Raw genomic sequence first — 144,179 nt, forward strand, 5'->3', positions numbered from 1 at the left:
GGTTGGATATTAGGAAAAGGTTTTTCACTAGGAGGGTGGTGAAGCACTGGAATGGGTTACTACCTAGGGAGGTGGTGGAATCTCCTTCTTTAGAGGTTTTTAAGCTGCAGCTTGACAAAGCCCTGGCTGGGATGGTTTAGCTGAGGTTAGTCCTGCTTTGAGCAGAGGGTTGGACTAGATGACCTCCTGAGGTCCCTTCCAATTCTATGATTCTGTGATTTTATGATTCTAACCCTGAGCAACAAGATGCAATTAAAGATTTGCTTGTATGGAATTGAAAAACAATGTAAGTAAGACACTTGAGCTCTTTTTTAATCCATACTGAACTGTCAGCAGAGCAAATTATAGAAGTCATATTTTCAGGGACAGCTTTAGTCCTTTTCCAGCAGCAGTCTGTCCACCATTGCCTTGGAAACTGAACTAGATGAAAAGAAAGGGATCAGGGTTGAAAATGACGGTGAGGAGTTTGGGGAAAAATCATTTGATTGCTTCCCCATCGGCTGAAATACTGAGGTTACGGCAATATTAAGTGAATAAGGACAGAGTTTATGAACAGCAAGTTACAAAACTTTGTTCAATGATTTAATGCATTTTCAAACTGTAATGAAGAAACACTGAACAGCTAAAAATAATCAGCAGAATACAAGTAAATAAAAACAAGTCGTTTCACATAACTTTTAAAAATTCAGGATTTCTTTTCCGCCCAAAAGAACTTGGTTTTCACAGACTTCGGCAACAAACAAGATGTTTCACACCAAACTATTTTGACTGCAAAGTATGTACAGAATTTGAGTCTGTGAAAACCAGTGTGCATTGCTTGAGGGGAAAAAACAGACACACAATCTTTGATTTTGTCCAGAGATGTGAAGTCAAGTGAAGTTCTGCATCAACACTGAAAATATGTAACAGTCTTTCCTCCATTTTATGAAATGCTGAACATAATTAGTTCAGCATCGATTAGTTCTCTTTAGAACACTTTCCTGATTCCATGCATGGCCAAAACAGAAATGCTTACACATGTTCAGCCAGTGTAACATTGTTCACCACCAATCTTTGACTTACAGGAAAGGGAAATTTATGGCCTCAATATTACAGCCAAGTAATATAATATATAAAATTAAGTTAAAATATGGTACAGTCATTCAACTAATTAAGTATTAGCCTACTCCTGAGACCCCGTCTCTAGCACCTTGGTTGGTTCCCTCCATTCTATCCCCCGAGAAAATGAGTTAGTGTATACTCATTTCTGATGTCAGAGGTTGATTCCCCTGGTGATATAAAAGTCAGCAGCCACTGGCAGTAATGACAACTAAACTGCATAGATACCAATGGTCCTGTGTTACATATGTATATATTAAATACAATTTAGGATAGTAGGATCAAAATATTAACCTTTCTTCCAACCTGTTTGCCAAGTCCATGCAAATTAAAAGATACTGCACATGGCCCAACCTGGAACTACTTTGATTATAACAGCAGGAGGTGCCCGTGGTAAAAATGTGATTTTTTTTTTTTTTTTTTAAAGATACTACATCTATGCTAGTATCTAGCTTTTCTTTTCTCTTCCTCTCTAACAAAAAGATCTTAGACTTGTTTTTTAAAAATTTGTCTGCAGCCTTAGACCTAACACAGTGTGTATGCCCCCCAGCATAAAAAAAAAATCTGATGAGAGTTTAAATTCAAGCTTCCAAATTGTTAGAAACAAAAAAAACTTGAAATTTACCGAAGACACTGTGACAGTGTCCTTTAAATAAAAATTTTCTGATCGCAGTTAAAGCCTATAGCTGATCACCTGAACCCTTCACTAGTAAATATGGGAGTGTGGCAACTCGAAAAGCCTACTGTGTCTCAGGAAAACAAACGTTTTGAAAAATCAAGCTACTGTAAGACATTCTGCTCCATTAAGTCACCACATACATTCTCTTATAGTCTTTCCATTAACTACCTCATCCCCTATCATCCTTTCATAGTTGTATGCTTCATCTTACTTGTAGGACCCAAATTTTTTCATAATTACTTAATGGTGCGCTTATCTTCCCCTCCCACTCCACATCCTTGCCTTTGTATACTAACGAATGAAAGATCCAGTTAACAAATCAGCTTCTCAATTTTAATCTAAACAGTGCTGTACAGGACTCAAACTTGGCTATTGCTTCATGGAACCATAAGAATGTGATTAAAAGATCATAATACTTAATATCATATGGCAATCCACTTTAAACTCATTCTGTTATATAATTATATATTACATAAGCGTTTGATTACTTTGACCTTTCATCCTATGTGTGATGTGTCAGACAGTTAAGGGCAGCTAAAAGATCCGTCTGAAGCAGCCTTCACTATAGCCTTCCTGTTCCTTCTGAAAATATCAGCTGCAACATGCATTTGCTTATTTGAGCAATAGCTAGCGATAACACAAGGCCAGTGCAACAAGGCTAAACAAAGTGAGGAGCAAGGCCAGTGTAACATCACTTGGGAACAATGAGGGAAAACCTACAGAATTATTCCCTCTGGAACAGAGAAGAGACTGCAGAAGCCCTAGTTGGAGCTGAAAGAACAAAGATTATATGTTTATCTGTGGTATTGCGCGATCAACCTTGTGTGTTAATTATCTTAAAATTCGTATGTGGTATGATTGTCTTTCCTTATCCTAAAGACAGTATTTCAGACACAGACCAAAGGCTTTTTCAAGGCTACGGAAACACAACCTATCCTGACCAAAATTCATTTTTGAGGTAGTACTCACTTACTTCATATTGCTGGCTCAAAACAAAACTAGGAAAATTAATCCATTTAAAAATATGTTCACGGAAGATGTTTAAAAAAAAATCCTTTCTGGGAAGGTCACCAAAAAGAGTAGCACATCCTTTCTACAGAGGTCAACTCACATTCAATGGAACATCTGAAACTTTCATAAGTGGTTTATAACAATAGCTATAAACTAAAGTGCTTTAAAATTTGTTTGAATATATTTCATAATATTAGAATAATAATATTCTGGATTTTTGTTAGTGCGAGATGTTATAAAATTGGAACGAGCTTTACGCATGAAGGGCAGAAAGAACATTTCCTTTTTCTTTTTCAAGAGAAACATACAAAAACATCCTGAATGTTTTAACTGAGCATTCTATGCACACTACAAAAGGTTGCTTGCTTTTTTCTCTCACATCCACGTTATTTCTCCAGTAACTACAATAAAATTGGAGTTGAAGTTACACTACACTGCAGCACTTAAAAACATATTTCAGACAGATGCAAACAAAATGTTTACCATGATGCTATTACTGAAATTCACACTTCTTGAAGTTTAGCCCTGCAAATTCCTTTTAACACAAGGCAGATATGTAAAATTATGGAAAATGCAATAGACTACTATATATTCTTCACAATAAGTATATAAATTTCACATTTAAGTCACAAATGTAATGCCCTACTGTTCATCTAGCAAATGCTGAATAACTTATGAACACTTATATGTTCTATTTAACAGTGAGTTCCTTTCTACTGACCAGTGGATGCTAAGATATAAAAATTCATACACAAGACAAACTAATTTTTAAAAAAGTCACATTTTCTGTACATTACATGCAAGTGGTGCACAATGTGGTAACAACAACATCTGCAAAGCACTCCTTTTAAGGGAGAACTTTTACAATGTAGGCAGACTAATATTCAAAAGAGTCTGCAACAACAAGTTTACAAGTCCATGGCAACAAAACCAAAAATTCTTCCAGCATCTCATTTTTCCTGTAACAATGCAGGGAGGTTGATGTTCCAACCAATAGCTTGACGATCAAAGCCACAAGTAAATAGGTTGCATATTGGATGGTCTTCACTCCAAGCTGAACAGCACACCATTCTTCTATGGCCCTATTACAATTTAAATAACTGAATTAGTATGACATTATACAAGAAAAGTGTTTTAAATTATCAACTTATTCACTATACTAATTCATGATAAACTGATGTAAGTAAGTATCTGTTTGCATTTACCAAATAAACCTGTTCAAATAGATTTTAAAATATCAAAAAAAAAAAAAAAAAAAAAATCACACCTGGATAAACCTTCCAGTATCTTGAGTTCCAGTGTTAAAAAGAACACAAAATGTTTTTAATTGTTATTAACAAGTCCCAGTTATTTTAAAAAAAAAAACCTCTTTATTGCCATATATACCTCTAGGAGAAAAAAATAGCTCTCAAATATAATGAAGTGCATTCGGCAAGTTTTAGAGCACAAAAACAATTTGTAAGTCAATGGTCCCTGTTCAAGAGCAAGTTAGTTTTGAAAATGAAAGTGTATATGCTATGAAGTCTGATGTGGACTAGAATCTCTTGGAATATCAGGAAAGAAAAAGTAACTTTGTTTAGAAAATCATGCATTGAGCATAACAAAACTTTCTACAGAAAGTTTCACAATCATTTTAGTATGACTGTACAGATGTGTTGCTGTTATTAAAGTACTACTAATTTAAAGGAGCATTTACAGTCTAGAAAAATCTACATCCTAAAAGGTAATAATTTCAGAGATTTGTAAATATGGTTTCTCTAGAAGAGCAAAACTTCTGAAGAACTTTGCTCCTTTTACTTATTCCGTGTACAAATTGATCTACAAGTCTATCATGCTCTTTGCTTTAACTATGAAAAACTTTCAATCCCCATCTATTACTATAATCTTAAATAGATTGATATATAAATAACTAAAATTGATAAAATAAATAAATTGATCTACAAAGTAGCATGAAAAGCACTCAATTTAAGTTATTACATCCTTTGTTGAACTGCTTTGCTGCAATCTGCCTGAATTGCTTTTCTGATACATTTTAGAATTAAAAAAACAGAATTAATGCCATATCACCAAAACAATGGGTAGTTTTTTAGTTATACCAAAATTAAAACAGAAATTGGCTAACGCCACTTACCTCACAAACACTGCCCCTAAGGGTGCGTCTACCCAACAAAAACAAAAAACCCTGTGGCAATGAGTCTTAGAACCCAGGTCAACTGCCTTAGGCTTGCTCTGCGGGGCTACAAATCGCAGTGGAGATGTGTGGGCTCAGGCTGGAGACCCTCCCCCTCTTACCGGGTATCGAAGCCTGCACTCCAGCCCAAGCCTGAATGCCTACACTGCTACATTTACTCCTGTAGCATGAGCCAAAGTCAGCTGACCCAGGCTGAGACAAAGTGCAATGGTTCTTTTCTTTTGCTGTGTGGATGTACCTTAATAGGGATCCTAAAGATCATTTGCTGGTCTCACTTGAAAGGTAACTTTTTCAGCAAGACAGCATCCCTTAAAACCACACTGGTAATACTGTCTCATACAAATGAGTATCACCAACTGAATCACCAACATCCTAGATTCTATCTAATTACTGATTTTGCCCAGCCCAAAAGTTTTAATCTATTTTGTATTTAAAAAAAAAAAAAAAAAAAAGGCATTAACAAAAAGTTACTTGCTATAAGAAAAATACAAATAGCCTATACAATTAGATTCAAATTGCTCTGCACTCACAAGAGATATGGCTTTGGTTTCTGATCATTCATTTTCTTAACCAAGAAGGGCTAATACTACTGTGGAGTCAGGACATTAGTCTCATTGTGGGAGAAAAGTAATGTCTCAACAGCTACCCTTCAAGTCAATTAACAAGCAGCCCTAAACGGAATACTGACCATCCCTCAAACCAGAAGGATCATCACTGCAAGCTGAAGCATCGAAAAAACAAACCAGACTCCCCCTCCTTGTTCTTTACTGTTAAGCTATCTTCAGAACCCTTCTTTCTAACTTGAGAGTAGCGCTGCTTTACAGTTGGTGCAGTCCAGCCTCAGAGTTGGCTGCATTTCAGTGGCAAGCAACGTGATTGCTATATATCCTTCATCTATCTTACAGGAATGTCGTGAGATGCAGAGTTAGTAACATGCTTTTGGGTCCTAGAGAATGCTTGAAAGATGCTACAGAATTGAAGTATTAAGTAAGTTTACTCTAATTTTAAGTGATAGTTATTTTTAGAACAAGTGACTATATAAAAGGGGCACCTTATTACTCAGATCGGTTTTGTGTCTATTCTGAGTCATACCTGCTAATTTTTCATGACCATTTTTACTACATTTCTCCAGTTAATACTACAGATCACATACAAAAGGGAAGAAAAAATGTTGTGTTTGTCTTTTGATTTACCAATCAGCTCTACTTCTAGGTCCCAGTTACAAAATGGATACTAGCACAAGCATGTAAAAAAAACATCACTATCAAAAGTTCAGTTTGCAGGATGGACAGCAACATTTTTTTACTTGTTAACTAAACAAATTTAGTATGCAATCATTGAGAGACATGGAACTACAAGATATTATTTAGTCAGTCACTTTTCAGAGCAGATCTACATGTTAAGGTATTATAAACACACACTATATTTAGACTTCATGGGTTTTTAAGCATTCTTCATCTCATTTATAAAAGCACTTTAGCACAGAGAATTCAAGGTAAAACCGGCTAAACTGAAGATGTACATCATACGTAGTTTATGCATTCAGTAAAAAAAATTAATCTTTTGTGTCTATTCCAAGGTCTGCATTGAGATTTATCCAAATCTAGAAAAATATGTTTGGAATTAAATACTAATTTTCAGTAACTGATAACATTTTCACTCCAGAAATTCAGTTACCTGTCTGTTACTGCGAGGGAGCCGTGCTAATCGCACTCCTTGCATGTCGAATAATCTAACCTGTCGGTTGTCATGTGGAAGGGCAATGATTCTTTGGCCAACACACACATTAATCCTGCATAGAAAAGATAAAAGTGGGTTATGCACAAAACTGAGCCTGACAAATAGGACTTAACAGTACAAGTCTGAGTTCATTGACAGTGACGTGGTTGAATATTTATTATTACGTTTAACAATATAATGAGTGTATTACAGTTAAGATTTTTTTTATTGGAATAAGCTTGATCATCTGTAGCATACACATGCACAATTTACACCAAAAATTACAGGAAAGCAAATTACATATTTTAAGGTTTGTGGTTCCTGCTTTTACAAATTCTAACACAAGCTTTATTTCCACTCTTGACTACTGAATTTTAGTTCATGTTCAATATATTTAACTGAATACTTTTAAGGCTAACAATTGATTATTTGTTTACCTGTTTACTGCAGAGTCTGTACGGATAGTAGCAATAGGAGATCTCATATTTTTCAAGTCCCAAACTTTTACTGTACGGTCATCACTACCAGAAACAACGTTGTCACCCACTGTGAAAACAGCTGATGTCACAGTGCTAAATAATTGGGAATAAAGAATAAAAAAAATAAGGCAGAGTTAAGGAACCTTGATTTCAAGTTCTTCTGTTAACTATTCTTATGTTCTCTTAAATGTGTAATTTGCAATAGATAATTTTAAACCAGAGTGACTAAAAATTAAGAATATCAAGTGAGAAATATCAGACTTTAATGGAAATGTTGGAAGCCATGTCATATGGGACAAAGGTAGATTGAACAATGCACTAAAAAAATAACCTCAACATACTGTAGAGGAAAATACTCCACTTTGCAGATAAACTAAAGAAACTAACTGGCCATAAGAACTACCATAACAGGGTCAGACCAAAGGTCCCATCTACTCCAGTAACCTGTGTCCGACAGTGGCCGGTACCAGAGCTTCAGGAGCAGCATACAGAACAGAGCAATTTTGGAGTGATCCATCCCAATCTCCCCTTCCAGTTTCTGGTAGTCAGAGGTTTGGGGTCACCCGAGCACAGGGTTGCATCTCTGACCCTCTTAGCCAGTAGCCATTGATGGACCTATCCTTCATCAACTAATCTAGTTCTTTTTTGAAGCCAGTTATGCTTTTGGCCACCACATCCCATGGCAATGCGTTCCACAGGTTAATTGTACATGTGTGAAAAAGTATTTCCTCTTGTTTGTATTAAACCTGCTGCCTAGTAGTTTCATCAGGTGCCCCTGGTTTTTGTATTGTGAGAAAGGGTAAACAACACTTGTCTATTCACTTTTTTGACACCATTCACAATTCTGTGGTCCTTTAACGTCTTTTCTTCTTCACCCTTAATTGTCTCTTTTCTAAACTGAACAGTCCTAATCCTTTTAGCCTCTCTCCTTGTACAGAAGTTGCTCCATACCCTTGAACATCTTTGTTGCCCTTCTTTGAACCTTTTCCAATTCCATTATATCCTCTGAGAAGGGATGACCAAAAGTAGACAATATTCAAGGATTTGGGAGCACCATAATTTATATATATTGACTGGTGCTGCACATGGAGCTGAAGTTTTCAGAGAATTGTCCACACTGATTTCAAGATCTATTTCTTCAGTGGTAAAAGCTAATTTAGAACCCATGTGAACATATCTGTAGCTGAGATTATTTTCTCCAATATGCATTACTTTGCTTTTAACAATGTTGAATTTCATCTGCCATTTTGTTGCCCAGTTACCCAGTTTTGTAAGATCCCCCTGTAATTCTTTGTAGTCAGCTTTGGACTTAACTATTTTGAATAATTTGTTATCATTTGCAAACTTTGCTACTGCACTGTTCACTTCCTTTTCCAGATAGATTATGAATACACTGAACAGCACATTTCCCAGTACAGAGGACCCCAACCCGTTTATCTCTTGAAAGCTACCCTTTGTTTCCTATCTTTTAACCAGTTCCTGATTTATAAGTGGATCATCACTGTTATTCCACTGCCCTGTTTCCTTGAGAGCCTTTGGTAGGGATCTTGTCAAAGGTTTGCTGAAAATCCAAGTACACTGTATCAACTGGATCACCCTTATTTCCATGCTTGTTGATAACTTCAAAAAATTCTAATAGACTGGTGAGGCATGATTTCCCCTTTACAAAAGCTATGTTAACTTTTCCCCAATAAATCATGTTTATCTATGTCTGACAATTCTGCTCTTTACTATAGTTTCTACCAACTTGCCCAGTCTTCCATCTCTAGTTTTAGTTATCAAATCATAACATCCACAAAGAAGTCCTCTTCATTCACTCTGGTCACCTTTGCAGAAGATAAAATACTAAACTATTAATCAAATGGAATGAATGCTACATTTAAAGGTAAATTCAGAAGATTTTAATCTCCCAAAACCCAAGTTCAAGCTTCTATATTTTTCCTGCCAAACTGCGTTTTTTGTACTGCTTTAGTCATTTATATTGTCCACAGCAGGAAGAGAATTAAGCTACTTTGTAGACTTTAATAGATGAAGTTAGAATATATTTCTAAATGTTTTGGTTTAAAATATTTTTAAATCTATTTTAATTCTATAAGAGTAATGGTATATCGATACAGTTATGGATGCATTTCAGATACTGCTAGAAGATTTGGCAACAGTCATCAGTTTTTTCCACTTGCTTTATAATCATATAGCAAGAGACATGGTAAGCGATCATGCTGGGCCAGATCATCTGCTGATACTTCGGATGCCTAAATCTGTAATATAGCAAGACCAAAAAAAAAATGTATCAGCACCCTGAAGGAAGGAAAATGTTTCTAAGAAAGGTAAATACGGAATGTCAAATATATTACTGAATTCTAATGAAGGATGGAAATGTTATGAAAATGACCATACAAGAATACCCATTTTGTTGTTAAATTTGAACTACATTTTAGAGGTTTTGGCCTATTTCTTAATTTTATTTCAATAAATAAATACACAAATTCTCAACTAAAAATTTGTTGGCTACTTTCCACCTATACAATGTGCTCAACGCATTTCCTTCCCTCTCCAGAATTATTAAAGTATGCTTCTCAGCTCAGTTTCTATGGATATGTGATTTAATGACCTATCCTGTAGCTGGGGTCATGCACATCAATTTCTTAGAATTTAGTAATTTTAATTTAAGATGTCAGTTGTTCCTGTCATTTCTGTTGTACTGTGAGAATTTGATTTCATGTCTATTCAGACTACTGATTGAGATTAGCACTATCCAGGTCACAACGGACCAGTTAACGTAAGCCCTCTTAATTTAAACTGACATCAAATTAAACTCTAATTAGGACTCAACTCCACTGTGTTAATGATACAAAGTTTCTATTAGAGTGCAACTAAAGTTATTCAGGGAAATTCACACAGTATGAATCAAAGGTGTTCACAACCCTATCTTCTGAGCTCCATGCTCCCGAGCACAAAAATAGTTGCATCTATGGACCTAAACAGTACTTTAGGGCCACAAATGCTGAAGGCACAATCTGGCTCCCACCGAGTTCAACAAGTGCAGGATGGAGCCCTTGAACAGCAAAATAATAGGTGCCATAGATGACTGGGATGAAAACCCTTTCAGAGTAAAGTTACTTCATTATTAGGCTGGAGAGTTTTATATGTTACATGTCTTTTCCATACCATGTAACAGAGTTAAACAAGTAGTAAATTTTTCCAAAATACAAGCTATAAATACATGGTTTCGGTATGATGCTACACTAGAGTTCTTTATGCAACCATGAGACTCCTCAGTAGTAAGTTTGTCATAGGGTTTCCACTTTTTGGACAAAGCAAATGTTAATAAAATCCAAGTTTAGGTAAATATCTTCTCAGCTGTGATTTTTACTACACGTGTGTGTGTAAGACGTATAGCTTTTCAAGCCTGCTTTCCAACATTTCCCTTTCTGGAAAATTTCACCTTTGGGATGAAATTCTTGTGCTTCTTTCCAGGCCAAAAAGAAATTATAAAAGTTTCATTCAATTCCACTTGAGTTTCAACAGCACAAGAAAAGACTGACACACATGGTTCTGATATTTTTGGTAACTGCATAACTAAAAAACTGCTTAATGCTTAATTTTAAAACTTCAGACTTTCACTGAACTAAACCCCAACGAACGAATGATTTTTCATGTTTGAAATAATGGTTTAGAATCAAGGTTGTAAGATTATAAAGCAGTGTAGCGTGAGCTGCATGCACGCTAACTTCCCTGTAATTTTTAAGTGTACAGAGTTCAAGAGTCTCAGAACACCACACACTGAAATATGAGGGTGAACATAGAGCATTTTAATATTCCACTACACAAACATCTGGAAACAGATGTGATTGCAATAATTTTATGGAGAGATCAGAATAAGTGGTAGTATTCTCAAACAATTGCTTAAAAACCGTTCGGAGTGTAAAATCTGCTCCTAACTCACTAACCTTCTGAAGCATCTTTGATCTGGTTCTTGTTTATTGCATCTCCATGTTCATCTTTTGACCACACATTTTTATTACTGTTAAGATATCTATATTTTAGACTAGAACACTTGAGCATTAACCCGCAACACAAACTGAGTGCTAATTTGAAGATAGCAGAATCGTGGATGAGGTGTAAAGTTATCAAATCTCAAGAGAAGACATCTTCTCCTTCCTATCCAATGTGCTCCTTTTTCCACTTTTTCACTTTAACTATTTAATAAAGTGCTGTTGGATACAGCGAGAGGTGATTTACAAAATGAAAATGCAGTGCATTGTTGCCCAGTTGTCAATGAGCAGTTGAAAGCAGTGGTCATGAATCAAAAGGAAGGCCACCAGGCCAATTTCAATGGTATCTTTAAAAAGATAAGAAGTTTAACAGTCCTCTAGCCTACCATTTCCAAGTTCAAATATCACATGCAGGCTGGGGGAAGTATGTTGCGGTGTGGGGGAGATAGCCAAAGGACATGAAATTTTATTTGTATATGCATGTCACTATAATAGCACCCCCCTTTTCAAAACAAGAATATAATCAAATACCGCAAAGGATGTATGCAACTGTAACGCTACGGATGAGAATCTGAAAGCACAAGAGCCAAGAACTTGAAAGTCTCAGTTTCATCAGCAATTAGTGCATTAATGTGCTGCTTAATGCATTTTAAAATGTTGTACTTTAAAAAGAAAGTTGTCTTACACTACTTGCGGGAACCATAAATGCACTTAACTCAATACTAAGGAGTGTGATCTTTTCTTCAGAGAATGAAGTAAGTCTGTAGAGGCCAAGAGCTATATTCTTTTTCACAGCCTTGTACAGTCTCTGGGGCAGGGTTTGGCACTTTTTTTAAAAAAGAAAAAAAGAATGTACTGCTTGCAGTTTATCAGTGCTTAAGCTACTGTTAGATAAACACGTTTATTAAGAACCATGTCTAAGTTTCTTTAAGGTGGAAAACATTCAGTGAACATTTAAATTGCATGTAAATTCAATTTAGAAATGTGTGTAAATACTACTATTGTCTTAAGAGTGTGGGCAGGAGCTGCACTGTTCTCATGCACTTCAAATCATAGATCACTTGAAACTCCCTGCTATTCCTGTTTAGAGCTTCTCTTGAGATGAGACTGGTAAATCACGTCAAACTGTAGGGTTCTTTTATTTAGACAAAATAGAAACAAGAACAAAAGCCAACATTTTTCAATTACAAACTAAAACAAAATTTGAATTCAAATGATAACTGATATGGAAAATGGGGCGTTGATGAAGCAGTCAGTTAATGTGTGAGCATCATACATTTGGAGACCTACACGTTAAACAATCAAGATTCGGCTGCACTGCATACAAAACATTAAAGAAAAAAGAAAGAAGAGATTAAGTAACTTCTGACTTTTTCTTTTGTTACTGTTCTTCCAGTGGTTCTAACCAAGTTAAAACTGTGGTTAACATCCCCTTGGCTAAATTAATAAAAAGCATCAACAAAAGATCATTAGACCCTGTGTTAATGGAATGCTAAAAGACATTAGGTTTTTAATAACTCAAAAGGATGACAGGCATTATAGGACAAAAAACTGGCAAAGAGGCAGTTGTCTTATGACACCTTAAACTGTGGGTCCCACAGGGAGTTTGGTGTGCTACTACTGTTCTTCATGAAAGCTTCAGACTCTGCCAAACACCAGCAAAACTCATTTATCTTGTCGTAGCGAGCAGCCGAGCATATACTTCCAGCTGACAGCGTGGCACTTTCTCACCACACACCACTGCCTGATCTGGAACATTCTGCTCCCTCCGTGGGTCTCAATCAATGGAAATACTGTAATGCTAGCACTCCTCATTAGGACTAACAGCTGTCTCCCCAGTCACACAGACACAAAACTGTTTTGCATAACAATCTGCTGAAATTTCACACACAGGGAAAAAAATGATGTTGAAAATGTTAGACCATGAAATGCTGATGCACTATGCTTTTTGGCACCATATCAAAAAAAATTAACACCACCGTTTCCTTTTTTATTTTCAGTACACACTATTTTAGAAAGTGTTACACCTGTAACAATACAGTGCTTTTTGTATCTAGGAAGATGCCTGTCTTGAATACTAAATGTTTTATAAGAAGTTATGACCAGATACTAGGATTTAGTTCAGGCCGGACAGTTGAGCTTCCTTCTGAAATTGGGCCTCCAAAGACAGAACTACCTGGTCCTTATGGCTAACTGATTTTTTGCTATTTAATAAATAACTACTGAGAGGTGTCATGTTTATATAAATGTAGTGCAGCTGTAGCTGCATTGGCCCCAGGATATTAGAGAAACAAGATGGGTGAGGTAATATCTTTTATTGGACCAATTTCTGATGGTGAGAGAGACAAGCTTCCAAACTTACACAGGACTCTTCTTCAGGTCTGATTACCTTTCCCAGACTTGAAGAAGGGCTCTGTGTAGCGTGAAAGCTTGTTTCTCATCAACAGAAGTTGGTCCAATAAAAGATATTACCATGTTTATATAAAGTACAAGTTATAAAATCAAGAAACATGACAGTTGAAAAAAACCCAAACTTATTTTCTCTTTAAATAAAAGGAAGTAGTATTTCCCATTGAACTTATTCTCCAGATAAATCTAGAACAGAACCTTCCTGGAATCTCTTGCTCATAACACAGGAGCTAAGAAGAACTAAGACCTTGCCCACACTTGAAAAGGTGCGACAGTGTAGCTATACCAGCAAACCTTACTAGTCATAGCTTACACTGCCAAGAGTAGTGTTTTAAACCAGTCCCCTAAACAGAGTAAACTACACTGGAAAAAGGACTTCGGGGCCAGTATAACTGTATCTGCTCTAGGGCTTTTCCTTGCAGGTCTATATTGGTCAGGGTGAGGGGGAAAAAACCAAAAGAGCCAAACACCCCTAACCAACCATAGCTATGCCAGCAAAATCTTTAAGTGTAGACCAACCCTAACAGTTTAATATGTTTAGGCAAAACAAATATAAATAGTGTCACCTACACTCAGACCATCAGTTCCTAACTGCAATTTCAAAAGTAAGCCAATTCCAGGCATTCTAAGTGTATAAGCCTATAACACTAATATAGAATAATTAAAGGCATACATTTTTATTTCTTACATATATCATCACTATTACCCTTCCCAAGCCTGGTTACCACGTTAGCCATTAAGATTTCAAAGGATAAGCTTCGGTCAACTATTGCACTAGTCGTATGACAAACCTGTTTTGTTACTATGTTTCTATTTTTTTTATAGCACTACATGAACAAATATTGTGTGTTTAAGTGGAGAGGAAATTCAAAATTGTAAATTTAAATAGGATTCTGTAAGTGTCTCAAATAGTGTTTCAATAGTTTGCAAACTCAGATGGAATCACCAGCATGACAGTGTTTGAATGGATGAATGATATCCTCATTCCACCTGACGTACACTATTTGAAATATGCAATCAGTATGACATATACTGAGGCTAACGTGAAAGTGAACAATTTCTACAGGGCTTAACCAATGCCCTTATATAGTCTAACTACCCCCAACAGAATATTAAATGGCCAAAAAATAAAAAACTAATTCCATTATTCATTTTAGCTAAGTTGGAATTAATTTTTACTCTAAGAATAGCTCAAGCACAGAACAAAAAACTACTTCAAAAGTAAAAAAGCTAGTGCAAATCTACCACTAATCATCATCCAAGCACTCTTCATGTGACCATCATAAATTAAATGGCTATATGACGACAGTTTGAATACAACCCAATATTTCTATCCCCAAAATATCTTAAACTTCTTCCTTTGTCACTTATTTCCCCTATATTTTGTCACCCCAGTAGTACATCCCCCGCTGTGTTACTGCCCCTTTACATGCCATATTGCTATATTGTAAGTTATTTAAGGCAGGGTATCCATCTCATTTTATTCCTGTCAAACATATTTTAAAGTAACCACACAATTGCCGGCCTTAGAATTTCTTGGCTCATTTTCTAGATTCACAAAAAGACTCACTTTCAGTGGTGTTTCTAGCACGGTTGATTCTTATCCTAATTCAGATAGCGTGTATTACTGGTCATTCCATAGTACAGCAATAAGATAAGGAATAGTTATTTAGAACATAAAGAAGATTTCCTGTAACTCCTCCATACACTTGCTACAACAAATGGCTTGGATCACCAGGCATTTGTTCGATATAGCCAGGGGTTCACTATAGCGAGGAGGGACAGAGAGCTCCTCCAGCCCCAGGGCCGTGACAGGAACTGACAGCACTCCTCCGGCCCCAGGGCTGCAACAGAAGCTGACAGCTTACTGTCTCCCCACCTGTGGCCCCAGGGCCAGAGGAGCTCTCTGCTTCCCCACCTGGGGCTAGAGGATCATTGTGCCCTGGCTACGGAGAAGACCTGTCGGCACCTACCACAGCCAGAGGCTGGAGGTCCTCTCTGTCCTCCACGACAGCACGTGGAGCAGGGCTGGAGGTGGGATCCAGGGGCCACATTTGCTATAGCCCAAGGCTTACTATTGGCAAAGGGTGTTATAGTGAGGGTCTATTGTATTAGAAATGCTGTACACCACTATTATAGGAAATGGCTAATAAAACACAGATTAATAATTTGATTATGCTCTCTAGACAGACATAACATGATGTAAGAAAACGTCCAGATAAAAATTCAATATAATGTGCCCAACAAAAATCATCATTACATATTTCATTATTTAAAAGTGGAGAAAATACCATTAGAAAAATTCAGATTCTAATTATAAATCTGTATTTCTCAAATTATACTAATTTACTAACTTTACATTTTAAAATTTTCTTCATTAGTTTGGTGACAATAGTAATTTCCCACTATAAGCATTAATTTCAAATTAGTTTGGTTTACAAATCAAAATTTGTTGCACTTTTATAACAAAAGTGATTTTTTTGTTTGTTTGTTTCCCTCACTGGAGTTATTTCAAACCAGTTAAAACGAAATAATAGAAATGTGTCCATTTATTGATGGGGGGAAAATGTATGGTCTTTTTCATTCATGTGTATCTCAGATATCCTAAATCAATTTAAAATCTTGTCAAATGCCAAAATGTTGGGTCCACTTATAAATATTGTCAAAACTGGTAGAGTCTTCAGCCCACCTGCTAGTGAAGCTTAACGGCCAGTAACTGCCTCAACTGTCACTTCCTTTTTATTGCAATTGCAATGAAAAACTAAAGAAACTGTGATACCCAACTCTACAGAGAAGGTGAGGAAGGCTGAGCCCATAGAGCAGGGGTGGCCAACCAGTCAGAGACAAAGAGCCCAAAAATAGCTATAGATACCACAAAGAGCCACATTTACCTTACTCTCCCCCGAAAATCGAGCGGATACGTCAATTTCGGCGGCAGCTTGTCAATTTCACATTTGAAAGTAAAAACTTTTTGGTGCCCCATACAATGCGCGGAGCCGCATTTGATAAAACACAGAGCCGCATGTGACTTGTGAGCCGCAGGTTGGCCACCCCTGCCATAGAGAATGTCAAATACTTGTAGTAATTCTTGTCAGAAAGCAGTAGGAAAATGCTATCCTAGAGCATACCTTGTATTAGATCCCCAATATAAAAGACTCAACATCTTCACAGAAAACATCTTCACAGAAAACCAACTAAGATATCACAACTCACAGCACTGCACGACAGACATCCAAGACACATTGGCCATACTATCCAGAAACATCAGGCACTTTTGGGGAGACACCCTAATTTTGGCAAGAGTCAAAACTATACTGCTTAAAATACAATTTGTAGACCACTTGATACAGCTATTTTGCATTTCTCATGGAACAGGTGTCTTAAGTTAACAATCATAATTGCACGCTGACCGTATGTACATGCTAATGTCTAATCTGTGACTGAACATCTAGTATTCAGATGCACAAGTTTAGGTCCCTGTGCGTGAATATATTGAAAAATCTGACTCTAGAAGATTCAAGAAACAGGGCTAAGAATTTATTTTCAGTGCTCAAAAGTGCACTAGGTGATTTACAGTACAGACAAATACATGGTCCCAGGGCAGAGCAGTTAACAATCCGTTTACAGATGTTTTGCAAAGGAGAGTAACAAAAATAAAGGAAATGAGGGAGGAAAGACAAAGGGTTACAATAATAGGATCGTGCAGTTATTCATTTAGAGTTTGGACATATCATGAAGCTAAACATTTTAAAGAAAAAAGTTACATATGGGCATACGACCAATTTCTTACGGCTGTTGCATTAGCAAAGACGGTCTTAATGAGGTCATATGAGCAAACAGTCTGGTAAACCAGTCCTAGAGGCCATTCCATGCACAGAGACAATAAGTAAATAGGCAGTCATATGTGAGAGAGAAATGGGGAAATTAGCCTCAATGTTAGGCATCACTAGCAGAGTGAAGGTGTGGGAATAATCTGGAGAAGACAGACCTTAACTGTTTGTATTGGTGTCAACTTAAATCTGACTTTGCAGTATTTTGTTTGTGCATAGGCCTTGCCCAGGTCCTCTGCCCAGGATGAACTTCATTCAAAAGCACATAACCAGCAGATGATTTCCAGAAAATTTCCAGATACATTCACTGGAAATTTTCATTGATCAAATACTGTGTCTATCCAGTATCCAGGGTGAGTGATATTGGACTTTTGGTATCAGAAAATACATTGCAGTACATGGAAAAAATACACACAACTTTCTAGGTAGCATGAATTAGACTTTTTTTTTTTTTTTTTTGCAAGGGAATGGATTTTTCCATCATTTGATATTCCAGATACAGTTGTATTCATATGAGCTTGGGGGGAGAAAATTGGTGGGCTTTCCTAGCTGCTAATTCAGTATCCCTCTCCAATATTGAGTATCCCAGAGGTCTCTAAAAATTAGGGACACTCGTGCTAGAAGGTTGCTTATTCTCCAGGTCACAAACTGAATGCGTACCTGTTCTATAGCCTTTCATAAACAAAGGTGGCGCTGCTCGGGAGGATGGGGCCTGGAACCAACGAAGGTTATTTGCAAGGTGTCTTGGGCACTCTGAATTCCTACTAGGCCCAATTTTAACTCTAACTACTGAAAAAAAGAAAAGGACTGGATGATTGCACCCAATTGACAAAAGGTGGCTGTATTAATGTGTTTCACTTTTTCAAACCCCAGAAGTGGGTACTCTACAAGAAAGAGGAAGTTCTCTAGTTTGTTGATATTTTTGCTACAGCCCCAAAACCTATAGCCAATGCATTCCTAAAAGCATAACTCCAAGACAACTACTCATTTTTGTAATACAAGCATCAGAAGTTTTCATCACTTGATATTTGTCTCCAGTTCCCTCATTAATAAGAGTTTTTAAAGCCCATTTCTCTTAAGCAAGTGAAATTCAAAGGCTCTCTTTCACAGAAATAGAGATTCCCAGTTTTTCACAAGTTCTCTTACCCACGAAGGCTTGGTATTTATTGGCTTTCACCAGCACAGAGAATTAGTATATTGTCAATCAGGAGAGGGGTCACAATTTTCTAACATTTCCAACTTTCACTATTCTCTTCCTCACCAATGTTCCTCAATTCCAGTATGATTTTTATTAGCCAATCATTACAGATCCCGTAGTGATACTTTGTCCTCAATTCCTATCTCCGACTCCCAGACAGCTACATAATACTGCTGCTGAAGTGTGAAAAAACAAACTGGTAATGGGAATTACATTATTTTAAAGGTCTGACCGTAAAATAACTGAAGAGGACAGACCACATTTGTCTGCATGCACTGTCTTTGAGGTAGCTATACTGAATGATGGAAGAATTGTTTGAAGCAGGTTGGAAGAACTCTCTCAGATATGAGGAGTTAACATGTACTTTGAGGGATCAAGTATGCTTCATTTCAGTGAGGAGTTCTGCATTTTGCATCAGCAGCTGCACACTGAGATAATCTTGTTATGGGGATTGTCAGCAGTCTGGTGGCATAGTTTGGTCTCTGGTACACAGTGAGACCAGTTTGGTCTCTGCTACACAGTGAAGGATAAGGGGAGTCAATATTTCTGAAGGAATCCTCAGGTCAAGGATAAAGGCACAGTTTGTGTGAAGTAGGTAGGCTCAATGAGAGTCTGGCAGCTCATGTTAACTATGCCCAACCTACACCCAGGTTTTGCCATAGAGCTAAGTTGTTAGACTTTGTCCAAGTGCTCATATTCTCCATTCCCAGTGTTCCATAGCATCTGTAAAGGTATGTGTGTTACTAGAATGTTGGAGCGCAAAGAGGGCAGACTAAGGTTGTGATGTAGAGACAGAATGTGCCTTAACTCTATTTCCTGGTTTTCAGAGGTGAGAGCATAACTGAATGAGACCCGTAGGGGCATTACACAACACTGAGCAACCATAACTCTGTGTTAAAGTTCTTTGGCATTTAATTACCTTTGTTCAAATAACAAATAACCCCACAGACTACAGTCCAGCTCTCTCTTCACAGCTTCTGGCTCCTTGGCAATGATTATCCAGGTAACAGAATGCCACTGACTATATATTATTACCTTCACTGTTCCTGCATTGTTTCCCATCTCTCCACTTGTCCCCAACAGTCTAGTTCTCCTTTCTCAACCCTTCTCCTCATGGAAAGACTGGTGCTGGCATGAAACTTGCAGGTTGAAGTACTAGAGTGAGGAGGCAGGTACAGGATAGGGACTAGCACGAAGTCAGTGAGGCCTTTTTGAAAGAGGATAAGGCCTTTGATTGCATGGGTGCAGTGGGAGGTTATAAAGGGTAATGGCTGAAGCTCCCAACATCTCCTACTGAACAGGCCCCTACTCCCTTGCTTGCACCCATTCTTCCCTGCACTGTTCCAACACCTCCCACAATCCCCCTTCCACATGCTCAGGCAGTGCTCCACTCCAATACTTCCTCCATTATACCGCCACAATTTGAGTCACCATATTGATTTCACATCACTCAGCAACTCTCATCCAAGACATCCGACTTGATATCCAACTGTATTTTAATTAAGAAACTAGAAAATACAAAATCAACCTGGCACACATTACATGGATTAAAAATTGGTTAACTACAAATAGGGAATCAAGTGGTTTGTCTCTAACAAGGTCCTCAAGGATTGGTTCTTGGCCCTATGCTATTTAATATTTTTATCAATGACTTGGAAGAAAACAAAATCACTAAAAAAGTACACAAATGATAAACACACTGGGGGTGTGGTAAGTAATGAAGAGGACAGGTCACTGATACCAAGCAATCTGGATCGTCTGGGGAGCTGGCTGCAAGTAAACTATGCATTTCAAAGCAGTCAAATGTAAAGCGTGTTGGCTGTACTTACAGGATGAAGACTCCCATCCTGGGAAGCAGGGACTTTGAAAAGGACTTGGAAGTGATGATGAATAATGAGCTGAACATGAGCTCCCAGTGTAGTGCTGTGGCCAAAAGGGCCAATATGATGCTTGGAGTATAAACGGAGGGAAGAAGAAGTATGAGTAAAGAGGTTATTTTACCTCTGTATTTGGCATGACTACTGTTGGAATATTGTGCCCAGTTCTGTTGTCCACAATTCAAGGAGGATATTGAAGAACTGGCAGAATGGATTCAGAGAACAGCCTAAGACTGATTTAAGGAATGGAAAAAATGCCTTACAGTGAAAGACTAAAGAAACTCAATCTGTTTAGTTTAATAATGACAGGGTTAAGAGATGACTTGATCAGTCTAACTACATAGTAAACAGAAATTTGATAGCAGAGGGCTATTTAATCAAGCAGACAAAGGTGTAACAAAACACAATGGCTGGAGCTTGAAGCTAGACAAATCCAGACCAGAAATAAGGCGCAAATGTTTAAACTATATAGGTAACTAACCATTAGAACAACTCACCAAGAGCTGTGGTGGATTCTCCATCACTGAACATATCTAAATCAAGATTGCATCATGATGTAGATCAAACAAATTAATTCAGGGAAGTCCTATGGTCTGTGTTATACAGGAGATCAAAACAGAGGATCATGATGGTCCCGTCTAACCTTTTAATCTATAAACTCCTTAAACACAGCAGAGCTGCCACTGCTCTATAATCTAAAAAAACCAGATACGTTCTTTGGAAGCAAGACTAGCATTTTATCATATGCCTAGTACATCAAGCAATATTATCTGGAGTCTGATTTAGTTACTTTTTATGAATTGCACTTACTGATTTTTCTTAATTACATCTGATATACATGGATCAAACCTAAATGTTCATTTTTCATTATGTTACCTTTTTAAGCCACAGAGCAAAAATTCAAAGAGCAAATTTAACGTATAGTGCTTTTATAAAAATTTAAGATATTCTGTTCTAGAATTAGCGTAGCACATATGCAGCATTATAATAATTCAATATTCAACTTGAAAGACTCAGAATAGCTCTCAGGAAACATGCTACCTGCAAGTTATGATTTTAAAGATACTCGAACAAAAATAATGTAAATTACACACTGAACACAAGTGATTTTAAAGATTGTTTTCCTTCATTGTGGACAGAGATAGTGTACTTTTAAGCCATGTTACATTTTAAGTTTTAATATCGTGCTGAAGAAAGACAATTTATGGTAAGATCTAGTTCAGGTTCCCTTCCTCATGCCTCTTTTACATTTTTTTAAACAAGCATCTGCACAATGCATAGTCCTATCTAAAACTGAGAAATTGTTATATCAGCCCTAAGCTGCTAAAGCAATGGATGTTTGAGGAGAACCTCATTCTGATTTGTTCTCTCATCCTAAATTTGGGACTCTTCTGGAGGCTGCATGCCCAGGTGTTGTCATGGAACATTTTCAGCATTTACTAAAGAGTTATAGTGCCATCTGCTGGAAGATAATCTGAAAGCAGTTTGCACAAAATATTGCAAATATTTAACTGTGATGAACACTCTATATGACACAGGCAAGAAGAGTATTTGGCATACATCTGATTTTAATCTTACCGAAATTCACATTTAGTCACAGATTACTTACTAGCTTCTGCTAATTAAGATGACCAACCAGATGCTAGGCCCCACTTGAACAAGAAGTACAAAGTTTTACATCCACTTTAGAGATCAAAGTGACTGAAAAACCATTTCTCATGATGTGGGAAGAAAATTTATTTCTGATCTATATACCAGGAGGGTCCAACAGTGGTTTTGAATCTCAACCAGAACAAGTAAGAGTAGCAATCTGTAACTTCAGAGGAAAACAGAAAAATGACAAGTTAAATCATTTACGTGACTACTATCTGCCCCTTACTATTTGGAGTAATTATACCATCCATGCTACTTTTATATAATTATACACATACAGAATCAATTTTTAAAGAATACTTGGATGTTCCCTGGGATCTTTTAGATAAAAAATAATTTGCATATTTCCAAGCTGATCAGCCTATAGATAGCATGACCGTTTTTGAAGATTATGTGTGAACTGTATCTGAGGAAAAAAAAATTATTGAAATATAGACAGGAAAAAGGAGATGGCTCCAGTCACCCACCCATCAACGGACACACAGAATTGTTACAGAACAATGCCAGAACTGTAAGATTTAATGATTCATCAGTCTTCAGCCAGTTTACAAAACTGGTTCTGACTAGAAATCACCAAGGACAGGTTGCAAAAAAAAAAAAAAAAAAAACCCAAAAAACTACCCACTCCCAGAATTTAAAGTGACACTCAAGAGCCTTTAGTTGTTTAGTGGAACCAAACAGACACCGGAAACTGTTGGGGATGAAAAAGAGGTTAGGCCTACCTACATTACTATCAAGGAATGCTCAGACTTTAGGCAAGATAGACATGCAAGTAGACTGTTTTAAAATCCTTTTTCTCTAAAAGATTTGTTCCTACTGCTAAAAAAACATTACTTTCATTGTAAGAAAGCTTATGGTCACTATATACCACTGGTCACAGACTCCCAAAGGAAAGAATCACAGATATCATCCAGAGGTCTGAGTTAGGTAACAGTGGATACACAAGTAACCTAAGCCATGGCTTGCTTCACAAGCAGGAGAATTGCAAAATTCCACCCAAGATAGGTAAAGACACAAGCGGCCCAACACCTGAGGGGCTGCATTCAGAGACCAGAAGGGGGACAGAGGTGCAGCTAGCCCTCTCACCATGACAAAGGCACTATTCCTTTTAATGTGTGAGCCTAAAACTTCTCAGTGCTACAATGGGGTTATTTACACTCCCCATTACTTCCTATTATACCTCTCCCAGTAGACAAAAGAGTTGCTCTCACACTACACAGTACTTGAGTATCGTGGGTCTTACTTGTAGCACATAAAAACAGACAAATGGCCCAGAAGTATGTCATCTATGAACTACAGAGCCTTCCTTTTACAAACAAGTTTAGGGTATCCCCAAGTTACAGGTATAATATTCTGCTTAGAGAAAAGCATCATGTCTTCTACAAAGTATTAATTGTAAGCACTAGTAACGTCTAAGGTTGTAAAAGCATTCTTCTGCCATAAAGGTGCCAAAAATAAAGCAGATAAAAATATAATTGATATACAATAAAGAAAGTTTTTTTTAAGTTAACAACTACTGGCAGGAGAGAAAGTGCTATATCAAATCAGTAAGATAGTACTGACCAAACTCTGGTGCAGAAGCCTAAACATGACAAACATGCAAAAGAATGACACACAAAAAAGAGGAGACAAATGGAGACAGAAAGAGTGGTTGAAAGTTGAAGGAAAAGTAACCAAAGAATGGTCAAAAAGTGTCTCTTTAGTGTTAAAAACATAGCCCACATCACTATCTGCAATAGTTCAGTTGGTAATTTTTCTTCTTTCAGTCCCCTATCCTTTTCTGCTTTTCCAGCCTCTCAAGATCCCCATTTAGTGTCAATGACCATATAGTGAGGGATCATGTATAGCAGTAAAGCAATAATTAACAAATCACATTTCTTCCCTCTGTGCTTTGTATGTATAACCTGTGGGTATTAAAGCACAGGCGGAAGGAGTGAGCAGCACAAAACCTAATCCCTCCTCTGAATAGGCCACAATTAACAAGGTCACAGACCAGTTCCAGCCCTCAGGCCATGGTTCAGTCTACTCTACTGTAAGGAAAAAACAAATTAGTAAATGGCTAATTGTGATATACTGGCACCCCATCAGTTTGGAAATCATACTCTTGAGATACAGTATCTGATGTGGGAAGAACAGGAAAGTGGATACTTACAAATTTTTATTAAGCTACATGGAAACATCTAATTGAGAATAAAAGAAACTCCTATTTAAGTCAGTGCTCACCTCCACTTTCATCTTTTGGGGAAAAAAACGTAACTCTTCTGATAGTCAAGCTTTGCTTTCAAACTTTCTAAGTAGGAAGGCCTTTTAAATCTACACCACTTTCTAATTTAGGTAAGGTAGTTCGAATGTTTGCCCCCTGCTTTCCTCACCGCCTTGATTTTTATTTTTTTTATTATATATATATATATATATATATATATATATATATATAAAAAGTAAAAAAGGGTAAGTCTTGGCACCATATTCAGAGACTCAAACAGCTACTTCCGCTTATCTTCAGTAGAAGCCAACAGATTGGCATCAAATCCCAAATCTTATCACAAAGATGTTAAACACATCAGTCATTTTTGATAGGTAAAAGTGTCTTAAATATTTGTGTGCTTCTAATTTGTAAGTAAAAATTGTGAAATTAAAATTAGTGCAAAACAAGAGTATAGAAAATTAAAATCTTGCCATTTTCTGATTCTACAAATCATCTTTATTTCACAATTAAGACTATGACAAATAGGAGAGGGGAAATTTTTTTAAATAAATATTTTACAGTGTTCCTAAACTAAACTACTGTATAGCTCTTGCTTAAACAAGAAGTTTCAACAAATATAAATGTAAAGAGTCTGGACTACTTATTGAAGACATCTAACTAAAAAAGACTTATTGTATGAGCAATACCACAGCAAGTGCAAGCAGTGCTTTTTTAGTATTTAAATGCCACAGTATTACATTTGTGAGAGGATAGTAAAGGGTCTCTGTGAAAGGTGAAGTTCTCTAAAACAGAGGGATGGCCTTAATATCATAAAAAGTACAGGAATCTTTTGGTACAGTTTATCAATTGAATACATTCATCCCTTCTGAATATGTAAAAAACCTGTGAAACAACTGTCACTTACTCTGTGTGGCCCTGAAAGACATTCACAGAATGGATAGAAGGATCTCTGAAATCCCACAGACGGAAGGTTGTATCACGTGATGATGTCACCACAAGACGTTGAGTGGGATGTGTACAACAATGTGTTAGCTCTTGGTCATGCCCTACAACCACAGATGAGAACATATAAGGTAACGAAAACGTAAGACTTTTCATTTCCACAAACATTTGGAATGAAATGCAGATCAGGCACAATTTTGGGGAAAAAACCAGTAAAAAATAGTAATTGGTCTGGTAATAGTAATTAGAAATGTTACTGCTGTTGCAGACATTTAGAGCTGAATATTAAAATTACAATTTAATGAACACTCATTTTATCCGACCATTAAATAGCCATAGATTACTGTTACATGAAGTAGCACAGGTATTATAAACTGTGAAGTAGTACTAAGAAAAACTGCTGCAGTAAGTTTAAAAACAATTGCTTGATTGTATAGGTCAGGGGTGGCCAATCCGCAGATCGTGAGCCACATGCGGCTCTTTGGTCATACAAATGCGGCTCCCCGCTCTTTGCATGTGACTCTTTGCAATTGACAAGCTTTTCAGGAGGGTAAGAGACCAGGGGAAACTGACAAGTGAAATTGACAAGCTGCCTCCGAAATTGATGGATCAGCTCCAAGTTTCCGGGAAGGGTAAGAGACCAGGGGAAACTGAAAAGGTAAATGTGGCTCTTCGTCTCTGACTGGTTGGCCACTCCTGGTATAAGTTACACCATATGCTCAAACAAGAACAATTTAGCATTCAAAGAGTTAATATCATGCATAAATAGTGATGCAAAATTTATGCTCCTCACAGTAGCTTACATTTTAAATTTAAATCCCTTCCCACCCACAAAAGATATGTTACTTACCCAGAAGACTGATGTTTGGAAGGAGTGATCACTACCAAGAAACAAACCAGCAATCTTAAAAAGCTTTCATACAAGCAAAGAGATACCTGTCAAAGAATGGACAAGTTCAGATGTCTCCACATCATACAGATTTGCTGTCCTATCCCAGGAAGCTGTCACAGCTTGCTTCCCTCCAACCAGCCAGTCTGCTGCTATGACTACTCCTTGATGGCTTTTCAGGGAGGTTAAGGGAGCTCGGATAGTGGGACAGTCACTGGAACCATCTCCATCTCCATCAGGTTCATCTTTATCTGAAAACTCAATTTCATCTTCTCCAGACATTTGCTGTTAATCAGAAGGGTATAAATATGAACAGTTTTTCTATTTATAAATGGAAAGTTGCACTTCAAAAAAACCACTCCCTTGACACAGCAATACAAGCAAAACCCTATGTGCAGACAGTTATACAAGCAAGATTCCTTTTGCTGGTATAACTTGTTGTTTGGGGAGGTGGCTTAACCATAGAGAATTCCTTCTGCTGGTATAACTAGCATCTCCACTTGTGGGCTCTGCTGATATAATTATACCAGTACAGATGTTCCAGCAAAGCCTTTGTAGCGTAGTGCATTACCCAGGGATAGCCTATCTATATATGTCACTAGAACTTATGTATCCCTCAGACCGCACTGAGTTCTATCTTATGATTAAGCAATAAATAATTAGGGTAAATAGCATTCACAATATTACTCAGGGTATGTAGTGGGAAGCAGAGGGGTTGAAGGCAAGTATGTGTAGAGTCAGAGAAGGTGTAAGGGGCAAAATGGAGGGGGAGGGGAGACGTGGAGACAGAGGGGATCTAGAAGGAGGCATCAGGTCACAGTCACCATAGACCTTGCCTCCTCTCAATTTCTTACCCTACATGGCCTGTCTCCAGATGGCCTTTAGAGGGTCCCAGTGCCTCCTCTTGACCCCAGCAGCTGCTCTGCTAACCACCCCACAGCAGCTCCTGTGCCTTGTTCCAGCCACAAATCACAGCCCCCATGTATTCAACAGCACCAGGCACTGCTTAACCTCTTTTCCTGGGGGTTTGTGCTTGCCAGGAGGGAGGTACAGGGCCAAGCACCTCCAGGGCCAACTGGGCTTCTGGCAGAAGCACGGGGGCTACATCCCCATGGCTCACTCTGACTCCGATTGCACATGGTGATGGTGCCTCCTCCTCAACTGCAGTTTCTCCCAAGGAGGCTGAGTTTCAGGGGACCCCCTCACTTCCCATCTCCCCTACGAGTGCCTTCATCCCCCTGACTCCAATGCACCCTGAGCAGCTTCCTGGGGACGAAGTCCTAGTCTCTCTCATTTTACTTTCACTTTTTTTGCCAAATCCTACTCTGTAACCAAGGTAGGGGACAGGACTCAATAGCACCCAGGGTCAAAGCACATTCCCAGGCAGCTCCCCCAATACAGACATCCCAGCATCGTCCTGCTGAGTTACCAAGACCCCCAAGCTCTGGGAGGTCAGAGGGATTCAGAATTCTGAACCTTATAATGAGCTGAGATCAAACACCCGATCCAGATGCTCTTTTCCCCCTCACACCTTACTCCTCCTCTGAATGCTGGGGGAGTCAAATTTCATTCTATAACTTTAGGAACTTCCCCGTTCTCATCCCCAACCATATCTGGGTTTGGTCCCCCGTGCAGAAAAGGCTGAGGATGCAGGGAAGACAGATGGGAGTAAGCAAAAGCATCCAATATTAGTGTCAATCCATGACATTAAATTAAAAAATGGACGGACGTGGACAGTGTGCCACAAGGTACGAGATTGATGTTTTACAGAAAGAGAGCCACAAGCCATGGGATCAGTGCCTGGATAGTGCACACACAACATGTATATTTTTTTTTAACAGGGAGAGCAATTATTCATTGGAACAATTTACCAAGGTGCTGGCAGATTCTCCTTCACTGACAATATTTAAATCAAGATTGGATGTTTTTCTAAAAGATATACTCTAGGAATTATTTTGAGGAAGTTCTGTGGCCTGTCTTATACAGGACATCAGATTAGATGGCGTTAGAATTTATTAATCTATTACCCCTTTGACAGACCTTTACCTACCCTTAGTCATCCTTCCCTCCGCCCGCCCCGCATTCTTGACTGCTATCTTGGTCCTACCAAGAAAAATCCTGCAACATTTGTAATTTTTAAATATATTGTTTAGTGGCCAATCTCTTGAGAAAAATCTTTGTTTACATCGTAGTGAAAGTATAAATAGGCTTGCAAATTTAAAATTACTACCACATTTATTCTTACCAAGCAAGCATGCTGCACATAGGAAAACCAGTAAGAGGCTATCGAAACATCTAGTTTTACTTTTAGTTTACATTAAGTATTTACAAATATACTTGAAGTAATTACTATATCAGAAGGTCTTGCCAGGGTGTTTAAGTCTAAACACACATTTCCTTTGACACAAGTGTAGTCCAGTGTATGCAGCAAGAGACTGCGAGCTAGAAACTCCAAAATTCTACTCTTTGTTCTGACACAAATTCACTTTTTGGTCCCAGGCAACTCAACCTCAGTGCAAGAGGTTTGGTCTACACTTAAAGTTCAGGTCAGCATAGCTATCTAGGTCAGGGGTGTGAAAAAAATCCAAACCTAAGCGACACAGCTGTGACAACTTAACTCTCAGACGTAACTAGGTCAATGGAAGAATACTTCTATTGAGTCTAGCTGCCGTTGCTCAGGGAGGTGGTGTTCCTACACTGATGGAAAAATCTCTATCAGGATAGGCTGCGTCTACACTACAGGGTTATACCAGCTTAGCTATGGCATCATAGTCTCCAGTGTAAACATATCCTTAGTTTTCTCATCTGCAAAATGAAAACAATACTTTCTCACCAGATTTAGGTGCTAGAAGGAGCATTCGTACAGCTCTTTGAAAATGAAATGTGCCAAAACAAGTAAACTACCATATACAATTAAAATTATCCCCTTGAGTTGGGTAACAATTTCCACGAGCTAAACTGACTGGAAAAAGGGGTTTGCTTTCTCTCTGCACATCATAAAGATATCCTTGCTAACTTGAAAGAGAATTTATATTTGCCATGACAATGTGTATATGATAAATCAATGCAAAATTATTTGAAATGGCTAGCATTCAGACAGCTGAAAATGGAAGGTTACAACAGAAACACTAAGTGTTAACTGCATAGCCATTCATGACTTGACTAAGGCTACATTTACACTGACAGCAGCATCGCCGCTGCCAGATCGATCTTTCAGGATCAATTGAGCGGTCAGTGAGACCCGCTCAATCGATCAGGAAGTCGACTGAGTAAGTCCACCCCCTCAAGTAGCGTAGCGCTGAGTCGACGGGAAAGTGTGAACAGCGCGCAGAAGGGAAGCTGAGCAGTCGACATCAGTTATGCAAACTACTCTGAATAGTTTGCGTAACTCCCATCGACTGCCGCCAAATCACGCGGTCAGTGTGAACCAGCCCTAAGTAAGTCACATGCTAGCTCACTATTATGTTTTGCTCCTAATTTCTGGAACAAGGGGATGGATTTCTAGACAACGAATCCTACTAGTAAAATATCCAGTTTAAACATACTTTTACACAGCTTTGTTTTTTAGGTAGGAGTATTTGGTTTGATAATAAATTAGAGAGATTGATAAAGGTTATGTGGTTAACAAAAATCAATACAACACTAGCAATTTAGACCCCAAATTTCAGTTATTAAAGGTTTTAAACATCTTTGGAAGTGTTTCCACTGAAATTTAAAACATGTCAAAGCAACTGTTGGAATGCAACGTTCCCTTACAGTGTTTGTAACCAAAACACTGCAGCACAAGTGCATGAGAATCAAAATTAAACAGATTAGTTTCACATCTGAAACTATACTGTGTCATTTTCACACTCCTAACAATTCCTAGAGACCCTTGCCTCCAAGGACAGACTGGAGATTAACCTGTACACTATCTAACCTACTCTATACATAGGCTGCAGGTATCAAAGTGGGCCTGAAATCCAGATATACTAGTACCATAGACCAGAAAGGTGGGTGAAGATACCTCAATACAATGGAAGACCATTCCTTTAAGTTATCCATGCAACAAAAAACTAGGGCTTCTTGTGTGCTAGTTGGTGCATTTCAGCCTAAAAGGGTATGTCTGCACAGAAAAAAAAAGCTAACACAAAAAACTGCAGTTGGCCCATGCAGCCAACTTGGGTTCGCAGGACTCGGGCTATGGGGCAGTTTCTTTGCTGTGTAGACTTCTGGGTTCGATTGGAGCCTGAGCCCTTCCCCCTCACAAGGTCCCCAAGCCCAGAAGTCTACAAAGCAATGAAACAGCCCCACAGCCCAACCCCCACAAGCTCAAGTCAGCTGGACTGGGCCAGCTGCGTTTTTTTCTTAGCCGTGTAGACATACCCAAAAATACCAAATTCATATACATTGATGGAGTGCAGTCTCATAAGCTATTGTCTATGTGGCAGTTCAAATAAAAGACTGCACCAGAATTCTGTACAATAGAACACAACAGCTTTGTGGATTAGAAACATTCAGTTAGCAGATGTCTGTGATAACTGACAGTCTCTTCCCATTTCTTGGCAAGGATTTAATAGCAGAATTAGTAATATTATAATTACTAATATTACACTACTTTTACAAAATGTACTATAGTACTTTGTATAATGTTTTAAAATAAAAAAATGTAGAATAAATCTGATCTATACTTACTAAATAAATTAAATAAGTTAATGAAATATATATTGAGGCATTATCTTATTATATTTACTCATTTAAGCCCCAAATCATAAAAGCGCTTAAACACATGCTTAACTTTAAAACACAAGTTTAAGACTCTTTGAGGCCCATGCGTAAGTGTTTTGCTCAATTTGGGACTTACTTAAGCCCAGATACTGTAAGACTCACTAAATACGGTTAATTTTACATTTGTGAATAGTCCCATGGATGTATGTGTTTACGCATTTGCAGGATCAGGGACTAATTCAGAAAGATTGGTAACCATAACAGGTCTCACAGTTATTAATACAAATTAGTGAGGTTCTACTGAATTCAGTCTAAATATTGACGAATGGATGCAAGAAGATAAAGCTAAATCCTGAATATCAATTCATTATTCATGCTCGTTAAGACTGATATATATATGCCCCATAAATAAGATACCAATCTGCCTCAACTATTTTTTTTTTAAAACATGGTTAGAGAAAACACTCAACTTTAATCTCATTTTAAACAACTTTATTAACAGCTATATTTCAGATTATCATATGAAATTCTACTTGTCACTATTCTGCTTACTAATGCAATTCTTTTCATTTGAACAAATCAATGAAGTCACGTGCACTTTCAGATTCAGTGCTGCAGTATATGGCTTGGAAACACTAAAGGAAGTCGTTCATTAAAGGCCATAGAAATTAATCAATTGACCACAGAATATGCAAGTGTCTTTTTACAAAATATGGCATTTGGGCCAAATTTGAGTTGACAAATGTCCCTTTAAATAAAAGTATATTACACTTCCATAAGTAATCATGCCATCTAAATCGGATGAAGTTGCCCTAAAATCAATTTTTAGTCTGTGTAAGTTTATTCCTTACATTGCAGTCTGCAGTTGGCTGAGGCATGGGCAACTGTACCATATATCTCCAAATGTGAGCCGTCTGGTCTCCAGATGCTGCACAGAAATAAACTGGATAAGTATATTTCCATAAACACATAATACAGAAAATGTTTTGTTTTCACATTTTGGCTATGCTGCATGAGTAACACTTTTTTTGAACCAATGATTGTTTCCCAGGTTTGACAGTTTGCTGAGAATATGATTCATTACACAAAAGGGGAGAAGTCACCCAATTTAATTACTCCTAAAATGAAAACATTCACTTTCTTCTAGGGAAAACATACAGTTGAAAATAGTGTATACTTGAACATTCTATTATTAGTCTTCTGTTCCAGTACACTAAGAACACATTTGAATATGATTTTATATTGGTAAACAACCGATGTCATGACCTCAATGTTTTAGGGAATAAAAAGGAATTTCCTCCCCATCTTCACTCCCATTTTCATCCAAGGATTTTTACCATCAGATAAAAAAATTAAGTATGGTTATAAGGAGAAATCCAGACCAACAAATGTGTTTCTACTTTAAGTAGCTCAATGTAGCATCAAATTTTGTAAGGCTAAAAACCTACCAGTTGTTACATAAAGGAAACCTAAAACTGTATAGCATATATGAATTAGAAACAATAGCCTCTCTTTGTATAAGGATAACACTCACACACTCGTGGCCTATACAAGGTACAGTCCATGAGAATTTCAAAGGTGCACAAGGTATTGTGGGATCTGCAGCCCATCATGTGTAACAAGGAAAGGGTAGAGGCTGGTCTCTGGCCCCGCCCCATGCGAAAACATGAACTGAGATGGCTTCTGGCTCATTGTGGAATCTCCAGCATATGAGATTGATAAGTCTAGATGTAGAGTATTCTTTGCCATGCATTAGTGAGGGTTTATGACCCTACAGTGAAGTGTTAGAGGGAGGAAGACTGGTAGAAACAAGGGCACAATTAAGGTTGGTATTAAAACCTTATCTGATAATCTCCTGCTTTCAGCATTCTGGGTTCATTTTTTTTTCAATTATAAATTCATTTCACACTAGACAACAGTGTAGAAATAGTTTCAGAGGCTAAGAACTTTACCATTTTTCAGCATCCCATATCTCAAAAGTGGCTTGTTTGAGCAACTTCAAATTAAATAGAGGAAATTCAGCTTTGGCTTCAGATTTCAGGCTTTTGAGGGAGGGAAAAAGGGTAAATCAGGTTTATAACTACAACAGTATTTCAACCTTAGAGTCACTGCTGCAATTATGTAACAATGCTTAAGCAAATTCAATTATAAATGCCAGAGAAAAAACCCCACAAAACTGGCTGGGAAGGATGTTCACCCTCTGAGGTATGTATATAGTCCCCATAACCGTAGTAACTGTATGCCTCCCAGTCTTGAACTTGTTTCTCTTCATCACCCCTGTTAAGCAAGGAATTACCATTATGCCTATTTAAATATGGGGAAGGAGGCACAGAGACTGGGTGGCTTGCCCAAGGTGACACAGAAAGCCTGTAGCAAAGCAGACAACTGAGTTCAAATCTCCTGAGCCCTAAAATTAGCACCTTATCGCTGGATCGTATGAAATATAGGATTAACCACATCCTACAGATTTGAACACGAGGTTGTACTGATGATGTTATGGCCAATGAGAAAGTTGTCACAGTCATAACATAAGTCAGCCACTATACAGAGAATATCCTTCTATTATTGCCTTTTGAAGGCTATATAGTTTCTTCATTTATTTTTAAAAGTATAAGAATTTTCTTTATTTGAAGAAAATTAGAATATAAAATAAATATGTAAAATAGTAATGTGGTGTTTATAATTCCCATCTGTCCCCAAAGTACTGGTAATTTCCAAATCAGAAAATGAATGCACCAAAAGCTTATTGAATTAGAATGAGTTAATGAAACAGTAGGGAGTTGGAGAGGGAGAGATAGGGATAATATCAAAAATACAAGAGCTAGCTAGCACATGGTGTTACAGTAAAGAGGGTGAGCTTGTTTTTAAACTTTCTTACGACTAGTACAAACAATACATGAAACAAGTATTCTACATACCTGTAAGAGCTACTTGCTCCGTTGGATGGAACTTTATAGAATTTACTGCATAAAAGAAAACCAAATTTTAGGCCAACAAAGTCACAGGAAAATATCTTTTAGAAAAAAAAGTCAGTTTAAACTGTAAAAACATTTGTAAAGAGGTGAATGGTCAAATTTTAGCCTAAAAAACAATAATGAAGAGTGAAATCAGTATACTATCAAGGTACATAAACCCACAGACTAGTTTATACACAAAGATAAAAGTTTCTCACTGTGACTACAATGAGCCACCTTATGCATATAGTAGAAATGTTTAATGAGATGACCAAGTAATAGAAGTAACCTTAGGATTTCCTTATGGCTGGCAGATGGGCCTTTTTTCCCCAATTCTGTGAACATTTCATAAGGATCCATGTACATCTGTAGGACCATAAATGTCTTTACACTGAGTGCTGAATAACATAAGGTAACGAAGATCTCTTCATGCAAGAATTATTGTATTAAATTCATTTTTATGTTTGAACAAGGAATGTATACTTGACTTCATGCTGGTTTTTGTCTTCCCTTTTGGCCTCAGTAGAAAATTAGTTGTTCGCTAAAGGGTTTCAATGAAACAGCTTTCTACAAAGTTACAAATACAGACTGGTGAAACATCCTGTTAACTAGAACATTACCTTGCAATAATGGAGCTCCATATTGTGCCTACCAAAATGTAATGCCAATAAATCCTTTAGACTATGTTCCAACAGCTGAGGTTCAAACATTTTTGTTCACTACATATTTCTACTGATTTTCTTCATGTCTGTATATTTCCCTTCTGAAAGGCTTTATGAAAGAACTATCACTTAGAATAACTATTTTATTTAGTAAAAAGTTTTCATTTTTTATAATGCCTATAATTTTAAGTATTAAGGAAAATAAATTAACGAGTCCTTGGTGTTTTGTAATATATTTACAAAGTTAGCCCCCAACTTGTTCATACCTATTAATTCACAGAATCAATTCCACAGTGCATTGATTATTGCTGTTCTACTTTACATGTAATGTATTCTATTTTAATTGCTCAGAGTACCAGTTAATTGTGTCATACAAGTCAATGAGAATTGTATTAACATGGTAATTAGGAACTTCGTGTTTAAGTGTTCCATATATAAACTAAAGTAAATTGCAATTGTTTGTTTTAATAAAATTGACCAGAATCTTTACCATTTTCACATTTAATTAATTAGTAACTCAAAAATGAACATCTGTAAGCAAATAAAGTGGTTGGGACTTTCTCCATGATTTTATTAAAGCTACCATATCTCTTGCTATTTGAGATATTTGAAAGCTGATGTAGCAACAAAGCATGTTTTAATTACAATATTATTCAATTTTTGTTTGTTTTCAAAGAATCAAATACATTTAAGAGTTACATATTATAAATGGAGTGCGGGTTTGCCCAATGCTTGTCATCAAAAGACTATTTTTGATTGCTTATAACTTTGACAAACTAACTGTTCAGCTGAAATTTTCATGCAGGTGTCAGCCTACAACTGAGTATTATTGGATAATTTCAGCCAAAACAATTCTGCGTTTCCCAGAACAAGGCGAGGAAAAGAAATACATTGCCCAGGTAAAAAATTCTGGAAACTTTCTTTGAGACGCTCTAGCAACCTCCGTTTTGGAACAGGGACTTGACATTTTGAAGGGGGGTTTGCTGTTCCTGTGAAAATTCATCTGTGCAACCTTAATTTCGCTGCCTTATGCATCTGATAGTCTTTAATTACATAATCACATCCTACTATTTTCCGCAGAACCTGTAAAATAGGGATAATATCCCCTCATCTCAACAGGGGATTGTAAAAATAAATAGTTTGTGGAGCACCCACTATACTATATGGTGTATAGTATATACTATATACCCACCATACTATAATGGTGAGCACCAAAGAAAAACCCAGGAGGAAATTAATAATTCTGTCTTCAAAGCAGAATTTGAATTCCATGCAAAGTAAGTGAGGTATGAGGCCACACAGTGAACAATAAGAAAAAATACTGAAGAGAGCACTATACATCCTGCACACTGAATAAGGCAGGAGGTCCTGTGGAAAAAACAGTATGTGATCATCTAATTAAAGACTATTATAATGCATATGCACAAGGGGGCCAAATTAAGGTTGCACAGGCTGTCTTGATTCTGGCATATTCTAATTTTTGAGAGAGAGACTTGGCAATCCATGTTCTTTTAACATAGTTTTTGCCTGTATAATGTATTATACACTCAACGTTGACAGAAAGGTCTTATAGGTTAGTTTTAAAGACTAGCGGTGTCAGAAAATGTTTTTTGTATGACCAAGATTAAGGGAGCATTATAATGGTGTTTGCTAATAGAGTTGAGAACCTTTATAATGGAAGCCATTACAGAAAAATCTCTCTCACTCACACACACACACACACACACACACACACACACACACACACACACACACACACACACTCTCACACACACACACACTTCTCATACTCTTACCTGATCCAACATGCCCTACGTATTTGACAAGGCACTTTCCTGTTTCTATACTCCACAACAAGGCAGTATGATCTATAAAGGTGAAAGCAAAAGCATTTGTAAACATTTGAAGTATATGCAATTTTATTTTTCAACTACTATTATACAAGCAGACCGATGCCTTACGAAGTAAAGTGTAATTGCTAGCAGGAAAATGAAATCAGCTTCAACTGATTAAGTACTTAAAGGAAAGCTGCTCTGTATTTTCAAAGCTTCAATTCACTGCAACTTGAAAAAATGGCTCGTGTCAATTATAAAATGTAACAGGAAGCTGCTTCTTTAAATCTAAGTTAGTTTGAGAAGTTTTGAAAGGCAAGTTCTACATCTAGAATTTTTTTGCTATTACTTAGAAAAAGGTTAATGTAACTATGTACTCAAAAATTTTAGGATGTTTTTAGACCATTAAAAATACTGCGCAACTGAAGTGATGGGGGAAGGGGAGGAGGGGAAATGACAAGTTAACTTAACAAGTCAGCAAGAGGATTTGCTTCATTCACTCAAAGGTTCAACAGATAGGTTACCTTCAGGGCATGCTGAAAACCTACTTTGCCAAACAAATGGAGGAAAGAGTAAATTCCCAGTTGTTGCTCACCCTCCAACACTAGCAGCCCTCAGATTGCAAGTAAAGAGTATCCAAGCTGATCTGTTGCTGAGATGCAACAAAAAGAGAGAGAATGTTTCTAAGATCAATCAGGACCCTGTCAGGATACACAGGGCTTTGTAAATTAAAACAACTCAGTTGTACCCTGAAGCAATAGCCAGTTCAGTCTATGATGCACCAGATGGTCAGCGCTCCATACAATGAAGACCACTAAGTGTCTCCACATTCTGACCTACTCTCCAAGATAGCGCCAATTAGAACATATTATCCAATCTACAGGTAACAAAGTTTTACTTTCCCAGAGCCTAGCCAAGATTAGGGCTCATATGGAGGTGATGTTGGTGTTGCCAAAAATATCTAGATGAGCTGATGGCTGTAGTATCTGTCCATTCTATTGAGAGATAATATTCATTAATAAGGTCCTCAATCTGTGTTCCTTACAGATCTTCAGCTGCTTCTAGATGCTTATATAGCATCAAAAGCCAGGATTGTTTTTAATTGTACGGCTCAGAGACCATACAATGAAATGTATGGAAAGAATCACTACTGCACCTCTGGATCCCACAAAAACAAAGAAGAGAACCGAATGTCATCACCATATCAATGATACTGCTACCCAAAGAACACACAACAACAGACACAGGCTGTAAGAACACAGTTAACAACAGGTCAACTCCCTCAATTGTGGTACCCCATGTGAGTACCCTCCAAGTTAACAACAATCCAAAACTACCTTATGGGACTTCTAAGTGGAAATAAAGGAGCTACCTAAATGATACTACATCCATTCCTTTTAGCATGCTGAATAGCCATTAATTTGTAAGTGGATCACCATTACCTCAGGGTGAAAACAGACTCAACAAGGATGCTTGAACTTTCCTACATATACCCAGGCTAAACAGAATTTCATGAAAATCCATTTCACTTTGTTGAGAGAGTTTAAGATGCTGAACCTCCTTAATATAATTCTATTATTAGGGTAACTATATAAGCTACTTGAAAGGACAGTCAGCCAAACAAATACAATTAAATCAAGATCCAACATAAAAGACCCATGAAGACAGGCTCATATATAGAACGTAACTAAGTTTTCATGTATACTTTAGATCTAATCATACTATTTATGGGCCAAAGATACTGAATCTTACACAAACATTGTGATAGTTACTAGAGTTAAAACAAAACATTACCAGCAGATGCCGTCCCCAACACCACTGGCTGAGTTTTCGTGACACTGACATCCCAAATACCATCCCTGTGGCCAACATACTCCTTAACCAGTTGACAGATTGCCCTTGATGTTGTAGTTTTGAAACTGGATACGATCTATAACAGCAGAGAGAACAACTGGTTGGGGTTTTTTTATATCAATCTGCAGATAGTTGTTCATCACCCCAAAAAAGGCACTATGCACAGCCTTTGCTCACATAAATAGATAACATTTTTTAAATAAGTTGTCATTTTTCTTATGGTTCATTATTGGTCAAGAGTTTCTTGACCTTTAACAGCAGAAAAATAAGTCCTTGGATGCATATGCTCTGGATGTTTTCTTATAAAGACAATGGGACACATTTTATCCTGGGTTAGAATAATGAATACCACGGTAGTGCTCCAATACCACAGAGCAGAATTTGGCCCAGTGTATACGCTTTCCATTCAGTTTGGTATAAGATCCAAGGCTATCAGAATTTCCCTTCCCTCCTCCACAGTTAAGTGCCTGAGGGTTTGAGGATAGTCTGTATTGTGCAGTCTGATGTGAACTGCATTGTGTGATCTAAGTCTTGGGAAATTTGTTTATGTATATGTAGAGCTATCAAAAATGTGTACAAAAATCCAAAAATGTTGTGCCATTTTTCTTTAAAATAGCAAAAAATTTAAATTAGCATTACCATTTCACAGTATATAAGAATTAACCAGGAAGCATATGCAGGCAACTCCATTTGCATGACAATGAAGCATTCTTTCACATAAAAAGTGTCAAAAAATCAGAGGCTAACAAAACTATATCTGAGCCACTTGCTGATCACATTCCCTTATATTCAGTGCTGTTATGAAGAACATTTTATTAAATCAAAATTAGTATTTAGAGAAGCATTAACAGAACAAGAAAGCAGCTAGCAGAATCAAGAGGGAAAAATACCCATCTTAAAAATAAATAAAATACCCAGGAAAAATAAATAATTATGTTAGTGCAGGAACTCTGAAAACAGTGGTGGACGCATCCATATTAGGGTATCTGAATTGAATATGTGCTGTACTTCCCGATCAAAGGAAAGGGGAATATATAAAGAAGAGAAAGCAAGATAAAGATTCAATTTCTCTCACTGGAACATGACAGACTTCCAGAGACATGCTAAAACTAAGCATGTACAAACAGAAAATGCCCCAAAACAAAGGGGATAAAAACAAACTTTTGCTCATCTATGCTGTACGTAACACTCCTTAATTTTCACAAGCTCTGGGGTCATTTAACAAGTGTACTATGAGGAAGATGGCACCTCAAAGTTAGATACAAACTGTTTAAAAGATACATCCTGAAAAGAATTCTGAACAGAATTATAATTGTGAACAGATCTTTTAAGTTATGTAACCAGATGCTGGTTAATTCTAACCCTAAAAAGTTTGGACCTAAATAAGCAGTAAGGTATTAAATAATTAACTCTACATTTCAAGTTACAAAGAATTTCTTCTCTCAAAAGGTTTTACTCTGGAAAAATATTACTAAGAATGAAGTCCAATTAATCTGTGATGACAGAGTAAGCAAGAGACATGGCATTTAAATGTCATGTGATTAAAACAAAGTGAAATTGTTTCAGAAAGGACTTATTAAAAATAGAGAAAGCCTGGAAGAATATTGAGAATTAATATATTCCAAATTTTTTGCATGTCTGTCTTGTAATGATGGAGTCAAAATTAAATTGTTAATAAACAAAACAGCTTCAAATAAGCAGAAGCAACAATCACTTAATGATGCACTGCAAAGGAAACAGGTTAATTCTCACAAAACAAGAGATTAGTAGTTTAATCAGACCGCAGAATTCATCAAAAAACCTTCAAAAGAATCTTAAGATGCAGCTTTCAGATTTAATATATGCCTTAAAACAAAATGGAGCCATGTATGAGAAGCAAAATAGTAGAAGTAAGTTACAGAAAGAGGACTAACATACCTCTCAACTGTTTATCAAATTTCAAAGTCATATATACACAACTTTTCAGCTCTTGAACCCACACTCCCACCTAAGACGCCATTACAAAGTAACCAAGATAAAGCGGTTTTTATCTTTAGTTTTGCAAAGTGATTCTGTAAATTTAAGTTCTTACACATTTTCTTCCCACTTGCCATTAAAGTCTCTCTGGAAAACAGCTTCAACAAAGTAGGCTTGTCAGGCCATGTACTCTGACATTTGCCTTCATTTTTAAGGCCTTTTATAATAGTAATTGCTACATTTTTATTAGAAAAATCCTTAAATTACTTACTCTTCAAGAGTAAGAATTCTGTTAAAAATGATGACCACAGGTAGCAGCTCGTTACTTACCTTGTAATTCTGCTTCTCTGAAAATCATCTTGCAGGAATCTCATTCACCAATCCACTTCCCACAGTTTTGATGAGTTTGTTACAGGTGGTGTTTATGATTGAATTCTAAGTTTGTGGTTTCTGATTTTGAGCCATGATTTTTTCCATGCAACAGTTCTTTGGGGATTATCTTAGTTTTCTGGAGGGAACCTTCCCAACTTCCTCCCTCCCCCCCAACTAAGAATTGACTAATGTTCAAACATATTAGTTGACTCTCCTCAGATCGGTGTGTGGTCACCACTGATGGCTGACTAAGGCCACTGTTACTGGACTTAGTGACAAAAATTTTTTAAAGCCTAGGCAGATTTTACTTATTCATACTAGGAAGCTAAAATTCAGAAGTAAGAATCCTGTATCAGATATTATCTTTACAGGAGATAACAAACCAAAACTGTTTTCCTTTGCTTTCTCCCACTTCAAACACAGGTAGTTTTATTTTCTGGAATATTTTACTACTTTTCCCACCTTTGTGAACTACAGTGCAAAGAGAAAGCAAATAAGTTATTTCAAATACCACTGAGTCTATTAAAAATAGATTTTGCACTACAGAAAACTTTCAAACATACCTTATGCAGATATTAATCTAAGATTTACTTATTGAAAATATGCCGTTGCTTGCTATTTAAGATGTTTTAGCTTAAGTCTTCTTTCTTAGAACTGCTCACTTTCATCTTCTTGATTCTGTATTGAGGTCTTAATAATAAACTAGTTACATGAAGTTATTTCCATTTCAAAAGATTGATGTCAAAATGGCATTTAACTACACTACAGCATCAAATAGAAAAGAGAAATGAAGAACCTGATCAGTCAAGCACAATACATCAGCCTAGCTCTCAAAGTGAAAAACTGAGGTTCCATTCCCTCTGATTTAGCCAGGCAGTTGCTATTCTACAGCTCTTTGGCAGATTTTCCTTTGGAGTTTGAGTACAAGAGAAGTCTTATTTTCTTACCTAGATATTATTCTGTAAATCTTTCCTGAACTGTCTTTAGCCACATTATTAGTTTCTTTGTTTTACAGAAACCAAAGAAAGTGATTACCTTCCCACTTAAAATAGTGACTATTCAAAATGAGCACATTCTCACCAACTGCAGCGGTTAATAAACTCAGTGGGAAGAAATGCTATCTGCCTTGCAGTCTTTTTTACTCTTCTGATTCATTGTTTTGTATCTACAAGCAAGAGTAGTTAAATGAGTAACAATGATGAGTGTAAAGTCTTCTGACATGGCACAGTTGACAGATATGATATCCATGAACAATTATGAGACTCTGCATGTTCCACCAATTGCCACTACTTAGCTATACATGCATACTGGCACACTGGGAAGCAAAGCAGTTACCCAGGAGTCTCCACCCCATATTTCCCAGCTTCCCAAGCTGAAGTTGCGAGGTCCACCTGCTTTGCCTGGGAAAAAATTTGAGTGCTACATTGCAAGCAATTAAGAGAAAATAAGTATTCAACACCTACTTTACAAACAGTAATTTCTGCATATTCATCAAAATGAAAAGTACTATTCTGTGACTACACAATAGCAGTACAACTAACCCTATATTGCCCATATTTTCACTAGCCTCATTAATGAATTTGCAATTTATGCAGTACAAAATATGAGAGCATATTCACATCTCATAGGTACGTGCAGGTTGATCCATGACAATAGGTACTATATAAAAGTCTTCCGGGAGTAAGAGAATAAATTTGTTAGACTGAACTAAATTTAAAAAATCGTATTCTTAACCTCTCGTTTCCCTTTATGTCAATTTTGTCTAAAGAAATGCATACACATTAAATACAGACTTTAAAGCTGGTCCAGTGCATTTCCTTCCTTTTTATTTGTCTAGATTATATAGAAAATGTTAATTATGAATCACCCAAAAATTAGCACTCTGTAGTATTTACTTTCTTATGGTTGTATTTACTAATATTTTCCCAGCCTGTTGGCAGGCATTTGAAGTTGTAAGATTAGTCCCAGGGGCAAAGGGAGCAGAGGAGAGTGTGTGGCATAAAAAAGGCGCATAAACTTAGGTCTGCTTCACTATACTGTATCCATGCTCCCACACTTCTAGGTAGAGTTGTAAATGACTCCTGTAAAAACTCCCACAATGCCTCTATGCTCCCACAGCAGCCCATGATGAACTGTTCCCTTGATTAGATGAGTGTATTTAACCTAGTAGTTCAGGCACCATTTTTCATTGCAAACACCTGTGCTACCCCTCCCCATGAAGCTACCAATAAATGACCCTTACACTAAACAAAGAAAGCAATATGTAGACACCTTGTGATGTGGGAATGGGAGGGAGAAGAGAGGGGAATAAAAAAATACAAGATAGACAAGACCACAAAATGCAGAAAAATAACAGATCAAAAAAGGAGAGAAATGTCAAAGTAGGGAAATAAATGAGTATAGTGTTGCAACTATGCTGATAGCTAGGCATCCCCTTTGCACTGCCAATTGGCAAGGAGCATGATGCAGAGGATGGGAGTCTCTCCATTATCTTATATTTGAAGGTCAAGAAATAGACATCCTGTGATTAGACAAAGCTCAAAACCACTTTACACAGACCATCAACCAGTTTAAACCAATGCAACTGAACGGCCTTCTAAAGATAGTATTATAGGTCATTCCCAAAAAAGTCCTCAGTCAAAATATAACTGTTAACTTAGTTTTATATTGTTAACATGAAAATACAATAACTTTTGTAGTTTACACTACAATAAAATCCCTTCCCCCATACTCCAATTTCTATTAGCCTTCTTAAAAATAATTATATTTTACAGAAGTTTAGTATAGCACTTCTGAAGTGAGGGATAATTGCTGAATCCAAGATACAGATACTATTCTTTACTAGGCATGTTTATTTAGAGTTGGAACTACACCGTTAACACACAATACATTATAACTTAAAAACAGCCACGCTAGTCTCATATGTACATATGACTGTTAAGGAGAGGTTTAATTTGTCTCATACCTTGCTGGTAGATGCTTTGTAAGTGGTCTTCAATTTCTGTGAAAGCTGACTGGTACTATGACTGGCTGTTGAGACAAATAAATTCAAAGGAAGATATTTCAGATAAGAGGTGTGTGTGTTAACGTATTTGTGCAATGGTATCAATTCCTTTTAAAGTGTAAATTTTGTTCCGCTAACTGTAGAAAAAGCAAACTAAAGAAAACTTAATATTTGTTAATATTTATCTTACCTTTTGTTTTCAGTTGTCCTTTGCTCAGTTCAGCTCCGTCAACTGTTTGTCCTTCAACTGCTAAGCGTTCATTAAGTGTATCGATCTCTCGACGTACTAACGATAGCAAAAAAATAAAGTTAATACAAAAACAATTAAAAGCACATCATTAAAATATTGTACTTCTAAAGAATTTTGTGGTATTAAGTCAACTATTTTGTTATGAGTAACAAGAGTAGTTTATTATAATCTTATAAAAGCAGTTTGCGTATTCTAAACAAAGACTTCAAGTTTCATGCTGAATTTACCAATCAGAGATAAACCTTGACCCAGATTACAAGGAAACAGTGCCAGATAGTCTTATCCATTCTCATTCCTGTTTGCCAGCAGCAGAAGTGACTGATTATTAACAGGACATTATCTGTAGTATGTTGAGAACCCTTGCATCTAACTAACTCCACTCAAAAAATGAAAATTCTGGAAATGAATTCTGGAGGTCTTTGGGGCCTCATATCAGTTATTTCACCCACAATTAGCAAGTCATTTCTAGGTTCTATTAAGTTATAAAGCTGAGTTTTTCCTTTTGTATGCTATTCCATTGAAGTCAGTGAATTGCTGGAAATCAAAAAGCTACAGCAGGGCAACAGCACATTAAAGCTAGTAAGTTAAACAAGAACACTGATTTTATTCCTAAAAATATCTTAAATAGGATTAACTTATTTTTAAAAGAATTTGATGTTTGTACTATAATTTAACATGTTTCATTCAAGTGTTCGGTAAACATTTATTGTAAGCAAAAAGTTTTTTGCAAATTAGCATAAAAAACTATGCTCACAATATGCATGAGACTCAACATCACCTCTGAAAATGTGTGCATACGGCATTGCACAATATACTTTTACCATTACTTCTCTAAATTACCCTGACTCACCATTTGTATTATACAAATTATTATAGCAGGGCTGGTAGCACTACTAGTTAAGGTTAATCAATATTTCCCATGATAAAACCCTATGTTTATAACTTTGCCTAACTTTTAAATTGCTTGACTGAAGTTTTCTATGCCTGATGCCTGCCTTAGGCTAAATTTTATTGGAAAATTTCAGCCAAAATATTTCAGCCATTTCAGAAAACAAAGCCAAGGAAAAATATGTTTTGCCCCAGTTCAAATCTAAGAACTTTTTTCACTGAAAAGTTCTTAACAACTCGATGTTTTGGAGCAGAGACTTGAAACTTGACAGGGCGGCCTTTGTGTCACGGATGTACAGCATCTTGTTTATGAAAATCCATCCATGTGGCCAAATAACAGGCATTTAAAAAAATTGCAATTTGCACATGCTCAGTAGAAACCTAGATCTGAGCAGCTAAATTCCCTGAAGATTCCATCCACAGTGGCCAGTCTCCAGCCTAGAACTGAGCATACGGTGACCAGATGTCCAGATTTGATAGGGACAGTCCCGATATTTGGGGCTTTTTCTTATATCCGTGCCTATTATTCCCTACCCCCCATCCTGATTTTTCACACTTGCTATCTTGTCACCCTAACTGAGCAGGACTTTCCCTGAAACTACAGCTCTTGACTGCTTGCAGGCTGTGCCAGACATTGAATTATAGAAGATTAGGATTGGAAGGCATCCCAGGAGGTCATCTAGTCCAACCCCCTGCTCAAAGCAGAACTAACTTCAGCTAAATCATCCCAGTCAGGGCTTTGTCAAGCCACAGCTTAAAAATCTGTAAGGATGGAGATTCCACCATTCTCCCAGTGAAAAAGCTTTTCCTAATATACAATTTAGACCTCCCTCACTGCAACTTGAAACAGTTGCTCCTAGTTCCTTTATCTACTACCACTGAGAACAGCCTAGCTCCATCCTCCCTGGAACCTCCTTTCAAGTAGTTATAAAGGCTGCTATCAAATCCCACCTCTCTTCTCTTCTGCAGACTAAACAAGCCTAGTTCCCTCAGCTTCGCTTCATAAGTCATGTGCTCCAGCCCCCTAATCATTTTTGTTGCCCTCTGCGGGACTCTCTCCAATTTGTCTACATCCTTTCTGCAGTGAGGGCCCAATCTGGGCACCTAAACTGAGATCAGGGACACTCTTCCCTGTGCTCTCATTGACCACCCTGCTGAGCTCAGGTAACATGGAGGAGGAAGATGGTTGATTTGAGTGTATGGGGGGACAACAGCAGACCTGTTGACTCAGTAGTTTTGGCACAAGGAGCTCAGTGTGAAAGGGAGGAGGGACTAGCTGGGGAGGAGACTAGGGCTGGGAGCCACAAGGTGGCAGCAGAGACAGATCAAATGAGGAACTGGGGAGAGAGCCTGGGCAAAGAGATTGTGACAAAGTGCAGGCATGAAGAGGGGACTGAGAACAAACAGTGAGCTTTGGGAGGGATATTGGAATGGGGAGCTAGAGAGGATGGGGAATTTGAGGGGACATCGTGGTAGCCTTAGGTGGGGACAGAGATCAGATAAGAAGTCAGGAGAAGGAACTGGAACTGGCTGGGCACAAGGAGCTGGGAATGACTGGGCAAGGAGATTGGGATTGAGATGAGAAGCCTGAGGAGTGGACAGAGGTACTAATTAGATGAGCAGAACAGAACTGAGACAAGGAGCCATGGGTAGAAAAGAGAAAACTACAACAAGGACGCATTGGAGTAGCGGGAATGGAACAGAAGGGGTCATATTGAAAGAAAAAGAGGAGAGGCCACATTCCCCTCCAGAGTCTGGAACGGAACTCAAGACACCCTAGTCTTATCACTCCTCTGTTGTCAGCAAATACCTGGAAAACCCACTGACAAAAAGTCCCATTTTCCCTGTGCTGGTCCACAGAAGATGGCAATCTATTATTGCTATCAGTTACTCCAAATGAGAAAGATGCGTATGGTGCATCTAAAGGTTCCAACCCTGCTAAGGAATAAGGTGGGTGTCTACTAGATGCCACATGACAGATTTTTTTTCCCAGTTTGCTTTTTAAAAATCTTAAGATACTACACACAACATGTTCAAAGAACTTTAAGGCTGTACAGTCAAGCACTCAAAAGTTAAGAAATGTCAAAATTAAGGTTTGCTATATGCAACCTTAATTTGAGCCCGTGCATATGCATTATGATGCAGTCAAATTATATGATCACACACTTTTTTCCAACAGGACCCCAGGCATTTCCCCAACTTTTGAGTGCTTGACTTTGCAACAATGTTCTTTTAATGATTTTTTGTATGTAATATACTAACTAATCAGGAAACTAAGTATCGTATAATGCTAATATATGCATTGTGAAGTCTCTATTTTTTGTTGGTGTGGGATACATTAATAATAGCTTGTAGACATAATAATTTGAACTGTAATCCCATTTGATCTCACAACCTATCAGGATTAGGTCCAATTAATACCCTGATTGGACACCTCCAAGAACACCTGGGTCATGCAGGAAACTGTACTGATACCTGAGACAGTTGGCTTCCCTTTGAGTCAATAATGAACCAGTTCTCCAGTGTGGTGCTAAGGAGCATAATGCTCCAACGTTCTCTCTTTCAAGTAAGACACAACAGGAGTTTTAACTCCTTGTGGAAAAGATCCCAAGGCACCTTTTCAGAAAAGGGGCAGACTAATTCAGGGATATGTTTCTAAAGCATTTTGAGCTGTTTGTAAATCCTTCACAATGAATGTCCTAAATAAATATATCTTACTTTCTAGCATAGAGTATTTTACTACCACAATGAATCCTACTATAATCTAATTCCCCATAGTTGTTTTCAAGTTGTAAGAAAACCATACTCACATTCCAAATTTTCAATATAAAGGTTTTCAAACTCTCGTTCTATTTGTCCAAAAAGTTCCAGAAGCGTATTCCGAACAGATGAAGGAAGTTTAGTATCCTAAAGGGGAAAAAAACGTTAACACTGATACCAAGTTTTTAATTTACTTTTTAAAAAATTATCAGCATTTAATTCTATAAATATTGAAGTTATGATTTAATATGAAAGTTGGGTTGCTGAGGACCAAAGGCATTTGTTTTAATAAAGAAAATCATTTCTGAATATTAGTTTGTTAGCAGAGTAGCAAGTTTGGAATGCAAAATATCAGAGTAACACATTTAAATTATTTTTCTACTGTAGCATGCTTATATTTTCATTTAGTTTGATACTGCAGAGTAATACAAAATATGATACTTTATTGTGTGTCCTGAGATTAACTGGTATTTTGATTGCTTAAAAAAAGCTATTCAATACTTATGAAGTTCTATAACTTACAACACACTATATTTTAATTTCTTATTGCATTTTTAGCAGCAGATACATAGGCAAAAGTAAAAACATGAAATTCTTCAAGTAATTCTAGCTGTAATAATTATAAGTCTGAAGAGTCACTTAGTGGTCAAGGTTGAAACCCCAAGACTTCTTGGAATCTTGGAAATTCAACTGCTGTCAACTCACACCCTCATGGTTGCATGAGATTTTTTATTTAAATTCCAATGGAAAGTTTGCTTTTAACAAAATATTCTCCAGCAATGATTGCACTCTGAACAATGCAGGATTGTGATAACTGGAAAACTGGTAATTAAACTGAACAGAAAGGAGTTTATTTTCTTTGTCCAAGATAAACTTTCAAATTGAACTGAAAGAAAGGGGACAGCAGTAGAGCCAAACTTGCACCTAATGTTTCTGCACCAGCCCAAATACAATGTAGTTGAAAACCAGACTACATTTTCTTCTCTCTCTCATCTCTCTTTTCTATAGCCTATGGTATCACCAACCCCACAATTACCCAAGATTTCAACTTGTGACTCTATTCATCTCTCTCTTCCCCACACATACAGGCTGTAAGCAAGTCATGTCTGATTTCCCTACATCTCAAAATCTCAATTATTTAGACCTCCATGACTAAAATGCTTGCTTCCTACATCGATTACTGCAGCCGCTTCTTCCTCTGCTCAAGTTTATCCAAAACACCTTACCTAAAATCTTCTTTTCCACTGGCTGTCTAACACCACTCCCTCTCAAGCTATCCACTAGTCTCCTTTCAGTTTCTAAATCAACATTTCTCTCTTAGCTTCAAGATTTTGCACAGCTATCCCCCCCAACCCCACCTTCCTCCCTGCTCATTTCTTCCTACTTTTCCTCTCACTATCTTCACTCTGTTCAAGCCTGCTGTCCCACGGCTCCTTTCATATTGTTCTATGCTACCTTAATGCCTTCTCAACACTCTTAATTCAAATCCCTATTTTATAAAAGGAAAAAACCAAACTTCTCCCAAAACTTATCCATGTTAACCAAGGTAAGAAAACTTTCAGCAAAAACCATAAGTCTCACAAGCGTGAATGGCACTGAAACCTAAGTGTAGTTTCAGATCTAAACTGAAGTGGAAATGTTTAATCCTTCAGAAAGAATGTTTTCACTTAGTTATCTGGAGTCTTCACTTAAACAGGTTTCAACAAACAACTCAAAGCTACAAACAATTTGACTAAACCTCCCATTAGTAAAGGGAAACTCCAGCACCAATTTCAATCTCTTAAGAAGTCAATCTCAGCAGTTCTTCCATTCTCCAGTAGAAAGGAAAACTAAAAACTGGTATTTCAAATATAAGACAAGCAAGAAAACTCTTGGACTGTTTTTACACATAATAATAGAGTAATAATGGTTTCATTTTTGTGCTGTTTTGCCTGTAAAGGACAAATATCAAATCTGCTGGGTTAATGTATTTTTATTTTCTGCTAAAGGGCAATTTATATCAAGATACTGCTTGTTTCTTCCTGTGTAAATGGTTCCATAAGTTAAAAATGTGTGTATATTATAACTTCAAGGGGTTTCCAGTTTATGAAGTAGCTGTACCCTGAAAGTAAGCAAAATGAATACAGAAGTTGAAGAGTTTATTAGCCTAAGACATGGTTAATACCTCAAACAAGAAGTACTCTCCGACTGTAATAAACGAAACAAATTAAATACATACAAAACAAAATGGGTTGTGAAACTTCTTCGAAATACATTCACTTTGAACAGGTAGCTATTCTGGCCACCCATCACTTCTCTCCTTTCATCTCATTATTTCTAATATACCTCCTTCCCTCCTTAGTGATCATCAAGGCTCTTCTCTCCACAGTAAATGCAACATATTCGCTTACACTGTGTTTAGAACTGAATTCAAATATATGAGCTGGGATTCTCCCTGGTGTACACAAATATGACAGCTATTCAAGAGAGGAAGGATGTTCTTGTGGTAAAAGAACTGGACAGGGACTTAGATGATCTAGGTTTAATTCTAAGCTCTGCCACAGAATTCCTGTAATAACCTTGGGCAAATCTCTTGTTTTTTCAATTGCTCAACTGCAATATGGGGATACATAATACTTCTCTCCCACTCTATGTCTTATGTATTTAGAAAGTAATGTCTTTGGGACTGACAAGCAATTTTCTCACACACTGTTTGAGCAGTAGAATTTCTAGGTGCTTTTCATAATACAAATAATTCTGCTATCAAGCACTTTGGCTGCTTTGTTAAGAGGATTGAGAGAAAAACAAAAGGAAGTAGGCAATGAGTCAAAAGGGTTTAGCTTCTTTAAAAGACAGCATTTTACTCTCATCAGTTTTACAGGACGTTTTTGTTTTAATCTCCTCCCATACATGCTGGAATCTCTTTAGATGGAGTGAAGCTGAAGCACCTGCCTATTGAGGACAAACTACTTAGAACTGTTAAATCCAAAAGCCTACTAAAGAAGGAGGATTATAAATAGTCAGAATAGAGAAAAAACAGCTATACACAGTGATTATGCAAATCAGTTATCTAGAATCAAATAATTGCATAATTGGGGCAAAATTGTATAATTATGCCTCTAACTGTAAAGCATCCTTGCACTATGGTTGAGGCATTTTTCTTTCCTTTATTCTGTTGATATTTCACAATACTGATGGTTAGCTATTAATTGTCTGTTACAACTGGCAACAGAAAATGTATGTTTTATTTTAGAGAAGTTTCCACTGAAGTGAGAATTACTGTACACAAGATATAAAGCAGCCAATTTAGTAATCCCTGTGGGTGCTTTACACAAATCGGAAATAATTTGCATCGCTCAAAGCTCTGAGCCATTTAAACCATGAAGGCCTGCCTGACTGTGTTCCCATAGCCAGCAAAAGGTGAGCAAACTTAGTTTCTCCAAAGATACATTTGTAAGACAGTCCAAATGGTGATCTCTCTGGAAAAATGGAAACTAGCAAGACATGTTATAAACAGGATGAAGGACAGAGACCACAAAGAGAAAGTGTCTCTTAAATCCACACAAACCTATGTTAATGCAATGTTAAGGCTGAAAACTGAAAATAAACTAACTAACATTAACTCACCTACAGGTCTATGCTGTGTACGTCGGGATAAGTTTAGGTTAAGGTATACAATATGTAGCCACAATTACAATGAGAACATTAGCTAGCTTCCAGACTCATTTCAATTTGCAAGCTTCAAAATGGGACGCACCACAAAACATTTTATAAAAAGAAAAGCGAAGAAGCAAAATCCAAACTTTTTAATCATTTAAATTTCAAGCCTTTGCCTCTATTTCCTTGTTTAGGCATCTATAAAGAGCATACTGTGCAAACTGTCTCAGGCACAAGGAAATCAGAGCCAGGCAACAAAAGCAAGTGCGTGTAGTCCCAATTTTTGTTGTGAAGCTATCAACAGAATAGGAGCACTCTAAAATTTAGGCCAGGAGCTAGCTACTGGAAGGGAAAAGACACTACCAACAGGCTGCATTGTCAGCAGCTTCAAAAGCCGGTAAACAGAAAACTTTTCGTTATAAGTGCTTAGGCTGAGGATAAAAGGCTCCTCCAGAAACAACAACAGCTTACTTCACTGGGTGGGGAAGCGAACGCAACCAGGAAATGAAGTCACTAGACTCAGCAATCACTGAGGACAAAGCAAGTAACACTGGACACAAATTGCAGAAAGGAAAATTAGGTTAGAAATTAGGGAGGAAAACTAAACTTCAGCAACGGAACAAGTTACCAGTATTGAGAATTATAAAATAAATATAAAATTCATCTTATCAGGATACCAAGGGGATTGACTAGATGACCCAATATACACGCCACCTTTAATCAACATCTAGTCTCAAAAACTACTTCTGTTTTTTTACAAAAAAAAAACCTGAATGGCCTAGCACAACTGATGACAAGACAGGACTGGGGGTAGAGAAGAATAACTATTAAAGAAGGGAGACAAATTAATCAAGTCTGGTCTACAAACAAACTTACACTGAAACAAAAGATGTGAATTAAAGTCAATTGAGTTATCATTAGCACAAGTTAGCTAAAAATAACCACTTTATTCTGAAATAAGTATCCACGTAGCGTCTATCTAGAACAACAATTTGTTTTCTGAAACAGATTTAGTTAAAAGTTTGTATGTAGACCAGCCATTAGACAGTGTCATGCATATGTGCTTGTCAGCAGAGTTTAGCATGTCTACCAGGAGCCTACAACTAAAGAAAGAAAATACCTTTTTGAAGTTTGCATTATACTGGTGCTGTATTATACTCTGGATAAAGCTAATGTCTGCACAGATCTGAATGAATTACTCTGGTTCTCTAGGTCAAAATTGTTTGGAATTTTTGTGTTATGAGCCTATTGAACAGTTCCACCTATGAGTGAATTTTCTCCTTTGAAAAGGGCACTAACTGTATGAGCTCAAGAGAGACAATTAGGGAAGTGACTAAAGAAAAACAGGGACTTGTTACAGGTCCATAATACAATATTTCAAGACATACGATTTTCTTCGGCTTCGTAACAAGATTTTTCTACTTCACTTGACTGAACAAAGTCACATTCTTAAAATGCCATAACTGCTTTGATAAGCTATATAATCAACATTTGTGTCAGAATTAGAAACAGAAATTCTCCTTTCAATTCACATCAAGGAAAATTTCATTAACAATTGCTGTCTCAGTAAAAAAAAGTTATGGGTAAACTAGATTGTTAATTCTATGTTGGCTAATTAGTAATACATATCCAATGACAAGTTTAAACAGAAAAGCAATTACTCAGTGTGCATGCTCTATAGCATGCAGAACCACTTGCTAAACTACTTGTATGAAGGACTAAGGCCTGGTCTACACTGACAATGGAGGTTGACTTAACACGGCTTATGTCGACCACCTAAAGTATGCATCTCCACTGGCATGTCATTTCCACCGACCTAAATCACGGTAAAATTTGACTTCATAAAAACACCTCCGCAAGCAGCATAGAGCTGAAGTCAAATTATATGGGTCGAACGAACATCAGCGTAGGCAGAGCACAAAGTAAATCAACGTCACTGGGCTCTGGGAGGTATCCCATAACACTCTGTTGTGACCGCTCTGGACATTCACATCCTGCTACACCATGGCCATGTAAACAAGAAATAGTAAACAAGCTCCTCCCCTCAAGCCCCAGGAAATTTTGAATTCCCATTTCCTGTTTGTTCAGAGTGGAGAGAGCTTTGTAGCTGAACTGCTCTTGGCGCCCCAAACACGTTCCAGCCTGGATTCGAACAGAGGTCTTGGATCTCATCGGTCTGTGGGGCGAAGAGTCTGTTCTGGCTCAACTCCAAGCCAGCAAAAGAAATTTAGATATCTACAAGAAGATATCATGTGGTATGGTGGAGAAGGGCCACAACAGGGCCGTGCAGCAGTACTGTCTTAAAATCAAATAATTGAAGCAGGCATATCAGAAAACTAGGGAGGCAAACAGTCATTCTGGTTCGTCACCGAAGACATGCCGCTTTTACGTGGAACTGCATGCGATTCTCAGCGGTGACCCCACGACTGTGCCACCATACCTCTGAAGAATACCAGTCCAGGATAAATGACGATGACTCTGGATGAGGAGGAAGAGGATGAGAACAGGGGGCAGGAGAGCAGGATAACCATTCTTCCTGAGAGCCAGAACCTGTTGGTTACCCCAGAGCAGCACAGCTGGGCATAGGACAGCATTATAGACCAAGATGCTGGGGAAGGCACATCTGGGTGAGTGTGTATAGCAATCGCATTTCTGTGGTTATGTCCCTAGTCCAGCTTCTTATTTTTGGGAAAAAAGGAGTTTGTGTTTTTATGGGGATGGGCTTCCTGGAGGTTGGTAACCTTCAGCAGTGGGTTACCCCATGAACAGACTATTTATGTGCACAGGGATGCTCAGAGAACCTTCCATTGATATCTCCAGGAAACTTTCATGTAGATACTCTGCAATCCTTTGGGGAGGGCAGCCTTATTTCTTCCACCACATTTGGACACTTTTCCCTGCCATTCTGCTATTAAATGAGCTGGCATCATTCTGGAACACAGCATAGCAGCATAAGGGCCAGCCCTGTACCCCAATGCTTGCAGGAAATCTTCCCTTTCTGCCTGTGTTACCCTCAGGAGACTGATATTACACATGGTCACCTAGGGAAGATGGCACAAGTTTACAGTACCCGACCACTATAGTCACTGCGTGTTATTCCCCTGCCATGGACCGTGTCCCTGGACCCCTACACAGACAATTCCTAGCCATGATATTGTTGGCATGGGCGTCATGGATCTGGGAACTGGTGCCCCCCCTTTTTTCCCCTCCAGCAACACTTCACCCACACCCTCCTCCAATCCTTTTACCACCTCCTCCCAAACCAGTGTTTGGGATCGTAAAGGGGAGCCCAATGATCCTTCTCCTTGATTATGTGTGGACTGGGGAATTTAGTGCTATACAGACTTCTCTGTAATGGATGCAAAGGCCCCTTACTTACCATGTCTGGAACGCCATTCCGACCCTTGCAACAGATAACGTGGTATGCAGGTCTGACTTTGCCTTGTGAATATGAAAGGGAGTTCTTTTTACATTGCAACGTTTCTTTAAGTCCATGGGGTCAGCTAACATTGGCAGCTTTGTGCTTTGCTTGCCTTACAGTGGACACCTCGGCCTTCACGCTATCTTGTACTCCCGCAGAGTGCCTTTCCCAAATGAGGAAGTGGGGGGACAAAAATCAAGACAACTCAGGATGACATGTTCAATGAATTAATGAACACCTCCTCAGCTGCTGACAGAGCTTAGAGCTTGGAGGACTGTCCTTGTCAGAAAAACTAAACATGGACATGGAACACAGAAAATCAGCACAGAAGCAGGAGAGTGCAACACAACAGGAGATGTTGTGCATTATGAGGGATCAGTCTGACATGCTGAGGTGTCTGGTAGAGCTCCAGAAAGAGCAGCAGCAGAACAGACTCCCTCTGCAGCCCCTCCAAAACACTCAACCAACAAGCACTTTCTTACCAGTCCCCACACCCAAGTGCTCTAAGAGGAGGTTGAGCAGGGTATAGTATGTGCTCCTCTCCACAACGGTAGAGGAAAGCAGAAAAAAGAAATAGCCCCTTCACGAACTGGCTATGTGTGAGCTTTGCTGTTTGCACAATCACACTTCACTCTGGATTGCCAAGCAGCCTTATGAGAATGTTAAATTATCTTCCTTTCCCCCCACTCAAACGGGTCATGAATAAAATTGTACTGCTTTAAAAAAAACATTTCTCTTTATTCATTGAGAGCTTGGGATTGCTGGCAGGAAAAGAAGGGGAGAGGGCCAATGATGTGAGGGTGGGGGATGGGAAGGGAAGGCACAGCACTGACAGATGTACATTACTGCGGTTCATTCCAAAAACGGGTTTTCAATGCTTCCCTGAGGTGCAGCTCTTCACAGTTGGCTCTTAGCATAGCACTGCAATCTGGCTGCTCAAAATTAGTGGCCAGTCTATCAGTCTCCACAACCCAACCTTGAGGGGAACTTTACCCCCTTTGTTTCACAAACATTACTGAGCATTCAGCAGACAAAGATAACAGTTGAGAAGTTGCATTCACTGAGATCTAACCTAGTGAGCAAGCTGCGCCATCTTGCCTTTAAGCAGCCAAAGGCATATTCTACCACCATTCGGCACTTGCTAAGCCTATTATTGAAATGCTCCTTCTCGCTGTCCAAGTGCCTAGTGTATGGCTTCATTAGCCAGGGGATCAAAGGGTAGGCAGGATCCCCCAGGATCGCTATTAGCATTTCAACATCGACAATATTTATTTTCTGCTCAGGGAAGCAAGTGCCTCCCTGCATCTTTCTGAACAGACTTGAGTTCCTAAAGATGCACGTGTCATGCACCTTTCCAGACCACTCCACACTGATGTCAGTAACACATCCCCTGTGATCCACAAGGACTTGAAACACCATTGAGAAGTATCCCTTCTGGTTTATGTACTCTATGGCAAGGTGGTCCAGTGCTAAGATAGGGATATGCGTGCCATCTATCACCCCTCCCCCCCCCCCCGTTTGGGAACCCCATTGTGGCAACCCATCTACTATGTCCTGCACATTTCCCAAAGTCACTACCCTTCTTAGCAGGGGTCTATAAATGACCTGGTACACTTGCATCACAGCAGCTCCAACGGTGGATTTACCAACTCCAAATTGATTCCCAACTGACCGATAGTCTGGGGTTGCTAGCTTCCACAAAGCGATGGCCACTCATTTCTCCATTATCAGAGCAGGTCTCAAGCAAGTATTCATGCGCTTCAGGGCTGGGGACAGTTCTGTGCAAAGTTCAAGGAAAGTGGCCTTTCACATATGGAAGTTCTGCAGCTATTGACCATCATCTCACACCTTCATAACGATGGGGTCCCACCAGTCAGTGCTTGTTTCCTGGGACCAGAACTGGTGCTCCACCAACTGACATGACAGCCTGCAGCAAATGGGAACTGTTTCACTCTATGGCTTGTAGCTGGGCGACCTCAGTAACATCGCAATTTTCCGCACTGCAGCTCCTGTCTTGGCCTTGAAATTACTGCAGGATAAGTCGTGAGGTGTTTGTGACACTCAACAATAGTGCAGAGCTGAGTGAGCTCCATGCCTCTCTGGCAATGGCGTGCACATGAAGGGTTTAGAAAAACGGTGCGAAAAAGTGTCAGTCAGTTTGTTTGGGACAAAAAGGGAGGGAGGGGGAGGGAGCACGTTGCATCATGGGAGGACAACCACCTTCCCAAAAGCCTTGCATCTAGCTGAATTGTGGGATAGCTACCCATGATGGACTGCTTCGATTTTCAACCGAAGCATGGCTAGTAGGGACACAATACCCCGACGCAGTGAGCATGGTGTGATCATGCTCCTGTGACTTCTAAAATTCAGTGGGTGAAAGTCAATTTAAAATAAAACTTGTGGCTTTTTTGCTCATTTATGATGTAAGGATCTGAAAGGTCAATTAGCCCATCAGAACAAGCATGATAGTTCCAATCCAACAGCAGTGTTCATATTTTCAGGTGCCCTGACTTGTTGAATTTTCAACAGAAGCCTATTCCCAAGCATAACTAATGCAACAATGACTTACAGTGGCTGCAGTAGAGCATTATTTAATAGGCTTATAAGAATACCATATTATTTGATATGATATTTCTACATGTAGTAGAAACAACTAATTCATCGAACAAATAGTTCAACATTTTCCAGAAATGATACTTGTTTGTTTTTAAACAGCTCTACTGTTGACTAAAATTACAATGCTTTACTCAAATTACAGTGGGCCCTTAGCTCAAAATTTACATTTAACAAAAATGCTCATATATAAGCAGAAGAAAAAGGAAAACATGGAACACTTGCATTTAGGGTATGTATACACAGCAATGTAGGCCCAGGCTCAAGCCTAATCCACACAATGCACTGCATCCACACAATGATTGTGCTAACCTAGAACTCAAACCTAGGGTCCCAGGGACCCTGCAGAGCTGGAAGGTCCAAACCCATGTTAAGATGGGACTTCAGTGTCCGGGTCCTACTGCTTTCCTGTGTGCACAAGGTCATGGCTTGACTTGGGTCCCAGAAGTCCTCCGGACATATCCCAGAGTTCCCAGCAGCAGAGGAGCAGCGCTGCAGGCAACCAGCACAGCAGCCAGAAGCACCATTACTGCCTGTCCAAGCGCATTCCTTGTTTCTACTCCTCTTGCTGCCACGACAGTTCCTGCTTTGGCTCCTCCTCGCTGATGTGCCAAGCTTGCCCAGAGCAAGGAGCAATGTTGAGAGGCGGGAGGTGGCTCCCAGCTGCCAGGATGTTGAGAGTGCTCCTCCCTTCCTTCTTCCCCGGTGAGCCAAGAGCTCTGCTGCTCCCACTCCCTGCAGGGCAACTGTTTGTACCCACTCTGCTCTCTGGTGCTTGTTCCCAGGTCTCTCCTTCCCAACCTAGGCCTGCGTGCACAGATGTGCCCGGGTTAAGTGCACTGTCAGGGTCTCAAGTGGGAGCCAGCCCCAAAACTTCCCCACAGCCACGTGCACTGAGGGTGATGAATGGGAGCCAGTCGCAAAACTTCTCGGAGATCCCTTATCACTGCCTCTAGGGTGTGGCAGGGGCAGGGATAAGAAATTTCCAGGAGGTGCTAGAGTATACTGCACCCTAAGCACTGGGGATGCACTTCATGGCTCCACACCTGGCAGCAACCAGGCTGGGGGTGCATGTGTATTTTTCCTGACACCTACATTTTATGTCAAACTTCAAAGCAGACAAAAAATAAATAAAAAAACAACCAACCAAAAACACCTTCGCTAAACATCGCATTTTACAAATTAAGAATTACAAACTTTCATTGTAATAGTTTGACAGCCCCGGAGACTGATGTCTTAATTATCCTTATAACAGGTGCACATGGGCATTTTCCTGCCACTGTGACTCAGCCTAGAGGTAGAAGCCCAATTCTCAGATTAGATGGTAGTTCAGTATAAAGCCTTCTCAGACTGCAATCACTCTGAGACAGCCACCAAAGGAGCTAATTATGCAGTCTATGTATTTACGTGCTCCTTATAAGCACCCGAGTCCCATCCATAGCACTGTCACAATTAGCCCAGGGCTCCCTGACACAGGTCAGCTAACTCAAGTCCCACTAACCCAAGTGGTATGTTGCTTGTAGACATACCCTTAGATTACCAGCCTGCTAACTGTTTGTATTCTTTGATATTAAACAAAACTATCCATCTTTAATTTATTAATATTTACCATATAGAAGTACAAATGTTAGCAGCTCTTGACCTCTCAGTCTTTGCCCTTGTGTGTCCTGTTTGGCTTTAACCAATGTCTGGAGTAATCCAAAATAACCCCATGTACCCTTTCTGTTAGGCCAATATCTCATCTTGTTACTGCTTGTTTAACTCAGGAAGGAAGGTAAGAAGATTGTCTCAAAGAAAACATTACCGACTCAGTACTTCAGAAGATATAAGACACAAAAATGGATGTTTTATATAATGAAATTTATAGCTGAAAAAAAAATACAGATTAACTTTAAACACTGTGCAGGTTTCTTTAGAAGTAAATTACACACTAACCCAAATCTCAGCAAAAGCTCGTTACTGAGTCTAAATGAGTAACATTATAGGTTTCATTACAATAATTTTTGCTTTCCTCTAGCGAAGTGAAGTGATATATCCTTTTCTCCTCAGATAGGATATGTTTTCAGAGACTCTAGAACAGTTAGACCTATTTTTTCTTTGAAGATTTTCAACTACAAAGAGGTTCATGGCCTCTTTTTCTGATATACTGTTCTTAATATTTCAAAGTCATCTCTCCTAAACAATCCAGTTAGGAGTTTGGTATTCTTTGCCAAATCCATATCAACCAGTATATGAAGTCAATTATTACTGTTTGGAATGTAACTGCATTGCTTTCTTCCCATCCCATTTCCTTACAAGCTCTATACTTGTATTGGAATAGTTACCTAAAGCATTCAAATTTGCTTCAATTTAAAATGGAGTCAAGTCTGTATCTGTTACCATAGGTCTGGGCAGGTAAATGAAGGTTACACAAGAATCCTGGATTTGACATTCTCTGCCCTAAAGGAAATGCACACTGATATCATTTATAGTTGAGAATGATTTGTACCTGTTTTTAACATGGCTTGACTGTTAAAACCGGTTAGCCTAACCACATTTATTAGGTAGATGTTCTTAAGGGCATTTATTTCATGGAAAGGAATTACAATATAATTTGTAAAGATTTCCCATTAACATCTTCCCACTTACAGCTCCAGGTTTACTAGATCTTCTTCATGACATAGTCTGCGCTTATTTTTCTTAACACAAAAAATAAAACCATTCTATTATTTATTTGTAGCGTTTTAAGAGATTAGTTCTTAAATAATAATCTGTTAGTTTACCTGTCCTTCCAACATGTCTCTTTGCAATCCCGTCCTCTCTTGCTCAGAACTGTTGGTTCTTCGTATAGAAAGACTGTGTGATTTGCGCTTCTGCTTTGCTTGGCGAGCAGTTGCACAACTTCCACTTTCTGTGGGCATTACTTCAAGGAAATAACTTCTCTTAGGCGCCTATGATAAACTAAGGACAAGTATTAAACATTACAATTTGTTCTACACATAACAGGTCACAGTTAAAAGTATTTATTGGAATGGAAACATTTAGGTCTATTGAATTCTAGTTGTTTTATATTTTGTTAAGCCCTTCGAGGAGGGACTGATTTCTATTACAGTTATAGCTGTAATTTAAATAATTAATTTCTAAGAGTTTAAATATATGCAATCACATTACACTGAACTTGTTCATTAGTTACTAACCCACTAACCCTCCACAAAAGTAAAAAGTTAATTTCATTATCTTGTGACTACTAACCACTTTCCAAATTAAAAATCTAGATATAGCTCCAAAATGCTTCCAGGGAACAAACAATATTCATATTGTATTTCACTGAAATACATGCAAAGTTAAAACCCAGCTGGAAAATGAAAGTACAGGGACATGACAATTGAGGGACACAGTCAGGTTACAAATATATAAAATCACTGTCATTATACAAAATTCCATAAGTGTGCTTACTTTTACCAATAATGCTAGTAATAATTTAAAGTTGAAAAATTTGAAAATCTAGTTTTTTCAACATTCACTCAGCTTGTATAGTGAAACTAGCCTTGTCAGTTTCATGTTCGTTTATAGTCAATTTCATTTAATTTTTTGTTAGTCAAAACATTCCTATAAATATTAGGTTTTGTAATGTTGTTTTAACAAAATCCAAGTTATATACCTAACAGTATCTCAAACTAAATTTACTATGCATGACCCACTATGTTCCTCAATTTAAGAAAAATAAATTATTTCTTGCATAAACCATTGAAGAATATATACTTTGTTGTCAAAATCTTAATTTTGAAAAAAATCCAGGAATTCAAACAGTTGTTTTAAAACTAATTTGCGTATCAGTTTTGAAACATTTTATGCAATCTCAGTTTTAATATAAAACAATTCAAATACAAAAGTACTCACTGATTTAAGACTCTGACAATGTAACATTGAGATAACAGAAAAAAATATTCATTCTCCAGCATTAATTTCTGAAAAAGTAATCACAACCCAGAGAATAGCTATAGTAGTCTGCAGAGCAAAAGGAGAGCAGAGTTGGCCCAGCTATTAAGGCTGAGCTATTAACTGAGCTTCCTAAAGAAGTTAATCAAAAGAAAAATTAAATCAAATCCATGGCCATCTCCAATTTAAGATCTGCCAAAACACGAAAGCTTGAGCAAGCTAGGAATGAGCACCGTCACACTCTTTGCAAGGTTACATGTTAACTCATTTGGTGTTTTCAGCATTTTTAAATCCTGCAATATCAGATAGTCAGCAAAGGACAAAAGTAACTTACTGAAAAATATTACGGGCAAAACAAATGTCCTTCAATTTGCTTTGATTTTTTTGATATACAAAATACAGTGTGAAAAGGGGATTGTAGTTAAAAAAAAAAATTGATGAGATTCCAATTGTTAGTTAACGCATGATTGTTCCCCTTCCCCCCCACACCACACACACACACACCACCCACACACACACACCTACCCCTTACTTAAAATACAAAGATGATTTTTAGAGGTTTAGACCATAGTTTCTCAACCTGTGGTACGCAAGACACAGGCAGGGGGTACCCGGGGAAAAACAGAGTGAAGGGGAGGCAGGCGGCAGCCCTCGACTGCTGGGGAAGGCGGGCAGCAGCCTCCCACTTCCCGCCTGGTCACATCTCCCAGCTGGGAGGCAGGCAGCAGCCACTAGCTTCTGGGGGAGGCGGGCAGCAGCCCCCCGCTTTCCGCCAGGTCCCAGCTCCAAGGTGAGAGCCTAGTGGCAGCCTCCTGCGTCTCCTGAGCTGGCCTCACAGCTGGGTGGCAACCATCCGCGCCCTGGCTCCAAGCTGAGGAAGAGCCTCCAGCACCCTAGCTTGAAGACAGGCAGCAGCCACCTGCCCATATCCTTGGGTCCCAGCCGGCACAGAAGCCTCCTCTGCCCCAGCTTGGATTGGGTGGCAGTTGCCCACCTCCCAGGCTGTCAGCCAAGTGGCACCCCACCTCCCTGGCTCAAAGCCCAGTGCCCAGAAAACTTGTCAATTTCACTGCTCTAGGTGAGCAGTGAAATTGACAACTAAGACAGCCCCAGATTTCACCAGTTACCCTCTTTTCCTGTTTCTCTCTCTCTCGCCCTCCTTCCCTCTCTCTCTCTCTCACCCCTTCCTCCTGTCAAACCTATGCCATAAGATTTGGCACAGCGCTTTAAATTCCCCAGTACTGGCATGCTGCTCAAAGCCTTCTAGCTTTGGCCATCATCATCTCTAGCCCAGGTACATATTGAGTTGCGCAACCCTGGTTGGTAACCTTATCCACACTAGATCTGACATCTGTCATATCAGGACCTTATAGACTCAGCCCTTCTTCCAACATACGGCTCACATTAGCCTGTAAATATAAAATCCCGTGGAAAATTGAGTGTTGGGGTACTTATTGAAATTTTCATAAGTTACAGGGTACTTGCTACTTAAAAGGTTGAGAAACACTGGTTTAGACCTCTTGATGCATCTAAATTCTATGAGTCCCACTAAACTCTCTTCCCAGTACCAAATCCACACAGAATCTAAAATAAAACCCAGACTACAACAGTATCTTGGCTTCTCTAAAATTTTCCCAGAAAGTCTCACTGGGTACTTTGCATTGCCCCCTCCCTTTCTTGCTCCAATCCAATGCCAATTTTGTCTGTGGTTTATTAGAATGCAACTTATCAGAAATAAGTCATTGGAGCATGGAAGGGGGCGAGAACTGTAGAAGGCTATGTAGGATGTTTCATTTTACCCAAGCTTTCTTTTTTTAAATCACAAAAAGGAAACTTAGTGACATAAAAAAATAGGACTGATGTAGCAAACAATTCTAAGATCCGTCTAGCAATTTATTTTCATCAGTTTGAAATGTTCCACTGAGTGTCTTTGTTCTTGATCTACCAACAAGGATGCCCAGATTGTGGCACTGAGTTTACACTATGTAAAAGCAGTTTACAATATTCCCTTCAATGTGCACTGTCTTGGCTATATTAATTTTCATCTGTCATTGTGTTGTCAAAGTATTTAATTATGATAGGTGTTTAGACTCCGACACACCAGTACCATCTAGACTTTTTTTTTTTGCCCCCCCACTAGTTCTGGCAGCTGCACACCAATACATTTCACATTAAGAAACCTGAGACTAGTAACTTGACACAGTCAACTGGAAGAAACAAAATCTCATTTCTCTGAAAAATGTGTACACCTAATATTACAAAAAGATGAGAGGAAGATATCATTTATGTATTATTTCACTTTATTTTGTCCACTTGATAGCATTCTACACAGTCAGTCCGATGATCAGCTGCACTCTCTCTTCCATGCACCAGCAGGACCACAACACTCAGGAACAACTCTGGAAAGAGCTCACATGCACACTCTTCCCCAGCCCCTGCAAGATGTTCACTAGTATTAACAGCAGCAGCAAAGCTGTAATTGAAGAGGCAGCAGGCTGCCATGTGTATAGAGGAGAAAGAGAGGAGACTGGTTTAAGTACATTCAGTGTTGTTGCTCTCATGCCCACCATAAGGAGGAGCAAAAGAGTAGAGGGGAAAAAAAACCACTTAGATAATTAAGGGTTTTTTTTTCAAAATTAACATACTATTTCAATCGTAAAATTTTTTAAAAACAATTAGCTAATTCAAATAAAGTCAAGTTGACGGTATCCCTTTAAATATCAGTATGAAAACATTTTCAAAGTTGTAAAAATGATTTTTTAATCAAAAAAGTAAATGTGTAATCACAATATAAGCTACATTTTCTATGGTGTAGGCTTCACAAAACAGATCCTTGGCAATATGATGTTACAGCATAAAATAATACAGGTGCTCATTACTGGCAGTTACCTGGATTCCCCTTATTAGGTAAGGTTTTCAAACAATTAAAGTTACCTGTCCAGAGTATCAGTGTCATGTTACATACCCTATGAAAACCATATTAAATATTGATTAGTAAAACAGTCAACACATAAACCAAAGTCTTTAACATCTTCAGCTTGAACGCTATAGTAACTAAAACATGCCAGACTCAAAAAAACTGCACATCAATACTAAGCACCATATTTAACCCAAACAAACAAGGAGAAAGTAACAGACTTAAAATTGCCATGTTTTATAGTTAAGTCTGATTAGTCAGGCGTAATGGCTTTTTTCCTGCTGATATCAATGGGTTTTGAAAAGAGCCATACCCATCTCCTCTGCCGATAGGACTATCAGGTTGAAGGGCTATCCACTTGCTTCCTGAACCCTGGTTCCAAACTAAATTGAACTTTTCAAAGATAATTCTTATTGTAAAAAGGGGGGCAGCTGATCAAGAACAAAGAATCTGTTGAAAATAGAAGCAGAATCTAATAATGCAATATTGCTAAACAGCATCCTAGTTTCATTTTAGAGTGCTAATGCACAAGTACTATAACACCAGCACAATGAGTATCTTTGGCAGTTCTGCCAAAAAGCTTGGGACAGTTCAAGTGTTACAATAAATGCATGGATAGTATTTTCTCCCACAGTGATTTGTCAAAGCCTTGACATAATAAAGATGTGTGTCAGAAACTCATTTGCTACCAAGCAGCACGAGTAGGAACAAACGATGTACTCTAGAGAAAAGCCTACATTGTGAATAATCACTGCTCTTTCAATACAATATTATTCATATATTTCAATTATCCTTTTTTGATGACTAATAAAACATTTTAAAATGTGAGAAAGTAAAGCTCTATCACCTACCTTTCTGTAGCAAAAGTTACCATATATTGACTCAATTACAGTATTTTGTTAGAGTTGGAACAGAAAAATAGATCTGTGTAACAAGTTACTGATGTGCTTTATTGGACTACAATGATAAAACAGCAGTCACTAATTCAAATGAAGGTGCAAACTAGTATTAGATTTCCATTCTCCTCAGAAAGTAACCGACTGCAACAATCAATCATCTCTGCTTGCATCTTTCGTCTCTGTTGTTCATTGTTCAGGAGTTGAGCAAGTTGTGTAATGCAAGGAATGAATGTCAGGGGCAAGCATGCTGCTGCAAGCCAGAGAGGAAATCGGTTTTAGGAAGCGTCATAGTGCAGATGGAATGACTAAAGCACTGCATCTCCTTTTTGTTCATTCAAAACAACATAAGGGTTGGGAAAAACAGGGAGGAGGGTCAGGGAGAATGTGAAGACTCTGCAGCAAGATCTCTTTTACCTAAGAGCCAAGTTCATTTTCCTCACTCCCTACTCCATTTTGTTAAGTTCTAGCTATACTGATATTAAATACTTTATAGGGAGATTTTTAAAAGCACATAAGGAACTTAATAGGCCCATTACCTTTTGCTCCTAAATCCCTTAAGTACTTTTGAATATATCCCTCTCAAACATTAAGTTTCTGAATAATAACTAGCTATTTTAGTGTGCCATGAATAATTAAGTAGAAGAGCTAAAATGAAGTCCTATGAAACATGGTGATGTCAAACACTTTTAAGTCAGTGTTTTCCCATAGATCACTGTTTCAAAGTAAGAGTGAGTGATTTACTTTTTTGGCAAACCTTTCATTATATGTGATTGAGTTTAAAATTAGGTGGTCAAAAAGGTGGTCAAAAAAAGGTGGTCAAAAAAAGGTGGTCAAATGTTTAATCTACTTGACAGTGTTATTACAAGACTAATTTAGCTTCAACATACATTGTAGCATATTGATTTAGAAAACAAAAAGTTACAGACTGCAACACAGGCAATGTCTATTTCAACATTGCATACAATACATACATTTAATTATGGCATAACTATCACTGCAGTTTTCTTTAAAATCCTGACAGTCACAGTGTAAACTCTCAGTAGCAAGTGTGACAACATTCTGTACTTGCTATATTAAACTATTACATTTTTTCAGTATTCTGTTATTTTAGAAGGGACCAGAAAGGAGAAAAGAACCTCTCTGGGATAGTAACTGTGAACCTCCCATTGGGGCAGTTGACAAAATTACTCTGTTATAATTTTCAAGCCATAGCATTTATAAAATTTTAACTAGGCAGCTGAGCTACTAGCCAGAGTACTCAGCCAACTAGACAAAGACCAATATCAAAGACAGGAAGATGCCCCACCAGTGTATTTCAAGTGCAATGTACTGCTGAAAAGCCCAGCCCTCATTCCCATGTGTTGAAGAGGCAGTAAAAACTGCCCCAAACCCAGCTCAGGGCTCCATTTATCATTAGCTTATCAGAAATCTTAAGCATATATTTATCATCCAATAACACTTATATGGATTCCAACATCATAGTATCCAATACTTCATAATTACATGGGAGGGAGGAAATGATTATCTCTATTTCATAGATGGGGAACTGAGACAAATGGTAGATTAAATTACTTGCCCAAGGTTACACAGTAAATTTATGGCTGAGCTAGGAATTAAACACAGCTCTCTTGAGATTCAGTTTATTGCCCTACCCCACAGATACCTACTCAGTGCTTCCCAGTGTAAAGCAAAGTGATACCCTCCTTTTAAATCTATTGAATTTATGCTCTCTCAAGGGATTATTTTTAATCTGGTATAGTAATACAAAAGTGTTAACAGCTTTTTTAGAAAGTATGGTCACACTGTTGGTATCTAGCTTTTGACAACAGCTATTCCTAGAAAATGTAAAATTGATATATTTAAGGTGGACAAATCTCTCTCAAAATCTACACAATAGATATTCATAGCACATCTTTATTGCTTCAACTAATTTAACTGATACAGAAATAAAGTTCAGCTCTCTAGGTATAACAGCAGCACACTAGTTCATCTTAATGAGATATTCGCAGTGACCTGAAAACTTTATCCAACAGTTCTGAAGGAAAAATATCTGTCTGGTGAATTGTTGTCTGATACTCCAGTAAGGTATGTTTAAGTGGACTCCATGCTGTTTCAACAGATTTTAATTTCTTAGTTAGACAGATACAATATCTTCCTCCTAACAATCCTGGATGTCTCAAATTCATGCATTACCATGCAAATCTAACAGCATAGTGTGCAGTCTTCTTGTAAATCAGGCAGAAAAGAGCATTTTTAAATGCTTTTTTTTTTTTTTTTTTTTTTAAATAGCTATCTATCTGATCATCAAGAAACAAAGAGGTATTCAGGTGAATACAGAGACTATGAGTATTTGAGGAGTTATATTTATTGGATAGAGTTTAGGCATCTCATTCATGGTCCAGAATTTCACAGTGTTAGGTATTGGATAAACAGTATTGGTTGTTGTAAACCCCGATCTAATAGCTAAATTGCTATTATACTATTAAGCTTTAATTTTTAAAAATAGACCCATCTCTAACAGCCATGAGCATCTTCATGTGTACACATTACTTGGGTATTGGATTACTGTGCTTTATTGATTAAATAGTTATCTAAAACAAACAAGGACTCTCCAATGGTAATACTTCTCAGCAAGCTCACTCAAGTACTAGCAAGAATAATCCAACATTTATACAACACTTTGCCTCAAAGCATTTGTAAGCACTGCAATATATCCACTATATATATCACTAATGCTATTCAAATGGCACACAGAAGCACTGCAATGCCCAATCCTCCCAAGAAACATGAAGTGAAAGCTCTAAAACTAAGTCAAACGTAACCCAGAAAACATACAAACGAAGCACTACTCTTTAAATTATGAGAAGACTATAGACTCAACACCACATAATGTAGCATCTGTCAATGAATCAGGAATAGACAAACGCTTCCGACAAATGAGAAGGGGGCCTAGTGGACAGCGCACTGGACTGGGACTCAGAGGACCATGGCTCTGCCACTTATTTGCTAGGAGACCTTGGACAAGTCAATATACCTCTATATGCCTCAGTTTTCCAGTCTGCACAATGGGATGATGATACTTACCTCGATCTACTAAAGAAAAGAGCATTTTTGTTACTACAACGATCCCAGGAGTCTATCATTTTTACCCTTTGGCAATACTGGCAGTTTGCGCCGTGTGAATAAAGTATTTTTCTCCAAACTAAGCACTCTATCACATGTTCAAGAAAAAAAATTTCAGTATACACCACACTATTTAAACAAACTAAGTTTTAAAATGAAGCATAGCATTAGGCCACGTCTACACTGGGAAAGTGTATTATGTTAGAAAGTGTATTAACGTGTTTTACCTAACATGATAAACAATTTAGTAATTAGTGTAGACAGGGACAAGCAATGTTTAAGAACACGTTAGCTTGTCCTGGTTAACGCTAATCTCTAGGGTAATCACAAGAAGTTAACATATTTTTAAACAAAGGTCTTCATCCACATCAAGGACAAAGTTATGTTTAATGTTTGTTAAGACATAAAGTGACAGCCTATACACAAACTGGAACCAGAGCAACTAAGTCAATTTTAATTCACGATTTTAGTGCAAACCTATGTACGGATACTTATTTCAGATTAATAGTGTCCTATTTCAATTTAATTTAAATGGGTTAAAAAAACCATTTAAATTAAACCATAATAGGACAAAATCTGAAAAACTTTTCATACAGACTTGCATTGAAACTATAAAGTTGTGAATTAAAACTGATTTAATTACTTGGGTTCCAGTTCTTAAACAAGCCTTCTGTTAAGATTTCCTAGCATGATGCATTTACCTAACCAAGCTCTAGAAGAGCTCATAAAACAATAGAATAGTATGTGCAATTTGGAGGCTTCCTAAATCTAAGTATATTACTAATGAAATGGAGTTTTTAATCATGCAAACACTGTAAAAGGTAGTAAATTTTTTCTAAACCCTACTTGTTCTACATAACTGACATTAGATTTTGCTGTAATGTTATATAATTGATTATTTTGAACCACACACATTTATGTTTCTCTGAAAGGTATACTCAGTGGAGTTGAGATAAATTCAAAAGAGCTATGCCAGTTCACTAGATAAACCTTCCATGAAATATGGTTTCTGACAAGAATGTATTAAATTGAAGCTACAATGAAATGTAAACTTTTGAATTTCATTGCATTCCCCATTTGTCAAAGACAAGACATGTAAAAGCTTCTCCTTTGCTCTCCATAAACAACAACATTAGGGAAACAATGCCTGGCTGAACATTAATTGCTGAAACATAATACTTATTCTAGTCATTGCATAAAGCTTTTCTATTTCCTAATTTTAGGAAGGAAATGAAATAACACCTTTCCTTTCCCTTAAAAACAGTTTAAACATGCTGATATCTTCCAGAAATTCATTTCCAAAAGGACCACTCCAGAGAAAGAGAGTGAAACATAGCTTGTAAAACTTTAAAGGCTTAATTTATGAACACAGTTAAAAGATCTCATATCATTTTTGGAAAAATAATGATTTGCCTGGATGCATAAAGTTTCTCCTGGTGACACTTTTATACTGCATGCTAACTGAGCAGTGGCAGCATTTCACTTGTGCAGTTTGTGTGTGTGTGTGTTTGGGGGGGTCAGTAGCCCTATAACAACACTACTTATCTAAGGATCTCAACACATTTTTATAAGCCTTAATGAGTTGCAGCCCAATACAATTAGAAAACCCTTCAGGATAAAGAGTGTTACATAAAATAAATTCATAAACAAGGTGCCACACACAACCAGGCACGCTCCGTTTCACCCTCGGTAGTGTGGGAGCGCACCCTTCCAGCACAGGGCAAAGCGCTCAAAGGCAGTTTTTACAAAATGGTCATAGGGCCTGTCATTTAACTCCCAGATAACACATAATGACAGAAATTATTCGAAACAACTCGTTCTTCACGCGCGGAGCGTGGGAGCAGCAGACTCGGGTTACGGCCGTGTGAAGGGGAAATGGGGGTCACTTCTGGAGCAGCTCAAGGCAGCAACTGTAAAAATCAAACAGCCCAAGCCAGCGAGCAGCCGACAGGGTCCATCTGCAAGATGCATAAAGCCCCTAACGTCACAGCATTTGGGGACCCTTGCCACGTCCCTCACCCATGGCTCTGAGCACCCCTGCAGCGACAGCCCCTCCCCCCGCTACAGCGCGCTTTCGCACCCCGCCGTCCCGACCCGGGCGCGAAGCGGGGACGCGGCCGCGCCCAAAGCCCCCCCACCCCTGCAGGGGGAGACGGGAAGGGGCCCCGGGGAAAGGAAGCGAGAGGGAGGGGTCTGCGCCTCAGCCGTCCCCACTCCCACCGGGGGCAGCCTCCTCGGGCGGGAAGATGGCGGAGGGTCCGGGTCCAGAGAGGGGGGGAGCCGAGGCCCCCCCGCACTCACCTGTCACCAGCGGTCGGGCCGGTTCCCCAGGGAGCGCTGCGGAGGGAGGCGGGGCCGGCGCTAGCGAGGAAAGGGCGGAGGGGACACGCAGAAGGAGGCGGCGGCTAGTCCGGGGCCCGCAGGCAGCGTCTGAAAACCGCTCGCGCCTCGCATGAGAGATCCGCCGCTACCCAACATCCGGCTCCGAGCGGAAGCTCCGCCTCCTCTCTCACCATAGAGAAGGGAGAGGGCTGCGCAGAGTGTACCTGCGGCTCGGCCGGCGGGCGGGGGGCGGAGCAAAGGCCATGAGCCTTGGGGCGTGGAGGAGGGGCAGCAGCAGTTCAGATCAGATCAGAACAAGGAGAGTCTGTGTCACTGCAAAGACTAACACATTTCATTTCAGCAGGCGGGAGCTTCAGCTCGCTTCCTCCCATGCCGTAGGTAGACATGATACAGCAAATGGGTAACATATAGGAGGCATCGTATACATAGCAGCATAGAGACCGATGGGACAGGTGGATGAAAGCCGGGTACTTGGGGGCTAATGACAACCATTGAGTAGGAGGTGAGAATGGGTGAGCAAAGCAAAGTGTAGCCTCTTGTAATGAGAGAGCCATTCCAAATCCCTGTTTAAACCCAGTTTGAATGTGTCAGGTTTGCAGATCATTTCTAACTCAGCAGTTTCTCTTTCAAGTCTGTTTCTGAAGTTTTTTTGGAGAAGTACAGCAACTTTCAGGTCAGCGACAGAGTGCCCTGGGAGATTGACGTGTTCTCCAACTGGTTTATGGATGTTATTATTTTTTATGTCTGATTTGTGTCCATTTATCCTTTTGCGTAGCGATAGTCCAGTCTGGCCAATGTATGTGGCAGAGGGGCATTGCTGGCACATGATGGCTTATATAACATTAGTGGATGTGCAGGTGAATGAGCTTCTTATGGTGTGATTGATGTGGTTAGGACCAGTGATGCTATCACTAGAGTCGATGTGTGGGCAGAGCTGGCAACGGGGTTTGTTTCAGGGATAGGTTCCTGGATTGGATTTTTTGTAGGGTGTATGGTTGCTGGTGAGTATTTGCTTCAGGTTGAGGGGCTGTCTGTAAGCCAGGATGGGTCTGCCACCCACTGCCTGAGCGAGAGATGGATCATCTGCTAGGTTAGGTTGTAGATCTTTAATGATGTGTTGGAGAGATTTTAGCTGGGGACTGTAGGTGGTGACCAGTGGTGTTCTGTTGTTTTCTTTGTTGGGTCTGTCCTGTAGTAGGTGACTTCTGGGTACCCATCTGGCTCTGTCAATTTGTTTCTTCACTTCTCCAGGCGGGTATTGTAGTTTTAGGAATGTTTTATAGAGATCCTGTAGGTGTTTGTCTCTGTCTGAGGGATCGGAGCAAATCCGGTTGTATCTTAAGGCTTGGCTGTAGACAATGGATCGTGTAATGTGTCCAGGGTGGAAGCTGGAGGCATGAAGATACGTATTGTGGTCAGTTGGTTTTTGGTATAGGGTGGTATTAATGTGACCATCCTTTATTTTTATTGTAGTGTCCAGGAAGTGGATTTCTTGTGTGGACTGGTCCAGGCTGAGGTTGATAGTGGGATGGAAATTATTGAAATCCCGGTGAAATTCTTCGAGGGACTCTTTCCCGTGGGTCCAGATGATGAAAATATGATCAATGTAGCATAGGTAAAGAAGAGGTGTTAGGGGATGAGTTTTGAGGAAGCGTTGTTCTAGGTCAGCCATAAAAATGTTGGCATACTGTGGGGCCATGCGGGTGCCCATAGCTGTGCCACTGACTTGGAGGTATAGATTGGCTCCAAATCTGAAGTAGTTGTGGGTCAGGACAAAGTCACAAAGTTCAGCTGTCAGGTGTGATATATGATCATTGGGGAAAATGTTCTTGATGGCTTGAAGTCCATCTTTGTGTGGAATGTTGGTGTAGAGAGCTTCTACATCCATAGTGGCTAGGATGTGATAGTTCAGATCAAGTGGCCAGGAAGTTGGCGCCTGCACACTGCGGCTGATGGTTGCTGCTGTATTTGCACGTGCGCACAGCTGGAGCTGTACATGCAATGGGCAGGGCAGCTCGTGGACCCCTCCGTTAATGCTGATATCACAGTGTAGCACAGATCGCAGCCCCAGCCTGCACAAACCCTGCATGAAGTGAGGCTAGGGACCAGGAATTTAGGGTAAAATGCAGCACAGAGTAATTGTCATTATCCACAACGTAAGTGTTAGCAGCAACCCAGGGGGTTCAGCAGGACAGATAGCGCAGGGCAGGTCAGCCAGCTAGGACTTGGTTTGTAGCAGCTGGCAGGATGTGCTCCAGACTCAAGGCTTTCATTATTTAAAAAAATTAATCCTTGAGCCTACGGTTGTGTGGAAAATGCCTTTTAAAAATCATCATACACAATGACGTCTACCTGAGTCTGCAGCCAGCCTCTTCTTCCATTGGTTGCATCAGAATGAAACTCAATGGTGATAAAGGACAACATTAACAATGTAATTGGTGATCAAAGCACAGGAGAAAGGAAGCATATTTTTATGGCGGTGCCACTCAGCTCCATAGTCAAGTATGAGTTTGGCACCTCAGGTGGGAATTCAGTCTCCTTCAGTATGTCATCCCCAGAATTATAGCGTTTACTCTGAGCATACAATTAATTTTCTGAGATTTTACAAATAAATCCTTTAATTTATGAGTTTAAATTAATTTTAAAATGCATCCTTTAAAATGGGTTCTCAACCTTTTTCTTTCTGAGCCCCGCCTCCCAACATGCTATAAAAATTCCAGGGGCCAGTGGGAGAGGGGGAGGTTACTCAGGGCTTCAGCCACCCAGGGGTGGTGGGAGCTCAGGGCATCTGTCCTATTAGGTAGTAGGGCTGGAGGCTTTAGCTTTGCGGGGCAGGAGGCTCCAGGCTTCAACTGCACGGCGGGGTGGGGGGCTGAGGGCTATTGCCCAGCGGGGTGGAGGGGTTTGGACCTCCGGGCTCTGGCCCTGGACCTGTCTCTTGCTCCAGGCCCTGCCTCTTCCCTCAGTTAGTTCTCTCCCCCCTCCCTCCATTGCTCACTCTCACCCTCCCTTCCCAATTGCTTGCTGATGCTCTCTTCCCAGAACTCATCTGCTGCCTGCAGAACCGGGCTGGGAGGAGCTGACACAGAGACTGCCTGCCCAATCGGGGCACGGATGGACAGAGGGAGGAGGTCAGTTCCCAAAGCGAGGGGCCAGACGCAACTGGGGCACAGTGGGGTGGAAGTAGGTCAATCTGTGGGGCAAGGCCCAGGATGTGGAGCAAGGGCGGGGTAATCGGGACACCGTGGGACAAAGGGGGTTGGTCCCCCTAGCGAGGGGTCAGGCTTGGGGCATAAGTGGAGGCAGACAGGATCCTCTGCCCCTCCGGGCAGCAGTTGGGATGCCAGTACCTATCACTTGGAGCCAGGTGTGACATACTGCACCCCCATGTGCACCCTTATGGTGTGATTGTGTATCATTCATGTTCACTCTTATAGTGTAACCGTGTATTGTTTAATGCAAGGTATGTCATGTAAGATGTTTTTGGAATGCTCATGGCATTCTGAACATTATTATTATAGTAGTATGTTTGATGCAATGTCATGTGTATGGCAATGAGGCTTCGCTATGTAATATTGCCAAATATATGTCTCATGGCTTGAGGCAGTTCTAGGCAAAAATCTACAGAGCTGGAGGGCCATTCATACCTCCCTAGGACTTATATAGAACAACCCAGCTCAGTATTTCGAGAACAAAGGACCATCCCAGACGTCAACAAGCGAATCCGCAAAGAACCACAGTGTCTCAGGACCTGGAGAAAACCATGCAGGGATGCTGTTTGTCACCTGACCCTGAAAGGGCGGGCGAGGCCCCAGGTGGTGCAAAGGAGATGGTTAAAAGGGGGACTATTTTGGCTGTGGGCTTTCTCTTGCTCTTCCACTTCCATCTATGAACAACATCAAGTAACTGAAGCGTTGACCACAGGGGGAGGGCTTGGCTGGAGGCAGACCAGCCAGCCTGTGGTAAGAATCATTGAAGTCTGTTGTGACCCATCCGTGCCTCGGGTAGCCACCTGAAAATGCCAAAGTCAGAGCAGGCTGCAGAAGGAAAGCAGATTCTCCCAGCACTGGTGGGTGACACTGAAGTCAGACTTCCCAACCAGCCACAAACAGTGCTTCTGATTCCCCATCCTCATTTCAGTCTCTGGCTCCCAATCAGCCATTAGGTCCAGTAAAGAGATTTGTTATTTAAAACTCCGTGCTCTTTACCAAAAAGGTTCTCCTGACCCAAAAGGGTCAGCCACAGTACCAGATCAATATAAGTTTGGGTCTCATGCAAAATACCGTGCTGCCAGCCAATCCTTTAGTAACTGAAACTAAAGGTTTATTATAAAAGGAAAGAGACAAACTATAAGAGAAATGTTAAATGATTAAAGCAATCAGATACATACAAAGGATTTGAAAGTCCATATATATCAGGTTTTCAATAGATTTGTGGAGGTTGCAGGCTTGAATAGTCCCTTCTGGTGTACATCCAGAACCTGGATGGGTCTCAGTCCTTTGCTTCACAGCTTCAATTGCAAATGGGTTGATCCAGAGGTAGGTGAAGACTGAAGACTAAAAACTGACTGAAGACATAATGGATGTGGTGCAGATGCCTTTTATGTCCTTGGCCTTTGCCATGCTGCTTGTGGAAATTTACAGAAATAAGATGGCGTCCAATGTCACATGAGTAAATCCTGGTAACTCATAAGGTGTAGTCCCTGGGTTCTTTCCCTGGGCTAATTGTACCTTTGAGTTCCCTTAATGGGCCATCAAGCAGCTAGTGCTGCAGCCATCCTATCTGGGGTGTTGCACAGAAATACAGCATAAGTTGAAATACAGATACATCAAACATATCCATAACTTCCAGTACAAATATGACACCTGCACATAAACAATATCATCATACTTAGGAAATCATAACCTTTCTAGCGGTACCTGACATGGTCTATCTTACATGAATTATTATGATTTTGAAATATTGATGTTAAATAATATCATAAATGGTCCCCCTAATCCAGCTAGCGCACATCTGTAAGGCTGCTGAAAGTGTTAAGCTTAGTTTAGAATGTGATTTGCCTTTTATTTACTTTGGAGGAGTAAAAAAAAACGTCTGCTGAGTTAGGAGCAGCTTGCTTGCAGGAGGCTGTGTGTGGGCTGACCCAGGAGTATGGGTTCACACAACAGAGCAAGTGCAATACGGGATCCAAGAGTGAGGGATTGGGAGGGTGACTCAGCTCTACACCAGTCCAGATTGCAGAGGGGAATGTCACACCGGGTCCGGAAGCCAGCCAGTTCTTTCTGTCAGGCATCAGCAGTTGAGCAGAAAATAGCTCCTCCAGCTCCAGCAGCAGCTGCTACTTCTCTTCCCACCCCCCAGTGGAAGAGGCCGGAGACTGCGGGTAACCAGACTTTTGGTGTCCAGTCAGCGCTACCAGGTTTCCTTTTCAATTGGACTTTCCAGTAAAAAATAAGACACCTGGCAACCCAGCGGGATGGGGCACCATGGATTCGGGGCACCAAGGTTTCTGTCCTGGGCCGCAGCCAGTTTAATGTCAGTCCTGCTTTGTGGATCCCCTGAAACTGGCTTGTGACTCCCCAGGGAGCCATGGACCCCCGGTTGAGAACTGCTGCTTTAAGAAATATGCATCAGACTTTTTTGTCTTATCAAGACTCTTCAAGTCTGCCTTGTAATTAAAACTCACTGAAATCTTGTACATAGGCTATCTTTGAATAAATATTTAAGGATTAATGATCATAAAGCATAGGGGCTACCCCTTTCCCTTGTGCTCCTTATGAGTCCTTGCCTCAATATATTCATCAGCGATTTCTGCTGCCTTTAAAACCATGGTAGGTTTTTGGTCACAGATAGCTGCTTTCACATTGCCATTGACTATCTGTAATAATTTCTCTGGTGTTATCAAATCTAAAAGCATATCAAAGTCACCATCAACTCCCTGTCCAATCACCCACTTTTTTACATAATTGTGAAGCTTATGCACATATTCCACATGAGAGATATTGTCATACATTTTAAGATTTCTAAACTTTAATCGGTAGGACTCGGATGGTTTTAATACAGCTTTTCAATACAGCTTAAATGTTTTCAATACAGCTTCTTTAAAGCTCTTTTACACCATAGCATGATTCCTCTCCATTTCATTAAATACTTGTCTGGTTTTTCCAGTCAATCTGCTTACAAGGATTGGCATCCACTTATCTTCTGGAATCTTGTGGACATCACAGAGTCTCTCAAAGGTAGACAAGAATTCTTCAATACAATCAGCCTCATGATAAATCAGGCAGGCTCTTTCCTATTCTCTGTTGTTGAGAGGAAATGCACCCCCCCAGGCTGAGGGAGCTGGTTTTTTTGTATGTCCAGGACTTGGAGCTGTAGTGTGTGAGCTTCTTTTTCAACTTCCAGCTGCTTTAAATGCGTCAGGTGGGCTGCCTCCGCTCTTTCCTCAGCTTCCTTCTTGGCCATTAGTTGTTCCATGTGTCTGAGCTGGACTTCCTTTTCGACTTCAGCTTCACCTAGGTGTGTTCGGTGGGCCTTCTCCTCTTTCTTCTCCTTTATTCTGAGTTCAGCCGTGTTCATTTCATGCTCATGTCATTGCTTGGCTGCCAACATCTGCATGTGGATCACCTCTGCTGCAGAGGCATCTGCCTTTTGGTCCTATTCCGTGAGCAAATTTCTCAGCTCCTGATCTGGGGCATCCTTCTTGTAGGTGTGACACGCTGTACCCCATGTACACCCTCATGGTATAATTTGTGTATCATTCATGTTCACCCTTACAGTGTAACTGTGTATTGTTTGATGCAAAGCATGCCGTGTAAGGTGTTTTTGGAATGCTCATAGCATACTGAACATTATTGTTATGGTAGCATGTTTCCTGCAATACCATACATATGTACAGATATGAAACTCTGCTGTGTCATATCCCCAAATGTGTGTCTTACATGGCTTGAATAGATGCAGACAAACACAAAGCTGTGTTTCCACACCCTGCAGAGGCATGCATACAGGAACAATGGACTGGCCTAAGCACCTGTGAGCACTTTGGCTCAAGTGGAAGAAATCATGCCCATTGATGGACAGGGCTGATCACCTGACCCCACGGGGTGTTGGGGAAACTTGTTAAAAGCTGAGGCATCTTTGTCTCTTGGCTCTCCCCTGGAATCTATCTTCCAAGCAACATCAAAGACTGGCACCTACTCACAGGGAGCGGGAGCCTGGTTGCAAGATGCATCGCAACCAGCCTGTGTGGTAAACTAACATCATAGATTAAAAGAGACTGGAATATTAATCTTAGGTTAAAATGCGAGTTATCTTTTAGCTGATTGTGACTAACTCCTTGATTTATTAATAATCTGACATAGATTCACTTAAAATCTCACTGTAATCAATAAACTTATTTGTTTGTCTTATCTAAAGCAGTGCATGCGGATTGAGTGTGTCCAGAGACCTCACTTAGAGTGGCAGAGCTGCTACATATCAATGCACTGAACCCTGCAAGGTGGCAGTTCCCGGGATGGCATCTGGGACTGGGGGAGTTTGTTGGGGGTCTATCCCATGAGTGGCTGGTCAGAAGCACTCCTTCACTAGGTCAGGGACCAATTACTCGCAAGAGACTGGGCATGGGCTGACCCAGGAGTGGGTGGTTCACACAGCAAAACAGGGTAAGTCAGGGCCCAGGAGTGAGGAACTGGGGTGACACAGCTACACACCAGTCCAGATTGTAGGGGGGAATGTCAAACACACCTTCTTAACAGTTATTCCCCATCTTTACATAAAATGTTAAGTTCTTTTGTGTTCAGTCCCTCACATGATCATGACTGACTCATCACAACTACTGTTTTGCCCTTAAACCTCTCAATATCACATTTAAATTTTAACTAGCGTTAGGTTTTAATCTCAAATCCCAAATGACCTGTGGTATGTGAATCCTACCAACTATGCTAATTGTCACTGTGCCTAAAGTGGCTCACAGCTAAGAATGCCAAACTCAGGACAGACTGTCAGAAAATAGGGCAGACACCCCAAACTGGTGGTATATTCTATCATTTCATTTCATCAAGCCCATAACAAAAAAGTGTACTCCTGTATCACGATATCAGTTTTACCATGGAGTCACAGACAGTCTCCTTAGGCATTCCAGCTCCTTTTACCACCCAGACAAACTGGATTTTATGATGAAAGGTTATTAAAACCAAATTCACCACACATTAGGTTACTTCCAGCCCTAGAGTCAAAGTATATTTCAGATCTCACCAAAACAATGCTGAAATGAATTCTTTAGTAATGAAAGGATAGATTTGTTAGCTAAGAAAAAAGAGTTCTTGAGAGATTAAAGCAGATAAATTAGTTTACAGGTGAATTGCAGTTGTAGTTCAAATGATGCAGAAACGTAATGTCTGTTTGTTTTCTATAAGTTCTTCAGGGTTTCCCAAAATAGTTTTGCAGAATGCCAGTGGGGGAGAGAGGGACCAAAGGGGGCAATTTCCCATGGACCCGGCAATTTTAAAGGGCTCAGGCCTCTTCTGCCCATGGCCCCATCCAAACTCCCCGCACAGCCCTGCCACTCGCTGCTCACCATGTCGCTCTTTCCCCCCTGGCTCCCTGCCGTCGCTCACATTCCTCCTCTGCTCCCCTGCTCACCTCCCCGCCACTTCTTGTCACATCCCTCCCTCCCCCTGTTAAACTCCCGCTGGCTGTCGTTCACCACCTGGGGGAAGAGGAAGTGTAGAAGAGAGGAGGTGGACCAAGCTGGAGGAGAGGGACGCAGTGGTGAGCAGGCCAGGGGTGGAGTGGGGACATGGCCATGGGTGGGACTGTTCTGCTCTGTGGCCTGTAATTGCTGTCAGTGGGCCAGTAGTTTTGGGATCCTCTGTCCAATCGCATAAGGTTCCCCCTCTCAGAACCCAAGAGATGAAGAATCACTCTGAGCAGTCAGTATTTTATAGACCTTGCTCACAGGAAGTCAAGCTGAAAACGGTTTGGCAGGTGTTCCTAGCACAGCATGTGTCCATAGACTTCTGTTTGTGAGACACACAACAACCCACTCTTCAAAGTTAACCTTCTACTTCCCATGCATACACAAGTAAAACAGTTATGCTGATTTACCTATGGTAATTGCTGGCCATTCATTATAACAGGGATAGATAAGTGAAGAAAACACAGGTAATATTTATTAGTTTCATGCATTGTATAAACATCTTTGATCTTAGGTTAATTAAGAACAGGATTTAAGACAGACAATAAACAATACCATCAACATTTCCTTGATTTCTTATCAACAGCAGTGAATGGGCTTATGTCCACTAATCCACACATCTCTCTGATAACCACACACTAGTGAATGTCTACAAGTAATACTTCTCTGAGGTCGTGATCTGAGCTAGGCAGCTGCCAGCCTTACAGAGCTGGTAACTTGTTTATACAACATCTACTTTTTTTTTTCCCCAATTCAACCCCTCCTACCCCCTCTTCTGAATGCATAGTGCAATATAAAAATTCTGGGTTTTCTACATTTATTGCAGTAAAGAAGTAATCAAATGCATATCATTTAGTGGTGTAACCATGCAATCGTATGCAGTCTTGGTGATGAAATATTTGTGACTAACTATGTTTCAAGAAAATATAGAGGACAACCTGTAAGTAAATCACACAAGAAAGGGATACCCACCCCACAAAGATTTATTAAAGTATAAATTAATATATTTATATCTGTATATCATCCTTTGTATGATTACTGCTGAAATAAAGCATGGCATGCAAATGGAGACAAGGATGTGATATAATTGCATAAAATAAAGACTAAAGAATTGGTACTGACCCTATAGTTGGCTTTTTGCTGTATGCCTTGGAGGTCTTAACTGCACAGTTGACATTTAAAAAATTAAGAGCTGTGTTACTTTCACACTCATGATAGTTTGAATGGGCCATTGTGGGCTGGGAATCCAGACCACATCAGTTTCTGCAGAAATTTAGGTTTAATTTTTAAGAAAGTTTCTAGCCTTTATGGTTATAAAGATACCAGTACAGCACTGTTTTATGGAGTCATCAGACAGAAACAACACATCAAAGGAAATAACAACCACATTCCTCTAAATTGGGTGTTAATTTTGAAGCCTAAATATACATTCAGTGTCAATACTATTAACTCATTCACTGCTTATCTTTTAGCAGAAGCATCCTGCTAAGGCTGCTTAACCAGGTGTGGTTGGATATTTTTTAGAGTAAGAAAAAAACATATAAGGTCACCTTGTTCATGTCTACACTATTGGCACTATGTGGCATAGCTCTTGTGCCTTAGCTATGATGGCATAACCCCATAATATAGATGCAGCCTAAAGCAATGGAAGGTTATTTTCCATCACCGTAGGAACACTACCTCCTCGAGATGGTAACTTTCTTCCGTCGAGCTAACCATATCTACCCCAGCGCTTTGGTCAGCATAGCGATGGCATCCAGGAGTGTGGATTTTTCATAGAATCATAGAATATTAGGTTTCAAAGGGACCTCAGTAGGTAATCTAGTCCAACCCCCTGCTCAAAGCAGGGCCAACCCCAACTAAATCATCCCAGCCAGGGCTTTGTCAAGATGGGCCTTAAAAACCTCTAAGGATGGAGATTCCACCACCTCCCTAGGTAACCCATTCCAGTGCTTCACCACCCTTCTAATTAAAAAGTTTTTCCTAATATGCAATCTAGACCTCCCCCACTGCAACTTGAGGCCATTGCTCCTTGTTCTGTGATCTGCCACCACTGAGAACAACCTACCTCCATCTTCCTTCGAACCCCCCCTTCAGGTAGTTGAAGGCCGCTATCAAATCCCCCCTCACTCTTCTCTTCTGCAGACTAAATAAGCCTAGTTCCCTCAGTCTCTCCTCATAAATTATGTGCTCCAGTCCCCTAATAATTTTTGTTGCCCTTCTCTGGACTCTCCAATTTGTTCACACCCTGTCCGCAGTGGGGCGCCCATAACTGGACACAATACTCCAAATGAGGCCTCACCAATGCCAAATAGAGGGGAATAATCACTTCCCTCGATCTGCTGGCAATGCTCCTACCAATGCAGCCCAATATGCCATTAGCCTTCTTGGCTCTAAGAGCACACTGTTGACTCATATCCAGCTTCTTGTCCACTGTAACCCCTAGGTTTTTTCTGCAGAACTGCTGCCTAGTCAGTCGATCCCCAGTCTGTAGCAGTGCATGGGATTCTTCTGCCCTAACTGGAGGACTCTGCATTTGTCCTTGTTGAACCTCATCAGATTTCTTTTGGCCCAATCTTTCAATTTGTCTAAGTCACTCTGTATCCTATCCCTACTCTCCAGCATATCTAACATTCCCCCCCAGTTTAGTGTCATCTGCAAGTTTGCTCAGGGTGCCATCCGCCCCATCCTCCAGATTATTAATGAAGATGTTGAACAAAACCAGCCTCAGAACCAACCCCTGGGGCAATCCACTTGTTACCAGCTGCCAACTAGACATTGAGCCATTGTTCACTACCGCTGAGTGCCATAGCTATGTCAACCTAAATTTTAAGTGTTGACATGGCTCTGTAGTGTAGGCTGCAGAAGATGTTGTGACTCATTTGAGATAGTGACGCGGCAGGTCTGGTCAGGACCGGTTGAGTAGTAAATAGGTTATGTAACCTGTTTTGCAATTTGTTATCTAATTGTGTTTTGTGCCAAGGAAAGCAAAAGTGCTAGCTAAATTAGTTGCTGTAAATAAGCCAATCCCTGCTATTCCCTAGAAAATACTGTATAAAAGCTTGAAATGCGAGCTATGTTATGAGACCCCACCATGAACTCTCCCTGGAGTGTCTGGCATTCCCCTGCAGCCCTAGGGTCTCCCTCTGCTGTTTGGAGCATAAGGCGTATTAAAGCTAAGTGTACCTAATTGGAGTGGGTGTGTTTTTATTCCTTACCCAGTATCCAGAACCTGCAGGCAGCAGTGCCCGGCATAACAATTGGCGTCACAAACAGGATAGCAGGGAAGGAAGCATGCCCCTGTTCGGGACAATGGCGAAAGAGGGAGGGGGTGGCAGCCACATCCCCGAGTGGCCCAGTACCAGTATGTGGTCACCCATGGCTGAAAAAATGGGTCGGTGGGCTGCACCAACCGCATGGCTGGAGCTTGAGAACGTGGGAGCCATCACGCCAGTAGCCCTGGCAAAGGCAATGGATGAGCTCTGGCTGGAAAAAAGAGGGAAGGCGGAGCAGAAGGTGGCAGGGGAGCTGGGGTAGCTCCTGTTGACCGCGCTCTGCTCCCTAGAGGACTGACTCCGAGATGACCTGGAAACCGCAAGGGAAGCCCAGCTAGTGGTGCGGAAAGTGGTAGAGGCGTCTACCACCCATGCCGATGACTGGGAAACTAAGTGCAAGCATTTAAAGCTCAAAAACCTTGGCACTTAAGCAGGAATAGATTTGGGATCATGTTAGAGAGTCAGGCTGTTTAAAAAGAAACAACCGAAGAACTCCTCACCCTCAGGAGATGATCCCAATTCCAAACCCCAATCCCTGCCCTTTGTCAAAGATATTTCGCCTGTGTATAATTCCTCTGGAACAAAACAGAAAGATGAAGCAGCAATTTGGCTTGTGTGGGAAGCCTGTAATTCAGGCTTCATGCAAGCTGCACTTGATCAGGAGCCAATCACTTCATTAACAGAAAAGGTGAAATCCTCAAATAATGTTTTGAAACAATGCAAACGTGATATTGAAAGGAAAAATCAAGCAGTGCAGGGAATAGTAAAAAGACTGACCCTGAAGCAGGGCAGAACACCTGCTAATCATAGCTGTTGTGAATCCCTGATTAAACTGTTAAAGAATGTGTTGCTGTTAGCCTGGAACTTAAAATTATTTTACAAGGTTAATTGGTTGCTTCCCCCCACACACATACTTGTATTTCTGTTTTTCTCAGATTTTTAATAGAAGGAATTTTGGATACACTTTAAATGTTAAAAGTTATGGCAGCCAAAAGTCATGTAATAAAGTTTAAGTATAGTAAATGGAAGGCAAAAGTAAATAACTTTAAAAAAAAGTTTAAAAGTAGCTTTAATAAAAAATAAATACTACAAAATTTAAAGGAAATTAAACAGTTAAGAAATGTAAAAATACTCAAAAGTAATAGTTATAAAAATGTTCAAAGGGTAATAGTGTTATAAAAAGGAGTTCTTGGTTTAATGACTTGGTTTTGTTAGCAAAGTAACCCTTTGAGTACTTCATGCTTCATAAAATTCAATATCTTTTAAAAACCAAAGTTATGGCTGTGGAAAAGTCAGCCAGGCACAGAAAAATATGGAGGTAATTCCTCTGTTTTGCGTGCAATCAGCAAGGAGATTTGTAAAAGAAAGAGGTATTAAGCAATAATCTGCCACCCCCAAAAGGGGGTAGAAAAATGTTATTTTTGTATTTCAGAGCTTCGAAAAAGGTGGGCATCAGCAGAGCAGCTGAAGAACACCACCATGAATTTATTATTGCAACAAAGATTGTGTTTTGTGCTTTATGTTGATCATCTGTGAAACCCAAGCAAGGACCCTGCAGGTCACTCCACCACACCAGTGGCTGCAGGAATATCATGTTTCCCTGCCCCGGGCCCATGAGTTGCAGCGGGAGGGGCTGCGAGTGAAACGGTTGTTTGCCCAGGTTGAGGTGCTGGCCGGGGCAGCTGCCGTCAAAATGGCAATTGATAGTCAAGGGGTGGTTCACTCAGTGCACCATATTCAACAGTTAATTACACATTAGTGGTATAATATGTTTACCAGTTAGTCCCTGGGAGCCAGCAAATTCCTAAATGTAATGTTACACCCAATTGTTTTAATGTTAGGTGTAATTGTGTTAGTTAGTATGTGTAATATATATGTTTATTATAAGTTAAAAAAGGTTTATAGAAGTGTTTTGTATTTGCAATGTATTATTTATGGCCAGACCATACCCGCCTCGTCAAGGGGTAGATTGTAGTGTAGGCTGCGGAAGATGTTGTTCAGGTAATGTGGTGTTTTGTGACTTTGTCAGTCACTTGTTGGTCTGTGTTCCTTCCATATCCCGCTGATCAAGTCTCAGCAGGGTACGTATTTCACCATCCTCCAAGGACATGTTTTTGTCTTGTGTTTATAGTGGGTAAATGTATTTGTTTGTGAGTTTGGCACAATACATGCCTATCCCAAGGGGAAGCTAAAAACAAACAAAGCAAATATGTTTCCTTTAAGAAGGTTTCAGAGAAGGAGCAGTCTTAACAAAGTTCATAAGACCTTTAACTCAGGGCCCTGGTTCACGACTCCCAACTGCAGAATCAGCAAACAAAGCCCCCAGGGCCCATTCAGACAAATCCCCTGGAACCTGAGACCATAACCCGCAAAGTTTTAGTCACCTCTCTCTTGCCCATCTTCCCTTTCCTTTTTAAATAGCTGTGATGCTTCCCAAGGGTACACAGGTTGTGAAGTACCTCACCACTGCCTGTCCATAGCATGAAGCAGTACTGTCTGTGCCTGCTGTGCTTCAGCTCCCTGAAACTAACAGCCTCTGGTGTCACAACCACTGACTTCCTCACGCTTTCTGTGCAATCTAGTGCTAAGTACACATGAACCCCATAGTCCTTGGAGCACTCCCTGTCACCAGACACTCATAGTAATTACAAGATAAGCTGTCCTCAAAGAGACAGTGTACACACAGCTTGACTACTACAACTCAGGAACAGGTCTTCACAACAGTGCCACTCTGTAATCTAATTACAGTGAAAATAAATGTAAGTTTGTATATTAACGAAGATTAAAATTTAGGAGATAGTGAGCAAGGATAAGAACAACAGGTTATATGTAAAACAAAAGGTGTAGCACTTAATTTTTAACAGGCTAACATCCTTGTCTAAATTTATTTCTCACCTAAAACCTCCCAGAGTCACTAGCCCACATGGCCAGGATCCTACTTTCATAAATGCAAAAATCACTGTCCTTTGTATTTCCACAGTGAAGGATGACAAAATGACTTTGCTTCTCCTTATATTTCCCAAAGCGCATTATGTCTTCCACAAAGACAGGCTGACACCTGTGGTTCCCTTCCAGGGATGCTGGCTCTAAGGTGTCTTTCTGACTCCGTACTCCTGTTTTTTCACATCTCCTGGTGGACCTGTTTTTCCTGTTGACTTTCTCATGTAAATGGGGCTTCCATTCTGTTGGCTTTACAATGTTTAATTTACATCAGAGACCAGGATACGTGAATAGACATGCTTTGTCTGGCAGAAAACCCATTTGTCAACACTGGCTTGCTAGAGACTTTTAACTATATTTTCAGTGTGCATGCATGATTTTTTAAATATAATCATTTCACAATGATAGTAATGATCAGCATGATCCTAGCTTTCATTTAAGAATACACACAACCATGGGCAACACGTGACTCCTGCCTTTGAGGAGGCTGGGGCGGGAGGGGGCAAGGGCACTCAGACAATGACCCTGGCCCTGCTCTGCCCCTCCCATGAGGCCCTGCCTAAGCTCCACCCCGTACTCCGTCCCAGGCCCCACTCCCATACCCGCTCTACCTCCTCCCCGAAGGCGCTGCTCACACTCCACCCATGCTTTGCTCCAGCCCTGCTCCCACTCAGCCCTTTCCCCCGAGGCTCCCATGCCCACCACTCATGCTTTGTGGGGGAGAGGCAAAAAGGCACGAGTGGTGGGCAAGGGAGCCTCGGGGGAGGGAGCCTCGGGGGAGGGAGCCTGGGACGGAGTGGGAGAGGAGCATGGGTGAAGCGGAGAGGTGGAGAAGATTCCGGTGGCAGCTGTTTGGGGAGGCTTAGCCTCTCCAAGCCTATTATACCCACCACCTATGCACACAACAGTCTATATAGGTAAATGCTATGACAGCAAAGTGTTAGGAGCAGTGAGTTTGTCAGAACTGAAAGGCGTTGCTGTTACAGAACAGTAAACAGTTTGCCAGTTGGCATCAAGGGGTTCTTAGAGTCACAACTGCACAGGACAGGGCAGAGGGCCTCCTTCATTACATCTAAGTTCTTCTGATTGTAGGCTCCCCAGCCTGTCCCCTAAAGGGGTGGTACACTCCTTTACACCATGCCTGGTGAAATGTTTCATTGCTTTGTCTATGAGGTTTGCTGTGGCAGTGTTTGACAGCTGGTCTAGTTCCCAGAAGTCTGAATAGTAATTCACAATAATGAGATTGTGTTTACGATGTGTGGTGGAAAGATCCATTCCTACTTTGCTCCAAGTCTCTGGGGGATGCTATGTATTTTCATTATCTTTCTTTTTGCTGCTTGGCCTGCATTTCCCCACATGTATCACATCTTCTCACCAAGTCTCGAATATCTTTAGTCATGTTTGGCCAGTATATGGCATCTTTAACTTTCCAAATACAGGCTTCTATTCTAAAATGATTCCAATATATTCTTGAGAGAATTTCTGTTCTTAGTGCTCCGAATATTATGATTCGACTGCTTTTATATATGATGCCATGCTGTACATTCAGCTCATCTTGATATCTCCAGTGTCCTTGAAAGGCAGGTGAGGTTTCCCCTTTGGTGTCTGACAGAATGATGGATGTGAGCACTTGTAGATCATTGTCTTGAATAGTTTGTTCATGAAGCCTTGAACCGGCACATAAATGGCTTGGTTAGTACCTTAGGGACAGTGACCTTGATGCAAAAGCTACTGTTTTTCCCTTTTTTGGAAGTGATCTCCCAAGCCCTGGTCTCTTGAGCACTGTATTGTATGGTTGCCTCTTCATTCACATCATAGTATTTCAGGATGGTGTGGAGACAAAATTGTATAGTGGCATCCGCAGTGCCACGTGCGCCGCACCCCCCCACGCGGATAAAGAAGCAGCCTAGGGAGGGTTGACTCAGCAGCACAAACTGCATGACCCACACGTACCTGTCGCCTTATAAGGGGATGAAGCGACCTCACCTGCTGGTGTGTGGTCAGCAACTGCCCGGGAAAATTGTAAACACCTGGTTGGCTGGTCAGTACCTGCCCGGGAAAATCATGAGCACCTGGTTGGCTTAACGCCAAGCCATGACCTTAAAAAGTCATGCAGCAAATAGCAACCAATGAGGCTTAGCCTCTGCTGACCATGGGAAACTATAAAAGTTCAAACTCAGATAGCAGAGGGCAGAGAGGAATTGGATCTACCCGGCACCCCATGTATCTCCTGGTCATGTCAATTCAGCAGGCTGACGCATCTTCTCCAGCCCACTTCACTGCGAACTGATCACTTGTAAGTGGCTCTCTCCCGTCTGCAGGATTTAAAGCAAACAGCAACTGAATTTGGCCAACATGGTATATTTGTACATAGTGTTTGTGAGTATGGATTAACTGTTCTCTGTTGTGTTTGTCTTGTAACTCCTTCGGGGAACTCCAAAACCGGGCACCCTAGTGTCACACGCTGGCAGCCATGCGTTGATCCGGAGAGATCACGAATGCAAAAGTCTTGGGTGGCGCACTTTGTCCTTTCGTGCACGGAGTTCCCCTGCCCTTTGCTATCACTGTTTGCTGTGCAATTGCTTGCTGTGGAACTGTTTATTATAGAATAAAAGGTTTATTGTTTAAGCAAACCCCTAGAATCATCACTGTCTCGCCGACCCCCCGTATCCCAAACCAAACCTATCTGAGAGTTTTCCTCTCCGCTTCCACAGATGGAATATTTTGTCACCTGCTCCTTGATATGTGAGAGGGCTGCATCATGTTGAGATAACCATGTCCATATTGCATCAAACCAGTGTTTTCCCCGGAAATTGAAATTGGGGGGTGGGGTCAGGGCCAATGAGAAGTGAGACCGTGAGGGTGAAGGTGGGCTGTTTTGCAGCATACTAAAAACTGAAAAATGTTTCACAACCATTTTATTAGATTTAACTCGTTTAAAAATCATTACACAAATTAAAGTTGGCTACTCAAGCCTACTGTGAAGCACAATCCTTCTTGGTTTCTTGTTGTAATTTTGCACAACTCTGTTAATGAACTTCTCAAATGCAGTGTGTTTATCTTTGGTGATACCAGGAGAATTTGGGATGTGGGGTTACCCTAAAAACTCCTAGTCAGGTGGTCCGCCCTATTGGAATTTCCAGGGAGACAACCTGCCTTCCCTTGAAAGGACACGGATACAGCCCTCCGATCAAGATATGATACACAGGCTGTGATACTTCAAAAACAGATTTAAGTTTATTTAGAAGTGAGTGGTTACATTAAAAGAAAAATAGAGATAGAATGTAACACAGCAATATACTTAACACTATTAATCTAACAATATTATACTGAACACTGTATATAAACCATTTAAACTATGCTTAAACCATCTATCATCCAGCAAGCGTGGACCAGGCAGTTGCTCGATGGGTAGAGAAGGCATATCTCACTCAGGCCACAAGCATTCAACTTTATTGACGTGCAGACTCAGGTGACCTTTACTTACACAACCTTTAAAAAGCCCTCTGTTCATCAGGCAAGGTCCTTCTGTTCTGTCCAAAAACTGACACAAAGATTACCTTAGGCTCAGACACAGAGCGGGGACTCAGTTAGCCTGTTTGTCTAAAGTCTAGCACGCACCTTTGCTTACCGCTGCTGTTGCCGCTCAGGTTTTCTTAAGCTCTTCTTCTGGGTCTGCTCCTCTTTCCTCGGTCTGCTCTTCCCTATGATTCTCTTCAGCTGTTCAGCTCTCTGCAAAGCTTAGCCTGCTAGCTGCTAGCTTTATATATAGTTTGGTCACCCAAGTTCAGCCAATCAGCTTAAAGGTCACCCGGAAGGGAGGGGTTATGTACGGAGGAAAAGGGAAGGAGAGGGGGTTACGTTAGGTGCCCCTCCTAATATGCTAATTAGGCCATGCCTGCTATGTTAATTAGATTCTGATGTAAAACTATTCTAAGCCAATCAGTTACTTAGCATGTTAATGAGCCACACCCTCTATGCTAATTTACGCATAGAGAAAAAGGGAGGGGGAGGGAGTTACATGGAAAATGGAGGGGTTATGTAAGGAAGAGGGATTCCCTACCTTCCAACTGCCATTCTCAACTGCCACTTGCTGGATTTTTCTTATTGCTAATTCTTATCTAAAAATCCTATTCTTAAAACTAATCACTATTCTAAATGTTAAAAAATGTCCTGATATCACACTTTTTAATTACCCAAATATTCAATCCATCAATCTCAGAATTTTTAAACCCCTTTTGAGGGTTTTCTGCAAACCTCTCTTTGATATTCTTTTTGGCCATTTAGACACCTAAGACACAATCTCTGGCTACAATTCCCCCCCTGGTTAGGTTGGAAACCTGTTTACCAAGCCAACCCTTTTTATATTGTGAGTTCAATGAATGGAGGGTTTTTGTCCAGTTTGGACTCAAGGGTCTTCTCTGATGGAGACCGAATCATCATATCTTCATACTGGCACAATTCCTCATCTCTGATTCTCCCCTTGATCACACTTAGCTGGGTGCCATACCACGATCTTTTTATCTGAAAGTTTTGCATATGCTTCAGTTGTCCAAATTTCCTTTTGATCCAAAATACCAAGATAATGAGCATTACAGCCATCATAGTCTGTAACATTGAAAGTTTTACAATAGGATGCAGGACTATGTTTAAATATTTAGTTGCTATAGGAGATAATCCCCAAAACACTCTCTATCAGATATGCTTAGTGATTCCCTTAACCCGTTCAATTACTTGTTCAATTTCTTCTGAAGAATGGTGGACAATAACTAAAACATTCCATGCATTTTCCTTAGCCTTCAGCAATTGCTTGTGCAATTCTGGGTATTCTATTAATTTTTTAACTAAATTTATATTGAATCCGAAGGGTATTGGGTCTATTTGCTCATACAATTACTACCGATCCCTAATTTCCTCATTTACTGTTTCTGATAAGGTGAGCTTGAGATCACAACCTACTATAAAGGTGATATTACATAAACATCTATTCTCATAAGGATTATGAGCTATATCATATACATGGTTTACATTGAACATTGTACACCAACTTCTAATACAAACATATTTGTATCCAACATACACAATTATCAAATCATTTGAGGGGAAAGGATCTAACCAGTAATCACTCTTTCCTTTTTCCTTATTTAAACAGCTATTACAAGACTGGATAGCGCCATTATTACAAACATATCTGATTCCTCATTCTTCCATACAAGCCACAAGTTCCACTGTTTTCCATATCTGATTTTTTTTTTATTGTCCAAAGTCTGTGTTCAATTGGTTGCATTACACTTGTGTTAACATTTAACCCAAGAGCTACCATAGGAGATATCCATTCTATTTGAGCATCAGATATCATAAGTATGAATGTAATTACTTGATTGTCTTGAGGATTATATGTGAAGTTTACCATTTTTCACAAAGAGAACAAACTTTTCTCAGCTTCAGAGACACATTTTCACATTATACTTCTGATTTCAAGAGGCAAAATACCACTCATTCCATCTCTTATAATATCCTTTACAACATCATTTGTCCATGTTTGTGCTTGTATGCATGCCAATGCCAAAGATGCGTTGCTTATATGGACCAATGTTTATTGATTTCAGTTCAGATATCCATGAAAAAGAAAAAGGATAATTGAAGTTATGACCTATAATTTCTGAAACTCCACTTCCACACCTTCTAGTTATGTTCACTTGGACGTTACATAGGTAATGGAACAGAATTTCTACCTGAATATCCTATTTCACATTCTTCTTCGTTTACAATATGTGTATACCATGGTATTTGTGATTTCAATTACCTTTTAGATATGATTTCAATCTGTGATTTACACAGTACATCCACTTCACTGACCCCTCCTTGTGGGTCTCTGATTTGAAATTTACTTGATGTCAAATTAGTATGATTATGATATCATTGTATAAAGATTGTAACTTTGTTTTTTTCTCAATTTTGGAATATACCACAATACTACATACAGATTCTTTTCCTAATTGTATAGACAGATACCCTGATCGTATTGTTAGTCCTGAAGCAGTTTTCAGCTAAACTGAAACCCATAGTAGTTAATAGGCACGCATATCAGAGCCCCAAGGACAATGGCAAATATAAATACCTGATAACGCGGAAGGCCAGATACCAACTCAGTGATTTTGCCTCACAATGAAAAAAGCACATTCCTTACACCCTGCTCTGTGACATGCCTTTCTATCTGTAAAAGATCCTCCTTCTCCACCAAGACCCCCCTCCCGCCCAAATATAGTCATAGATCCTTTAATGTAATTAGAGTGTCTCTGCACGTATGTTCTGTATTTGTCATTATCACTCCTGTTCTTTCTGGGTGGAACAATGTCTGTATTAGTAAGTAAATAAATTTAAAAAATGTAAATAAATTGTTTAAGTAATAAAAACCATATATAAGTGTCTCCTGTAACAACATGAATTCGAAGCTGTTTAAGGCAGACTTCCCGGTATCGTGAATAAACCCCTTCAGTATTATTTGTGCTGCCTGATTCTTGGGGAAAGAATCCTTTTTCCTTCACAGTACTATTACGTTAGGCCCTTACACATTGCCATTCTCCTGCTGTTATCATTTTACCATATATTTTCCTTTATTTTCTATGACATTCCTTTCACATATTGAGGGTGTTGGTGCCAAATGATATTGAGGATGTTACTAAATGTCCTTGTCTTCGAGCATCATAAATGATGAAACATTATGGGCATGTTAACATGTTATATGTCTCCTACTATTTCTCTGTTTTATAGCTTCTAAAGTTCCCATCATGATTGTTATAGCTCTAGCTCTATTATCTCTCTGGTGGATGTGCGTGCAATTATTTTAAACCCTTCTAACAATGAGCATTACCATGGTCCAACTCTCACTATTTTACCAAACATGGACCCTATGACTTCTTCAGGTTTCGACCTACAATTAGAAGGTTGTGGCATTTTTACATCAGACCTCAGTCACATCAATACTTCTTTCCCTTGATTTCCAAAAAAAATATCGCATTTATAGGCCACATCCATAATCAGTGTTCTCCCCCATATGATTGTTCGCCATAAATTCTATACTTCAAACAGGTCCCAAGATTACTTTCACCAATGTGCTTTTCAATTTGGATATTGAGAAAACGCATTACTCAATACTATCAGCTGGAACATTGTTATCCGAGTAGGATCTAACCCACTGGATCATTGGCATTGGAGCTGTCTTCTCTGAACTCGCACCACCATAGTAGAATTCCATATACATCAAGGCCCAGAAAAGCCAAGATGAATATAACGGCATCTTCCATCAATTGGTTCTGAAACAAATAAACACAAAAAGACCCTCCTCCTTTCTAAAACAACAACTTTAATTAAACTTATAACAATCAATTTTTTTTATTTACTATTCTCTATTGACTAATAATTAACAAATTGTATTATATTTTAACATTCCTTTTACAATTCCAGTTTAATTTATTCTTTATCTATCTATACATCTATTTATCTAACTATCTACCTATCTATTCTATCCACTCATAACCAATTACTTATTCTTAACCTAATTATTTATTCATTTTATTTTACATTTGTGACATTACATTATTAAAACATTCCTTTTTAAACTTATCTCACAATTTAATTTATTTAAAATGTCCATTCCTAAAAACCCCAGTCCATTGTCCATCAATTCTTCTACCCCTAGTTGTACGCCATGGACCCTCCTTTTTTCTCCAATTCGCAAAGTTAGGGGCATTGTTACATATATTTCTTTTTCCACCATTTCAAATCCTATTACATTTATTCTCTTCATTGATATTAATGAATGGATCCAAGGATTGCCTTGTGAGTTTAAAATGGTGTAAGCAGCCCCAGTATCTATGACAAAAGTTTGGTGGAATTCCTCTCTTTCTGCGAATCTAATTCCCTCTACTAGCAGTCAGTCAAATCTATTTCGCCTTAACTGTATTTCCGTCAAGTCCCTTCTCATGGTACTGATGTCCTCATCTTCCCACACTTCATCACTTGACACATTTTTCTTTCTTTCCTATCAAGAAAAATTCCTATTATATATTTTTTTCTTTGTCCCTTACTCTAATCTATGCTTATATTCTAATTCTTATCTTAGTCTTATATTAATTTCTATCCAAAAACATTTATCCTTTAATTGAATAATAATTATATTTCTTTCAAAATCTATTGAACATTTTAATTCTTTAATAACATCCATTCTTATCATTCCCAATTGATGTTCCTCTAGATCCATTAATCCAAAATGTATTCCCTCTATTATCTTATTTCCTACAGTAATTGTAAAAGGTACTGTCGATGGCATTTTACTTTTTACACTTTGTATTCCTTTTATCTCTGTTGAATATAGTGAGACATATGGAAGGATTGCTGTGAGATACTTATTATTCAATATAGAATACATTGATCCCATATCTATATGCCATACTTGACAGATTTTTCTTCTCTTTAAACATATCCTTATCCCTATCATTGGCCTTTCATAATAGTCTCTCCATAGCTGAGTTATTATTTGACATGGTTGTATGTCATTTTGTTGCTCTGAGTTCTCAAAAGGCATGACCTTTCTATTGTTGACTTGTATGGATCCGATAAAACCTCTATTTCTGGCAGCATTTCAAGGAACTCCTCCATATAATCTACAGGAGTGTTTAGCAATGGAAAGTCTTTGGGAAATTCTTCTACGTCCTTTATTGGAGGCCCTGTGGACTCATCTCTCTCTCTCTCTCTCATCCCAAATTTCCTCCTGTATTTCTGTGTATAAGAGAGATACTATTATAGTACTACTAACTTATTTTATTCCTTTAAATTTCCTTTCCACTTCTTCAATTTTGAAGAGTGGAACCATTTTAACACCCTTTTCTTACCCTGTGGAATATCCAGTTAATATACTGAAGGACTAACTTTGTTAGTTATTACAGGTCCCATCTATATTGGCCGGAGTACATGATTCTTTTCTCTAATATGCCTATACATAACCATATCCCCTACTTCCCATTCATATGGGTGCAAAATTGGTCCTAATTTCTTATCCATTTGCTGGATATTTGCTTTCAATGTGATTGCCATCTGCTTGTGTATTTCAGCAATGGATTTTAACAATTGTTGCATCATTGATCAGTTAACACTCATTTGGAAGGGCTCCAATCATCCATTGTTCTGGCAATCTCATATCTTGTCCAGTCATGGCCTTAAATGGAGTTACTCCATGAGATGCTATTGTTCCTCGGATAGCCATTAATATGAGAGATAATTTTTTATCCCAATCTCTACCCTGCTGATTTGCCACTTTTCTCAATGATGTCTTTAGTGTTCGATTTGTTCTTTCTACTTGACCCAAATTCTGACCACAATCTTTTTGTTATTTCCCCTATAGAGTGTGGCCCTTGATCTGAGTCTATTTCCTTAGGGATACCCCATCTTGATATTACATGATCTATTAACACTTTGGCAGTATTTAGAGTAAAGTTTTTCCTGGTAGGTGTTGCCTCTACCCATTTAGTGAAAGGATCTGCTATCACTAAACAATATTTATTCCCTTTTGCAGTTTGTGCAAGTGGCCCTATGTAAACAATTTGCAATCTAGACCAGGGACCTTCAATTCTTTGGTGTCCTAATGGTCCCTTTACTACTCTAGTGTCTGCATTATTAGCTGCACACGGTAAACAATTAGTTACATACTGCTCAATGTCTACTCTTATGCTTGGTCCCCATCCTACCACCTGAAGCCTATCAAAAGTTTTATCCACTCCTAAATGTCCATTTTCATGAACCAAAGCTATCATTTCAGATCTTATTTCTGCTGGAACTACACACACTAACAAATTATCCTCTGATTTAGTAGCTAACACTAGTCCTGTTTCATTCTGCCAAATTTTCCAACCTTGATATTTTCCTTTTGATATTAATTTCTCTATCTCAGGATCCCTTTTCTGCAATGCTACCAAATCAATTTGCTCTATCTGTTCTTTTCCTATACTGGCCACAGGAGCTGACTGTGATTGCGTCTTTGGTTGCCATACTGTCCCCTCCTTAGCTCCTTGTTTAGCCTGTTCATCTGCTCTATTATTCCACTGAGCCTCTTCAGTATTTGTCTTGTATGCTTTTACTTTTCCCTTTAATATTGGCTGTGATCTTTTCTGTGCTAATTTCCATAAATATAATAATTTTTCAGCATGGGCAATGGGTTTATTATCTGCTGATTTCATTCCATTCTTTTGCCATTGAGGCATCCAATTCACCATGACTCGCAACACCCAATCAGAATCCGTAAAAATGGCAACAGTTACTCGTACTGGGACATTTTCCAATACTACAATAATAGCTACTATCTCAGCTGCCTGAGCTGAGTGTGGCAAACATTGTCCTTTTAATACCATTACATCAGATATCCTGATTGCAGCATATCCTGTACATGGCTGTCCCTCTTGATAATAACTAGAACCATCTACATCTTTGTGCTATTTCCAGTACCTCCTCTGGCCAATCAGGCCATTCTATATGTTCAACAGCCTTAAGAGCTGCCAATCTATATCCCACCTCAATAATTACTGGCTGTTCCACAATATTTGTGTCACGTAGGGGCATTTTCCATATTATTTTATTTATTAAATCTATTATTATCTTAAGACTTTTCAACACGTCTATACTATTACCATCTAAATCTATTAGGCCAAATTGCCCCATTCCTTGTTTCTCTCCCAACTGAAAACTTACTAGAGGACTAAATGATACTTTACTTTCTGCCTCATTAAATCCCTGCAATCTTCTTATCACTACTGGGGGTCCAAATAAATTTCTTTTCTTAGTACTAATTAAAGAAAAAGTGGCACCTGTATCTATTAACATATTTTGTCCAAATGCTCCCTTATTAAATTATACATATAATGTAGGTTTCCCTCATTTATCTTGTTCTAAATGTGTCACTAGGTCAGCATGCTCTTCAGCTGACATTGGAGAGATAGGGGGCACTTAGCCTCCCTATGCCTGATCTTTTAGGCAAGGTGGGGCCATAGGGACATTTCTTTCATGTTGGGCTAACCTCCGAAGCAGTTCTCCAGTAGATAATCCACTAATCCTAGCCCTAGGCTCATACCTTATTAATCGTTCCCAGATCCACTTTCTTATTGAAATTGGTGCTTTCTGTGGACCATTTTGACAGGGGTTGTAATTCCTTCTATCTCTTTCCCTGATTTGTTCTCCCTTACTCTGTTTTCCTTGTTGTTTCCCTTTTCCTTGTGGACCATTGTTTGAGAAAGTTACTATTGATCCTTTGTCAAACTTTTTCTTTGGGGGTGGCTATCCTTTTTGTATTTTACTCACAACTTGCCCCATATTATTTAAAACAGCATCTGAATTCTTGACTATTACTTCTGTTTCCACCATTAGACCAAATTGTGAAGCTAATGTTCCTTCAAATTGTGTTGAGTTAGATACTATTTTGTCTCCCTGAATCAACTCAGAATTCTCCTGCACTAACTTCAAAGTCATACATGGACTTTAGTTTTTCTTGTACCCACTGTTCCTCTTTAGAAAAGCTCAGTACAAAACCAGAATTCCCTCCTGGAAAAGATTTCACCTCTTTTCCCTTTAGGCTATTAGTATTACTTCCATAGGGAGTCCACCTAAGTTTTCTGAACCTATACCAACCCTGTTCTTTTCTTTTCTTTTCTTTTAACTTTACAGTCTTTTCCGGGCACAACATAGTAGTGCTCCCTGGAAAGCAAAGGACTGTGTGCTTCAATTTAATAGTTTTATAGTACTCCAAACAACTGTATTGCTTATTATAACCAAGAACCCACATATTCTGCAGCAAATTTAAATTACATTCTGCAGGAAGGCCCATTGTTTCATTATTTCCTTATGGGCCCCCTTCTGTCTGTATCTACTTGGCATCTCGTCTTAGACTGTAAGTTCTTTGGGGGCAGGGACAATCTTTTTCTTCTGTGTTTGTACAGTACCTAACACAATGGGGTGCTGGTCCGTATCAGGGGTGCCTACTTGCTAATACAATGCTAATCAGTCACTAATTAATAATAGTAATGATAATCTCCCCAGCAAATGCAGCACTTGTTTTTTGGACAGCTGGAGACATTAGCTGGATGTTTTTGGTTTAAAAGGTCAGTAGTGGACTGGCACAGTTCCCAGGGCTGAGGTTTAATCGGTTTCGGTAAAGGGCTCCATTGTGAAGAAAGGCAGAGTGCTCAGGCCGCACTGCCCAGGGCTTGCCAGTGCCACCAGGTCAGCCTGGCAGTGGTGACAGGCCCGACCCATTCCCTTCCCTTCCCTGCGCCTCCTCACAGTCAGCGCTGGGGTTAGACACATGATTGACCCCGTAGATTAAGGAGCAAAAACTCGGGATCAGGCTTCCCTCGGGCCAGACCCCCCACTCTAATCCTCGCTTCCCCATTGGGCAGTTACTCCAGTCCTCGCTCGCCATTGGCTGCTTCCTTTCCAGCTACTCGCAAGGTATTAGGTCAGCGCAGCTGTGATAGGCTAGGATGGCTGGGGCCCCGCCCAACCCGGAAGCGCGCCCAGTTATCTCGCGGGCGGTTCGGAGAGCCGCGCGGTGGTGTGATCGGGCGATGTGGTGACGCGCGGGTTTTGGGGCGCTGCCATTGGCGGGGCGGAGGTGGGGGACAGATGTGGCGCGCGCTATGCGGGTTGGCGGCGGTGAGTGGTAGAGAGGCCGTGCGCTCTCACGCCCGCTTCTGGGGTCCGCGCTCTCTGCCGCCCGCCGGGACCGGGAGCCTGCTGGGACTGGGGGCCCGGGCCGCCAGCACCGCGGGGTAAGGGCAGCGCCGGCGCCTGCTGCAGCGTCTGTGGCCGTCCCTGGGGGGGAGCAATGGGAGCGGGGTGCCGGGGGAGGGGGCGCTAACGGGACCAGGGTACGGGGGGATGTCGGGGGACAGGATTGGGGGACGTAAAGGGATTGAGAGAGTGGGATGAGGGTGTCGGGGCTGGAGGATAGGTGGTATTGGGGGTTGGGATTGGCAATGGGGTGGGGCGTCCCAGTGGATTGGGGAATGGGGGCACCAAGTTGGGGCTGGTTGCGGGGGGGTCCAAAGGTGATCCTGTGGGTCTCTCTTCTCCCAGGGTCTCCCCCTTTTTCATGGAAGGGCTTTTTGCACCCCTCTTTCCAGTGCGGGCCAATCTTCTCCTTAGCAGTGACTCCTTCACTTCTCCTGAGGCCCCAAGAGTTTCTTTCTGTGCTGGGTGTTTTTGTGCCATTGTGTGGTTTGGTGTGTGAGGCTGGCACTGCTGCACTGGAGCCACCCTTCTCATAGAGAATTTAGATCCTCTCTCTGAAGGCTGGTGATCACCATCATCTTAAATCATATCTCAATCGGAGATGAGTCTCAGTGTTGCCAGCAACACTGTAAAACAGAGGGATTAAAGGAAAATATTTCCTTTGTGCGTTTGATGGTACTCATCTACTCATTATCACTGTTTCCAATATGCAGAATTGATTTGTCACAAAGCAAAAATGAAACAATTTTTAAAAATAGAAAAAGGTGACTTGTAAAACCCTTAGTTATTTGTAGGGGCAGAGAAATCACCTATCATTCCTTTTTTGAAAGTATAAATTGATTTGTATCTCGAGTAAAGTCTCTGTATAAACTTGTCACATCTCGGGCAAATCTTGCAGCAGTTTAGAAGTAGGAAAAAACAGGATGAAAAAGGTATTTTTTCATTAGAAAGTTATTTAGACTACATGGTCCCATGTTGTGATTGTCACGGTTAGCAGGCAGACTGCACCTCCGACTCCTCCTGGTCTCTCTCTCTTTGGTTATTACTACACTGTGATTAAAAGACATCTCACAGTGATTTCAGGCTCCAGCCTGAGCCTGACCATCTATACTGGAATTTTTAGCCCCATAGCTCAAGCCCTTTTAGCCCAGATTAGCTGACCCTGACTCTGAGACCCACTGCCTTATTGCAGTGTAAATGTACACTTTGCACCTTGGGTCTCTAGCTGTCACCTGTCTCTCGGAGTGGAATCATGCATTCTCCCATTGTGACAGGGCCCTGAATTGGTTTCCTATGTATCAACTGTGATTAGCTTAGGAGATATCATTTATTTCCAGACCCTGCAATTCCGTTCTCTCTGGGACAATGACAATAGTAAATCAGTGACCAAACAACCTCCTTAAAGCAAGTATTTCAGAAAAAAATCATCATCTTAAAAATAATAAAATAGACTATACATGTCTAGCTTACGAGGTTAACCATCTTCCACATGGAGACTCTGGTAGAACCTCTCTTTGTTTCAGCTTGTTTCCTTATTGGAGCTTACTGACAATTCCCTAGGCGGCCTGGTAACTCCACTTCCTTTGCAGAAATTGTTACTTATTAGCTGTTGGTAGTTCTTTGATGTAGTAACCCCTAGCTTGGGCTAAACAAGCTTTGCAACTTGCTGGAGACTGGGTTCTTTAAGCCAACAGATTCCTCCATTGTCTTGCAAGTATGTGCTTGCGTGTTCTTATCTGGGAAGCAACTGTGTCCCTTTCACATACATGTTTGTACATGTGTTCCAGGCTATATGATTAGTGCACAGAATCTGGTTTGGGCAAGCTGATCTGTAGCATGTGATGCAGGATTTCCAATACTACATCAGATAGTCGGGTATCCAGCCTCCTTCTATGGCAAATACTTTCTCTTTCAGAGGAGAATGACAAAAATCCATAAATCATCTAGCTAATATTGCAGTACAGTACCTATTGTGGGGTAGGAAATACCTTCATCTCTGTGGTACTCCATTTACATTTAGCAGAATACGGTTTGCTTAGTCTTCTCTAAACACAAATAATGATAAATGTAACTTCTTGTAAAACTAACCACAGTATTGGTCTACCACCTATGGTAGCAAATTCTGAAGGCTGAACATGTTTTGTAGTTTCTCTAACTTATTCTAAATTCGATGGTCCTCAGTCTCATCAAGTGACTGTCTCTTTTGATGACTGTTTTCAGCAGAAAGAGAAGTACCACAGCTATGCCTGAAGTAAACACAGATAATCTTGATGAGCAGCAGGTGCAGCTTTTGGCAGAGATGTGTATCGTTATTGATGAAAATGACAAGAAGATTGGTGCAGACACCAAGAAAAACTGCCATCTAAATGAAAACATTGATAAAGGTACAGTTTAAATTGGAAACCATGTTAACAATAATGATGTATTATAGTTACATACATCAGATTAACACAAACCTGGCCGTGACGGGTTTACAGTGTAATTTTAAAGCAAGTTGCTACAGTGGGAATAAACAATTGGAAGCAATAAAGAAGGGAGAAGAAGGAACATACAATTATGAACATTAGCCAGGTGCTCCATTAGATGCTTTTGACTCACTTAGATTTTTTTTAACTTATAAAATATAAGCAAATAGATATGTTATAGCAAAATAAGTCTTCTAAAAATAGAAATTTAGCTTTTACTTTAGTAGGTTTTTTTTCAAATGACAAAATATAAGCACTTCACAGAGGGGAGCTAAAAGGGAATTTGTTTCACTCTTGTATGTTGCTGTGTCTGTTGGAAGCATGGGTCTGTATACTTCTTAAAGGCTTATCCTCTTTTTTTCTGGTGGCCCAATAAATGGTGTTTCACATAAGGGTTTTCAGATTGCTCATGTGTACTCACAGTAACAAGCAAGAAGCTTGTCCTACAGAAGGAGGGAGAGCTAACATTTTTGTGGAAGTTCTGCATTTATATTCTACTTCTTACTCCATACCCATTATTGTGAGAGCTGGATGCCTTCCAAAGTTAAGTTTGGGATTTTAACTGCCTGTTTGTCTCTGATAAAAAAAAATCTTATGTAAGGACTAAGCCAGGCTAGTGACTTGCCCCAACATGCCTTAAGTACACTTAAGAGAGACGTTGAGCTTAACTACAATAAGATCTTGAAAGCAGATACTTAGAGAATTGTGCATGTTTGGGAATTGAAAAAGCTAACATTTAATATGTCTAAATATAACATCAAAAGCGTTTTTCCCTCCCCCCCCCCTTTTATTTAAGAAAAGTTTCTAGCATGTATGATTGAGAATAAAATCTTTCAAAGATGAACCTATTCTGGTTCTATGATCTTTGCCTTAGTACTTGCAGTTCTTTTTTTAATCCTTTATTTCAGAGACTAATACTCATGTTCTTATGTCTGTTTTAGGATTATTGCACCGAGCTTTCAGTGTTTTCTTATTCAACACAGAAGATAAGCTGCTATTGCAGCAGAGATCAGATGCTAAAATTACTTTTCCAGGTTAGTGTGTAAACATTTCACACCAAGGTAAAAAGTTGTTGGTGTCCATTTCATTTCCCAGCATAGCTTCCTCCACAGACTTTACTATCAACTTCCTTGGGGAGAGGAGAGAAGAGAAAGTTAATTAACTTTGGGCATGTGCTTTTCCAGGGGATAGTCAGTGTATAGGAACATCAGTTTCTTGCATTAGAGAATAATTAGCATGGATTAGAGGCTTGTTGGGAGAGATTGTTTTCCAGCTCTTCTCTATTGAAAAAAGTTACTTACAAGCAATCCCTGCACCTGCATAAGCATGTTTGCACATGTCCTAGGACAAAGTGGGAAAGCCATGTAACTACCTGTGTAAATGGAATTTGATCATTTAAATTCCACTTGGAAAGAAGTGCAACTGAAGTATCACAGGAAAAACATATTTATTTAGCTGTTAGGTGATCTTGAGCTTGTGTCTGAAAACTGACTCCTTTTACTTGACCCTGCTGTTTTAGTGGTTCCTTATCATCTCCTCCCCCTCCCCCCCCCCACCCCGAGATAGCAAAAATACTGCTTTTGATCAAAAAATAGTGTCCCTGTCACACTGTCTGGAGTGGCTCAGAGCAGACAGCCCAGGCTGGTGGTATGTTCTATAATTAGATTTCACCAAGCCAGTAACAAAGGTGAACTCCTGGATCACTATATCAGTCTTACCATGGAGTTAAACAGTCCCCTTAGACTCTCCAGTTTATCTTGCCACCCACCCAGGCATGTTGGACTTAGAGATAAATGATTACTTAGAGCAAAATATTCAGGTTTCTCCCAGTTCCAAAAAGCCAGTCACTTACTCCAGACTAATTGATACCCTAAGTGTCTCAGCAGAGACAACACCTGTAGGCAGTTCTGTAATAAATTAAAAGTTTATTAACTAGGAAAAAAAAAGTGTTATTGACAGGTTAAAGCAAGCAAACATATCTACAAATGAGTTTCAATCTAAATCCTAAGAGTGACAGAGCTGCAAGTGATCTGTCTAAGTACTTTTCAGGGGGAATCCTTGCGGGTCTCTGCCCTCAGTTTAGTGTCTCAAGCCTGTGAGAGTTCAAACAGCAAAGAGCTGGAAAACTTTCCTGTGTCTGTTTTATTTCCTTCATTCAGCCTCCAAGTTCATAGGACGAGCTTCCTTACATGTATTGCAACATTCCTTGATGGCCCATCTGATTTTGATAGTTTTTCTGGATGGGCAGGGGGAAACCCTTCCCATCGGAGTTCACAAGTTTAGAGCAAACATTTTCTAAGTTAAAGCAAAATTTACATATTTCTTTATAGCATGGAATACAGACATTACAAATAAGATTAACGCATGCAGCGGTTTACAAACATTCTGTAGAGCAGTGGTTCCCAACCTTTTTGGCTTGAGGGCCACAGATAATCATTTTTACAACCCTAAAGGGTCTATCAGCAGCCCTACCCCCACTACAGACAGACTGAAGGAATTCCTCACTGATCTCCCATCCCCCTGGTTGCAGCATGGAAACTGCATGCATCCTGTAGCCCTGTGCACTCCACCTGGGTCTCTAGGCAGTGGCTCCTTTCTGCAGCCAGGAGATGAGTGCTCCCCTCCCTCTAGCTCCAGCAGGAAACCCAGCACCTAGGAACCCAGGCAGTGCTTTGCTCTCTGATGGAGCCAGGGGAGGAGAGCGCTGATCTCTTGTAGCCCCGTGGCAACACTCTCTGCCTGGGTCCTCAGGCAGCGGCTCCCTTCTGCAGCCAGTGGGAGGGGAGCTGCGGGCCACTTTGAAAGACATCGCGGGCTACTTTTGGCCCCCGGGCCGTAGGTTGAGAACCACTGCTATAGAGTCTAGTTCTATAGAGACCGGCATAGTCAATAGACAGACCACAGCCCAAAATCAGACTGCCAGATGCTTTTGAATGGACTGTGACATTTATTGAATTATAATAACTGTGGTGTGAAAAATGTTTCTTTGGAGTCTGGACTTTGACTATACCTTGACCAAGAAATTTGGACCTTAACAAAAATAATTTGACTACCCCGCTCTCAGCACTAAATGTGTTCTTAAGACCAATACCGATTTTTGAGCAACACTAACACATAAGTGAAATGGTCTGGTCTCCAGCTATGAGTTTGTCAGTTCTTAGCTAATGATTGTAGCCTTGGCATGAGCTGGCATCTGGCCTTTCAGCATCACAGCCCTCTTGCAACCTCCCTCTTTTTATCCTTTCACGCTTTGGTCTTTTTCCTCACCCTGGAGTTCTTTATTAATGTCAAAATAGGTGAGACAAGTTGCAGAGAAATCTAAATCTGCTTGTTTCCATTTAGAACTAAGCTTCGACTGGAAAATGTCTAAATCTTGTCTGCTCCAGAAAAATCTCATGTTATGAGATTGCTGCTTCTGTAAAAGCACTCAGACACATGCTTTAAATTCCATTCTAGTCCGTGGGACTTAAGCATCTGCTAAGTGCTTTGCACCTGGGTTTTAATGATTATTAGACTGGTTTGGTCAACTAGAAGCATTTACCATGGTCAGTTATCTGTAGTTAATGTGAAAACATTTGGTGTAGTGGGTGGGTTCTCCTTTCTACCAATCAAAGGGCTTGTCTATCCAACTTTGTTTGCAGCAAGCTAGAATGTGGATCTACTCCACCCATATGCTAAGTATCAGTGTGGACCCTGGTGTGCCTTGATTTACACTGCTTTGAAACTGGAGTAGATGAAAGTTCCTCAGCGCTCTTTAAGTGTGAAGTGGCAGGGTCCATGTGGATACATAGTATGCAGCAGGCTAGCCATGTGATATATTTATACCTCAGCTTGCAGTAAACTACATGTTTGTATAGGAAAGCCCCATAGGCGTGCGCACGGGTGTGCCGGGTGTGCCCAGGCACACCATAATGCAGGGCTCAAGATACCCGCCAAAAATAAGAACACCGGCAGTTTTTTCAGTGGCGGGGAAGGATCTGGCGCGCGGTGTGAGCTGCCGCAGAACAGTACGGTTTTCCAGCAGCGGGTAAGAAGCAGGTAAAAATTCTCTAGGTAATGTGTGCACACCCTCATGAAGTGTGCTGTGCACACCTATGGAAAGCCCTAAATAAGTAAGCAACATTTGCAGTTCGTGCTTCACTTGTCCTGCCTCCTCAGAGTCTGCTGGCGAGTATATTTTGGATTCTGTTGCTTATTAAACCCACAAACACTTCAGGGAAAAAAGTCTACACGATAAACAATCTGGTGTTTTGCCTGCTGATTTTGCATCTGTAGAGGAGACCCTCTGGGGACAGCATTTGTTATTCAAGGTGATACTGTTGCACAAATAAGGCATTAACTTGCAAAGTCATGTTAATTTTAGCTTCTGTTAGAAATATTTGAGGGGAAATAAGTTTCTGTTTTCTGCACAATACAAACAGAGTTGGGAAAGATGTTCAAGCTTTAAGGTGGAGGGGATTGCAGACATCTATTTTTTTTTTAATTTTTTTTTTAAACCCAAAACATGGTGAATGGCGATGTAGCTGTTCTATACTGGAGTTTTTGCAATGTATTTTATTGTTGTGAACACTTATTATACACAAACTTTTTACAGATTGTTTTACCAACACCTGTTGCAGTCATCCACTAAGCACCCCACTAGAACTGGAAGAAAATAATGGCCTGGGTGTCCGGCGAGCAGCACAGAGGCGATTAAAAGCTGAGTTAGGAATTCCCATGGAACAGGTAAACAGGGTGTTACTAGAGATTAATAATTTACCTAAAGAAAAATTGAAGAGCAACTAGACTCTTGAATTTGGCACAAGGTAATTACCAGCTAGGACTTGTATGCAGAAGCTTATACTGAAGAGAAATTAGACTTTTTAACCTTGAAGATGCAGTTGCTTGGGGGGGGGGGGGGTGAGAGAGAGAGGTATGTAAATAGTGGTGAATCGTATTGGCACAAGTGGGTTCCAGATTCTAATTCTAAATCTTTTCTAACTGCCAAACCATCCTTCAAAAGAACTTCATCCTTCAAGCTAAACAAAGAATAAGTAACATGATGCAAAGTAAGACGGCCATTTGTTTTAATCCTGTTTACTAATATGGGAAAGGACACTTTAATCACCAACCTTAAGTGACCCAGTGATACCTTAGTGATACAAACTGGTAGCGAGGGTATACTAGTCAATTCTGAAACTTAAAAGTAGTAACAAGTAGGACATCTGCCTGAGTCTTCTTGCAGTATTGGATTTTTTAATAATTACTTTGCTATTTAAAAATTTCTTCTGTTTCCATGTAGAAAAACCCACACAAAACCAGAAAGTGTACCATTCTATAAGGAAACAGTGACGCCAACTCAACAAGAGTGCTGTCATGTGCACCAAGTTGAACCAAAAAAAATTATGCATTTTTCTAATCCCTATTTTTTGTGTATTGGAAATAAGCTTTAACCTTTTTTCCAGACCAAAAATGTATGTTAGTGTTTTTAAACTGACAGTATCCCTTCAGAAGGGTGATCCATAACTGTTTTTTGTTTTTTCCACTTCTAAAATATATGCATTTAAAATATCTTGACGGTATCTCCCAATCTTACTGCTGATTTGACTAATTAAGGATTTTGGTTGTAGGTAACTCCAGAAGAAATCTCCTATCTAACACGAATTCACTACAAGGCCCACTCTGATGGGATCTGGGGAGAACATGAAATTGATTACATCTTGTTTGTGCAGAAGAACGTAACACTGAATCCTGATCCTAATGAGATCAAAAGTTACTGTTATGTGACACGGGGAGAACTAAAACTACTCTTGGAAAAAGCATCAAAAAATGAAATCAAAATTACTCCATGGTTCAAATTAATTGCAGAGACTTTTCTTTTTAAATGGTGGGATAATCTGCATAATTTAAATAGATTTGTGGATCATGAAAAAATACACAGAATGTAAAAAGCTGTAAGTGAATGTAGTGGTGAGGGATAACAGTGGGATGTTGTGTTAATAGCAATAAGAACTTTAATCTTTTTAAGGTTATGAGTACTGACAAATGTACAGCTGCGGTGCCTGTTTGTACATGTGCATAGTGATGGTGTGGCAGTTGCGGGTTTTTTGTTAATTTACAGCTGATGAAAGATGCTGGGCTGACAACAGGGGAGACTGAAGTCATCTTTTCAGAGCGGGCAAGCTGTGGTTATCCAAATGCCAAAACCAAAAATCTCAAGTATAGTCATACAGGCGGGCAATAGGTATAGTGTGAAAATGTTTATAAAGCCCCAAACAATAAGATAGAAACCTCATGTGGAAAAGGAATTGTAAATTTTTATTTTGAGGGACTCTGAAATACATTTAATGATGCCTATTAGCAGATGAGTTTTGTTCAAGGAGATGGAAACACATTGGCAACAAAGTAAGCTTCCCAGCATTGCCTACAGCCTGACTGGGAGGAATTCTCAGCCAGTCTCTACATCTGTTTAGTTCAGTGTCTGTTGAGGCTGCAGATAAGTGCCACTTCTGAAGTAGTAACTTAGCCACTGGCAATTAATCAGACTTCTAACTTCATGGAGGCTTTTGGTAGTTTGGTTAATTAAGGCATATTGTCAACTTGAATTTAAATTATGTATCCTTTAACTAGTATAGCCAGAATTTTCATCCTTTAACAAAATCTATGGTTTGTGTGACTCCCCTGTTGCTTTTAAGATCTTTTTCATGCAGGGGGAAAAAGCTGCTTAACAGGCAAATGCTAAGTTTCATAACTTTCAGTCTTAGTAATATTTAGAAGTTGTAATGAAAATTTAGTGTTCCTTTTTAAAGGTAACTTACACACACTCATAGGTAAGTTTAATTAGGTGACTTTCATATAAATCACCTGAAGTGACTGCTTCCTGTGCTTTTTGTATAAATTTGAAGTAAAATACTAATCCATTTCATTAAAAAAAAAATCTACTTGATGTGACTTAAATTTTGATGTCTGCAATGCACATCCTAAAGATGTTATGTCTAACATTGTTGCATTCTGTATCTAAGGAAAGCATTTTTTTTTGTTTTGTTTTGCATTTGGCTGATGGCTAGATACTACATAATGTGTGGAGTGTCCATAACACATTGATGTACTCACTCCCTGCTGTATATGCATTTTCTATTGGATTACTACTGCATAGAGAATGATAACCTTATACATTGGAATTGATGTAGATTTTTCCCTGAAACTTTCATTTTAAAATACCTACCTTACTGCAAATCAAGCAGGCTAACTCCTAGTCAGCCTTTTTGGCATGTGTGCAAACATGAGGGATAGTATAATAGAAACATGAAGCTGACACCTTAGGCTAAAATTTTTCCTATGTGGAAATTGATGAAGTGCTTTGAATATGAGTGCTATTTTAAATGTACCCTTTCCTAATTTATGATTTATCTTCCACTGAAGTAAGAGGGAAGGAATCTAAGTTTTTCCTCCCCTTCTAAGAAAACATGCTGACTTATGAGGCTTTTTTAATAACAATGTCTACCACAAAGTCTCCTGCATTCATTTCACCCCCACCATTTTCTTTAACAGGTAGCTTAGCTCCACAAGGAATGCACAATGGTGGGCCAGCTGTTGAAAGAGTCATGCACTGGATGTTCACATCCTTTGTGGCTATGTTACTAACACTTTCTCAAACTCCTTTGTCTATGAAACCTACATTTGTAGCTACTGAAGCCTTCCAGTGCATTTAATTTAAAATTAAAGCAGAAAATGAAATTTCAACCAATGTTTTGAAGAAGGCAACTACAACTCAACTGGAAATCTGTTCTTGCCTAAAAAAGTGACAAGGCTCTTAACTGTGGTGCTTAAAAGGACTTTCAGGAACAGAGAGGAGCTGTATTATCCAAAATTCCCCACCCGTATACTGGACTGAAGCATCAAAAAATGAAGACCACTTTTAGAGTGCAAATAAATGAAGAACCTGAATAATTCACTAGCTTCCTTAAATTTAAATACAATTAAAATTACTATAAGGATGTGTGTGATGGGAGTCTTGGGCTGTGGAAGAAAGTAAGCACAATAGGTTGAGAGAGCTCCATTAGACTCAAAGCAAGGAAAGTAGTACTACCTTTTCTTGAAAGTTTTGTTAAAGGTAACATCAGCTTGTAACGAAGTGACATCTTTTCCCCCTAGCTTCAGTAAGACAGCTTTGAAGGAAAATGTTGTAGAGGATTAAGTAGCTTCATTTCTAGAATTCCTCTGATGACAAATGTAAACAAGTCCTTTACACAAACCTTTGAGAATGGTTATGTTTTGGGCAAAACCACCATTGACACTGTTCTTCACTTTAACTTAGCTAACTGTTTTCCTGGTTCCTGTTTCCTTTTCTTCCCCTCTTCACTTTATATTATGGTCTACAAGATAGAACTTCAATCCCCCTTAAACTGCTACATTGAACCTACTGTGGTTATATAAGTCTAACACTTTGTAGAAGTGTGTCATGATGGAATGTCAAAACACTTATGATTTCAATTAGTGAACTATTCTAAGGACATCTGTTTTGACTGATACCACTAAAATAGAGCCTGGTGTGTTCAGTTAAACTATGACCAGTGTGTGAAACTAAATTGAACACTTACCCTGAAGCCCTGCCTTTAAATACAAAGTACATGTTGTTGTAAAGATGTGTATATAAAAGTATGTGAACCAAAATAATGTGTCCAGGTGCTAGTTTTTCAAACCCAAACTAGAAGACAATATGCTTTTTTGCTCAGTGTGATCTGAATTGAGAACTTAAATGTAAGCGCTCCAATAGCATTGCAACCTGAACTCTAAATGCTGCCTTCTGTGAAATCCATTCAATTTTGTTGAAGTCAATGTGGGTGTAGAAGCATAAGCGGATAAAGTTTCACCATCAGACGATATCTCTAGTTCTTGCTCTATCTACCCCTGAAAGTCACATTGGGTAAAACTCAGAATGGCAACCACTCTAGCATAAAAGTGACAATTTATGCAACAACCAAGTTGCATAACCCACTTTGAAGTTGTGCCAAAGCAGGGGGAAGAAGACCGACTCGCAAGAAGAGCAATAATCTCAAGTCAATCTCGGGTCAAGGCTTTTGTTACAAAACATTTTAAGCACTTTTAAAACAAAACTCAGTTTACAAGAACCTGCACTTGTAAGGAAAGTGTATTTACACACCTGCCAAAAAAATCTTATTGTTTTTCAGAAATGAAGGGAATACTTTTATATATAATACAACTTGTCTCACAAATATTAAAAATGGGGAAGAAATTCAACAGTACAAACAAGCACCATAACTAGTGCTTCACTACTGTATTGTCAGTGAAAGCTAATCGTGTTCTTACACACTAAAATAGGAACTGAAGTAGAATAGGACGGCCGTTGAAATTGCATTTGCATACTTCTAGAGAGATTTTTCACTGAACTCCCATTAAACTAAAGAAATATACTAAAACTGTCCCATTTGCTGCTTTTGACACTGTTTCAGACTGATTATCAGAGAAACTCACTGTAAAAACAGTTCAGTAATGGAAAAATGCATGCTGCTTATTAGATGAATCAACAAACAGATTAAAAAAACCACATCTCACTCATGCAAGAGCATTCCCATTCAAATTCAAATGAAGGGATAAAAGGCACTGTCCATTACTTAAAGACAAGATTATCTCACTGACAGAAAAATGTCAGACTCAGCAATTGGGAGAGTACATCTTGCCTAGAACATATACCAAAAGCCTTTCAGTATGTGGAAATAAAAGTACTAGAGCTAAACTTGCCGATTTTGGCAGGAGTGTAAGAGGCAAAGTTTCTCATCTCCCCTTTCTAAACATTATACTCTCGCATGTTTTAAATTATATACATTTTAATAATACATTATGCCCAAATATTTCCTTAAACTAGTGTTGGAGGTTTTAACATCCACTTTTTTCTTTCTTTATACTCCACATTATGAGGCTACCATGGGGAGGAATGGAAGGCTTGGTTGTCAGACAGAGGGAGCCATCATCATTCAGCCTTTCTGCCCATCAACTGTTTCCCCAGTACCATGAGAAAATATACTGGCTATTTTATTTTAGGATTGTAGAGAATTAGCACTGTGTTCCTCTAGAATTTGGAAAGTCTAAGCACAAGCTCTTCAACATGAAGTCTTTAATAGTTTGTTTTACTCATTATTGCAAAATAAAGAGCACCTCATTTTAAAAAAAAATTATCCAATTGCTATGTAAATAAATGCACAAAAGACAATGGATGAAACAAGCTAATTCTGAGTGGACAACAAAGGTAACAGCTCCTATTGATTTACTAAAGAACAGGTATTCTTGCCTATTTTCATTTATAACAAGCCATATGCAATTTAGGTTCAGAAACAAGTAAATGCGTCCATCAAGATCATTAAAAAAAAATCTAAATGCTCCATAGCATTGGATTTTTTCCCTTTATTTTTAATTTAAGCTCCAGCTTTGCATGTGCTGAATAAGTCTATAATCGTATATGCACAATATTACAAATAACTAGTTATATGACATAATGCTAAATTTTTCTGTTATTCATTATTGTTAATGTATTTTTGGAATCACTGAGATGTAAAATATCCTTAAGACCATTTTAACTGACTGTGCTAATATGAAGTTACTCATTACATTTGCAATTGTTATGACACAATATCCAAAGTAAATTTGGGTTTAATATCCTCAACCTCTAATCATTCAGATGGTTCATCTGGATTGATGCTTATCTGATGTCCATTCAAAACATTGGTTCTAGGGGTGACAGCTATATCAATTTCCCCTGGCTGTACTAACCCACTGTAGACTATTTAGCTAATATGTCAAACTCTTCCTTATAACATGTAGATCTAAATAGCTATCAAGGACAGATTTCTGCATTTATTTAATAATTATTTTTGTTTCCAAATTATATAATCTAGTTTTTATTAGTAAAGAAACAGGACAGCAAAGTAGTTTTAATTCAGAAAAAAGTTTTATCTTCTCTGTGTTGTACCAGATTTCCTTTTGCCAGATAGTAAATGTTTGGGTTTCAGGTCAAACACATGCCTATCTGACTCTCCTTTCTTGCCCAGGCGATTCATTTTCTTTTGAGAATTCTTCATGATAGTCTTAACTTTCTTCACCATCTATTTGAAACAGAAATAAACATTTAAAAGAGATTATTTCTTTCTTCTCATCAGCAAGAAACTTGAAACAAAATTCTACTTAAAAGTCCAGAAAACCCAAACTGGAGACTGTCAGGCAGGAGCTATCAAAACAAAGACCCAGCACAAACCATCATCTCCACATTTAGAGACAAAAGTAAGGTTTTTCAAAGCCACATGTAAGAAAAAGTGACAAAGGGGAAACAAATCTCCTTTCCAGACAAAGTTCTTTCAGTTAAAAGTTCCTTCTGTGAGAAAAACTCAGGCTAGCATCCCATTTCCAAATAAATTAAGAGTGAACTCATGGGATTTTTGGGACTTGAAACATTTATAGACAGGATTTAAGTGTCAGATTATGAAATGTGTGACATTAATAATGAATTTCATTACAATTAAGATTGACTTTCCTTCTCAGATGCTTAAAACTAATTGTATTAAATTCTGAGTGTTACCAAGAGTGTTTGGAGAAAGACATTTTCAAACCATTTTGAACTACTACATTTTCTCTTTAATATATTGTCATTTTTCAGTGTCCATAAGGGATAATATCAATATCTGACTTTAAACCATGAAGGACATATCCCCTCCACAAAATATAAACCATGAAGGACATATCCCCTCCACAAAATATATACTGAAGAGAGACCAGAGCAGTTTTACTGAAGATAATTTGAAACTTTCTCCAATTATCCTCATCTGAGTAAATTCTTATCTATATTCTATTAAAAAATACCTATGTATGTGACCATTCTTGTAGCAGTTACTGTAAAGTTTAGATAACTTTAATAAACTGAAACAAACCTTGGCATCTCGCAGACCAGAAGTGTCACGTGGTGGGCGAGAGGAACTGCGACTGCGTGCTACAGATTTAGGGGGTTCAGATTCTTCACGTTTACGCTTCCTAGTAATGCTCCTGGACCTTCTTGCCTGGACTGCGTAATGTGCCTGAAATTCACAAAGTGACTTAGATTATTAGAGAAAAAAGAGAAACAGAACAGACGCTATTGTCTATTTCAAATAGAATAATTCAAAAATCATAGTAAAAAGACATCGTGTGGCTTGCTGTGATACAGTACTCTTGACTCTTCTTTGTTAAGCTAAAGGCTACTGAATAAAACCCTGAAATCCACTGTTGATCAAAGTTCTCTGCTGTCTTTCCAACAATTCATATGCAAAACATCACCAAAATGCACGTAGTCACTCATTCAATATTGATTCCCTTAAAATACCACTGTATCTACAGTTTTCTGCACCGGACTTTTGAGGTAGATGACTTTGCAGCAGCTCAGCAAAAATAAACAATGGGGAAACCCAGATTAAGGTAGCTGCCAGTATATCTTTAAGCATAAAAAGGCTTCAGTCACGAAGACCCTCATCATTCATCCCAGGTCTTAGGCTCCTCCCGCTATAGTCTGGCTGAAACAGCAAGCCTTTGGGAAGTATGGATCCTAAATAAATTTGGATTTTGACCTCTGCAAATCATGAGTATTTACTCCAATTGTGTAATAGCACCCCTTATCATCATAACATCCCAACACCCCGTTATCTGAAGGCTTTGGGTCTCACCTGAGACCTCTGTATGTGGTTGTGCTATATTAGGAGTATCAAAAGGAATGTTGGGGCATTGTGATACAATAAAATAGACCCCAAAAATCCAGGGATGGGCAATTTACTCCATGACTGCATTACCTGCCAAGTTCTTGTCAGGCACTTAAAGTCAGGCCTGAAGAAGAGCTCTATGTAAGCTTGAAAGCTTGTCTTCTTTCCCCAACAGAAATTGGTCCAATAAAAGATATTACTTCACCCACCTTGCCTCACTTAAAAGCAGTAATTTATGGTGCTGATGATTGTGAGAAGATGATGAGCCTGTTCAATCTGTCACTGTCTTTAAGCTACATTTTTAATGAGCATTTATCCTAATTATAGCCTCAAAAATTAAACATACTAAAAATTGTTGCTGTTTAATTCTATGTCCCCAAAGTTGACTCTGATATGTTAAACTTGTTCTGGGGAGCTGGAATCCCACCCAAATTCCATGAAGTGGTCTAGTATAAGAAAGTGGTGCCAATGCAAGTGTATCATTCGGAAAAAAGATGGCAAAGAAATCTTTTCAAGGTAACATGCATAGCATAACTTTATAGATCACTCAAGCCTGATAAACCAGCAACAGGAGATCTGCATGTCAACACATATGAATTAATGGTCATGTTCACTCAGTTTCTCAACTGTAGATGTAATGTACATTTTAGGGGGATTTTTCAAGGCAGCCAAAGGAGTTCAGAACACAACTCCAATGGGATTTTTAAATCTTCACTCTTCAAACATACATTTAATTAGCAAAAGTCTTACTTCATCTTTGGCAGCCATATCAAGACCAAGATTGCTCATCTCCTTCTCTAGTTTTTTCCGTTGGACCTAAAAAAAGATGATTATGATTTAAATCAACTTGTTACATAAGTATTTCCTTCTCTTCCTGAAGTGTGTAAAGTCCCCTCCTTTACCAAATCCCCCTTCCACCCATGACTGGCAAAATTCTAACCTGGGCCAGTAAATTTTCTAAAAATGTCACAGCTTTTCAATATGACTTCTTGCAATATGACTTCTGCTGGGCTAGACACAGCTGCTTTATATAATTGGAAAAAGAGTTTCTCAAACTTTCCAGAGGGAACCAGCAATCACTTTCACTCAGGAAAGGTCCAAAATAATAGACTTTACGTTAGTGACATTTTTACATATACATTGCTATTTTAAGTTTTGCAAGAGGTTTTCATGGCTCTCTCTAAGCCCTATGCAGTTAGGCTCATGGCAACTAAACACACTTTGGATATATAGGCAAAGAGGAAAAAACAAACCAAATACAAAAATTTTAAATACATTTCTTTGAGTTTTTCCTGTAACATGACATTAAACACACACACATATACACACACACACACACACACACACACACACACCACAGCGTGGCATAATGTGAGTCCTACTGGTATTTGTTTGGTATGACATCACCAGATCCCCTTAATGGAATTATAGCTCTATTATATAAAGTTTGCCAGTTTTTATTTAATAAGCTAGATGGTCCAAAATGCCAGATCTACGTCTTATGGAGGCTCCCATCCTTTCACTTGTCCAAGATGTCTAAAGACTGTTCCTTCTACTGCCTCCCTCATATTTCCAAATCTCTTTATGTACCAGAACAGCAGCTATTCCTAGAGCTTCCATGGTGCTTTTTGAATCTGTTTTTAGAAAGGAGAGGAGGGGTGGGGCACAGGAGAAAGTGCTGCACTGATTGGTAGAATCTTGTAACTGAAATCACACCTATTAATGAATCATTTGTCATTTGCTTAACACTGCAATTTGCATATTATCCATGAACAAGACTATATTATCGAAGATATACTTGCCTTTCTAGCTGTCCGAGGCATTTTTGGACCCTGAGTATCTTTTTCCTTGGATTCCAGAATTTTTAGTTTCTTTTTTTCTCGAATCTGTTGTGCAAGTTGTTTGATTTCCATCATTTCCTCATCTTCACTTTCTGATTCGCTGTCATATTCCCCAGCAGCTTGCCTCAGCTCTTCCTCTTTCTCTAATTCTTCCAGTTTCTTAAAATTTGAAGAGATCAAATGAAAAACAAGTCGTTTGTGTCACAGTTCAAGGCAACTACACCTGTGTTTCCCCTCAGTGGCCCACAAAGGGCACCTACTCTCAGGCTTCCAGATCCCTCAGCCATTGCCTGTCTTGGGCGGAGGTCTGCGTCTCAGTCCCCCCTCACTGGAATTTTTCTATAGGCTGCACAATCTCTGACTACATTGTGTTATCCCAGCAGAGACAGGCTGCGCAAGCAGACCTGCTTGCTTTCTCCTCAGACATAGTTAACAATGTGACCCACAGTTACAGTTACCACACAGCTCTTTTTATGCAAGCCTATTTTATTCTTAAAGGATAAACACTGCGGAGAAATAATCATCATCATCCACTCAAAAATATTATGACCACTCTGTTTCCTCTATTACTTCAGAGTCAGCCAGAGGAAGGAATGCAAGTTCTCTAACAAACCTTATTTTTTAAGATGTTATAATGAAAAAGAGAGCAACATTGATTCTGATGGCAACACAATATTATTTGCTGTGTTGTTATGGACAAAATTGCCACTCAGATGAAGATAGCATCTTTACCTATGATAAATGTATACAACCAAGTAGAAAGCAATGGTTTTTCAAGAGAGTGTATTCTTAGAAGGAATACAATACACAAGAAAAGAGTAACAAAGTTATAGTTTGTTATCTATGAATTTAAGAAACTATCAGTTATGCATGCATATGGGAAGAGAAATAAACTGTTTATTAACTTTATACATCTGTTGATTCATACTGTTTGAAGGCAGAAAAAATAAAATCAATAACAGGAGAGAATATCCACTGAAGTATAAAACAAACAGTGTAAAGCTCACCCTCATGATCTCTGGATCAATATAGTCAGCTATATTATGTCCTTCCCAGATCTCAGGTATCTTATCATATTTTTCAGATGAATTCATTAGATCCCAATATTCTAAAAAAAGAAATTAATCAAAAAATTAACCAATATTTTAACTTGTTGAAACACTTTACAGAAAAATCCATGATGGGAGAAAACATTTGTATCATAATATAAAATACAAGTATGTCTCTAAATAGTAAGAATTTGAATTCTTCAGTAAGACTGAATCTGTGCCACACAGAACTTTACACAAGTACCTCTGGGTTCTTCCTCACTGGAAATGTTGTCAAACAGTGATGATACAAGAGACACAAATAATGAGAAACAATAATAATATAGGTGAAAAACACACCACATTATTGTTTCTGCTCAACTATTTAACTAATCCCCTTAACACAAGAATCAAGTTAGAATTTGTATCAGGTATGTCCAAGCAGGACAAAAGAAACAGAAGAGCTGAGCATCAAGCCGTTCATTCTGTTTCAGCAATTCTACAAACTGGAAGACACCCTGACATGGCAAAACAAGGAAGAGCAGGAAGCCAAATTTACACATTTGGAATTAGGGAAAATGTTTGGTAGTGTTCACTAAAATATCAGCAAGGACACTTAGATGGAAATAGCTAGGGTAAGATTTTCCTGCTTGAAACTTTCTGCTATAAACAGAGAAAGACAATTTCAATCCAATTTCACTTCTTAAAGTAATTATACTAAGACTTGAATAACACTTACTCTGAAGATCCAAAAGATAATCATCTCCCATTTCCACTTCAAGATCTCTCTCCTGAAAAGATGCACACAGCATAAATATTGTACTTTTCTATCACTCTTGTGTTTTGTTTTTTAATTTCACTACTAATTCCTCATTCAAGGATGTCAAATCTGCTCTATAAGCCACTTACCCTCTTCTTTTTAGGTACATCTACTTCCATGCGTTTCCTACGTGTTATTGCTCCCTCAGGAATGAAAGGTAGCCTTTCCTGAAATTAATGCAATAAATATGATTCCAAAAGCATGTGATTCTTTTTTTTTTTTTTTTAAATATAATGTGGAAATCCCACATTTTCTGTAATGCAAATAAAACGTTGTGTTTCTCAGTAGGAAAAATTTTCGATATTCTTAAATGATTGTGACAGTCTGTATCCCTATATTCACCCTTTTTACAAAACTATTCTGGATTTTGTACAAAGGATGCTTTGTGAAATATCATTTGAAAACTCATAATATGCTGATCATTATTGTCCTGGTAAAATATATGTAGCAACATTGTATTTAAAATTTTAAGAGTCTACTGTATAACAACATCATATATAAAAACATCAGATATAAAAATGGGGAACAGACACCCCAAATGAGCTCTCCCTTCATCTCTACTCACATCAACACCACCTGACAGACAAGAAAATTAACACTGAACTGGTGGAACAGCCCTGGCTGAAAGGATTCCAGCCAGTAAGTTTTCTAAAGCATGTTGTGAGAGAAACCTTTGCTTTGAATTAATTTAGCTTGTTAAGTTAGGAGTTAGTTGCATTCTACCTTTTATTTATCTGTAACTAATTCTGATTTTTATGCCTCATTACTTGTAAATCACTTAAAATCTGTCTTTCTGTAGTTGTTAAACTTGTTTTATTGTTTTATCTGAACCAGCATATATTTGGATTGAATTGGTTGGGAAACCTCATTTGAGATAACAAGATTGGTGCATATAATTTTCTATTAACGAAATGACAGACTTTATATGAGTTTTTATTGTCCAGGACAGTCTGGGCTATACAAGATGCACATTTGGGAGTGCGGAGGAGGGGGAGAAGAGAATCTGAAACTGGGAATTTGCTGGTGTTGCCCTGTAGTGTAATTCATGGGTAGCTGCCTATAAACACTCATGCAGTATAGATGTTTACATGCTGGAGGCTGTGTGGGGGCAGACCAGGAGTGGCTGCTCTCACAGCAAAGCAGTGGAAAAGGCACCCGAAGTTGGAGAACTGAGGGGACAGCTATCCATCAATCCAGATTATACTTTGGGTAACATTACACTGATTCACTATGCCAATACATGAACTGAGATCCTGAAATTCACACATTTCCAACAAAATGCGTCCCCACATTAAGTCATCAAAGAAGGATTTTCAAAAACTATTGAAAAAGATATCATAATGTTAATGACCATATAATTTACCTTGTTATCTCTTTTAGATGGCACAGCTAAATGTAGTCGGTTCAGCACTTCATTCACCTTTTTTCCTTTCATTTTGGTATCAACACGATGGGACAACAGTTTGTCACAGGCCTAAAAATGTACAAAGTGGCATTAATTATTGTCAGGGAAGGGAGAGAAGGCTTCTTGATAGCGATTTTCACCTATGGAGACCCAATTCAAATCCTATTTTAAGTCACTGTTTCCCCCCTCAAAAATATTTGTATTGAGTTTTTAAATAAAAAAAATCAAGAGCAGTTATTTAACTATTCATATTTCAGCTGTAACTAAATGGGAACTGAAATCTTAGAGAACCTACAAGCAATATAGAAAGAAAAATCAGAACAACAAAGGCTTGTAGAAAAAAATTTAGTCAGTGTGTCTGTTTCCTTTGCTTGTCTGCAAATGTAAACCTGTGCTTATCATAAACTCCAATTGTTTTTATTTGTTTTTTAAAGAAATCTGGAAAATCATGCCAAGGAAGTGTGATGAATTATTCATATTTGTTCAATCTTGGACATGGAGTTTGAAAATAGTTTAGGCATGAATGTAAGGCATGAATGTCTGGTAAGTATCCATGAATGGTTCCCAAAAAACAAAAAGTGTCTTCAGATTTATTTCTAGGGATACACAGGACCTTTTTAAAACTGAGATTTTGCTATGGCGTAATATCTAGTGGGAGTATTTTATTGTTTAGCTGAGAACAATTCTCTGCTTGCCCAGAATAGAAGCAGGGCCAAATCAGTGACTACTATTTTTCTCCCCCACTAACAAAAAAGACAATCTGAAGGGACAAGCGTCCAAAGTAGGTAGAATTTCCTCAAGCGTTATTTCTGTGTAACAAGAGAGACATTCTGAGAAATGACCAAACAGCATCTGAACACGTAGCTAATTTAAGATTAATATCAGAGAGACAGTGGAAAGGTCCCCAGTACATAGCAATTCCACCAGGATTAAAGACACTGCATAGAACATATGTAAATCTAACCAATGATTAGAGTCATTAGCGACAATTTTCAAATACTGACTCGTCAATCTATTCTAAATCAAGATCCAGGGTTTTCATTTTAATGTGTATATTTTTTTCTGCCTTTTTAGATTTTGTGACCTACAGTCTATTTTACTTCTACTTCATTTTTATATGCTGGGATAAAACGGGATAGCTATCACCCCACTGGGATCCTCACAAAAAGGCGTAATTCTCACAAAGCTGTTCCAGTAAGCAAAACTTTACAATAAATATGTCAGAAGTAAAAATCATGCTTGCTTGTCTCATCCTAATCTCCATTTTTCATATCACAGAAAGCAACAATCAATTTTACTCATCTGGCAGTATCTGTCCAATGAGACACGCAAAACTTGAACATTGGAGTGCCATAATTCCTCAGATACACAGGAAAACTTGCTATATCTGTCTCAAGCCAGAGCACCAGTCCATTACTTTAACAAAGACTAGATTCACAAACAGTAAAATAGAAGTTCGATGTATATTTGGAATAAAATCTGTGTAAGTGAAAGAAGAAACTCACCTCTGTTTTAACTTTAATTACACCTTCTTCTGTTAGAGTACTTGTTTCTACCACAGGAAATCCTTCTGCTTCCAAATTTTCAAACATTTTCTGAAAACAGAGAACACACAAAAATAAAATAAGTTCTGATTTCTTAAATATCACTGCTTCCATCTCATTAACAAAGTCAAACTTCTAATCTCATCTCAATATAAAAATTTCTTCTAACATTTATTATTGAGAAATTGAATTAATAGATGTCTTCTTAAAGAGGAACTACAGAAACTTTGCATAGACTAACTTTTACATATAAATACTTTTATGGAGATCAGATGTAAATAAATAGAAAAATACAAACATTAGATACATGCTCACAGCTTGTGAAAATCAGGCCAACCTGTCTGCACATGAAAAATCAGGCCTGTGTGTGCAGATACTGCTTCACCCATAACTTCCCTTCAAATACTTCAAGACGGCCTTACACTAGTAGTCAGTTTATCTGCACAGAAATTGTTGGGTGAGGTTCATCGGCCTATGTTATGCAAGAGTTCAGATCAGATGATCTTAATGGTCCTTTCTGGCCTTTTGATCTGTGAAATCAACAGGAGCTATGGGTACTTCACACTTACAAAAAAATCAGGCTAATTGCTCTCTCACACACACATCCTCCCTATGTGGAAATACACACACACAAACACACCTTAATATATGATTTTTTTAAAAATATGAGACCTAAACACCTACTTGCTCTCCATCAGGTTATTAAACTGTCCAATTAACAAGTTATACAACAAAGTTCACCTGTGCACATTATAACTTATTATTCCATGATAGATACATATAAAGTTTCTGTAAATCATGAAATTAAGAAAAGGCCATCTAACCTGATTTTCTTCAGGAAGTTCAGAAATTCTCTTCACGTCACACTTGTTTGCTACAAGTATAAGAGGCTAATAGAAAGAAAGTAAACATTATTATCCAACTCACTGTTTCACGGTGTGAAAAATTAGATTTGACTAATGTTGTAAATAGATCTACCTTATTAGCAAATAGTGGTTTAATATTTTTGAAGAGTTCTAGCTGCTCCTCCAGACTATGCCCACACTGCTCAGAAACATCCAGAACATAAAGCACAGCAGCACGAAGATGTGCAAGCGCTGTTATAGCCTGCATTTCAATGGTGTTCCTCTCTTCCAATGGATGATCCAAAATACCAGGCGTATCTACCACCTAAAATTGAGATTAACATAAATAACTCAGATCTTAATATAACATATATTAGCCACAGAAGTAATCCACAGAAGATCCTGGGGGCTAGAGATGAAAGAAAAGTGATATAGACCAAACAGTCTTTCACAATATGTTTGCACTTACTGGTCAGGAAAGAAGCAAAGCAAGAACATATCAAACCTGTCTTCTGCTCCCTACACTGGCTTCCCACAGAATATCAAATCAAATGCAAGGTCTTAGTCCTTATCTTCAAAGCCCCCCATGGCCCAGGCCCAGGATATCTAAAAGATCGTCTAAAGCTCCGGGACAAAGACCATGACCAACAACTATGCTCCTCTGGCACAATGGAACTCTCAACAATAAAAGTAAAGCTCATTCGTGAGTGAGGGAACACCTTATCTGGGGGCAGTCCAATACTATGGAATGAACTCCCTCAAGAACTAAGGATCATCACAAACCTTACCACTTTCTGCTTCAAGTGCAAGGCACGTTTCTTTGACCTGCCTTCTCTAACAGATATATGGAGCAACAGGTAGACTTATATTTTTTTTTAAAAAGAGAGATTGTCAAAACAAGACATTCCACTGCACATGCTTCTCTCTCTCTCTGGGGAAAGGATAAGAGAACCAACATGTGACAGATGTGTAGTTATGTGGCTTATTATACTGCTGGAAGGCACTCAGATACTATGATGATAAAAGTGGTATAAAAACTTAAAAGAATAGAAGTTGACAAATAGCAACTATATATATTCTTTCCTTTCAGCCATGATATTGTAAATTCAGCCAAAGAACATGAAAATTGAATGAGAAGACAATAGCATCAGTGTTAAAATGAGACTGAATACTTCAATTTATAGACAAAATAGTATCACAGTAATATAAGGAAAGACTATCTGCAGTTTGTGTGCATTTTTACTTGGACTCAAGCAAAGAGAGGGAGACCAGCTCACTTCTGTTACTACTCAGGAATTAGAGCCCTGCAAATCCGAGGATATCTGCTTTGTATCCGCGGACCATTTCTTACAGATCACGAATCGGTTGGTCACGGACGTCAGGAGCTGCCAGGGCTGGAGCAGCTGCCAGCCAGGAGTGCAGAAACAGCTGATCAGCTGTTTGGCTGCTAGCAGGGCTCAACAGCTCATCAACTCTTAGGCAGGGTGACGTGAAGGGGCTGATCATCTGTTAGGCAGCAGCAGGGCTCAACAATTGATCAGCTGGGGGGGAGAGCTCAACAGCTGATGGAAGGCTGCTGGCTCCAAAACAGCTGATGTGCAGCTGTTGGATGTGCTTAAATGTAAGAGGGAAAGTAGATTATGGGTCGGGTAAATTTATTCCAGGGATGCTGATCGGATGTGGATCCACATATTTGTATCTGCGCAGGGCTCTATCAGTAGTTACTGAAGTGCTCTGCCCCTCCCAAGAGCTGAAAAACACCAGGATCTACATTTTTAGAATAGCTTCTGACAGCTAACCTCACTCAGCACATTATGTAAAGAGAAATCACACAGCAGTTCTCTAAGTACAATAACTGAGAAACAGCCATCAGCAAGCAAAAGGCTATTCTCACTGCAACATGAAGCAACAAGATCCTAACTAACTTATTCCTGCAGATACAGAGCGGTAAATTATCAATAGCTCTTACCTGCCAACGCAGATACCTATAATCCATGTGTCCCACAAAGAGGGATTTTGTGGTAAAGGCATAAGGCTGCACTTCCACATCTGCTCTTGTCACCTTAAAACAAGAAAATCCCCACATAAAGATTTTTTCATTTACTGAGACAATTTATTTTCCTGGCAGTAGTTTATCAATTATAATGCACTTCCTTTGCTACACCAAAGCTACCAAAGTGGTTATTCTCAATGGTTTGCAATAAAAAGTTAATACACTTTTTGATGTATCTGAAAGAAAGACTTCTCCACGCTGGGGAAGCTTATGATACAATAAATTGATTTTAAAATAAATCTGTTTTTCCATTTCCTTTTACATCTCTAAGATTCATATTAAATCCCTAACCCTGCAGAGGGACCAGATAGCTAAGAACCTTGGGTAGAGCCCCAATGACTTCAAATTATTTAGATTTTGAAGTAATATTTTAAACAAACTCTCAAACCTTATTTATAAAGCTCGATTTTCCAACATTCGGGTAGCCGCACAACAGAAGAGTTCGTGTATTGGGATCAATGGTTGGCAAACGGGACAAATGTTGTCGCACTGAAAAGTTAAAAAAAGCTTTATTGAATTACATACGCAATAAAGTTTAAATGTACTAAAACAGAAGGGAAGATATCTTTCTTTGTAAATGGGAAAGCTTCCAATTTTATTCAGAAGCCACATTTAATTTGGACATATTTTTACATTAAGTTTCTATTTATAAATTATTCATAAAGTGTTAATAAATGATTAATAGAAATTATAAAGCATGTTACAAGAAAGAGTTGAACATGTCATAGTTATAAGCAAATCAGTAGAACGTTTTCCAAATGGTTATAAACAACCTATTGGATTTTTAACAATTAACCATTTATTAAAACATTTATTAACCCTTGATAATATATTCATAAATAGATTTACAATAAAGTCACTTTATATTGATAATGTTATATTTTAATTAACACCTCACACGTCTCAATAAGATGTGTGACCATTAGGCAAAAAGAACAACAGAGAAGAAGCATGTATAAAAATATTTGGCCTCTGCTATCTCAGACAGAGGGAATTGATCTAGATAAATAATGACTTCCTATATCATTTAGTCAAAGTAAATCAAATACTAGGAATACACACAATTAACTGTGAATGCAATATTTAAGACACTGTCAGAAATCTAGAGACAAGGTGAGTGAGGATCTTTTATTGGACCCATCTTTTGGTGAGAGAGAGAAGTTTTTGAGCTTAGAGAGAGCTTTTTCAGGTTTCGGGCTCAGCTAAACACAACGTGGAACAGACTATTTAGCATAAGTAGTTAACACATTTCAAGGGATCATTATGCTAAACAATTTGTTCCACCTTATATTTAGACGCGACACTGAGTACATTTCCCAGACCTGAAGAATTCTGGGCAAGCCCAAAAGCTGTCTCTTTCACCAATAGAACATGGTCCAATAAAAGATATTACCACATCCACCTTGTCTCTCCAAGATCTGGGACCAATAGGGCTACAACATCACTGCAAACAACAAGAAATCTAGTCAGTTTTAGAAACGAGTTAAGAATACTTCAAGGTATTTCATCTTCCAAGACTCCTATGCCAATTATTTGTACCAATCATATTTTCTTGTTTTTAAAAAATGGTTTTCCCTCTCCTTTTGCTATGCAAAAACAAAATAAAAAAAATACAACTCAGAAAAAGTAGGTGCATCTGACTGACTATTCTGGGGAAATAGTGAAACTAACTAGCCACAAAACGATGACAATTTCACAAAAAAACCTGAAAAAAGTGTTTTTCCTCTAACCTCTTTCAGTTAAAGTAACTTTAGGTGCTATTTATAAAAACAGTTTGTAAAAAACTCTTCTGCCATAAGTCTGTATTTTAAGTTCTCTCTTCAAAATGCTTCATTTTACCATATTTGCAATACATACCTTGTTCCAAATATTCCAAACTTTGCTTCTGCCTTTTGATAATTGTACACATGCGTCCCAGAGCTGCCCGCTTCAACTGTTTGCACCGATAAAGGGAATCACCATATTTCATCAGCCGCACATAATCTTTAGCAACACTATTGCAGGAGGAAAGAAAAGGTTAATCTACTGTTATGTTGATTAAAAAAGGCACAAAAAAATAAAAGGTATCTTACTTGTCAATCAGATTCTTGGCAATATTAATCTGTCCTAAGGCCAACTTGTAATGATCTTTGTCATAGAGAACATTCATCAAATCTGCATAAAAGGGATGGATATCCTAAAAAAGCATAAAATAAATTAATCAAAACCTTTTTTAAATATTTTCTTTCATGAATGTAAAGACTTCTTACTACAGACTTCAACCTTTTCATAGATACAAGAAACCAAGTGGTACAGCTGACAAATACAAATTCAAGGCCATTCTCCATATCTAAGAATCTCTAAAGAAAACAATCTGTTGATCCATAAATTTGCATGTTTTCCTGTAACTTTAATTTCCTGCTTTATACTTCGTAAGACTTACTTGAACTAAATTTCTGCTTATGCCTTTTTCTTTGTAAGAATGTTTTTATTAAAAAGTTAAAGAAATGCAAGATTATATTGTATAGAGAAGGGAAGCTGCAAGCCTGTTGTGTAGTTGTAGCCTTTTTTCTAATGTACTTCTGCTATTGTGGGAACACTGCAAATTAACTCCTCTCTTTCATTGAATGCTACCCTAAATTCTATACAATTTTACAAGACTCATCTCTTTTTAGGCAGACAGTTTTTCATGCCCGCATAAACTATTCAGCATATGAAGAGTGACTTCATATCAATTCTTTTTACAGTTTACAATGCATCCCTTCATCTCTGTGTAAAAGAATCTGAGACAATATTTTACCTATTTGCTTTAGTTTTAGAAACTTAACCATATGACATAGATATCAAACCAGTTAAGCAAATACAGAAGATGTACTTCAGAACTTTATAATGGAGATCAGCCATTAGATATAAAAGTCAGAAAAACCCACGCCAACTAAGGTCTCAATTCTGCATCGGATTAAGTACAAGCAGATCCCTGTGCATACACAAAGCCCCACTGAAGACTGCAGGATCAGTGTATTAGGCTGGAAGCGCCTTGGGCAGTGACCATATCTTTATTGAGTCATGTTTTGTACAGTATTAAGTATGGTGTTGTCTCTAAAAGTAATCTTTTTGAGGCAAACTACAATTGCATATGGGAGCTATTCAGACCTATATTTGGATGCTCATTCTTCCCCACAAAATACTGAAGGCAATAACTGTGAAAATAATAATACCTTATGTTTCTTTAGCACCTTTCATTTAGAAAAAGAAGGCCCACAAGGTCCTTTTACAGACTATTATTTCTTTACCCATCATTCAACTGCAGTTACTATTAAATTTACCTTTACCTAGAAATTAGTGCTAAGACTCCTACTCCTGGAAGAAGTGCATTGGGACCTTTAATCACCACTTGTAGTTAAGACCTTGATTTCACTTCTCATCTTGAAGACTTTTTCCTGGCGCTCAGGTCACCCTAAAACCCTATTGGAGCACTGATTCAGAATTTTACTGAAAAGAAATAGAGCATCAATACGTCTTCCTGCAGATATAAATTTTTCTTTTGAAGTCTCCTATCCAAGTAGTAGGTTTGCTGATTTTGCTTAGCCAACAAAACTTCACAAGACCACAATTTACAGTCATAGCATTAGACATGACGAATTTAAGATAAATCACTTACATCTAATTTTGGGAAATCTGTTAAGATTTGGGTGAGTCTGTCATGGTAATTTTGTTGGGTGTATTTAACTTTTCTCATGTAAAATTGTCGAATCCGGTGGATTTGATAATGCTTATGAATGACAGTCGGAGTCTTTCGTTGAGTCTTTGACAATGTCAGATCTATGAAGTCCTGCAGTTAAAGAAAAGTACATTCATCAGCAAAGATTGTATTACTTAATACTAAAAACTAATGTTCTAATATGAATGTTATTTAGAAAAGGAAAACAGAGCAGTTAAGTGTTTTAAAAAGACACATAGGCAGTTATGGAAAGAATCAGTACACACTTCATATATCATGCTTTTATCTGCAATTACACTGATAAAATACAATGCATTCACTTTATATCAGTGCTGTGGAAGTTAAGAATTTTACACATTGCGTAGGATAACCAAGTTTTTTTTAAAGAAAAGGTGCTGTGGAGCTTCAAAGCCAACAATAAAACCCATGGGTAGCATGTCACTCCAATTTTGAGATATCTAAACAAGTCTTTCCACTTAAATTTAAATTCAGATCTCCAGTCCCATGAACCACTCAGTTTTGTAAGCCAAACCTTTCATTCTTTTATCCAGTGTTCATTTCAGCTATTTAAGAGACAGCCTCCTTTTCCTACATTCCTTAACACTTCAGGACACTGGCATGTGTCCATTATCCATGCCTAGATTTCAAGTGATTGGGATGGGCAGCAGGGTGTTCAGTTGAAGGCCCCAATCTCTACAACTCCCTCCCGCTCTCTGACAGCCTGCCAGAATCCAAGTTTGGTGAGGCACAGATCATAATGAAAGGCTTTGTTTTCCCCCACACTTTTGACTGAATGTTAAATTGGGGGAAGGGGAATGTTTTTTGTTTTAGTCCAGGTAAGTATTCCATTGACCCACTCTGAGTTATGCGTATTTTAATAACTATTGTGCTGCATCTGTATACTGTCACAATAGATGCTTTATGAAACGTTAAGTTATTGTTAATAAAAAACATTTCCCTGTATTTTCCTATTGTGGCAATTCCTTGTAATATACACATTACTGTATCCAACACATTACTGTACCCAACCATCTCCCATTGTTCTATGTGACCATCCCACTCAGGCTTCCAACCCTAATGAAACTCCAAGGCCAATTTCACACCATTTTCACAGAATTTAAGCAACTGTCTCTGAAGAAAGGTAATGAAAGGAAGAGTCAGCAAAAGTCTAAGGGACATGGGCACTCATTGGTGTTGTAACCAGTATTTACCTATGCCTCTGACAATGGCACAGAACTTCTGAGGCTCAAGAAAATGACTGAAAACAGGCCAGTTATGCATTTAGAAAAGAGATGGCCAGGAAGACAGACAAAAGATGAATGTCCTGGTAAAACAAAAATGTGTAAGCTCTCTTGGATGTTACTACTTCATATTGAGATATCTCCCCGAGACCCTTTAGAGAGAGACTTACTAGGTTTAGTCCCAAGAATTTTTTTTTAATCTTAAATTTGGTGAAACCTTTTTTCCTTTTTAACTAGGACAGTTTTATTCACATTTCAGATATACGCAATAGGTCACCCTGATGGAGCTCTCCGGTGTATACAGGGTTATGCACATATCAGCGATCACACCATTCACATTATCATAACACAATGAATTCCTTATAATAATCAGTACTTGTTATAGTTCTTTACCCACTGTGTTGCAGATTCTTTTCATTTGTTTAATTTCTCTCTCTCCAAAGTTAATACTGAGCACTGTACAAATATTAAATAGAATAATTAATCTTTGCCAGGTCAGGTAACTAAATGTATTATAAAAGGGAAATTGGGGTACAGACAAGGGTTTGTTTAAGGCCAGACAAGAAGCCAATGTCAGGAATTCCCTACATTGTAATCCTGTCTCTCAAGACATAGTTTGGTTTAAAGACCAATGAGCTCCAAATTTCTGCTATGCAGAAGCAATTGTTACGAAAAATATGTTTATGATTGCATTTGACAAAGACTTTGCTAGCTCCCTAGAAAAGCACAAGACAGTGATATTTGATAACAATCACCTTTCTTCAGTACATTTCATATGTGTTCAGTGCAAATACTGCTAAAGCTATTGGTACCACTAATAATAACTGGGTAGGCAGGGAAACCCATTTGAATCCCCAGCAATCCCAGTGTTTTGGGTTTTTTTAATTTAAAAATATCCTACTAACCTGCCAATTCTCAAGATTAACTCATTTTCACAGTAGCTATTTTGCCTTTTGTAAGCAAGCAAAGGCTGAAAAGACACTTCAAGATGTAAGGGATTAAAACTCCAAATTGGAGGCATTAACCCCAGTCTCACATCTGTCCATGGCCTGACACTGGCATTCTGGAAAGCTTGAGGCCTCTACAGCAGTGTTTCTTAACCTGGGGGTCGCAAGTGCAGATCTGGTATTGGGGGTGGCAAGAAAGGCAATTGCCTGGAAACACAGGGGCGCCATGAAACTAAGTTACATGCCTCAGCCCCGTGGGGGTGGGACTCAGGCTTCAGGGGTACAGTAGTTTGGAAAGATTAAGAACCACTGATCTACAGCTTCACTGAAACCAGCCCGAAGCCGCCAGACAAAGGACTAACAAGATCAGCTGTGGGGGGTGAGATGGTTTTCGATCACAGCTCTAGCAGAATTGTGCTCAGGGGGCTGGATCTGCCTACCCCAGGGAGACGTCCTGCTCTCGTGTCAGTGGCTCCACCCTGTACTGGGCCCCTGGACCGCCGCACCCCACCTCCGACCCTATGGTAGGCACCTGGGACCCCCACCCCCTGGGCTTCCGCACCGCACCCCACCCCTCCAGCGGGCCCCCCTCACCTTGCTCCTCTCTTGGGCCCCCGCATCCCACCCCACTCCTCTGCTAGGGGCCGACACCTGGGCCCCTGCATCTCCCACTGCTCTGCTCGGGTCCCTCTCCCCCCCCTACCCCGGGCCGGTCCCCTCAGCTCCTCCCCCCCGGCTCCGCGTGTCCCTCACGCTCCCCCGGCCCGGCCCCGCGCGCGCACGTCCGGAGGCTGCCCGTGCCCAGGCAGTGAAGGCGCCACGCGCTGGGGTGGGGAGGAGGCGCGTCTCCTCCTGGCACACATGGCTCCAGCTCAGCACGAGCTGCTGCTGCTGCTGCTGCCGCTCCCCCGCGACCGTTGGGAGAAAGAGGGCGCGCGCCCCCCCACCGCCGCTGACGGGAGAAGAGCGTCACCTTGGCGGAAGGAACCACCATAATCTTCTTAAAGTTGTAGAGCGCCATGGCCGCAAGTTCCGCGCGTGCCTGCCTGACCGGGTCCGGGACAACGAGGAGCGAGCAGCTGCGTGTACAGTCTCGCGAGACGTTTCAACGAGCTACGCGGCCCGGGACAAGACAAAATACCCGCCCTTTGCCACTCGCGGGCGTCGAGCACAGCGCCCCCTGCAGTGGGGTGTCTGAGCTGCAGCGCCACCCTAGACCCTCCCCCCCTTTCCGCCTCTCTGTAAATTAACCAGCGCTGTTTCCCCCCTGGCTGATGCTAGCTAGGCTGATCCAGTCGTGCCTTCGCTTTCCCTGATTAACCTAAACCGAGCAAGCTCCTGCCATGAGACATTTCCTAATCCTTTAATCATGCTCATGGCTCCCCTATGCACCCTCTCCCCTGGTGCACTGAGCTGCCAGCACCGCTGGACACGGCAGTCCTGCAGCCGACACACCCCTGCCAAATCCAGAGGTGAAATAACTTCTCTGCTCCTGCTCACCAATCCCCTGTTTGTGCCTCTCAGGATCCCATGAGCTCTTTTGGCCACAGCTGTGTAGTGGGACCCCAGGGTCAGCTAATTAGCCAGCATGACCACATCCCAAGAGCAGGTCCTCCCCGCCCTGTAGGGCCGACTTTCTTTGGTCCTAGATGAATGCTTGACTGTTAGCCCTATAAAAATGCATCATTTGGTTGTTTGTGCCTAATTTGCCAAGCAATTGAGATTGCCCTATATTAGTGACCTGTCTTCATGATTTACTGCTCTCCCACTGTTGGGGGCATTGGGAAACTCTCCGTGATGTTTTTATGTTCACTTCCGCATCATTGATAAAAATGTTAAAGAGGATAGGGCCAAGAACCAAGATTATGGTGCACCCCTTACTCCATGATAATTCCCCATTTACGATTATATTTCAAGACCAGTTAGTCAGTTTTTAAACCATTTAATGTGTGTAAATGGGGTCTGAATGGACTCTCCCCTGCCAAGCTGCTATTTGCATGAGCACACCAACCCTAAAAAAATGTAACTCTTCTGCCAGTAGGGTGACCACATAGCAAGTGTGAAAAATCAGGACAGTGGATGGGGAGGAATAAGCACCTATACAAGACAAAGCCCTGAATATCAGGACTGTCCCTATAAAATTGGGACATCTGGTCACCCTGTCTGCCACTTGGAGTCGGCAACAACAAAGGCCAGGTTCAATATCTCGGGGTTCCTTTCAACAATACAACAAAAAACTGGCTCTGGCCCCGACCCAGTAACCTGGGACAATTACACACCACTCCTTAGGCGCCTCTTGAGGCAATACTTACCCTCTTGCAAGCACAGAGACTGAGTGTAGGAAAAACTTTTATTAAAATGGGTAAGTAACCCTGCATTGACTTGGGAAAATGCCACGAACAAGATTAATAAGCATAAAACCATGAGCAAAACACCCACTCCAGAGTAGTTTGGGCAGTGTCCTTTTTCCTCAGGTTCTTAACCAGCAACCAGAAGTTCCTTTGATGTGCCCTTTCCTTCACTGCAGCCCACTCACAGTTGTCCTTAGTGGAGACCCAGAGTTCAGTGATGCATCTCCAGAGTTCACCTCCCACCCTGTTTGGGGTAAAGACAACACCTTGTTTGCTTCACCATCTGACCACTACATTCCAGCCACCCTTCCAACCACCAACTTGCTGCTCTGCAAGCTACTCTGCCAGCTGTTCTGCTGCACACCATCACCTTCTGCTACCACCTGCTTCACCACTATAATCTCGGCAAGTTGGTCTCTTGAGATTACACTCAGCTCTCTGATTCCCAGCTCTCAGTAATTTAATCTTTTAGTGGGTGAACCTCAGTGCAGAAGCTGTGCAGGAGCGCTGCCTACAATAGATGAGTTCAGCTGTAGTGAGGGCTTAACAAAACAAAAGACTCCTAATAGAGCTAATTAAGATTCTATCTTTGAACAGTTGGAGGGGAAGGCTAAATCATACTCGAGGCTCTTAAGAAGAGCCCACACTTCCAAGCAAGAATACTTGTCCCATCCCCTATTAACCTTCACAGGGCTCTGGCATCCAAGCCTTAGTCAGTTTGGTTCAGATGATAGTGACGCTTCAATCAGAACAGGCTAAGCCCAGTTCTGCTGCCCTTTGCTCATACAATAATGGGAACAACATTTTGTTACCCCTGCATTTAACACTAAAGTGATTAGTGACCCAACACCAGAGAAAGGGATCATTTGGGCAAAGCAGTCCCATCACGCTGATCACCTAAGCAGGGTAGGTGTGCTCATGCAAACACCAGCTCAGCAGGGGAGAGTCCATTCAGACTCTGCTTGCATGGGTGCCATGTTAATTTTGGATCATTATAGGTTTTTACTAAAAATGTCATATCATACTAAGTCAATGCCTTACAGAAATCTAAATATATTACATCAGCGCTAATACCTTTATCACCCAAACCTGTAATTTCATCACAAACAGATAAAGTTAGCTTGACAATTTCTATTTTCCATAAACTCAGGTTGATTAGCCTTATACTGCCCTCCTTTCATGTCAGTTGTTCCATTAATTTAACTTGAATCACTGGTAGGTTTAGAATTACACAGTTCATCCTCTTTACCCTTTTTCAATATTGGCACAACTTTAGATTTCTCCCAATCTTCTGGAACTTCCCCAGTGGTTTGAGACTTATTGAAAAATCAACATTAATTGTCCAGTAAGCTCCTGATCATGCTCTTTTAAAACTCTTGGATGCAAGTGATTTGTATGTGCTGATTTAAAAATGTGTTCCTTTAGCAGATGCTGTTTAAACATCCTCCTGTATTATGATGGGAATGGAAAGTGTTTCAAGAGCATATGATATGGCATCAGTTTCTTCCCCAAACACAAAACAGAAATATCTATGGTACACTTCTGCTTCTTCTGCATTAACAATAAAACTGTTTCCATACACTAATAGACCAATACTGTTAGGATTCTTTTTGTTCCTAATATATTTAAATAACTCCCTGTCCATAACAATGCTGGCCATACATTGTTTCCATTATCAGTTTTCAATAGTTCCCAGTTTCTGTTCCATATGGATTGCCATCAGCTTCCCCTTTCTTCCATTTGTTATATACTGTTTTTATAGCCACCTTCACTTCCCCTCCTAACCAGACTGTTTTTTTTTTTTAATCAGTGTGGCCTTCCCTCTCACTTGTGGGATTATGATGGCTTTTGGGCATTTAGTAAAGTGTTCTTAAACACTGCCTAATTGTCATTCACATTTTTCTGTTTAAGTTCTTCCTTCCAGATGCTTTGGTTCATAATTATTTTCAGCTTTGTGAACCAAGTATATATGTATATCACTGTGACACTTTCTCAGTGTCCAGAACTGAGAATCATCTTGTTATCCCTCTGGCTCCACGTGTGAGAGATTTGTTGCTGCTAAACTGTGTGTCAGCTCCCTGGCACTGCAGTTTGTTAGCCAGCCCACCAAACTCCTCATGATTCTGCCAGTCCTTTCCTTCCCTTGCAGTTTACCCTGGATGCCTCCAGTTTCTGAACCCCCTGGAAGACCATTCTCCTGCAGTATCCAGCCCATCACTGGACACTTACAGAAATTACAAAGTCTGCTGCCTCTAAAAAAGAGACAGGGCACACCCCAGCCTGTTGGCTCAGCTGAGGACCAAACACCTCAATTTAATATAACAGTGCTGAATGGAATTTATAGTATAATCAGCTTATTAATAAAGAACAGAGATTGTAGTGATTCTAAGTAGAGATAATAGAAACAGTAAATGATTACAAATAAAACAAAAACAATCATGCTTTCTAGTGACCAAAAAGTAACTCAACAGGTCACAATCCTTGTCTAAGATAAGCTTGTTACCCAAAGCAACCTTTCAGCCTCAACTTCCAACATGGTAGGGGATCACTGTTTTAACACAGAGAGCTGGCCTCTGGGTCCCCTAACCAGATGCCTTTTTGCTTTCCCCAAAGTTCGTTATTGTTGTTTCCAGAGTCAGGATGACCCCTTGGCGTACAAGCTCTAGGGAGTCCTCCAGTGTGCTGACACCATGCTATTTTCTCCTCTTCCACCACCTAATTGGTGTTTAGTTCAGATGCAAATGAACTGTCCATGTTTCTGGCCTAACTTTGCTCAATTTACATTAGAGACACAGGCAAAACATTCTTCTATCTAAGGCAAACTTGTTTGTCAGGTCTGCCCCCAAAACATGTTTTACGAACAACATATTTCCAGCACACATACATAACTCTTTACACACCATCCATCCATCACACAATGATACTGAAAGCTGGTGTTACACCAGTCACTATTTGATACTTCCCACCACATGATTCACAGATAAATAGTATGACATCAATGTGTTAGGAGTTTACAGAACCGCATGCCCTCTGCCAGCTGGCACGGAGGCACTCTTAGGGTCACAATTACTGATTTAGACTTTATTCTATCGTACATCACAACTTGATCATATATGTTATTACTTGTACCTAAGCTACCACTAATTTCTAGTTCTGTGATCAATTTCTCTTTATCTATCAAGACATGGTCTAATATAGAATTCCTCTATATTGGATGCAATGCTTTTTGAGTTAGGAAATTGTCATCTATAATACTTAGAAATTCCAAGGCTGTTTTAGTACTGGCAGGATGAGCCCTCTATCATATGTCACTCAGACTGAAGTCTCCCGTGATCATACAGCTTTTTTTTTTTGCCCCACACATGACAGGTAAGTGCTTAAGGAGCTGGTCATCCTGTTCCCTAGTCTGTTTTGTAGCAGACACCAGCTAATACCCCAACTTGTGCTTTATCTGTTAAGACATTGATCCATAAACATTCAAAATCATTTTATTCCAAATTATCAGTGACTTGGAAACAGATAATGCCATTTTTGACATAGTGTGCCAGTCCTCCTTCCCTTTTGCCTACTTGATCCTTCCTAAATAGGTTATAATTATTGATTTTCACATTCCAATCATGTGAATCATCCCTCCAGGTTTCAGTAATTCTAACTAGATCCAATTTATGCTCAAGTAAGCAACTCTGATTCTTGTCTGTCACCCAGGCTCCTAGCACTGGTATATAATAGAGCTGTCAGATGATTAAAAAAAAATAATTGCAATTAATCATGAGATTTTGAAAAATAGTTGTGATTAATCGCAATTTTAAATTGCACTGTTAAACAATAATAGGTGCCAATTTAAATGTATTATATATTTAAATGTTTTTCTACATTTTCAGATATATTGATTTTAGTTACAGCACAGAATACAAAGTGTACTGTGCTTACCTTATACTATTATTTTTATTACAAATATGCACAGTACAAAAGATAAACAAAAAATAGTATTTTTCATTACATCTCATACAAATACTATAGAGCAATCTCTTTATCGAGAAAGTGGAACTTGCAATGTAGAATTTTTTTTTTTATTTAACTGCAATCAAAAACAAAACAATGTAAAACTTTAGAGCCTAGAAGTCAAAGCATGAAGGGGCATATAAATGTTTAGCATATCTGGCATGTAAATACCATGCAACACAAGCTACAACAGTGCCATGTGAATGCCTGGTCTCACTTTTAGGGGACATTGTATATAAGAAGCAGGCAGCATTATCATCCATTAATGTAAAAAAACTTCTTTGTCTTAGTGATTGGCTGAACAAGAAGTAGGACTGAGTGGACTTGTAGGAAGCTAAAAGCCTCTGCTCCTTCAGGAGCTCTGGGCAGCAATACAGGTAGACAAGGCACCCTGATATCAGAGCTCACACTTCATATCAGCATCTTTGACCCTTCCTGGTGCAATTAATGGATGCTTTGTCAACATCTAATGATCTTCTTGCCACTATTCCTCATCTCTCCCCCCCCCCCTCCATCTTCTCCTCCCCATTTTCTTCCTGTGCAAGAAAATAGAAATCAGTTGATATATGAACAGAAAAAAGATACGTAGTATGGATGGATGTTTGAAAGAACATTAAGCAGAGGTCTCACAAGAAAATACAGATATAAATAGGGGTTTAAAAGTAGCCAGTAAGACAGTTTAAAATTATTTTAAACAGTCCAGTTGTGCATGCTGTTAGACTAAGTGCCTAATCTAATTACTGTTACTCAGGCCGCATTTGGAGTATTGTGTCCAGTTTTGGGCCCCCCCACTACAAAAAGGATATGGAGAAGTTGCAGAGAGTCCAGCGGAGGGCAACACAAATGATTAGGGGGCTGGAGCACAGGACTTATGAGGAGAGGCTGAGGGAACTAGACTTGTTTAGTTTGCCGAAGAGAAGAATGAAGGGGGATTTGATAGCAGCCTTTAACTACCTGAAAGGGGGTTCCAGGGAGGATGGATCTAGGCTGTTCTCAGTGGTGGCAGATGACAGAACAAGGAGCAATGGCCTCAAGTTGCAGTGGGGGAAGTCTAGGCTGGACATTAGGAAAAAGTTTTTCAGTAGGAGGGTGGTGAAGCACTGGAATGGGTTACCTAGGGAGATGGTGGAATCTTCATCTTTAGAGGTTTTTAAGATGCGGCTTGACAAAACCCTCACCGGGATTATTTAGCTGAGGTTAGTCCTGCTTTGAGCAGGGGGTTGGACTAGATGACCTTCTGAGGTCCCATCCAACTCTATGATTCTATGATACTCTCAGCCTCTCTCTGTTTATTTTTATGTTAACTTTTTCAATCTTGTCTTAAACCAGATTGTCAGCTCTTCAGGACAGGAACTAAGTTCACCCTAAGTCTCCTTGTATATCTACACAGCAAAAAAAAAAAAAAAAAAAAAAAAAAAAACCCACCTGTGTCTGTCCCGTGTCAGCTGACTCAGGCTGGCAGGGCTGTAAACTTGCATTGTAAACATTCAGGCTCAGGCTGGGCCCAGGCCCCAGGACTTTACCCCATCATGGGGTCCCAGAGCTCAGCACCAACCCAAGCCTGAATGTTTACACTACAATTTTACAGCCCCACAGTCGAGCCCAAATCACCTTAGGAAACTAACTGGCTTTTAGGCACCTAAATCCCAGAATCAGCCACCATTGCTATTCATAAGGCCCCTGCTCAGCTGCTGCTGTACTCCGCAACTAAACTCACTCAGCACCTCAGTTTTTGCAGTAAACTGGGTTCCTAGGGTTCCTACGTTTCCGCCTCAGAGCACGTGTACTGTTCCTTCACTCTAGGCATCCAAATACCTAAGCCCCAGAGTGATGCATGAGGCAGGAGAAAATAGGAGTTCCTCCACCTAACTCAGCTGCAAGATACAATCTGATAAGTGTGCTCAGAGGCCATCAACCAGATCAGGTCCTGCACGTGAGCTCACACAAAATGGACTGCCCTAGCCAACGGGCTATGGGGCATTGTGTGTGGAGCTCCCACAGTCTCTCCTGTTGAAGCAATTCCAATCTGGATAACTAATCATTGGAACAGGCTTCTGGGACTTCCACATCCCAGGTGATTGCTCTAACCACCAAGCTAGAAAGTCACTCTCCTGTGTGCAATCTCTCCAGACCAATGACCCCAATTATTTAATACCCAGTGGAACAGCTTCAACAGGAGAAAGTGAGGGCACCCACCTGAGAAATGGCACAGCCCTCTCCCAATCTCTTCTTCTGCTCAGCCAGAGGGGGGAATTGAACCAGGGTCTCCAATATCCAAGGTGAGTACCCTAACCACTGGGCTAAAAGTTATGAAGAAGGTACACCTGCTTTTGCCAGTCATTTGCAAAAACATAAGTTGGTATTTAACACTAAGAGACTTTCTGGTACTTCACTTCTAAGTTTTCCAGTAGCCCCATCTCTTGGAAGCTGTCACAAAATACAAGTATTCAGTTGTTGCAACAAAGTTCCCTTCATGTCTCAGATTTCTTCTTGGTATGTAATAAACATGTAATAAACTTTCCCCTGAAGTCTAGGGTAGCAACTTGTAATCCCTAGCCTTAAATCCGTTACTGTCTCTCTCCTGTTAGAAAGTCATGACGGTGGGTTCTATCATCACTGCAACTCCATTACCTGGGTCCCCATGCCAGAGTAATGGACATTCACTCCATAGCCCCACTGACATGGAGAGGCTTTCGCTTCAGTTTGGGGTGTGGTGGGAGTGGGTTGATGTGATGATACCCATAAGCACTAGAACTTCACTCTGAGTGTCTAAAACTTTATTCAGACTGGATAATAATATTAATATTTGTATGGATGTTAAACTTGTTTTGCTCAACAGCGGTCAGACTGCTGGATGAAAAGCTCTTGGTGAAAGTTAAGCATTGCTGCCCCTTCAAATGAGGGTTGAGAGAACTTAAAGTCAGGTCTTAGCTTACTCTGATGTCACATCTCTAACAACCTACTTCTCCCATCTTTGAGTGAGAGAGAGAGAAAGGAAGGAAGTAAAGACGTTGTATTCCTAAATTAAAACAAGCTTTTGGTAAAAGAAAGTTTGTGAAGCATCTTTGTACAGTCATAAAGAACACAAGTTAAAAACGTGGTATTTCCCTCTATTCACCTTTAAGGTTTTGTAGGCTGGCAAATCTAACAACAAAAAATTCTTTACCAGGCAAGTTCTAAAGCTTTATTCTCAGGTTTGAGAGTTCACTGCCAGTAACAAAATTAAATGTAGGTTTTTCCATGAAAAGAACCCCAGATTAGGATTTAACCAAGTCTTTGAACTATTGGATGAGAGGGATTTCTGTCTCCTCAGACATCTTTTCCCCACTGTGTACCAGGATGCTGTTTCTGCAAAGCTTCTAGGCATATGGCTACCTGGTTGACTCCCCTTTTAGATACCAAAGGGTACCTGCCTTCTTTAATTCCCTGTCTACTAGTGCACATGTAGGGCTTCTGCACCCTGACCTACTTGTCTATATTGAAATAGACTCCTGTTAGGTTAGTGTGAAATTTGTATCCCTTTTAATGAATTCAGTGGCAGATGTCCTGTTTGGATGAGTTCAAAACAGCAGTCACTATGTCTAACAGTTGGCCCTCTTTCCCCCAGGTTTCAAACAGTGCCCTGTTCAGTTCTCCATGCCACCTGCAATTGTGAAGTGGGATCCCCTGAGGGGGGACGGTGATTCTGAGGCATTTTAATGCAAACACCTAATAAAGTTGCACATCTCTAGAGATGCTGTGATGCTCTCCTGGGGCACCCAGAACCATAAACCACTGTGTTACCCCTCAGCAAGGGAGAGCTTGCTAGGATTTAAACTGTGGGTCAGCTCCCTGCCACACCAGCCTGTCTGCCTCACCAGCAAACTCCTTGAGACTCTGCTGTCTTAACCTTGCTTTGCAGGTAACCCCAGTTTCCACCTTCCTCAGAGAAGTCTCTCTGCAGTATCTAGTCCCCCTCATTGGACACTCTGCTGAAAGCCAACCACTCTTCTAGTTTCATGCCTTTGGGTGTGGGGAGGGGAGTGGTGATGACAGAACCCTCTACTGATCTGGTTTTGTGGATGATGGTGGTGCCTAAAAATGTGATTTAGGCCCTTAAGTATCTTTGCAGATCCAGGCCTTTAAGACTGATCGTCAGAGGTTCTTAGCACCTATCTGTCCCAGTGATGGTAACTGAAATTGTAGATGCATACCAAGTCTGAAAGAAGAGTCCCAAAGTGTATTAGTTAGATACCTAAAAGTATCACTTCAGAAAATTTTGGCTATGCTGCCACACAGAGTGAAAAGACTTAATGGTCTAATAGGTCTCTTCTAATTGATTCTAGGAAGCCTGATCTAAATTCAGGTACCTCAGTCTAATCAGGAGTGGCTCCAGCTTCACTAGTATAAAAATGGTTTAGCAGGTATCCGAATCAGCCCATGCATGTAAGCAAGACATTGGTTTCAATTAATTAGTTTGTGTCAAAATATTTAAGCTAACCAATAAACATGGACTGCAATGAACTTTGCCTACATGAAAGTCCCAGTCTTGCATTTCTGTATCAGAAAAGGCCACTTGAAACCAGTTCAACTGATAAAATAAAGGAGACTAAGACGACTGGCAATGGCACAGGGAGCCTTTCACACTTGGGTGTCACTAGTTTGACTCAGACTCATAGTTAATGATCAGAAGATGGCTATTTTGTGGTTTATACAAAAAGATTTGTGGTGACAGTCAGATTCTTAGTGATCGGATCATAGAGGCCATCACACACGTTGGCAGTGTTGTTTCACTCTCACTTCTGAGGCCCATGCAGTCCAGGGCCAAGGAACAGCAGTATCAGAGACCAGGACTTGGGTGCTCAGGCCCAGCGGTTAGACAAAATTAGGAGCCCAGGTTTAGAAACTGAGTCAGAACCAAAGTCAGAAATCAGGACTAGGAGACAAGGGTCATAGCTGGTTACCTGGTGTGAGGCAAGGCTAAGTCCAAGGCAGAGGGCAAACAGGCACTATTACACCCAGTGGAAAATGCTTGGAGCAGCTGCTGAGCTTAAGAGCCGGTCTGCTGCTGGTCTTCCTACCAGTCAGGCAGTGTAGCCTGACAGCTTATTACAGGCCAGTTGCACTCATTAAGTTACCCGGAGATTGGCTCTGCTGCAGGCCCTGCATTCTGACAGCACAAGCTTCCCAAACTGCCTATTATTGCTTCCTCTGTTGTACCTGTTCTGTGGTTAACTAGAGAACATCAGTCTCCAGGGTTGCCAATTCAGCACTATTCCTTTAATTCCTTAAGTAAAGAAAGTCATAACCAGGCATTAGTATCTAAGTGGTGTCCATGTGGTGTCTGAAATGTTTCTCTGTCCATTATTTTATTTCACAGTAGCATCAAGTGGCAGTTCACATCAGTACACACAGGGTGGAGACGAGGAAGCGTCAAGATTAAGCTATTGAGAATCAAACTGTCATTAAATCATCATTACAAAGGGCAGGCACCATAATGGATCATAAAGCTTGAAGAACACTAAACAGGTAATGCATTCAAATCTCTGATCGTACCACATCTGCGATACCATTAGGATTACTCTCAGTAATGCAGCGTAACACCTTAACATGAATTATTGCCATTACACCCTAAGCCTGGGAGAACTTTTCAGTTTGTTCAAGCACTATAACAAATATACGTTGTGCCCTGTGCTGTCTCCCCAGTAGTTATTTTATTGTAAGAGCATTGCAGAAAACAGATGAGATGAACAGAGGAGGTGAAGGGCTGGATTCTGCAGCCTGCTACATGATTCTCCTATGCAGCACAAAGTGTCCCTAACCCTGCCAGAGATGGATTTGAGGTCAGGACAAAGAGATGTAGCATGATGGAGTAGAGCTGTACTATACCCAGTCCTTTGCTGCCATAAGGCCTTTGAGGGACCTTACACCAGTGGTGTACATCATTGATACCACTTTGCAACCCTAATTTGTGCAAGGACTGGGCCAGCTTCCAGCCATCCTCTCCCTCCCACACTCACTCCAAGTGGAGAATCAAGCCTAAAAAAATAAACCACTCTGAAAGATTGGTGTTGTGTATTTTGTGTCTTGCCTAATTCCTAGGTTGCCGTAGCAACAGAACTTATCTTGTTGCCATAGCAATAGCATTAGATTATTAGGGGATAGCTCAGCCAGTCCTGGCTGGTTTTAGTGTTAGTTCAATAAAGACACTCCCTGTGTTGCATCTCTCTGTGATCCTGTGCTGATTTCTCTCTCTGACTACAAGCAGTTGGTAGCCAATTGTTATGTTTAATTCCTTCTAAGTCTTAAGATTTACTGGCTTATTTGCTCCCCATAGAAAGACAACATTGGGGCTGGTCCAGTAGCCCTGTAGTTATTGTTTAAGGTGAAGAAACACAGTTCCCATTTCCACAGATGGTTGCTCACTCCCAGGGGTGCAGAATGTTGTGGGGCAAAAGGAAACCACCTGGCAACAGCAGTGCCTCATGTCACTCTACAGCTCCCTCTCTGGCCAACCAGAGTGGTATCAAATGGCTCCAGTTCCAAAGGGAGTCCCATCCAGCCTTCCCTAGACAAAAAGGGGGCCACAATACACACTGCAACATACTTTACCTCAGACAACAGTGACAGACAAAGACTCTAACTGTTCAACTAGCAGCAGTCCATCCGTGACAGGGCTCTCTATTCACCACCAAAACAGAACCACTTCCTGGTTGTTCTAGGGATAGTTCAACCAGGCCAACACTCCATCTCTCTCTGTCCCTAGCACCTCTCTCACACCAGGAGTTCCTATTGCCTCTTTATGATTTCCCCCCCCTAGGGTATCAAAGTCTTTCAGGGCAAACTGTCCCAAGCCATCCATTCTCCACTGCCTGGCCTGTGCCACTTCCCCAATGACTGGTAGGGGAACCTGTACCACCCTGTACTCCAGGTTCCAGCTCAGATGTCCTTTGCTCTATCCCATACCTTACTGCTTTTCCTGTAAGTCTTTTCCACCTTTCTGGCTCTCTGAGTTTGTCAACTTAAACTCCCTTCTCCCAGCAAGTGACTACAAACTGCTGCCCTACAACTCCACCTTCTGCTCTAAGCTCCTGGTCTTTATACAGCCTGTTCCTGTCCAGCTGAGCCTCATTTAATAAACCCTGGTCCCTCCTCCAGGTGCAGCTTGGGGAGTTAATTGGCCCACCTGGCCACCTTAACCCCTTCCAGTCTTGTGTAGCGTGGATACACCATCTCACATAGGAAACTCCACCAAGAGCACATCACATTGGTGCTCCACTAGCTGACCATTCAGACCTAATTTAGAGTTTTGTCCTCACTTTAGAGCACTTCACAAATTAGAACCTTTGTGACTTCTGTGCCCAGCAAGGCAACTTCGCTCCCTCAGAAAACTGTTTATTGACTGGGGCCTGGGACCAGTGGTACAATGTTCTTGGCAGAGGCCCCCCCACCCAGATGCGGAATTTTTTAATCAGATTAGAATAACCTCAAAACAAGGCCATTTTTAGCCCTAGACAATCTTGTCTGCAAGCCTTCCCTGAGTGATGACGGTAGCTATCAATGAGGTGACCTTTTTTTTTTTTTTTTTTTTTTTTAAGGGGAGAAGGGGAAACAGAAAAGAAGAACAAAGGAACAAACTCACGGTAAGGAACAGTAAGTTGACAGGTGACGTAAAAAGTAACCTAGGAATCCTCCTTTATTCTAATTATTTTATTTGATCTTATTCAGGGTACCTAGATACCATAGTGATGCGTGCATTAAGGTGCATAGACTGGATTGAACGTTTAAGATATGTGGGGGTAAACAATGGGGAAGAATGGAGACTCCTGCATTGAGGGCCCTTGAAATATTAAAAGAGTTATTTATTCTTAGTAAGGATAAGATCATAGCCCTTTATCTCATACTTGACACATAAGGACCTTACTTGAAGTTTCCTCAGATTTTCCACCTGGGAAAATTCGCAGGTGTAATTTTGCTGGCAAAAATAATTGCAGGGATATTTTACAGCAGTTAGATGCCTATTTTATTTTGTTCAGAAGCCAAGTAATTCGACATGAAAATGCACCGCAATTAGCTGTGCCACAAAACTGCATCTACAGTTACATTCTAGACACAATATTGAAAAATGAGATGTACTTTTCAAAAAAGGAATCAGTGTCTTGATCGTCAAGTTTCTAAATGGTAGGGTTTTATTAATGTTATTTAAATCTTTGTTAGGCTATATTTAAGAGGCAGTGGTAGTGATATTCATTAAACAAAGTATGCCCCTGATATTATTTGCAGTGTTCTTATAGCTGTGTTGGTCTCAGGTTATTTGAGAGACAAGGTGAGTGAGGTATTCTCTCTTTTGGACCAATCTCTGTTCATGAAAGACAAGCTTTCAAGCTGCCCAGAGCTGTTTTTCAGGTCCTGAAGTTGGTCCGGTAAAAGATATTACCTCACCCACCTAGTCTCATTGCTATTATTAGACAAATTGAAATAGCCAGAGAGTTACAAGTATAACAACCAGCATTCTAAGAAGAAACATGGAGTTTGGAAACTTGTTATTATGTTAAGAATCAGCAGGTGGTGCTTTTGAGTCACTGGCTTAACTTTCCTGTTGCCAAATACAGCAACATTAAACATTAAGCCTGCTGGATCCCCAGGCTCTAAGACCCCCTGGGTCTGGATAGTGACTGGTCACTGTTCCTAGCACTGGGTCTTGCAGGTGCACTCCCCATGTCCTTGCAGTCAGACTCCCCATGTCTGACACTCTTCTGGGGCAATGAGTCCCTGCAGTCTGGCCACTTAGATCCTGGAACCAGCCCTCCCAGTTGCTTAGACATGTCCCTGCAGAATTCACCTCTGTGGGAGCTCTGGTTTCTCAAGTAACCCTTTCAGGTACAATGTGGCAGGAAAACAAAGAACAGAGTTTTAGCAAAGGAATTTCTGAACTGCAGTGACTTTACTCTTAACAAAGGTCACTTGAGAGTTACAGATCTTTGGAAAGCGGCACTTGTTTTGGTCTGTGTGCTTCGGCTAGATGGTCCTTCCTGCCTTCCTTCTCCTCCAGTCCTTTTCTTCTGGCACTTGGCAGTGGACTCCCCTTCAGAGACTATTCCCTTTTAAATCTTGAAGTCTTTGACCCCTTTGGTCAGTTGGCCAGCAAGAGAAACTGTAAATCTCCCAGCCATGGGCTTCTATTGAGGAATTTCCAGACTCCACTCCCTCCAACACCTGCACCACCAACCATGCCAACTTATGTACAGAGAGTCATTCTTGCAGATAGGG

General features: G+C 39.6%; 3 protein-coding genes across 6 annotated transcripts; 1 reads left to right on the plus strand and 2 right to left on the minus strand.

Annotated features, from left to right (window-relative positions):
- Positions 1–560: 560 nt before the first annotated feature.
- WDR37 (WD repeat domain 37) lies at positions 561–70,421 on the minus strand. Of its 3 annotated transcripts, XM_067542663.1 has the most exons (14): positions 70,244–70,418; positions 59,848–60,025; positions 47,466–47,562; positions 43,708–43,803; positions 43,479–43,543; positions 38,126–38,261; positions 36,296–36,367; positions 33,802–33,846; positions 31,735–31,811; positions 26,224–26,461; positions 25,250–25,391; positions 7,136–7,270; positions 6,657–6,771; positions 561–3,870 (listed from the first exon to the last, which is right to left on the minus strand). In XM_067542663.1, the coding sequence occupies exons 2-14, from the start codon at positions 59,983–59,985 to the stop codon at positions 3,739–3,741; spliced, it is 1,488 nt and encodes a 495-aa protein (XP_067398764.1). In that variant the 5' UTR covers positions 59,986–60,025; positions 70,244–70,418; the 3' UTR covers positions 561–3,738. The 3 variants fall into 3 exon arrangements, with proteins under 3 accessions (XP_067398764.1, XP_067398765.1, XP_067398766.1); XM_067542664.1 differs by lacking the exons at positions 561–3,870; positions 6,657–6,771 and having other exon boundaries at positions 7,141–9,435; positions 70,244–70,421; XM_067542665.1 differs by lacking the exons at positions 561–3,870; positions 6,657–6,771; positions 7,136–7,270 and adding an exon at positions 11,818–11,998 and having other exon boundaries at positions 70,244–70,421.
- Positions 70,422–97,798: 27,377 nt separating this feature from the next.
- IDI1 (isopentenyl-diphosphate delta isomerase 1) lies at positions 97,799–107,887 on the plus strand. Of its 2 annotated transcripts, none has more exons than XM_067542668.1 (5): positions 97,799–98,010; positions 100,193–100,356; positions 101,379–101,471; positions 105,032–105,162; positions 106,047–107,887. In XM_067542668.1, the coding sequence occupies exons 1-5, from the start codon at positions 97,865–97,867 to the stop codon at positions 106,362–106,364; spliced, it is 852 nt and encodes a 283-aa protein (XP_067398769.1). In that variant the 5' UTR covers positions 97,799–97,864; the 3' UTR covers positions 106,365–107,887. The 2 variants fall into 2 exon arrangements, with proteins under 2 accessions (XP_067398769.1, XP_067398770.1); XM_067542669.1 differs by having other exon boundaries at positions 100,196–100,356.
- A 3,473-nt stretch (positions 107,888–111,360) lies between these two features.
- GTPBP4 (GTP binding protein 4) lies at positions 111,361–129,677 on the minus strand. Its single transcript, XM_067542666.1, has 17 exons — positions 129,551–129,677; positions 126,330–126,500; positions 124,762–124,865; positions 124,547–124,683; positions 123,078–123,178; positions 122,606–122,698; positions 120,770–120,961; positions 120,616–120,681; positions 119,753–119,842; positions 118,206–118,316; positions 116,932–117,009; positions 116,762–116,813; positions 116,002–116,102; positions 114,956–115,153; positions 113,904–113,969; positions 112,356–112,499; positions 111,361–111,536 (listed from the first exon to the last, which is right to left on the minus strand). The coding sequence occupies exons 1-17, from the start codon at positions 129,596–129,598 to the stop codon at positions 111,384–111,386; spliced, it is 1,905 nt and encodes a 634-aa protein (XP_067398767.1). The 5' UTR covers positions 129,599–129,677; the 3' UTR covers positions 111,361–111,383.
- Between the last annotated feature and the right edge of the window lie 14,502 nt (positions 129,678–144,179).

This window comes from Emydura macquarii, unplaced genomic scaffold (assembly GCF_026122565.2).
Source record: "Emydura macquarii macquarii isolate MOO-44397 ecotype Brisbane River unplaced genomic scaffold, CSIRO-AGI_Emac_v2 contig_719, whole genome shotgun sequence".
NCBI lineage: Eukaryota > Metazoa > Chordata > Testudines > Chelidae > Emydura > Emydura macquarii.

What these genes read in the sequence shown, in the direction of transcription:
- IDI1 (XM_067542668.1), top strand. Translation starts at nt 97,865, where the DNA reads ATGTGGCGCGCGCTATGCGGGTTGGCGGCGGTGAGTGGTAGAGAGGCC. An exon ending in CGGGCCGCCAGCACCGCGGG is followed by an intron (nt 98,011 to 100,192) that starts GTAAGGGCAGCG and finishes GACTGTTTTCAG; the next exon opens with CAGAAAGAGAAGTACCACAG. An exon ending in TGCTAAAATTACTTTTCCAG is followed by an intron (nt 101,472 to 105,031) that starts GTTAGTGTGTAA and finishes AACTTTTTACAG; the next exon opens with ATTGTTTTACCAACACCTGT.
- WDR37 (XM_067542663.1), bottom strand. Translation starts at nt 59,985, where the DNA reads ATGCCCACAGAAAGTGGAAGTTGTGCAACTGCTCGCCAAGCAAAGCAG. An exon ending in GTCTTTCAGGGCCACACAGA is followed by an intron (nt 7,271 to 25,249) that starts GTAAGTGACAGT and finishes CCAATTATTTAG; the next exon opens with CACTGTGACATCAGCTGTTT. An exon ending in TCCCTCGCAGTAACAGACAG is followed by an intron (nt 3,871 to 6,656) that starts GTAACTGAATTT and finishes AAATTGTAATAG; the next exon opens with GGCCATAGAAGAATGGTGTG.
- GTPBP4 (XM_067542666.1), bottom strand. Translation starts at nt 129,598, where the DNA reads ATGGCGCTCTACAACTTTAAGAAGATTATGGTGGTTCCTTCCGCCAAG. An exon ending in ATAGGTATCTGCGTTGGCAG is followed by an intron (nt 120,962 to 122,605) that starts GTAAGAGCTATT and finishes TCTCAATTTTAG; the next exon opens with GTGGTAGATACGCCTGGTAT. An exon ending in CTGGTCTGCGAGATGCCAAG is followed by an intron (nt 111,537 to 112,355) that starts GTTTGTTTCAGT and finishes TGTTTCAAATAG; the next exon opens with ATGGTGAAGAAAGTTAAGAC.